The 139675-nt window shown below is 53.4% G+C and overlaps 5 protein-coding genes across 10 annotated transcripts; 1 reads left to right on the top strand and 4 right to left on the bottom strand.

Annotated features, from left to right (window-relative positions):
* Positions 1-23609: 23609 nt before the first annotated feature.
* On the bottom strand, positions 23610-51157 carry Micall2 (MICAL like 2). Of its 2 annotated transcripts, none has more exons than XM_057764614.1 (17): positions 50885-51157; positions 38820-38868; positions 35810-35951; positions 34792-34982; positions 34036-34151; positions 32430-33497; positions 30261-30523; positions 29419-29512; positions 28672-28832; positions 27670-27822; positions 27449-27504; positions 27251-27374; positions 26683-26773; positions 26510-26583; positions 25892-26006; positions 23959-24005; positions 23610-23806 (listed from the first exon to the last, which is right to left on the bottom strand). In XM_057764614.1, the coding sequence occupies exons 1-17, from the start codon at positions 51025-51027 to the stop codon at positions 23733-23735; spliced, it is 2961 nt and encodes a 986-aa protein (XP_057620597.1). In that variant the 5' UTR covers positions 51028-51157; the 3' UTR covers positions 23610-23732. The 2 variants fall into 2 exon arrangements, with proteins under 2 accessions (XP_057620597.1, XP_057620598.1); XM_057764615.1 differs by having other exon boundaries at positions 27670-27819.
* A 12349-nt stretch (positions 51158-63506) lies between these two features.
* Ints1 (integrator complex subunit 1) lies at positions 63507-88336 on the bottom strand. 2 transcript variants are annotated; one of them, XM_057764306.1, is made up of 47 exons: positions 88013-88336; positions 87034-87324; positions 85299-85495; positions 85061-85198; positions 84701-84860; positions 84504-84609; positions 84224-84410; positions 83977-84122; positions 83738-83879; positions 82700-82876; positions 81982-82090; positions 81330-81450; positions 80967-81044; positions 80261-80418; positions 79657-79753; positions 78519-78610; positions 78341-78401; positions 77155-77352; positions 76799-76928; positions 76365-76544; positions 76142-76291; positions 75543-75722; positions 75348-75452; positions 75040-75207; positions 74750-74861; positions 73502-73663; positions 72907-73053; positions 72240-72338; positions 71918-72042; positions 71342-71596; positions 70651-70810; positions 70368-70508; positions 70053-70239; positions 69851-69974; positions 69335-69465; positions 68720-68807; positions 68417-68643; positions 68161-68284; positions 67509-67642; positions 67228-67420; positions 66337-66464; positions 65881-65993; positions 65089-65202; positions 64601-64671; positions 64328-64419; positions 64111-64220; positions 63507-64029 (listed from the first exon to the last, which is right to left on the bottom strand). In XM_057764306.1, the coding sequence occupies exons 1-47, from the start codon at positions 88149-88151 to the stop codon at positions 63914-63916; spliced, it is 6663 nt and encodes a 2220-aa protein (XP_057620289.1). In that variant the 5' UTR covers positions 88152-88336; the 3' UTR covers positions 63507-63913. The 2 variants fall into 2 exon arrangements, with proteins under 2 accessions (XP_057620289.1, XP_057620288.1); XM_057764305.1 differs by having other exon boundaries at positions 84224-84417; positions 84505-84609.
* A 14368-nt stretch (positions 88337-102704) lies between these two features.
* Mafk (MAF bZIP transcription factor K) lies at positions 102705-115000 on the top strand. Of its 4 annotated transcripts, none has more exons than XM_057766077.1 (4): positions 102705-102892; positions 111542-111621; positions 111751-111822; positions 112511-115000. In XM_057766077.1, the coding sequence occupies exons 2-4, from the start codon at positions 111586-111588 to the stop codon at positions 112943-112945; spliced, it is 543 nt and encodes a 180-aa protein (XP_057622060.1). In that variant the 5' UTR covers positions 102705-102892; positions 111542-111585; the 3' UTR covers positions 112946-115000. The 4 variants fall into 4 exon arrangements, with proteins under 4 accessions (XP_057622060.1, XP_057622063.1, XP_057622062.1 ...); XM_057766079.1 differs by lacking the exon at positions 102705-102892 and adding an exon at positions 110430-110597; XM_057766080.1 differs by lacking the exon at positions 111751-111822.
* A 1168-nt stretch (positions 115001-116168) lies between these two features.
* Positions 116169-127165, bottom strand: Tmem184a (transmembrane protein 184A). The gene is made up of 9 exons (XM_057764860.1): positions 126952-127165; positions 125900-126127; positions 121612-121777; positions 121245-121335; positions 121061-121136; positions 120884-120975; positions 120159-120328; positions 119456-119650; positions 116169-118702 (listed from the first exon to the last, which is right to left on the bottom strand). The coding sequence occupies exons 2-9, from the start codon at positions 126125-126127 to the stop codon at positions 118443-118445; spliced, it is 1278 nt and encodes a 425-aa protein (XP_057620843.1). The 5' UTR covers positions 126952-127165; the 3' UTR covers positions 116169-118442.
* A 7586-nt stretch (positions 127166-134751) lies between these two features.
* Psmg3 (proteasome assembly chaperone 3) lies at positions 134752-138771 on the bottom strand. Its single transcript, XM_057765598.1, has 3 exons — positions 138696-138771; positions 138043-138279; positions 134752-135220 (listed from the first exon to the last, which is right to left on the bottom strand). Exons 2-3 carry the CDS (start codon positions 138256-138258, stop codon positions 135068-135070), a joined length of 369 nt encoding a protein of 122 aa, XP_057621581.1. The 5' UTR covers positions 138259-138279; positions 138696-138771; the 3' UTR covers positions 134752-135067.
* Between the last annotated feature and the right edge of the window lie 904 nt (positions 138772-139675).

The raw sequence follows: 139675 nt of genomic DNA, 5'->3' as shown, positions 1-139675 counted from the left end.
AGAAGGGACCCACACGGTAGTACAGACAGGAAAGCACTGTCCACAGCCCAGCCAGGTACCAAATGGGCAAGCCCAATGCCCCCTACCTGGACCCACTCATCTTTTCCCCATCTGGCCTCCATGCTGGGTGCCAGGTGGGATTCTTCTGGGAGAGGGGGTGGGAGTGACCCCAAGGGACCCAGCAACTCAGAGCTGTGACTAGAAGAATCTGTCTTTATCTGAGTCCATGCCAGCCAAGCTGAAAAGTGCGTCCAGAGCCTGGCCACGGCAGCAGCAGATTCCTAGACCCGAAGCTAGCCTCTGACCTCCAAACCTGGAAGCCAGGGCCTCAGCATTCATTTTCAAAGTGCCTGTTAAACAATAAACATGGCCCCAACCCTTCAAGACTTTAAAAGTATAAAGGGTTAGTGGCATGGCTCAATAGTAGAGCATCTGCCTAGGATCCCCCAGTGAGGGGCTGGGGTGTGGCTCAGTGGTAGAGCACCTGCCTAGAATCCCCAGTGAGGGGCTGGGGTGTGACTCAGTGGTAGAGCACCTGCCTAGAATCCCTCAGTGAGGGGCTGGGGTGTGACTCAGTGGTAGAGCACCTGCCTAGAATCCCCAGTGAGGGGCTGGGGTGTGGCTCAGTGGTAGAGCACCTGCCTAGAATCCCTCAGTGAGGGGCTGGGGCGTGGCTTAGTGGTAGAGCCCCTGCCTAGAATCCCCCAGTGAGGGGCAGAGATATGGCTCATCCATTGGTGGGTTCCAGTTCCAGTACTGAATAAAGAAGAGCAGCTGCCGTGATGGTGACCCGAGCTTGTGTCCTCTGGAAGAGCATCATGTGCTCTTGACTGCTGAGCCACTTCTTCACCACTCCTATAAAACAGCACTTGGAAGGCTGACGTAGGGAGATTGTTGTGATTAGAGACTAACCTGGGCTACCTAGTGAGACCTGGTCTCATATAATCCATAAAGCAGAATCACAATCAGCATCTGCTTCTGTACTAGCCTGTGAGGCCCAGGACATGTCATCATACAGCAGGTCTGACCTTCATTCCAATGACCTTGGGAGACCCAGATCCCGTCTTCCCACCTGCCACCTTGAGGGTAGACCACAGCAAGGTGCACCATTCTGGTTCCTGGCCAATCCAACCCATCTTGGCCACTGTGGAAGCAGTTGCTGAGGTCAGGCTGACAGATCCTGCCTCACTCTCCACCCCTCGAGGTTCAGCTCAGGAGTCCACCTCCTCTATGAAGGCTACCCGGCCTTCATTTCCAAAGGAGAATAGCCAGCTTACCACCCTGACTGAACTGGCCTCTTGTGTCTGTCACCTCAGGGCTCTGAAGAAGGGGCAGCCACAGGAGGTCTCCCCTGAAAGCTCCTGAGAACCTGCTAATCTCTGGGCCTGAGTTTCATGATGTAGCCCAGGTTGGCCCAAAACTTAATCCTCCTGCTCAAGCTAGCTCTAGGTTCAGGGACCTGTGCCAATGCCTGCGCTCGGAGTCATGAGTCACCACCTCTTTCTTCCATACCCAGCCTCGGTTTCCCCAAATGTTCAGCAAACCTTCCCAGAGTCCCTCAGGTAGTTTTGGACCTCACCCTCCATCCTCTGCCACCCGCGGAGTTGACCTTGACTTTGGCTCATTGTAAACCCAGAGCACAGGGGAGCAGGCCAGGGTAGGGTGCAGCCTGGCACTGGCTCCTGCAGACCCGTCTGTTTGTTTATATAAGCGATTCAATATTTAAGAGCTGGCCAGCCGCAAGCTCTCTACTTCCCCCTTTCTTTGTCTCTGCTCCCTCCGCCTGCCTTGCACCCCCTCACCACACTGGGAGATCCTGATGGAAAATTCATTAGTGGCCCCGGCCCCCTCCCCTCCCTTCCCCGCTTTCCCAAGCAGCTCAGCGCGTCAGCCTCTCCATCCCCATTATCTAGAGACGCCAATTTCAAAGAGACATCTTAATAGTGATGTCAACGAATTAATTAGATGTGTTAATGAGCTAAAAGCAACCCAAATTAAATTAATGCAGTAATAAGCGCAGACAGCAAAATTAGCTCCAATTTCTCTAAATGGTTCTGAACTGTACACAACACCTCATCTCGCTAGAACATTACCACCCCCAAGCTAATCAAGAACCGGCACAATTAGCTGCTTAATTACAAACAGGCGCGTGCGCAGGCAGGCGCGCACAGGCACACACACACACACACACACACACACACACACGTGTTCATACTCAATAAGATGAGAGGGTGGGGAAGGCTTGGCCTGGGGCGGGGTAGGAAGCTGGCAATGCAGATCCCCTGAAAATACTGCGGTCACTGTCGCCTTCTCCTGCATTCTCACCAGCATGCCTAGCAGAGAGAGCAAGGCCTGCAGAGGATGGCCTCAGTCCAGGCACGGTCCCGTCTGCTCTGGGCCAGGCCAGGCAGGATGAAAGGAGGATGTGGGAGTTGCTGGCTGGCATCTGGGTGGGGTTGGTCCAGGTGGAGGAGCCGGAGAAGGAGGAGGAGGGAAAGTACTGGAGAGAGGTGGGGGCGGGGAGCGCTTGAGTTGTTTACGCATCAGAATCCGACTTGGAACTAAAAAGCTAATTGTCCGGCCCGGTTGATTTCCCACTGGACAGGGAGAGCTGCTAATAGCTTCGTGAGCGGCTCAGGTATCTGATTAGCTGTAATTGCAGAGCCTGAGACAGAGGGGGAGGGGAGGGGGAAGGAAGGAGGTGAAGGGAGAGAAAAGAGATGAGGAATGGGGAGGGGAGGAGGTAGGGGCATAGGAGAGAGTGGGAGGGAGAAGAGGAGGAGGGGATGAGGAAGAGGAGGGGAAAGGGACGGGTAGGAAGGAGGAGGGAGGGGAGGAAGAAGGGCACAAACATCAGTCACAGTACCCCCAAGAAGCTGGGGGTGGGGTGAGAGGTATCCGGCAGCAATGAAGAGAACCAGTGGCCGCAAAGGATATGGGGACAGACCTTAAGTGACCAGGCAGCCCAGTCGCCAGCAATCCTCCCCAGGTGTTTCCACTCCCTAGGTTCATCTGGACTTGGAGCCAGTTCTGTCAGGAGCCAGCCAAAGGTACCCCACCATCAGGACTAAGGGTGCAGGAAGTCTCAGCAGCTACCCCTGGGGACATGAGTCCAGTAGGCAGTGAGGACCAGGAAGTTCCAAGGATGGAGCACCCTCAGAACCCTGCAACTGTCTGGTCTTCTAAGTCAAAGATGAGTCTGTCCCTTTCGGGTGTAAGCTATTGATGCTGGAGAAAAGGGAAGAGGGGGCTGGCTTGACCCTCCCCTCTGGCACAACCCCCAGTGCCCCAGCTTCTGAGATGGAGCCTGGACTAGGGAGGCACAGGCTGTCCAGCATCAATTTATGTCCTTGAAGCCCTCCCCACTCTCCCCTGCACCTTTCGTTGTCTTTCCTTCTGCAATTTCTGTTCACGTGAGGGTTCCCACACCTTCTGTTGAACTTAAGAATCCGTGAACACAGACTGTCTGTTTCTAATTCCAAGCTAGAAGCAACACAACCCCCCACCCCCCACCAAGATCCCACCAGCCAAAGCTGCTTCTGGTGGGCGATCTGCTCCACTCCAGGGCCTCAAAGTGACCAGCTATGCAAGGCAGGGATCCTGCGTGCTGGGAGAGCCCTATGACACTGTACCAATGATGGGGAACCAGGAGAGTCCAATGAGAGACTGTGGGGGAGTAGCCTTGCCATGCCCAGCTTCGGTAGGTGGAGATGAGGGACAGGGCATCACAAGGTGGGAGGCCTAGGGATGACCAAGAGACTGTCACAGGCTGTAATGCTCTGAGTCTCCCCACTGCAGTTCAGGCCAGGCACCCTTTACTCTCGTGAACACTGGAGGGTGCGGTGAGGTACCAGGATCCCGCCTGGAAGGGCTTGAGACTCAGGGCCCACTCTACCCTACCATACATGCCAGGGCTAGCTGGCTGTGAACTCCATCGGACCTCCAGGGTACACCTGCCAAATGGGAAAGCCATCGGTCCTGATGCCACTCAGATCACTTGGACAGAGCCTTGCACAGCATCAACCATGGGTTAGCAGAGCCAGCTTGTCTCTAGGTCTGAATGGCTCCATTTCACAGAGGCAAAGAATGAGGCTGAGACTCCAGGCCAGCATGACTCAGTCTGTCCGGCCTAGTACAGACCTTTCTCATGCTCTTTGAATGCCAGGCTGGGGTGCCTTGGATCTGGCACACAGTTTTAGTCTCTAAGAATGGAAAGAGTGTTTTGCTCATGAAAGGGCTCCAGGGAGCTGGGCCCTGGGGACACGCCGTGGATGCTGAAGCTGGGAGTGGGCTCGCAGCCTCTGGCTGTCACTTCTTGCCTCCAGCCCTGACATCCGGGTCCTTGACTCATGGGAAGAGCCCAGGTCCATCATTTATGGGCAAGCTGCGTGAAGGCCATGGGCAGGGTCACAAGACCTAGAAAACGGAGGGCCAGCCACGTCACTGGGAGCCGTTGCCCTGTCGGGCACACACCTGGATATCCCCAGACTCTCACGGCCCACGTCAATTACAAACTCACTTTGCAGTACTTTAATTTGTCTCTGGGGCTTTGGAAGGAAAATCATACGATTATCATTATTATTATTATTTTGGCTGGAAACTCCAGCGGCTATTATATAAATTACATGTAATTGAATACATCGGAGCCAGTTTCCTTTAAACCGGGGCATATCTTCTCCCCAACATGGGGGCCAACCTCGCCTAACAACTCCGTCAGCGCTTCTGAGAACACCTCGGCACCGAGAGGAAGACAGAGGCGTGGGGCGGCCCGGTTCCCTTCACCCAAGGAAGGGACCAAGAAGCTTTGAGAACAATGTCACTGTGTGACATTCCAGTGGGCGGCTTAACCTCTCTGAGCTCAGTTTTCTCATCTGTTATAGCCCCTCCCTCAGATAACCTCATAGGGTCTCTCAGCCTTAAGGATTACAAACTCCCCAGTGCCTGCTAGGGACCATGGGCAAGATGCTAGCTGTGTGGGATCCTTCACACATCAAAGACACTCCAAGGGAGCCCTTGGCTCCAGGATCTAGCCAGGCCATCTTTTAGTGTCAGACATGAAACAGCTGATGTAAATAGAACTCAGCAAGTACCAGCAACTGACCCTGTGGGCACCCAGGCCTCTCAGGTGGTACCAAGACTGGCACCCACCCTCACCCAACATGAGAAGAAACCTGGAATCCGAAAGAGAGACCACATGTCTGAGATCCCACGGGAAATGGGACGAGAGGAGTAGGCAGCTATGGCAGGACCTGGGTCAGAAGCTGCAAAAATCAGAGGACAAGAGAAGGAGCCGGGAAACTGGTTGTGGGGGTGAAGGTTGAGACATCGGGGTTACACGTGGGGAGCACACTCCTGACATGGGATCAGAAAGTGTTACTTTCTATGGGAACTTGGACAAGCTCCAGAGCCTCTTCTGGCCTCAGTTTCCCTGTCTGGACTTGGAGGAATGTCCTGGCAACTTTGTTTTGGGGGGCACTTTCCCCATACATGCCCTCAAGTTCATGTTGGAAGCCTGCCAACAATAGGGGACCTCAAACGCCTAAAGACTTCAAGTCTGAGGTGGTAGCTTGTAGTGGGCGTATAGGGAGTCCGCTGAGGCTTAACAAGAGTCCTTCAGCTGCAGGACGGCAGGTTCTGAGGCTTGTGCAGCCAGGCGCTCTGCAGTCACTGTGGAGAGACTCTGAGAGGGGATCCCAGGCCTTGTGTCAGCACATGCTCCTCCCTGCTTAGCAGCCACAGCCCCCAGACTGACGAGAAGGAAATATATGTTTCAGTTTAACCCCTGCCCTCATTTTTGAGACAGGGTCTCACTATGGAGTCTTGGCTGGCCTGGAACTTTCTATGTAGACCAGGCCAGTTTTGAACTCACAGAAATCCTCCTGCCTCTACCTCTGTTCGGAGTGCTGGGATTAAAGATGTGTGCCATCACATCCTGAATTAATCTCTTTTATACTGTCTTAAAGTTTTTTGTGTGTACTATGTAGCTATATTGCTTTCTTTCTAAAAATTGAAGCCAGATATGGTGCCACGGGCCTGTCATCCCAGCACTTGGGAGGCAGAGGCAGAAGGATCAGGAGCTCCATGCCAGCCTGGACTACGGACCAAGACCTTGTCTCAGATAATAGAGCTCTTGCCTCACATACCTGGAGCCCTGGGCTCCATGCTCAGCATGGTATAAACAGGGCATGGTGGTGCACACTGCAACCCCAGCATTCAAGAGGGGAAGGCGGGAAGATCAGGAGTTCAAGGTCAGTTTGAGGCCAGCCTGGGGTGCATGAGGTCCTATCTCAAAAATTAAAATAAAATACACTGAAAATAAGATTACATTCACTGGTTATTAGGGTTAGGACTTTACCGCAGTTACTGTGAATTGATTAGATGTATAACCCTTTCCTGAACTGCACAGGCCTCTGTGGCAGCCAGGCCCTGTCATAGTCTTGCATGCCCTCCTCCTCCCCCTCCCCTCCCCCCTCCCCTTCCCCCTCCCCTCCCCCTCCCTCTCCTCCTCCTCCTCCCCCTCCCCTCTCCCCTCCTCCTCCCCCTCCCCCCCTCCCCTCCTCCTCCTCCTCCTCCTCCTCCTCCTCCTCCTCCTCCTCCTCCTCCTCCTCCTCCTCTGTCTCAGCTCCAGCCATGGAAACCTCGGAGTAGCTGCAGTCCTCCACCCCCAACTTGTAAAGTAACAACCCTGTCACGCTACAACCTCTTTGCGCCCAAACCACTCTCTGATCTGTGTAAACTGCGATTGATGCGGCGCCGCTTGATATTAATATCTTTTGTTTGTGTGTCTGGTTCCCAGAATCTAATTAAGGAGCGTCGCTGCGGAGCCGGGCGCTCCAACAGTCCCCTGCACACACCCGGCTGCTGTGCGCACACGCGGCTCTTTTCTCGGCCCGCGTCCCCTCCGTGCACTTGGGGTGCGCTCCGAGGGGCACATTCTGCAAGTCTGGGCTAGTGCTTGTGGGCCTTATACCGCCAGGCTTTCTCAGAGTACTGGGCCGGGCTATCCTGCTCAGTGGGCGGGCTATCCTTGCGGTAGGCGGGGCTGTCCTGTGCTGTGGGAGGGTCCTCCCTTTGGTGGGGTTGTGTGGAACCTGCCTGTGAGTAAGGAGGACGTGGTTAGGCTCAGTCCAGTCAGGAAATAACACAGCGACAGAGCCTGCCCTTTGTCCTCGGGGAAAGCCAAGGTAGTCTGCCACCCAAGTGGACAGGTAGAGACAATGAGGCCGAGGGATGCTCGCCTCCCTAGGTGCAACAGAGCAGTTCTAGGCTCTTCCCTGGCCCTCCAGACCCCACCCTGCACCCTTAGGAAGAAATCACTTATCCTCAGAGGGACGAAGGAGGACCAAGATCCAGAGTTCTTCTGTCTGAGGCCAGCAACTGTCCTGTACATACATAGGCAAGCGCCCACCCCTCTGACTTAGTTACTGGACATAATGACACCGTGTACTTCCTGAAGTCACCACTTGAGCCAGCGATGTTACTGCCCTGTGGACCTCATCTGTGGACAAGCTAGCCAGTGCCCTCCTGCCAGGCCTCTCTCCTAAGGCTTCCTGGAGCCCAGGGCACCAGCTCGGCCCCAGAGGAGACATGTCAAGCCTGGGGTACAACAGCCTGCAGGGCATCCTCAGGGTGACTCAGTCAGGTGCCCCTGGACCGTCGTGCAGGCATTTGTGGCCTGGGGCTTAGGGAAGCTTGCCTCTTACACAGCCTCTGGGACGTCGGCAGGGCCACCACCCCGCAGAGGCCAGCGCTCTTAGAAACGCCACAGCGCCACCTTCTGGCCACGCTCGGCGGTGCTGTGCTGGCTGAACTTAGGGGCCCGTCACGGGACCACCCTAAGGCTAAGCGTGTCACTTAGCCATTCATTCCTTGACTCCATTTTGCTGACGAAAAAACTGAGACGAGAAAAAGGTAGCTTAAGATGACCTCAGCTGAAAGCAACCAAATGGGTTCACCGTTTACCCAGCTGCAGAATCTTACCAGCCGCCCACCCGTTAATTAAAATTATTTGCAGTGCTATACCCATGCCAGCCTCATACCCTGTATCAGTATCCAGGAAGTAGCACGGACAGGTCTCAACACCCAAGATCCTTCCAAGTCCGGGCACTTAGGAGAGGGCAGTAAGAACTTCAGCATTAGGAGGCTAAAGGAGCAAATGCAGCTGATGGTCCGTGACGTTATGGTTTCAGCCTCGCCGAGTTAACATTCCAATAGTTCGAGACACGCGTGCCACAGTTTCCCCGCCTGCACCATGTATGGGACAGAGGCCACAATGTCTATTTTCTCAAATCCTCCCCACACCTTGGATGCGTTAGCAGAAGTCTCTGTAGTACCAAGCTAGGGCAGGGCTGAACTTGAGGTGGCCCTGTCCCTCGTGGGGTCCCCCGGAGTCTATGGCTGTCACTGGCAGGAAGTCTAGTGTTTCCATCTACTGCTGCCCACGGCCCCCCTAAACCCCGCTGGCCTCACGGGAGGGGCGCATCTCAGATGGAGGTAAGGGACAGATGGTGCTGGTCCGGGTGCCAACCCAGCTGGATTCAGGCAGAGCCTGCTGGTGTTGAGAGCAATGCCAAGAACTGTAGCAGGACTGAACTCTGGCTGCACCTGGTGGGGGGGTCGTGTGGGGACCTGGCTTGACGCTGTGTCTGAGCAGCATGACCTTGGAAGGCGCCCCCTGCTGCCCCGCCCCGGTCTCTGCTGTCATGACTCTCCCATTCACCGTGCACCATATCATCTCAGGACCCTGTTACACATGGCTCCCTTCACACCCAGGCAGTGCCACCAACAGACTCAGTGAGCTTCAGCTAGTGGCTTAACCTCTCTGAGCCTTGTGATCAAGGTTTTCATCAGAAAAATCAGGACAGTAGAAGGGGTAACCTTTGGGCCTGTTCCCAGAGAAGCCTCAGAGGCCCATGGTATGCGGGCACTGTGTTCAACCCATTGTACCACTCCATCCTCACAGGCAGCCTTCACATACCCATTTTAAAGACAAGAAAAGAGAGGCTTCAATGAAGACAGTTGAGAAGTGACTTCCAATCCATGAGTCAGCATAGGCAGGGATTTTAGACATGGCTCAGCCACACCTCATCCTCAGGTCCAGGACCTGGTCATACTCTGGGTGGAACACACACCCCCGCAGAAGCTTAACACTTGACTGTGCTTCCCTTAAGGGGAGCACTTTGGCTGGACTCCTCAGTGCACTTGTTAGCCAACAACTGAGGCTGAAATGAATCTAGGAGAGCCCTGTGCACCTCAAAGATCTCAGCAAGCTGCACACATTGTGGCAGACGGGCCACAGCCCATCAACACCAGTCACACCCCAGCACCACATAAGGTCACAGCAGGATCAGGGGGTGGGGCCTGCTCCTCTCCAGCTCCGGATGAGTGTGGTCAGCTCTGTTCCCACTGCGCATGACGTCCCTTCAGCCTGTGAGCATTTGCCTGGCGCTGTTCATACACACACAGGGGATGTGTGGGCTCACACTTGCCACCTTGCCTGCTGGCTGAAAGTGTGTTTCCTGGTTGAGCTCAGTCACACACCTGCACTCGGGTGTTCAGATTCCAGTTGACCCATACACAGCTGCTGATGAGGGTATAGGGAGATGGGGGAGAGAGGAGGCATGGAGGATGGAGAACCTGTGAGTGATATTAGGTGGAGGGATGAGTATCGATGGATCCACTGGTTGGTAGATGTGTAGGTAGTGGGTGGGTGAGTGGATGGATCGTGGGAAGATGAGCAAGTGGGTGGATGGATGGGAAGATGGAAGGATGGGTGATGGATGAATGGATGGTGGTTGGATAGGTGGATGGATGGATAATACATGATAGATGTAGACAAGATAGATGAGTGGGTGGATGGGCGGACGGATGGATGGGTGAATGGGGTGTGTGGATGGAAGGAAGGAAGGAAGGAAGGAAGGAAGGAAGGAAGGAAGGAAGGAAGGAAGGGTGGATAGATGGGTAAGTAAATGGGCGGGTGGATGGATGGGTTCACGGATGGATAGATTCATGGATGGATGGGTTCGTGGATGGATGGGATCATGGAGGAATGAGTTCATGGATGGATGAACGACATGGTGAGAAGATAATGACATAGAATCCTTGAAGGGTGCTGTGTGGCTGCACTCATGATCCTTGTTTGCTAGTGAAAATGGGTTCCTCTCTTACTGAGCCCCATCACGTAGGTGGGAAGATTAAGGCAGAAGGTAGGAAGAGACTGTTCTTGAGCTTCTGGAGGGTCCCAGGACTCTGCCCTCAAAGAGGCACCTCCTGGACCAGGACAACGGTCTGCAGCCATATGGACCTTGGACTTCGGGCCTCCAAGCAAGGACCTCACAGAGAAGGGTATTGGGGCCCTCCTTCTCCCAAAGTCCATCTAGAGGCACGCCCCTCCATCTCTTGCTGCCCCCTGGCAGCTCTCCACCACTGTCCTCCAGCACCTTAGGGAGCCAAGTGTCTCAACCAATTCACTTCAGTCCTTCCCGACTCTGAAGAGCCAGAGACCCTGTGGATGGCGCAACATTACAATCAGGCTGTGAAGAACTTTTTTTTCTTTTAATCAAACAGGGGCCTCCTTAGACGGTCCAGCAGGGGGACCTGATGACTTCATGACCAGGCTCTGGGGGGTGGGAATAGCAAGAGGGTGGAGCTATAGATACTAGGCCCCAGGATTGGCCTGTTTCTGGTGATGTCACAGGGGTGGAGCCACAGGAAGTGGCTTTACAGATTGGCCAGGCTCCTCACGATGTCAGAGCAGGATGGATTGTGAACATGAGGAATGGAGGTTGAAAAGGTACCAGGCTGAAGAGAAACACGGGGCCCTGACCTGCTTGCTTCTGAGCAGGTTGAAAATTTTAAACCCAGAGAACTGCATGTATGCATGAGTGAGTGTGTGCATGCATAGTCCAGAGGCCAGTCCTAGGTGTCATTCCTCGGGAGCTGATCACCTTGTGTTTCGAGGCAGGGGCTCTCACTGGCCTGGATCTTGCCAAGTAGTCTTGGTTCTCTGGGCATCTTCCTGTATCTGCCATGCAAAGCTGTCCTGTCAACTCCAACAGGCCACATGCTAGCCACAGAAGCCCTCATCCCTCCTCATCCTGCTCCGTGTGACCCTAGAGGCCCCACATAGCCCAAGCGTCAGCTTCCTCCTCTCATGGTGCTGACATATTATCCCAAGCCCAGGTTTGTGGTGGGGACAAACCCAGGGACATTGCCACTCCTGCTTGTCCAGGACAGACAGAGACCCTGAGGCAGGGAAATTAAGGCCCAGCAAGAAGAATGGGCCTTGCCCAGAGCCTCAGGAACAACATAGCTAGCTCTCAGTATCTCTTGAAAGAGCATACACACACACACACACACACACACATTCATATGTTTTTGCTCATAAAGCACATACACAGAAACATGTAGCTTGTGACACACAGGTATATGTGGTGTGGCAAATGTGTGGCATGCCCCATGGATGTCCTGTGTCTGCCACAGAAAATGCACTGGAATACACATAAGTAACAGGCCCTTTGCCACAGAGTGCATGATGGCAGGACATACACGTGTGGCTGCTGAGGCATGGCTTGCTGAGCCCAGGGACCAGGTGCTGTGGCACATCTACCAGTCTGGGACCAAGGAAAACATCTACCATGTTAATCCATGAGTTGACTGAGACCTACTGAGTACCAGGCACCAAAACACAGTAGCACAGAGAGGGGGTGGCCCCTCTGTGTTCCTGGGATTCATGTTCTGGGGAAGGCTAGTGACTACAAATAGCCAGATGTCAAGAAGAACTGAGGGGAGGCAAACAAGAGTAGAGGGGACAGGATTCCAGGGTAGAGCAGGACAGGGCCACTGGGAAACTGACAGCCAGGATGGCAGGGGAGCTGAATGACAGCTCCAAGCAACACAACCAGCAAAGGCCCAGGGGTAGGAGGCTGCTGGCCTATAGGAACCGGTGCTGCTAGGTCAAGGGAAGGAGAGGAGAGCCTTTGAGCCTCCAGGTAGCAAGCTCCCCAGTTAGACACTCATGGTCCCAGGTCACAGGAAGCCAGGCTTCTAGAATAGAGGGTGTGGTTGTTTGATATAGGAATGGCTCCCGTAGACTCATATGTTTGAATGTTTGGTCACCAGGGAGTGGCACTCTTGGAGGAAGTATGTCACTGGGGGTGGGTTTGAGGTTTCTGATGCTCAAGCCAGGCCCGGTGTCACTCTCTCTTCCTACTGCCTGTAGATCTGGATGTAAAACTCTCAGCCAGCTCTATGTCTGCCCACGTTGCCTCCTTGGTTCCCACCATGACAATAATGGACTAGACCTCTGAACTGTAAGCCAGCCCCAATGAAATGTTTCCCTTTATAAGAGTTGCCGTGGTCATGGTGTCTCTTCACAGCAACAGAACACTAAGACAGGGACATTAACCAGGACTGGAGAAACTCTGGGAACCCCACTGCAGGAGTCTGGCCTACCAATTTTGGAGGTGCCTATGATTGAGAATGACCCCAGAGGACTGGCTGGCACCTATGGAGAGGTGGGGGAAGGGGCAGCCAACAGTCTTTAAAGTTGAGCAACCCAAGCTCACTGCACTTGAGGGAAACTGAGGCCTGGAAGGGAGAAGTCCTAGCTTAGGTCCTTCAGGGATGAAGTAATAAATTATTTACCGGCAACCCTTCTGCTACGACAAGATATTCTAGGACACAACCGGAACATTCACAGGGAGAAGCTGACCAAAGCCAGACTGCCCCTGAGAGGGATGCTTGGACCATTTGTAGTGGTTAAACAAGAGGTAGAACTTACTGAGTCTGCTAGAAGCCAGAACATACTATAATTTTATAATCTTAAATAGCTAAGAGAGTCAGAGCTAAAGGCATTGGGAAAGCTGGCCAGATTCAAAAAAGGGAAACTAAGGCACAGAGCTGAGATGTTCCCGTGAATCTTGCCCAACTGAGGTCCCGTCTCTTCCCTCCAGCAACTCTGCGACAGCAGGAAATGTGTCCCAGGCTGGGCCAGATCGCCACCTGGCCTCACCTGCCCTGTCCCCACAGGAGCCATTTACCTTCCAAAACCAGTCCAAGATATTAATTAAGATAAATCTCCTTCCATTCTGAGATCCCTTTATCATGTAATTTATCAAAATTACGTTAATTATTTCTTTAAGGCACCAAAATTATTACCTCTTTTGTGTCTGGTTTGTGTTAATATTCATAATTTAATAATTCAATATCCTGACCATCTGGCCAAGGAGCAGGGTACTCTCCCTCCCTCTTGCCCGAGCCAAGACTTTGTCTCAGCCCCATGAGCTCTCAAGGACCTGGCTGCCCTGTTCCCAGTGCTTGAACCCCTCGCCCAGGCCCCCAGGACACTGGCAGGGCCCCTGCTCCGCAGCCCCCAGTCGCAGCACACAGGTACAGGGCACCCGCCACTGCGCTTGGCAGGTGAGGCTAGCTGAGTTGACGTTTTCCACACTTTGTGAGTTTTACGCTGTAATTTGACATAATTAATGCCTACATTACTGCTGATAATTTAGCTAGTTAATTAAACTCGGAGGAGATAATTAAGGAAAGGCTACTGCTTGAGTTGCTAATTGTTTCTGTCATTATTTCTAGGGGGCCGACAGCTGCCGGCTGAGTCATCCTATTCAATCAGCTGATGGGGTCATGTGATGCGGGGGGCCTCCCCTGGGACCCCACACACACACTTCCAGGGGAGGGAGCGCACAGCCAGCTACCTGGCTGTTACCTGGAGCCTTGCCAAGTCCGGGGAGGCCTCAGGGCAAAGCTGGTACTGTCCCCTCCCCTTCACAGTACAGGGTCCCTGCCTGATAGCTCACCCACTGGGGGGGTACATAAAGGTTATTAGAGAAAGTTGAGAGGTAGGAAACACCCCCACCCCACCCCCTCCACCACAGGCCAGCATTCAAGTCTAAAAGAGATGGAGTGGCCCCTAGCAGTAACACCCCAGTCTCTTGTACTGGTAAGATAAGAGGTAGAACTTCCTGAGCCCTCCTAATCCTTCCAGAAGCCAGAATGAATGAGAAGAATGACAGAGAGGAGAGAGAGAGAGAAGAGGTTGAGGCTAGCCACTCTGTCCCAGAAAGCATGAGGATAAGGATGGTCAACGTGCCCCCCAAACTGCAGCCTCCCTGCTTCATGGTAGTGTGGACCTGAACGACTCCTGGACAGTGTAGTGGGGAACCCAGAGAAAGCCCCAAGGGGCCATGGGATTTTGCGGCTAGAGTAAGGGCTCCATTTCTGGGGACAAGGATGGCACACGGTGGTTGGATCCAGCTGGAGCCTAGGCAGGCCATTAGAAATCTCCTGTCAGGTACCTCAAAGAGTTCTGGGTTCATTTCCCCTCCACGCCAGAAGTCCGTTGGGCAGAAAGTTCCAGATTCTCTCATCCACAGCGCAGGGACATGAGCAGGGTATCCACTAAGAGTGGTCCCTGTTTCTGCCCCGCCGATCTCTGCTTAGAGGCTCTCTTAGTCCTCAGCGTACCAACCTGGCTGCTGAGGCTCCTTGAGTCCCACATCCCACCAAAGCATTCCACATCCCGGGTGGTCTCCAGCTAAGGTAACAGGAGGTTTTCAGAACGAACTAGATCCTCCAGGCTTCTTCCTTTTAAGTCTCTGAGTGCCAACCTCCATTGGCATCTGTGTTCGCACCAACTCACCGAGCCTTTGGCCAGCACAGGTGTTGGTTTACACAGTGTCCTTGTCTTCTAGATCATAATTCCTCTAGTGCTCAGAGTGGCAGCCATCGACCAGCTCTCGTTTCCCTCTCCTTCCCTTTCCCCTCCCTCTGCCTTTTCCAAAGCCACAGGAGGCAGCGAATGCAGACCAGCGAGGGAATATTACCTACAGTTTCCCCAGCCTTGGTGAAAACCAACGTAGGTTTAGGCAAGGGGTTGCTGCAATCCCTCCTGAGGCACAGGGAGTACCCCAAAGCTCTTCCTTGGAAATAGTCTTCTGCAAACGTAACTTCATGCTGCTATGTCCCCATGACCAAAACACCATACAGAAGGGGAAGGATGCATTTGGGCTCATGGTTTCCTATCACAGTGGAAGGAGTAAAGAGTGGAGACCAATCACATCGTATTGGAGCAGGAAGAAGAGGTAGGTATAATTTCCAAGACCAGTCCCCAGTGATCTGCTTGCTTTCTTTCTTTCTTTCTTTCTTTCTTTCTTTCTTTCTTTCTTTCTTTCTTTCTTTCTTTTGCGGGGGTTGGGGTTTTTTGTTTTTGTTTTTGTTTTTTTGTTTTTTTGGTTTTCGAGACAGGGTTTCTCTGTAGCTTTGGAGCCTGTCCTGGAACTTGCTCTTGTAGACCAGGCTGGTCTCGAACTCACAGAGATCCGCCTGCCTCTGCCTCCCGAGTGCTGGGATTAAAGGCACCTGCCTAGAATCCCCCGTGAGAACAGCTGCCCAGTGTATTAGAGGCTTTGGGTGCAATCCCCAACATCAAGAAAAGGAGGCAGTTCCTCATATTTAAAGCTCCTGCACACCTTTATTCCTCTGGCCATGATTCAGGTCTCAACAGCCACCTGTGGCCAGTGGCCATTGTAGCATGCTGCTGAGCATTGAGAATTCTGTTTCCCCATCAGCAGTGGTTAACCTGCATGACCCTTGTCATCTGTCACATGTCAAAAGACAGCCAAGTGTCCTCAGCTGCCAGGACTGGGTTTGGGGAAACTAGAAGTTAAAGCAAGTTTTACTTTATGATGCTATAGTTGGAATGCAGGGCATTACCCATGATAGACAGGTTCTCTACCACTAAGCCACACCCCAGTCCTTCGCTGGGGGTTTCTAGGCAGATTCTCTACCACTGAGCCACACCCCACCCTCTCACTGGGGGATTCTAGGCAGGTGCTCTACCACTGAGACACACCCCAGACCCTCACTGGGGGACTCTAGGCGGGGTGCTTTACCATTGAACTACGTATACTGCCAACTTGTTTTTTACATTTTTTTAATGTTAGTCTGAGAGTTTGTGTGTGTCTATGAGCCATGGCACATGTGTGGAAGTCAGAGGAAAGCAACCTGTAGGAGTTGCTGCTTCAGTCATGTGACTCTGGGAATCAAGTTCAGGTCTTCTGGCAGCACCTTTGCTCACTGGACCATCTTACCAACCCTTCGTTTTATTCTGAGACAAGATTTCACTTACTTGCCCAGGTAGGCTTTAAACAAGTGGTTCTCAACCTTCCTATTTCTGCGACCCTTTAATTCAGTTCCTACCATAAAATCTTTGGTGCTGCTTCATAACTGTAATTCACTACTGTTATGAATCGTAATGTAAACATCTGTGTTTCCCAATGGTCTTAGGTGACCCTGTGAAAGGGTTGTTTGCCCCCCAATGGGGTCACAACCCACAGGTTGAGAACCACTGCTTTACACTCTTGGTGGTGTTTCCTCAGCCTCCATAGTAGGTGGAATGAAAAGCCTGTACCACAAGTCCCTACTCACAGAAAAATCTTAAAACATCAACGCACCCTTCCCAAAGTGGCCCCACTGTCCCCCAGCCCCTGACCTGCCATGGCACATGGACACATCTATCTTACCTGGCACAAGCCCAGCACTTGACATCTCCATCTACAAACCCACCACTCCTTTCTGGAAATTTCTTCCCCATCAATAACAAGGCTAGAAATAGTCCATATTGGGTGTCTAATGTTTGAAAACCATTGATTAAGTTTTACACGACCATGTGAAAGTGAACATAAAGATTCTTGCTTTTTAATTTAAGAAGAGAATATGATGTAATTTCAATTTGAGATAAGATAAAGGTGTCCTCCGGGCTGCACCTTCAATTGGATTACATCCAGTGTGTTTTATAAAGTGCCAGCGGCTTCAGACGAAGGTGAGGGGATTTTCTTTATTGGAAGTTTAATGGGCCGCATTCGGGCTATCCATCTCCATCAGGGTTCCAATCACCTGAGAGATTAGTTAACGCAGAACCCCTGGACTCCAGTCTGGGAATGAAGAGAGGGCTGTGCTTGCTCAGTACAGCCCAGCCCGAGGAGAGGCCAGCTCAGCAGACCAGCAACAGACTCCTGGCACATGCCACAGGCCCCTGCTCGGAGATTTCTGGTGAGATATAGTGTGGCTAACTGGAGAGGGACATCCCAAGGCAGGCCAGGTGGGCTGGGCTCCAAATGTGTGGGACAGGTAGGAGCCAAAGCAGGCACTATGGGAGGGGCAACTGTAAGGCGCAGAACCCAGAAGGATGTGGTTGGCAAGTCTCCCATCCCTTGCCTCCCCAGTCCTGGAAGGGTGAAGCCTCCAGGAAGATGAAAGTGACCATGGAATTCATGTCCACCTCCCACTTCACACTGAGCGTCTCAGAGCTTGGAACTCCTAAGCACACCCCAGTGAGCCCTGTGTATTTCCCATGCTGGGGTGTTCACACCCAGCTGTGGCTGAGCAACTATGAAGACAGCACTGAGTCACTAGGGACACAGTTAAGCAAGCCCACAGCATCCTTTAGGCCTGGACTCCAGGAATGGTCCCCAGCTCAGATGCTCTCGGGCAGTCCTCAAGGGACTCTGAGTCACTTTTTCTTACCCTTCATCCTCCGCAGTTTGGCTCTAAGGAGCAATTCCAGGGCCCCACAGCAAGATGGTGCAGGACAGAGCTCAGCCAGTGTCTGTCTCTGTGCCAATGGACACCGGCTGCATTGATGCCTGCTGAGGCTCAAAAATCAATTGATGGTCCAAGACACAGGTCTTCATTCATTCATTCATTTATTCAGAAAATATCAGGGGACCCACCACTGTGTGGGAGGCACTATACTGACACATGGGGTCCTCAGTGGAAGACAAATGAACCCCCCTTGTTGTGAATGTTTTTGCTCTTTTTACTCTTTTGGGAGACCCACCATCCAGCTCCCAAATAAATCACACACGGAGGCTTATTCTTAAGTTATAAATGTCCAGCCTTAGTTTGACTTGCTGCTAGCCAGCTTATCTTAAATTATCCTGTCTATCTTTTGTCTCTAGGCTTTTATCTTTCTTATTTCTGTACATCTTACTCTCCTTCTTACTCCGTGGCTGGCTGGGTAGCTGGTCCCCGACATCCTCCTCTCCTTGTTCTCTCCTGCTCATTTCTCTTGCTGTTCCGTCTGCTTTTTTGTCCTCATTTCTATTTATTCTCTCTGCCTGCCAGCCCCGCCTATCCTTTCTGCTACCTCGCTATTGGCTGTTCAGCAACTTATTAGGACCATCAGGTGTTTTAGACAGGCAAAGAATCACAGCTTCACAGAGTTAAACAAATGCAGCATAAACAAAAGCAACACCCCTTAAAATAATACTCCCCAACACCCCCTGACCTCAAGGTCATCCACCTTAGACATCAGGAAACAAAGCAACACCTGAATCTGGCTCAGGACCCTCCATGAGAACAGAAGGGCTGAGTTACCCAGAGGCTTGGGAGTAGGGAGCCAGTTGTGAGCCAGAGAGCATGTGCAAAGACCCCAGGCACAGGAGCCTGGCAGTAGGAGAGGAAGTGGGAGGTACTTCAGGGAGGTGAAGCCCTGTAAGACAATGTGCCCAGACATAGTATGTGTCTTCGGTAGTGGTGTAGGAGGTTCTTCTGTCTATGTGCTGTTTTCATTGGTTGAATAAAGAAACTGCCTTGGCCTTTTGATAGGGCAGAACTCAGGTGAGTAAACAGAACAGGATGCTGGGAAGAAGGGCAGTGTGGCAGACACCATGGTTCTCCTGCCTGAGACGGACACTGGTTAGACTCATGCCGGTAAGCCACAGTCAAGTGGTGATACACATTAATGGAGACGGGTTAAACTAATATGTGAGAGTTAGCCAGTAAGAGGCTGGAGATAATGGGCCAGGCAGTGTTTTAATTAATACAATTTCTGTGTGATTATTCTGAGTGTATTTCAGGTGTAAGCTAGCGGGGCGGCCGGGACAAACAAGGGGCCCTGCTCCCTACAACACGTTAGGGTTTCTATTGCTGCATCAAAACATCAACACACAAAAAGCAAGCTGGGGAAGAAAGGGTTTACTTGGCTCACACTTCCACGTTGCTGTTCATCACAGGACAGCGAACTCAAACAGGGCAGGATCCGAGAGGCAGGAGCTGATGCAGAGGCCATGGAGGGGTGCTGCTGTTTACTGGCTTACTCCCCCTGGCTCACTCAGCTTGCTTTCTTATAGAACCCAGGACCACCAGTCCAGGGATGGTACCACCCACCATGGGCTGGGCCCTCCCCATTGATCACTAATCAAGAAAATGCCTTACAGCTGGGTCTCAGGGAGGCATTTCCTCAGCTGAGGCTCCTTCCTCTCTGATGACTCCAGCTTGTGTCAAGTTGACACGCAAACCCAGCCAGTACAGTGTCTTACTCCCTACTCTCAGCTTCAGTTCCCCGACTTCTCCCTGCCTCAGTCATGGGAGCCCAGAGCCAGGCCCTAGTCCCACCTGCTCCCCAAAGCCCAGGACATCTTTCAGCGTCCTCCGATCCTCAGGACTAAAGACCAATGTGAACATGAGTATAGGGGACACATGCCCTCCCCTAAGAACTCCCATGCCCAACTCCATACTGACACAGGAATATTACTGTTCTGGGTTAAGCCTGGAAACAGAAATGGCACATACATTAAGCACTAACTGTATACATAAGCAACAAAGAGCATCCGACTACGATACCTTGAAGCCCTCAGGACTCTGACTCCAAAAGAGTGTACGTAGAACCCCTCTCTTCCTTGTGAGCTATCCTGGTGGCCTGTGGCAAGTGGAATCTGCAGTTGATTTGATTCCAAGCCGAGAGTGGCAGGTGAAGACAGCCCCATCTGTCCCCACAGGCCACCACAATGTTCCAGAGGCCCTTCATGCTCTGCCTCTTGACTGAAGGGGCTTAACAGTCAACTCCTGTGCCCCAAGGATGACTTTCTGCCTCCCTCTGACATCGTGCCCTGTGGAGCAGCAGGCACTGGGCCCCTGGGAAATAGCAGGGATGCCACACAGGCCTGGGTCAGATTCTGCCTCATCCTATAGGTTACCAAGCACTGCTGGCAGTCCCAAGACATCTGAGGTCTATGGAGAGCAGCCAGATAACACGTGGGGAACCAGTGTCCTGGACCCTCTTCCACATACATAACCTGCTAGGTAACCATCCCATGGGACACAGCCCAGGAGCTCAGAGAGCTGTCCACCTCTGGGTTCCAGTCTCCAACATGAGACTGACCTGCTGTGTGACTTCCAGGAACTGCAGAGCCTCTCTGAACCTCAGTGATCACCCCATCTGTAAAGTTGAGTTGCTCCTGGCACCCCCAGTCAACCCTATTGTGTGACTGTCTGCCTCCCCTGGAGATCAAGAGGCTGAACTGCAGTGGGTCCCTGGATGGTTTAAGAGGGGGTGGGAGGGGGAAAGGTGGGGAGTGGCTAACTCAAGGGCCAGGTAGGTCTGCCCAGGCCCCTCCAAGCCTTGTGCCCTCAATGCTCAAAAGTTCCTGGAGCTCCAAGCTGACCGTGGAGCCCAAGACTCAATGAACAAGGACACGCTGCTTAGGGTTTTTGTTACTGCGATGAAACATCATCACTGAAGCACTCTGGGGAGGAAGAGTTTATTTGACTTACACTTCCATATTGTAGCTCATCACTGAAGGAACTCAGGCCAGGAATCTGGAGACAGGAGCTGATGCAGAGGCCATGGAGGAGTGCTGCTTACTGGCTTGCTCCCCATGTCTTGCTCAGCCTGCCAGGACCACCTGCCCAGGGATGGTACCACCCACAATGGGTTGCCCTCCCCCAATCAATCACTAAGAAAATACCCTACAGGCTTGCTTACAGTCCAGTCTTATGGAGGCATTTTCTTTCTTTATTGGGGGAGGGGGAATTTCAGGACATGGTTTCTGTGTAGCCCTGGCTGTTCTGGAACTTGCTCAGTAGAACAGACTGGCCTCGAATTCAGAGATCTGCCTGCCTCTGCCTCTTGAGTGCTGGGATTAGAGGTATATATCACCATGCATAGCATGGAGGCATTTCCTTAATTGAGGTTTCCTCCTCTCATAACTTAAGCTTGGGTCAAGCTCAGGCCATAAAACTATCTAGCACAACTGGCCAACTTGAGCCACAAACACACTGCTGTAAAGCCACAGTCTTTTCTCTCTTACCCCCAAGATCACGCATTAAGTAACCATTACAATAAAGACTGTTTTACAACGAAAAAAAGTCCTTCCACCTTACAAATTCAAACGTTTAAAAATTCAGTCTCTTAAAAAAAAGGGGGGGGGTTCTTTTAAAATAGAATGCCTTTCAACTGTGGGCTCCTACAAAATAAAAATTAGCTATTTCTTATTTCAAAAGGGAAGAACCGGGCAACAGCCACAATCAGATCAAAGTAAAACCAAGCTCCAACAGTGTAAAAACTCAATGCCCAATATCTGGGATCCACTCAGGATCTAACGGGCACCTCCAAAAGGCTTGGGTCACTTCTCCAGCTCCACCCTGACCAACACGCACAGTTTGACTGCTAGGCTCAGGCTGGTTCCACTCCACCCTCTGCTGCTGCTCTTGGTGACCATCCCCTGGTACTGGCATCCGAATGCTGGGTCACCTGCTGCAACCGGGCTGCACCTTCACCAACAGCCTCTATTAGGCTCTCGCCATGCCAAGTCTCAACCTTCTCCATCCCCCCTCAATCCTGGGGTCTCCACTGCCACTCCGGCTGCACCTTCACCAACGGCCTCTTCTGGCCCTTCCTGGTGCCAGAACTCAGCTGCTCTCCATGACCCCTTTCATGTCTTCAAAACCAGCATCACCTGGGTGACTCTTACACACGTCCGAGTTTAGCCACCAGCACAAGGTACAACCTTGGCGGCCTCCGGAACTCAGCTTCTGTGTGCTCTCAGGAAACACTTCCCAGATTTCACCTCAATGCTGCTGGCCTCTTCTTAATCACAGCTGATTCTTCAGCCCCAGCCAACCAGCATCCATTATCCCCATAAAGCAAAGGTTTTACTTCAGTGGTTCCGCTCTCTTGTTAATCACTCTGATTCTTCAGCCCCCGCTAACCAGAACCATGGCTTCTTAACTCAAAATGTCAAACGACTCTGGTAGAGACCGTAGGGACTCGCAGACTTCCCTCTGAAACTTCACAAGCCAGGCCTCCATCATCGGCATGGCTGTCAACGTTCTTATCTTCCAAGCTCCCACAGAACAGCTCACTGAGATCTCAACACTCGATCAATTTTCTAGCTCAGTACTCCAAAGTCCTTCCACAGTCCTCCCCAGAATACATGGTCAGGTCTGTCACAGCAATACCCGACTCCTAGGACCAATTTCTGTCCTAGGTAGGGTTATCATGGTGAGGAAACACCATGACCAGAGCCACTTGGGGAGGAAAGGGTTTAGACTTATGGTTCCACATCCAGAGTCCATCACTGAGGGAAGTCAGGACAGGAACACAAACAGGGCAGGAACCTGGAGGCAGGAGCTGATGCAGAGGCCGTGGGGGAGGATGCTTACCAGGCTGCTCTCCACGTGTTTCTCAGACTGCTTTCCTACAGAACCCAGGATCCCCTGCCCATGAATGGCACCACCCACAACAAGCTGGGCCAAACCACATCAATCACTAATTAATAAAATGCTCCACAGGCTTGCCTGCAGCCCCATCTTATGGAAGCATTTTCCCAACCAAGTGAGGGTCCCTCCTCTCAGATGACTTTAGCTTGTGCCAAGCTGGCATAAAACTAAGCAGAACACTGCCATACTTAGCCACATTGCTACTGAACCAGCCATACCCATCCGTGGCCTGACTCCCCCAAGCCTCTCTTACCCCACAGGTCTTTCTCAAGCCTATAGAGTACACCCCAGCTCTAAAGAGACACACCCTCGCAGCTACTCAGGGGCCCTATCATCAACCCTAGGCATCTTCTGCCCCAGGGCCACCTGTGTCCAGGGCACACTCCCAGGCCATGGAGGCATAATTATTATAATGTTCCACTCTGTCCTCCTGTCCATCTGCACAGAGAGTAACTAACATGTCCAGAGAGGGTGACGGTTACCTTCACCTGTCAACTGGGCATAGTCTAGAGTCTCAATGAGGGCCCACCTAGATCAGGTTGGTCTGAAGGCACATCTGTGGGGCATTGTCTTGATTGCCTCAATTGAAGTAGAAAAGCCCAGTCTGAAAGAGGGCAAGCAGCACTCTTTGGGGTTGGGATCTGAATTATCTAAAAGTAAAAAAGCCAACTGAGCTGGGAGGTGGTGGCGCATGCCTTTAATCCCAGCACTCAGGAGGCAGAGGCAGGCGGATCTCTGAGTTCAAGGCCAGCCTGATCTACAGAGTGAGTTCCAGGACAACCAGAGAGATTGCATGGAGAATCCCTGTCTCAGAAAAAGAAAACTGAGCATTAAGTGTGCACATGCTCACTTCTCTCTGTTCGCGACTGTGGGTGTCATGTAATCAGCTACTCCAAGGCCTGCCCTCCGTGACTTCACTGCAGTGACAGACGGTAACCTGGGATTGAGGGCTCAAACAAGCTCTTCTCCCTTCAGTTGCCTTGTCCAGATACAACACCACAGCAACAGAGAAGAAATGGAACAGAGGATGAGTGTCCACACTGACCTGACACAGTGACACACATGGCAGATGTGGGAGGGTCGATGTCTTTATTGAGGATACAGGGACTCAGAGTGGGAGGCATGGTCCCCGGCACCCCCAAGCATCCTTCTGGGGTCCCAGCACCAGTCTCTTCCTGAGAAGGGCCAGGGCCCTGGTGCCAGCTACGGGCAGCTCAGGTCTGCCCGCCTTTGCTCTTTGAGGACCAGATCTTGGACAATCGGAACTTGGACTTCTTCCTCTGAAGGCCTGAGGGGAGGACAGAGCCAATAAGCTCCCACTGAGGTTCCTGTGTTTCCTTCCCTGACCACTCCACGGAGCTTCCACTCCCACAGGAAGCTCTGCCCCACCCAGTCCGGAAAGGCCATCCTCCCTGTCCCCTGCTGGGCACCCATCATTACCCAGGTTCTGGATCATGTTCTCCAGCATTTGGTCCTCTTCTTGTTCCCTGGAATGGGGACAGGGTGACTGTGAGGGACATGGGCCATGGGGAGCTACAAAGAACATATGTGCACACTCTTTCTCTCTCTGTCTCTGTCTCCCGCTCTCTGTCTGTCTCTTTCTTTGTCTGCCTCGGTCTCTCTCTCTCCCTCTGTTTCTCTCTGTCTCTGTCTCTCTCTCTCCCACTCTGTTTGTCTCTTTCTTTGTCTGTCTCAGTCTCTCTATCTCTCTCTCCCTCTGACTCTGTCTCTCTCTCTCTCTCTGTCTCTCTCTCTCCACCCTAACACCAGAGTCAGCCCCAGCCAGTCCTGGCTATCCCCCCCACCCCCCCCACGCCATGAGCCACTCCACTCCTCCCTCCATCCCCAGGCAGGTGTCTGCCCTCCCCAGCCCAGCCACTCAGCAGTGACCTGGGGATAGCAGATGGCCTGTTCTGACACTAGCTAAGCCCATGTTGGGGTCACACGGAGTCCGGCTTAAGTTCAGCTTTGGGATGACTCTGTGTACCCTGGGCATTGGGCCTCACTGGATACTAGAGAGCTGAGAACAAGCTTGCTGACATTCATGTCCCTCTGCTTGTGACTAGATCTGACATCACTAGCTGTCTCCAGTTCCTGTCACATCCAGGATGATGGAGCTTTGCAGCCGCCAGGAAACATACAGCTACACATATCTGGTTAAAATAAAGTGCTAAACCAGGCTTGGTGGTGTAGGCCTATCATCCCAGCTAAGTCTGAAGCAGGAGGATGGAATTCAAAGTCTACCTGGACCAAAGAGTGAGTTCAAGGCCAGCCTGCGCAACTTAGTAAGACCATGTCTCAAAATAAAGTAACATCAGTGCTGGGGCTTTAGCACACTAGAGTCCCCAGAGAGGGGCTGGGGCATGGCTCAGTGGTAGAGCCCCTGCCTAGAATCCCCCAGTGAGGGGCTGGGGTGTGGTCAGTGGTAGAGCCCCTGCCTAGAATCCCCCAGTGAGGGGCTGGGGTATGGCTCAGTGATAGAGCCCCTGCCTAGAATCCCCCAGTGAGGGGCTGGAGTGTGGCTCAGTGGTAGAGCCCCTGCCTAGAATTCCCCAATGAGGGGCTGGGGTGTGGCTCAGTGGTAGAGCCCCTGCCTAGAATTCCCCAGTGAGGGCTGGGGGTGCAGTGACAGAGCACTTGCCTAGTATTCATGAGGCTAAGTTTAAGATAAAAGTAGCTTTAGGGGCTGGAGAGACGGCTCAGCAGTTAAGAGTGCTTACTAAGCCGGGCGGTGGTGGCGCACGCTTTTAATCCCAGCACTCGGGAGGCAGAGGCAGGTGGATCTCTGTGAGTTCGAGGCCAGCCTGGTCTACAAAGGGAGTTCCAGGACAGGCTCCAAAGCTACAGAGAAACCCTGTCCTGTCTCGAAAAACCAAAAAAAAAAAAAAAAAAAAAAAAAAAAGAGTGCTTACTACTCTTTCAGGTTCAGCCCCAGAACCCACATAGCAGCCCACACCACCTGTAACTGTAGTTCCAGGGGATCTGATGCCCTCTTCTGACCTTGTACACATGCGGTGCACATAAATTCTTGTAGGAACATGGGCGCATGTATAAAAATAGCAAATAAATAATTTTCAAAAGTCATTTAGGCTCAACCATTCAGTTTCACAGGCCGACCGTCATGGTCTGTCAGCCACTCATGGCTGCCACACTGCACATCATGAATGACAATCTATTTCCTTCGTTAGCTGTCCTAGCCAGTGCTAGTCCTGGAAGACTAGGAACCTGAGTGAGAAAGAGCCCCATGCGAGGACTAGCCTCCCCCAACCTGAGTCCTTGTGCCATGCAACCTGGGTCCCACTGAGTATGAGTAGCCTGCCAGCCAGGAGCAGCTCTGACCCCAGTCTGCCCTCCCTGGGTCCCTGTCCCTCACCGGAGCCGGTCCTCATCCAGGAAGTCAACGATGTCACTGCGGTCATTCACGGTGTTCACATATTGACTCAGCAGCTCCTGTTCCCGCTGGCGGTCCTGGAGGGACTTCAGACCCTCTGCGGGGACAGCCTGCTGTCAGTAGGGGCCCCACGGTGCTCAGGGACAGGATCAGGGACAGGATAGGCACACTGCCTATGTGTTGTGGCTGGATGGAGGAACCTGATCCAGAGCCTCAGTGTGGGACCTCTGGTCTCTATGACTTTGTTATGCAAGGCTGAGGAAGGGGTCCTCCAGCCAGGATGTGGTGTGAAGGCTGTCCCCATTGCTCAAAGTGCCCCTCCCATGTCATCCCCTTGAACTTCACACTAGCTGTCGGTGCGGGGGGGGGGGGGGGCAGGGCAGGGAGCATACTGTGGGGTCCTGACTTTGTCAAACATGAACAGATCAGCCAAGGTCACACAGTCAGAAGCAGCATAGGAACAAAAGCCAGTAGCCTCGTGGCTTAGCGACAACCGTATCACCTTTAGACTCTCATAGATCAAGGCAGGGCAAATGGGGAAGTTGGCACACAGGCAGGTCTATGGCTCTCAAGCCAGGCTTCCCGGACGCAGACACGTACCTGGCTTGTCCATCAGCTTCCGCAGCTCGTCCTGGAGGTCCAGTTGCCGCTCCTCCAGGTGTTGGTCCTTAGACCTGCAGGACACACAAGTCTGAGGCCCAGCCCGACCAGACTGCTCCCACCACATCCGAGGGCTGGTCCCGGCAGGGCGCTGCAAGGCTCAGGGGTCTCACTTGTACATGAGTTCTGATTCGAGCCTCAGCAGCAGCTGCTTCTCGTGAATAAGTCGGAACCAGTCCACCATGAGGCTGTCCTCCGCAGCATCTGTGAAGAAACACAGTTGGGGCAGGGAGGCCACAGCGTGCCTAACACCCCCCCTCTGGTGCAGAAGCGCAGACCTGGGATGGGGGAAGCTAGCCAGCGGTGCTCAGGAGGGCCAGTCCGCAACTAGCATGGGTGGAGCTAGCCTGTACCAGTAAGGGGCATGGTCAATCTGCAACCAGTAAGGGATGGCCAACCAGTGTGGCCATGGCCATCCAGTGTAGGTATGACCATATGACCAGCCTATAGGAACATGGTCTGCCAGTTGGGGTATGGCCAGCTCATGGGCACAGTCAGCTATAGCATGTGGTCAGCCCTCGGAGATGTGGTCAGCCAGTGGGAGTGTGGAAAGCCAGTAGAGGTATGGACAATCGTTTAGGGGCATGGAAAGTGTATAGAGTGTGGCCACCAGCCACCAGTGGGTACATGGTCAGTTTTGCAGCATTGGTCACTGGTAGAGGCGTATCCCAAGCTGCTCACCTCCCTCGGCTGCCCGCAGCCGCTTCTCCAGCTCTACACCCCTGAGCTCCAGGGCGTCGAGCTGATTCTCAATCTCCTGCAGCTGCCTGTGCAGCTCCTCCTGGGGGATATAGTCGGGGTGCAGCTGGAGGGAAAAGGGAGCATGAGAACAAGCACAAGACCAAAGGTGAGTCACCCCTTAGTGCCCTGCGTACTTACCCTAACTGGGGAGGTCACAGTCTCACCATGTGTACTGTCCAGGACTGCAGAGCGCTCTAGAAAACAGACAGATGACTGAGGCCCTCAGTCTCAGGGCACCAAGCCCAACAGAACCTGAAATGGCATGGGCATGACCAGACCCATCTGTTCTAGGCCATGAGGCCCAGCAGACATTGCCCCTTTTACTATCTTGCAAGCCAAATAGCATCACTGGGACTGACCTCTTGTCCCCCAGGTGGGCGTTTTCTCCTCCTTCCTGTTCCTGGCCTGAGCTTCCTGTTTCTTGAGCTCTGGCTGGAGCCAATCAGCAGAAACATCAAGGCTGGGAGGGACAGCTAGTTTCTTGCGGTGTGACAGAGAAGGAGAGGGGGCTGCTGGAACAAAGGTGGGGGGCAAAGATGTGTGAGACCCGCTGGCCAGAGCCCTGACACTGAGGGGAACCAGGGCTCTAAGTTCCTACTCTGTCCCAGAACAGCCAGGGTTGCAGTCCATGCACCTCCCAAGGTAGGGCCCCTGTCCTGCCCAAACTGGCCACATCTACTCAGGGAAGCAGCATGTGAGAGGCCCACAAGGCTATTGACATCACAGAATGTGAGCTGGGAAGTGGCCCACAAAGGGCTCAACTCTGCTAAGAGCAAACTTGGCCCAACACCATATAGATTCACAGGCACACCTAAACATGCATGTGACTAACAAAACATACATACATATTCAGACTATGCCTGAACATGCCTCACACACATACATCCCATGTATGTACACACATGTACACATGTATAGGCCATGCCGTGTGCAGTACAGTTCCATGCCTGAACACGCATGAGCACACAGACTACACCTAAACATGCCTAGTACACATACAAACCATGCATGAACATGTGTTCACATACTTACCCCATATGTAAACACACATAGTCACACATATCTCTTATATCTAAGCATGCATGTACATGTTGATACCCCATGTCCAAATATGTGTGCATACATCAATTCTGTTTCTGAACATGCATGTATGCTCATCCCCCATATACATGTCTCATATAAGACCACATGTGTATACATATCTTGTGCCTGAATACATGAGTGTACATTAAACCCAGGAACACACATGCACATGCATAAGTAGCCCCTCTGGCCGAGCAGGGCCTCTGCCTGACCACAGACAGGGCAAGAGCACGTACCCCACACACACAAGGACACACCTGAGTTCCCACAGGCATTACCTGCAGGGCTGGGCCCGGAACCAGCCGGGCATGGTGTCCTCTTATTCTGAACGGGAGTCAAGAAGATGTGAGCGCTGGGGCTAGAGCTGCTGGAGACTTTGCTGGGAGTATCCCCTGCCCTCGGCTCTGCCTGGACAGGTACTTCCTTTGGCTCCAAAGTCCTAAGTTGAAGATAAGGTGAGTCCCAGCCCAGACGGGGACACCCAGGAGTGTCTCAAGAGCCATATGCCTATGTCCAAGGTCCACATGGTCTGAAAGAAGCCACCTGGCCAGGCCTGCATCATCCTGGCCTCTAATTCCAGGGCCTGCCCAGGACACAGGGCTGTGGGCCTCCACATGCTCCATGTGGGGCGGGGAGTGGGGGTGCCCCAGACTTGCAGAGACCAAATGGATGGACACCCGCCCCAAGCCAGGCTCATAGGAGCTGCCTGGCATGGCACACCTGCTGCTCTGAGTTCACCACTTCCCTTAAGTCATCCCACTGGGATGAGACGTCTCTGTCACTCTGTCCCCATCACCCAGCAGGTGAAGAGTTCCAGGACACTCAAGCTGGTGTGAACCAGCTTTTTCTGTGGATACTGAAAGGTCCAGGTGTGTGTGTGCCTTCTGGTCACACCAGTTCCTGGATGTACACTGCCATGCTTGCGCACACCCTTCATTAGGCACCTACTGTGTGCTGGCTCAGCTCATACTACAGACCCACAGGCACGGGTGTGGCCCCGCTAATGAGCAGCCACCTCCGCTCACCTCCCAGCAGAGTTTTTCTTATCCACAGGCTTCAGGCGGGCCCTCCATCCTTCTGGTCCCTCCTCCCGGCCTTCCTGAGAGGTGGAACCTGGACCTGAGTGTAGGAAACAGATCAAGCAGGTGAGACAGGCTGAGACCAGTTGGCCATAGCCATCTGTACCTTTTGACACCCCAGAGCCAGCCCAGCATGCAGGACAGAGGCAGGGTTTCCAGCCTGGCTGCTGTGCTGTGTACCCTGAATCACTGCCCCTTTCTAGGCCTCAATTTCCAATCTGTCAAATGGGTGTTGACAAGATGAGCAATGAATGGGCACGACTCCCTCTGCAGAGTCTCCCTTGGCTCACGCCTAGCAGTGGATTCAATGAGGCGCTCAGTCAAAGGGAAAGCTACAGAAAAGACAATTTTGTGGTACATCCTAAACCCTACTTCCCCAAGCACCCACAAAAAGAGCAGGGCTATGTAGACCCAGGGGGTCTGGGAAGCGTTCCTGAGGGACAGCAGGACCCCAGTCCTAGGCAGAGCCATTGTGAAGGTGGACAGGGCCTCCTTCTGCACCCTGGGGGCACAGCTAAGGACAAAAGGCAACACAGCCTGGGCATACGTATGAATCTAGGACGATGATCATGGTAAGACCCTGGGAACACTGGCCACAGCCACAGAGAGGCAGCAGATGAAGGTCCATAGAGGACTATGGGGTTCCAAGAGCTAAGCCACAGAACAGCAGACACCAAGAACAGCCTTCAAAGAGAAAGGCAGCCTGGGTATATAGCAATACTTGGGGAGTGGCCACCCCGAGCCCTGCACCTCTCCACCCCTCCCCATCCCATAGCCGGAACTCTTACCCTTCGGTATTGCCACTTCTGCTTGTGGCCTGGAGCTGGCACTGGTCCTACCAACCCCTGGAGATAAACCCAGGCTCTTGTTGCCAGTCTGGAGTGATACAGATGCCCATGAGGTATTGCCCACATTCAGGGGGACGGTAGGCTCCATCTTCAAAGCGGGGGGTTGGGGAGTGGTTGAATGTGATAGCTTGGGTGAGGGAACTTTTGGGGGTACTTCATTCTTGGGAAGAGAGATTGGGATGGAGGAAGTGGCTGGGGAGGACCTGTGGAGAAGAAAGAGGGTATCAAGTGTGGGCGAATCCACGAGTCCCCCCCACACACACACAAGAAGCTAGTTTCCTGAGTGACCCCAATGAACTGAGGACAATCTACCCCAGGCCAGATGGCCCGTGGCATCTACTTGTGGCACTTACATGCACTGGTAGCTCTTTTATGCTATTAAATCTGGTGTCCACTGGGATTAAAATATCCCCCAGATATACCATGCATGGGTGCAGAGCTGAAGGACCAAGGAGGGCCCTGGCTGGAGCTACAGGCTGGCCTGCACTTGCCCAGATAAGTATTAAGTTACTCATAGGACGGTCGGTCCAGCCAGGCACCAGCCTCCACCTGGGCTGTGTGGCTTTGGGTTACCTACGTTCTCTTAGGCAGCTCACATGCAGGTACAAAGAACCCAGGCAACACGTGGCACCACTCCAAGCTCTGCCAAGCCTATTCTGCAGGGCCAAGACAGAGGTGCTTATCATGGCCCAGAGGCAACAGTGTATAACCCTCCTGACCCCAGCACCAGCCCAGGAGCCTCTGGGTACCAAATGGGGGTAGGTTCTGGCAGTTATGAGCCAGGAATGTCCCACCCTGGAATCAAGGACCAACCCAGGATAGAACCTCTTGACTCGGGGCTGGAGAGATGGCTCAGAGGTTAAGAGCATTGCCTGCTCTTCCAAAGGTCCTGAGTTAAATTCCCAGCAACCACATGGTGGCTCACAACCATTTGTATTGGGGTCTGGTGCCCTCTTCTGGCCTGCAGGCAAACACACAGACAGAATATTGTATACATAATAAATAAATAAAAAAAAAAAGAACCTCTTGACTCACTAAACATCTGTAATGGGTTGAATGGGTACCGTAAAATTCAGAACTACTGGGGAACTTGATGTGTGGTCTTATTTTTAAAGGGGGTGGGGAAGGTGCTGAGTGGTGGTGGCACACACCTTTAATCCCAGCACTCAGGAGGAAGAGGCAGGCAAATCTGTGAGTTCGAATCCAACCTGGTCTACAGAAGGAGTTTCAAAACAGCCAGGGCTACACAGAGAACCCTTGTCTTAAAAAGGGGGGCAGGGAGGCACCGTAGATGTGACCACATTATAAGGTAGTCACACTAGAATACAGCAGCCCCCATTCAAAACCACTAACCTTCTAATAGACAGATGACGTAAGTGTGGTGAGGCACACCTGTAATCTCAGCACTGGGGATGCTAAGGCAAGAGGACTTGGAGTTGAAGGTCAGCTGGGATACAAGAGACCTTGTCTCAGAAACACAAGGACTGGGCTCGTGAGATGGCTCAATTTTCCTTTCCTTTTTTCACAAGAAAAAAAAAAAAGGAAAGACAGAGGATAGTGGAGTCCATATATAATGGAATCAGAGATGGAAGAAGGCTGCTACCAACCAAGGGTTGCCAGGAACCTCCAGATGCTGAGGTAAAAGGACTCTCTCCTCTGCAGCCTTGGTGGAACGTGTGGCCTGCCACAGGATATGCTTGTGCCACTGAAGCTGTCCTGTGAGGGATGACTACTGCCCCCTCTACCTGTATCATACGGTCAGTGTCTAGTGGAAGACACTATAGGTGCCAGGCACAAAGGGATGCTCAGAACCCAGCTCCACTCACACAAGTCATCCAAGGCATGGAGCCAGGCAGTGTGGCTTCCATTTTAACACCCCTCTTCCTGTCCACAAGACAAGGCTAAGGGTCCTGGAGTACCAGTCTAGTGTGGGCCACCTGTAACCAGCAATGCCTGTAAGCCCACCACACCCTGCATTCCTGCTTCTCTCCTGTCCCCCACCTCCACTTCCCAGATAATGTAGCTAGGGCCACACAGTCATGGAGAGACAGAACTTCTCCATGTCCTGGAGGGCAGGTCACAGCCACACCCCACATCTCTCCCACATACCTGCCTGACGTCTGGGTACCAGCTCCCGTCAGCCCCGGCAGGGCCTTCCTAAGTACACTTAGCGCTTGCTCACGGCTGCTCTCCTGGGCAGAGGTATCCACAGCAGCAGAGACCTTGCTGGCAGGGGCATTCACCACAGTGGGGCCCTTGCTGGTGGGGACATTTACCACAGTGGAGACCTTGCTGGTAGAGGTATTCACCATAGGGGGGACCCTACCATTGGGGGGATTCACCGCAGTGGGGACCTTGCTGGTGGGGGCATTTACTACAGTGGTGGTCTTGCTGGTGGATATATTCACCACAAAGGGGACCCTGCCATTGGGGGCATTCACCACAGTGGGGACCTTGCTGGTGGAGGTATTTACCACAGGGGGGACCCTGCTGGCAGGACTGTTATTGGATGGGGCTGGGGCAGGATTCTGGAAAAATTTCTCTCGGGCTTGCTGAGTCCTAGAGGCCGCGGAGGTCCAGGCTGGGGTGGTGGCTGTGTTTGGAGATGCTGTACTCAAGTTGAGCTGAGTCTTAACACCTCTGGAGGTTGCCTGGCCTTGGGACACAGACGGGTGAGAGTTCAGAGTACTTAGGTGCACAAGGGGTCGGGAGTCAATGGCCGCTGTGCTACTGCTCTTGGCAGGTGATGACCAGCCTGTCGGGGAGCTATTAGTCACGTGGGTGATGGCTTTGCTAGTCACAGAAGTAGTGGCCACTGGGCTCGTGGACAGTCTGGGCCCTACAGGGCTCTCCATATGGACACGGGAGGTGGCTGGCTGGTTGAGTTCAGTCTGGACAAAACCTTTGGCAGTTGTGTTGCCTACAGCGGGCTCCCAGGCTGCTGCCTTGGTCCTTAGCGGTGTCCCCTCTCCTAGCCCATTTGCCTCCTGAACTTTCCGTGAGGCATTGCTTGGCCTGGTGTCTGCAGCAACAGCTCCTGGTTGTCTGGAGGCCAATTTTGACAACTTGGGGCTCCCAGAGGTGACTTCTTGGCTGTGATGGGTACAGACAAAGACGCCCGGCTCTCCTGTGGCACGGTAGGCCCCTGAGTGCAGTGTGTTGGAACACTGCTTACACCTGTGGGAGGAAGCCACTGAGATCGGTTCCGAGCCCTTGCTCAATCCCTCATGCATCCCTTGCTCATCCACTTCATCCTCCCAAAAGCACCCGTCGCCACACTCCTGCATCCACGCGTGCCGTTACTGGTTCATGCGACAACTGCTCATGAGTGACTTCCATCACTGTGAGCTGCAATGTCCACTGGCGCACTGGTCAGGGGTGTGGACACCACAGAAGGCACTCAAGTGTGTCAGCAGCTGCATACATAAAGACCACAGAGTGTGCCTCACTTTCAGGAGTCCCCCCCAAGCTTGAAGAAGATGGACAAGAGATTCACTCCTTGGCCCCCAAATCTGGAAGCTTCGGTGAGGCAAGAAGGAGGTTACTAAGGATCACAGTGTAAAAAAATAAATAAAAACCAAGACATCAAGGGAGATTGAATCAGCATGTCTAAAGGACAACCCCGACATTAAAGGAGGATATTAGGGTTCGGTAGTACTGTCCCCAGTGGAAGACAGACGCGAGGACCCAGACATGTAGTGTTTGGAAATCATACCTGAAGCAGCTTCGGTGGTAGAGCCGCCCATCAGCCAGGTGCCGCTGTACGAGGTGAACGTGTTTGCCACAGATCCCACAGATGCTGCTGACGGAGCTGCCTGCAGTTCCCAGAGCCTGCAGGGAAGTGTCAGGGGCTGCTGAGGGGCAGCTGACATCTCCAGACTCCCACCTCAGCCCAGAGGTGGCCAACAGATCCCACTTGATAGACTGGAGAGCTGAGACCCTGGGGAACCGCTAGCCACAGCATGAGCATGGCTGCACACTCGGGACCTCTGCACTGGCCCTGTCGGGGAGCAGGAGACTGATTTTGGAGATCCTGGGGACCCAATGTGGGGCTAAAGACAAATCTAGTACCTTCTGCTACCCCACCAGGCTCTGAGATCAGGCCAACCCCCGGGACATCCAAGCCTGCCTTGCTCTGCATTCATGGAAGCTGCAGTAACCACTAATGGACAGCAGGGGGCACTCAAATTTAGCACTGCAGGGCTGGCCAGGGTTGGCCAGGGCTGGCCAAGGTCCAACCCAGCGTCCCTTTCTCCAGCTCCATCCCACCTGGATGGCCTTCTGTGGCTCAGTTTACCCGTCTGTATTATGTGAATTACAACTCTTGGCCACATTGAGCAGAGCCACCTCAGTGGGTACACTGGATACAAAGCATGGGAAGGGGTACTGTACCCTAAGAGAAAATCCCACACAGGTCTGTGTTTGGGATATACTTAGCCCTATAATGCCCACTCAACCAAGACATACTTACAGCCTTTGGAGATGGCCTCTCTGAGCCACTCTCATTCCTCCGAACCACAGGGTTTGTCCTAGCTGGAGACAGTGGTGACCTCTGGGCTGGAGCTGGTGAGGGCACCTTGGCAGGCGAGGGCAGAACCTTCTTTCCAGGACATTCTTCAGTCGAGTCAGATGAGGGTCTCTTCACACCAGCCATGCCCCCAACTGGCATGAGACACAGAAAACGGGTCAGGAGGGTCCCACCCAGAACTTGCCTCTGAGAGGTCCTTGTACCCACAGTGAAAGGCCTGGGCCTCCTAGGACAGCTGGCTGGGTGCAGAGTTGGAAAAGGACAGCCCCAGGGCACATTCTTTCCAGCAAACCCTGACCTGACCCTCACCCCATCTCCCAGTCGACAACCCCAAGTAGGGTCACGGAAAGGGACTTTTCTGTTTCCAAACCACCATTCCGGGCTGGCCCTCGGCCCAGGGGGATTCCGGAGATTTCTAAGAGGAATGTGGTGCGGGAAGCCAAAGAGCTCCCCACTCACAGATCTGGGCGAAGACCCAGCCTGTGCGCCCTGCCCTGTCTATTCCTGCCCAGGACATACAGCTTCCATGGTCACAGTCAAGCAGGGTCTGCTGAATGATTCCAGTAGCTGTCTAAGACCTTGGGGGTCAAGATGGGCAAAGAGGGTAGAAAGACAAGGACAGGAGTCATACAGGAGCATAGGGAAGGCACAAGCCTTGCTAAATGTCCCCCAGCAGGACTAGGTTGGGGAACAAGGGAGCCAGGGGCCTCACTCTATACTTGCACAAAGGCCTCTGGTCTCCTTGGTAACAGATACAGCTATGAGGACCCACATGAGTAGTCTCAGAAAGGTACCTTTCCTGAATCACTACCCATCCTTGGGCCCAGTGCTGTGGCGTGAGGACTGAGGGTGGGCATGGAGCCCAAAATGGGAGACTGCAGCCTGGGCTGGTGGTCCTGACAGCCTCGGCAGTCTTGGCCATGTCGCTGGCACGGGAGGGCCCTCCTGGACAGGGACTCACTTGGGGACCGGCCGTGGAAGTAGTTGTAATACTGTGACACGTAGGTGAGGATGCTCAGCCGGTCTGGAACCTTCAAGGCCACCATGTCCTCAGCGTCCAGAAGGGCTGGGATGCCCAGCTGTTCTTCAGCCACTTGGAAGGCCTGGAGAGAGGTTTAAATCAGCAGGGCAGACAGTAGAAAGAAGTATGACTGAGCCACCAGCCCAGATGAGAGAGAAGCCTGGGCTACAAGTCCAAGGACCCCTGCCTGAGTGACCTCCCAGGCAGTAGTGTGTCTATTTGCAAAAAGGTTCAAAGTACCAACATCCCAACAGAAGTTCCTCAGGAGACCAGACCCAGAAGGCTAAGTTGTATGGGGGGGGGGGGGGGGGCAGGTGCTATGAATTGAACCCAGGGCCTCCAACTTGCTAGGCCACACCCCAATCCCTCACTGGGGGATTCTAGGCAAGGGCTCTACCACTGAGCCACACCCCGAGTGCCAGCACTGGCCATGGACTTGTAATCCTCCTGTCTCAGCCTCCTGAGTAGCTACGACGACAGGACTGTACCACCCAGCCTGGCTTCTAGAAGGCTCTTGGTGTATGTGCTCACCCCACCTGGGGCTTATCACTCTAGAAACAGCCCTGAGGCTCTTCAGCCCTCCTGGGCCAAACATCATCCACTGAGAGCAGCTTGTCACCCTGTGATGGGGACAGGATGCACTGTGCGAGGAAGACCAGGAACCTACACATACCAGAGTGCCTGCTGCATGCCAGCTGGGCTGATGATTGACAGCTCAGTGTCTCTCCCACCTTCACTGTCTGCTGCCCACCTCCAGCACCAAAGTCCCAGGGAGGCTCCATCAAGTAATCCCCAATGTGGTGGATTCCCTGTATATCCCCTGTCCACATCTGACTCTTGGCCTCACTGAGATACCCACTTGTGGTTGCTGATGACTTCCACCCACTCAAGCCCTTCTCCAATTGCCAACTGTGGATGCTGGCATAGCTCAGCTACCTGGGAGGCTGAGGCAGGATGACTATGAGTTCAACAGTATGCTGGGATACAGAGTGAGTTCAAGGCTACCCAGGCCTACTTAGGAATACTCTCTCAAAATAAAAAGTAAAAAGGGGACTGGGACTATGGCTCAGCCTTAGAGCACCTGCCTAGAATTCCCCCAGTGAGGGGCTGGGGTGTGGCTCAGTGGTAGAGCCCCTGCCTAGAATCCCCCAGTGAGGGGCTGGGGTGTGGCTCAGTGGTAGAGTATGTATGCCCTAGGTTTAAGTCTCAGTACTGCAAAACAAAATACATAAAAAATCTAAAAAATGTAAAACTCCACCAGCTCCATTTAGCCCAGGGCAGAGGTTACTGGTGTCCTCATCCGGCCCCTGATGACTCACAGGGCTCTCTTCACTGTCCCTTCACTGAGGCTTCTCTTCCAGATGCCTGTGTGGCTTCCATGTGGATGCCAAGTCGGGTCCTATACTGCTCACACGTGTGCAGTTCCTTAGGGTCCCATGCCACATTCATACCAAGCCTCCGATCTCATCTGACCCACAGAACAGGCTTAGGATCTGGCCACTTCCACTGAAGGCGTGTGTACCTCCCATGTGACCTGAGCAGACACTCCTTTCTCCTGCAGAGTCTGGAGAAGGACAGCCTCCAGGTCCATGCTTCCCAGGGGTCCACTTTCACTGGCTTGGAGAGAAGCCCAGAATCCTTTCTCCACCATTCCCTGCATCTGCCTCAAGACGCCACCCCACCCTGGCTCCTCAACTACGTGTCTTGCCCAGCACTCTGTAGCCCCAGAACCTTTACTCCACCCAGGACGACTTCCTGAAACCATCCACGGACCTGCCAACAAGGTATCCATGGACACCAGCTTCACCTCCCATCTCACGCCCAGTGCAATGCGGCCAACACTGAACAAACTCTCTTTGGTGTGTGTGCATATGTGTATCCCTGTGTGCATGCGTGCATGCCTATGGCAGCCAGAGCGCATGGTCAGATGTCTCCCCAAATTGCTCTCTACCTTATGGTTTTTTTATATGCCTGGGGGGGGGGTATGTGTACACATGTTCAAATGTGCGTGCATGTACATGTCACGCAGTGTGTGTGTACTATGTGCCCACACATGTAGAGGCCATGTGGGCACATGTAAGGTCCTCCTGGGTCACTCTCCACCGTATGTACTGGTTCAGAGTCTCTCATTTGAATCCAAAGTTAGCCAGCTGGGCTTGTCTGGCTAGACAGCTTACTCTTGGGGTCCCCTGTCTCCACTTCCCATGCATCGGCATCAAAGACTAGTTTTGGGGCCCATGCAGACCCTGCTTGGCTCAGAGCAAGAACAGATATGCATCAGTCCAAGGGATAGTGGAGCATATCTTGTAGCAGGGAGACTTAAGTTGGCACAGGGAAGGAAGGGTCTCACAATGGGTGTACAGAGCAGGTCTGGAATCAAGGGGCCAGAAGGTGATCCTGCCCACCCTCAGGACCATCAGAACCCCCCTTCCACAGCTTCCACGGGCCTTGCTCTGCCCTGGGTGGATCAGCAAGGCCATCCACAGGGAAGGAGGTTGGCTGCTACTCCCTGGGGACTCACTGTTCCAGTGAGGAAGAGAGGGGTCCATGGGGCCAAGCCTAGGATCTAAGATCAAAAGTTGCTCTCAGAACACAGACTGCCCAGTTTGGGACTGGCTGAGAAGTCGTGGGGAGGCCAAATTTCCAGAATGGGACCCCTGGATAGCCTAGTGGGAGGTTCACTCCACCGAGGTGCAGTGGCCCTTCAGAAAAGAGCTGGGTTGGGAGGTGGTGGCACACGCCTTTAACCCCAGAACTCGAGAGGCAGAGGCAGGCATATCTCAGTGAGTTCAAGGCCAGCCTGGTCTACAAAGCAAGTTCTGGGACAGCTAGAACGGTTACACAGAGAAACCCTGTCTTGAAAAACAATAAAACAGAACAAAACAAGAGCTGGGAGTTCGAGACAGAGGGCTTAGAGGACAGGGCAGAGGGCATCAGCTCGCCAACTCACCAGCTTGTTGTTCTCGTAAATGTTTTCCTTCCGGAGGGCACTGAAGTTTCTGGAAGATAAGAACACTTATGTCAAACCAGGTGTGATGGCGCACGCCTTTTATCTCTGCACTCAGAAGGCAGAGGCAGGTGGATCTCCGTGAGTTCAAGGCTTGCCTGGTCTACATGGCAAGTACCAGAACAGGCAGGTCTAGGTAGGGAGACCTTATCTCAACAAAACAAAGCATTTATGTCCAAAGCCACTCAACTCTAAGAAGGAAGTGGGGCTTCGGCGGCTATCTTGCCCAAATGTGGAAACCGAGGCTAAGGGCGAGGGTTGTGAATTCAACAGGTCTGGACCCAGCAGGTCGTGACCTGCTCTGACCACAATGATGTCACCACACCACCTCCTATCCTCTGGGTGGTATGGGAAGTCCTTCTGTATATGTGTTGCTTTTATGGTTAATGAATAAAGAATCTGTTTCGGCCAGTGGCTTAGCAGAGTAGAGCTAGGCGTGGGGGGGAGGGCTAAACTGAATACTGGGAGAAAGAAAGCAGAGTCAAGGAAAAGCCATGGACACACCATAGGAGAAAGATGTGAGTCGCCAGTCAGAACCTTGCCCATAGGCCACGAGCCTCGTGGTAAAATATAAAATAATAGAAATGGGTTAACCAAAGATATAAGAGCTAGCTAGCAATACGCTTAAGTGATTGGCCAAGCAGTGATTTAAATAGTATAGTTTTTGAGTGATTATTTTGGGTCTAGGCAGCTGGGAACAAACAGATTGGATCTCCCCTAACATCTGGGTACTGGTGACCCACAGTGGGCCCCCAGATCAGCCCTCACCTCCAGCCCCATTGAGGAGCTTGAGCCCTTGCTTGCCACTCCTGACCCCATCAGAAGCAGCAGGACCCAAATCCAGAGAGATAGAGCCACCAGCCCAGGGCGGTCCAGCTGAGACAGCTCAGAGGAGGTCCCTTCCAATGGAGAAAAGACAAGATGGTGAACATGAGAGGCCCTAAGGCAGAGGACAAAGCCAACATAGAGGGATGGAATGCCACAGGGTTAGCAAGTGACTGCCCATATATCAATCTGGTCATCACTTACAATTTTACGGCACCTCCTGCAGGGGGTGCTGTTCTGACCCACTCATACTTCCTCAATGCTCACAGGTCTTGTGGGCCGAAACACTGTTAAGGCAGAGAGGCTTGGGGGCACATGCAAGTCACTCAGCAGGAGACAGGGCCAACCCCTCCATCTTTCATTCACAGGAAGGTGTGACTTGCTATTCACCAGAGACTTCACCTGGTCTTGGGGCTTCAGAAATTAGTTCATAAGTGACCACGGGGTCCTAGGAAGTACCCAAGCAGCCTGGACAGTAGAGCTTTCTTGGAGAAGCCAAGGGAGTCACCCACCCGCCCAGGTACCCAGTGGGCCCCAGACTCCATGTGCATGCCACAGCATGCCCTTGGCACACCCTAACATGACACACACCGGCTCACCTGCAAGTTGCCTAGCCCAGCCCCATGTTGCCAAGAGAGGTCAGCCAGAGCCTGCTGGCACCCTGGGCAAACTGGTTAAAGACCGACAACTGCCCATCTATCCACTTGCTGTCTGTGGGTCCCAGGAGGCAGCTGCTGCCACTTGAGTGACCTAAATTGTTCCAGAAGCTTCCTGGCACAGAGGAAGGGTCTCTGACCAAACACTGTGTCCTGTTTCTTAGTGTCTGCCTCGGGCAGGCCACTTCCCTTGGGATCCCAGTTTCCCAGCCTGTGAGGACAGCAAAGTTTCTGAACGAGACAGAATTCTTTTTCTTTTACTTAGTCTTATTTTTCTATTTAAAATATTTATTACATTTTGTTTATTTGGTCAGCGTGCTTGTGCATGGGCATGGGTGTGCCGTGTGTGTGTGTGTGTGTGTGTGTGTGTGTGTGTGTGTGTGTAGGACAGAGTTGGTTCCCTTCTTCCACCATGTGGATCCTAACTGAACTCAAGTCATCAGACTTGGCAGCAAACTCCTTTATCCATTAACTCATTTTGCCAGCCCAAGCCCAAAACTTTTTTTCTTTTTCTTTTTTCTTTTCCAGGTGCTGGGAATTGAAGCTAGGGCCTCACACATGCTAGGAAAGCATGTTACTATATTGTGCTATAATCTCAGTCTTCTATGTATGTATGTGTGCATGTTTAGTTGTGTGCAGGCGTATGTGGAGACCAGAGGTCGATGTCACATGTCTTCCGTAATCACTCTTCACCTTACTTTTTGAAGGTCTCTCAGGGAACCTGGAGCTCACTGATTCAGTTAGGAGGGCTGGGGACTCCAGAGATCCTCCTGTCTCCAACCACCACTGCCCCAGCCCTGAGATTACAGATGTGTGCCACAACACCTGCCTTTTCCCATGGGTTCTGGGCCTCAAACTCAGGGCCTCACGCACGCACAGCAAATGCTTTACCAACTGAACTATCTCCTCAGTCCCTCCCCCCACTTCTCTCTTTCCTCTCTCCTCCCTCTCCCCTCCCTCCCTTCCTTCCCTCCCTGACATCTTGGGGACAGAGTAGGCCTTTACCCATGCTAAAACACCTCTTACGGGGCCGGGCGGTGGTGGCACACGCCTTTAATCCCAGCCCTCGGGAGGCAGAGGCAGGTGGATCTCTGTGAGTTCGAGGCCAGCCTGGTCTATAAGAGCTAGTTCTAGGACAGGTTCCAAAGCTACAGAGAGACCCTGTCTCGAAAAAACAAAAAACAAACAAACAAACAAAAAAAACAAAAACACCTCTTACCACGGGGCTCCATCCCAAATTTGAGTCTTGTTCAGGACACCACTTGATCAGTACACAGGCTGTCTCAACTGAAGCGGGAAGGTTCTGGGTGCCTATAGCCACCTCAGCTGGGATAGCCTAGCTCTGAAGCCAGTCTGCCTGCAGAAGTCAAGCCTTGCCCAGTCTACATCAGGAGAAGCCTGGGCTGCAAGCCCATTTTATAGACCAAGTGAAATGAGACCAGTCAGTCCTGCCATACGGTGGGGGGGGGCCTGCAGTGTGTCCCCTCCCTCCTTAAAAAACTTCCCCCTTCAGTTTTCAGGCCAGCCAGCTGCCAGCTACCCAGCCCCTTCAGGAAACTCTAGGCACTTCCGGCCAGGACCAGCTCCGATAACGCATCCCAGATGCCAAGACCACCCGCACAGTGAGAGGTGAGCCAACAGATGACAGGAGCAGGGAAGGGCGGGTTCCAGGCCCTCAAAGTCTGGGCGGCCTCCATGCACCTATGTGAGCACCATCCACCTGAGCCTGTCCCCAGATGCCAGGTGTTTCTAGACTGCCCAAGGCTGGGCATGTAGAATGTCCAGCACCCGACAAGCCAGAGTCCTCCAGCCACACTGGTCCTCCCATCCCCCACCCCTTTGAAAGCACAAGTTCTCCTCCAGCGCCCAGGGTCACTGACCTAAATGGTTACTGCTAGGAGGCCGGACAACAAGCTGTGTTTTGTTTCCAAACAGAGCCGGAAGAGGCAGCTACCAGCCTCCTACTTTCGCCTCTGAACACCCAGGGGGCCCAGCGCCGCCCTGCAGCTCTATTTTGTCATCTAGCCGACAGTTCCAGGTACTCCAAAGCCTTCCATGCCCCAACAGTGCAGCCACACTCTGAGAAGGGACATGGGACAGAGACTGAGACTAAACATTCATTTCCAGCTGACGCTCAGGACCAAGTACAAACTGCTTCCCGGGCCCAAAGGTTTCCATGACTGAATGGAAGCACCCTGACCAGTCCCTCAATCACCACATCCTGCTGACACCAGGCCCAGCCTCCGCACCTCAACCCAAGCGGTTCCCTGCCTCTGCCGGACACACTGACCAGGGTCGCCTGAGGACAGTCAGGTCCCCAGGTGGACATGTATATGCCCTTGCTTTTCCCTTCCCTGCGCTCATGTCCCCAGCTGGCATGGGCTACAGAAAGCAGCAGTTCTGTCCTTAGTTGCTGTCATCTGAGCTAGCCAACAAGGCGGCCCATCAGAACTACCTTAGAATTCTTTGAAATTATTATGATTGTGTGTACACATGACGCGGAGGGTGATATATCTGCTTCATATGTGTAGACATCAGAAGGCAGCTTTATGGAATTGGTTCTCTCCTTCATTTGTCTATGGGTGCTGGGGATCAAACTCAGGCCACCAGGTCTGTGTAGAAAGCATCTTTACCCATTAAGCCGTCTCTCTGGCCCTGGAGTTTTGTTGTAGCTTCATTTATGTTTACTTTAAAGATGTATTTGCCTATTGGTTTTGGTTTTTGTTTTGCTTTCCCTGACACGGTTTCTCTGGGTAGCAGCCCTGGCTGTCCTGGAACTCACTGTGTAGACCAGGTTGGCCTCCAACTCACAAAGATCCTGGGTGCTGGGATTAAAGGCGTGAGCCATCACTGCCCAGCCATATCTTTATTTAACGTGGATGGGTGTTTTGCCTGCACATATGTCTGTGGACCATGTGTGTGCTGCATCCACAGAAACCAGAAGAAGGCCTTGGATCCTCTGGAACTGGAGTAATAAACGGTTGTTAGCTGCCACGTGGATGCTGGGAACTGAACCTCTGGCTGAGCAGCCAATGTTTTTTTTTTAACTGATGAACCATCTCTCCACCTCCTACTTACTCATGTTTGAGAGGCCCTCACATAGCCCAGGATGGCCTCAGATTCACTCTGTGGCCAAGGATAACCCTGAACTCCCGATCCTGCTGCCTCTTCCTCCCAAGTGCTAGGATTACAGGTGTGAGTCATGCCCTGGAGTCCTGACAGAGACCACCAAGTAAGGGCTGACCATCCTAGAAAGCATCCGGGACCCAGCACAGATCCAGCATCACATTCCAAACTGAGTGCTTACAGTCAGAGCTAGTGTCTGAGGCCGTATCTCGGATAGCCTAGGCTGAGCTCCCTAGGTGGCTGCACTAGTTAGTTACGATGTCAACTTGACACAGGCAAGGGTCATTTGGGAAGAGGGAACTCAACTGAGACAAAGCCTCCATCAGATTACCTGGAGGCAAGTCGGTGGGATGTTTTCTTGATTAATGACTGACGTGGTAGGGCATACATATCCCATCGTGGTCTGTGCACCCCCACACACACCTTGAGCAGGTGATCCTGGGTGCTATTAAAAAAAAGTAGGCCAAGTAAGTCATGGGAGCAAGCCAGTTGGCTGCATTCCTCTGTGGTTTCTGCTCCAGTTCCTGCCTCCAGGTTCCTGCGTTGACCTCCCTCAACCACACAGTGTGAACTGAAAGTGTAAGAAGCCAAATAAACCGTTGCTGGTTTGAACAGGAATGGACCCCATAGGCTCGTATATTTGGACGTTTGGTTTTTAGGGGGTGGTGCTGCTTGGCAGGGATTAGGAATTATGGCCTTGTTGGAGTAGGTGTGGCCGTGTTGGAGGAAATGTGTCACCGAGGGGAGGCTTTGGGGTTTCAAACGCTCAAGCCAGGTCCATTGTCTCTCTTCCTGTTGCCTGTGGATCTGAATGTAGACCTCTCAGTTCATCTAGTGCCATGTCTGCCTGCGTGCCACCATGAGGACCTGAGTTCAATCCCCAGAACCCATGCAGAAAGCCAGGCGTGGTGGTGCAGACTTGTAGCTCCGGTGCTGGGCAGGAAGAGAGACAGGAAGCTTTCTAGGCCTTCTGGTCAGCCAGTCCAGCTTATTTGGTGAGCTCCAGGCCAGTGAGCAACTCAGTCTCAAAAAACAAGGTGGGGGGAGGGTGCTGGAGAAATGGCTCAGTGGTTGAAAGCACTTGCTGCTCTTGCAGAGGACCAACTCAGTTCTCAGCACCCACATGATGGCTTACAACGTTCTATAACTCCAGTTCCAGAGGACCTAAAATCCTCTTCTGACCTCCAAGGGCACCAGGCAGGCACATGGTGCACGGACATATATGCATTCATATACATAAAATCTAAAAATCTTTTTTAAAAAAATAAAAACAAGGTGGTTAACATCCAAGAAATAATACCCTGTACATGCACTCAAGCGTACACATATAGCACACACATGCATGCATGTGTAGGGGCACATGTGGAGGTACACACACACTCACAGTACCCCAGAACTTCCCAGTATAACCGGACTTAGAGACAGGGTCATCAAGATGTGATCAAGTAAACACGATGTCATTGGGGTAGACTGGCCCGAGATGCCTGTGTCCCTATGCTGAGGGGAAACTTGAACAGAGACGCACACAGAGGAGGGAAGGCATGAGGACCGTGACGGACCACAGCAGGCTGTACACAAGCCAGCAGAGATAAGCAAGGCTTCTCTCCACAGCCTCTGAAGAACGGCCCTGCCCTCCAACTTCACTTATCTCTCCAGTACAAGGGAGATCAACCCTAGGGCCTCATACACACTGCTGGTCTCTACCACAAAGCTACAATCCCCAGTAGTCAGCCTCACACTCACTGAGACTGTGTCTCCCTGAGACCCCAGTCCAGACTGGCTTGGAACTTATTCCACCACCCAAATCAACCTGGATCCTCCTTCTTTAGCCTCTTGGAGCTGGGACCAGAGGTGTGCAGCATCACTTGTATTAGATTCCTCTGTCTGAGACATCTTAAGGAAGATCCTGGCATTCTCTTCCCCTTTCTTCTGTTTTCCTTCTTTCCTTTATTTCGTGTGTGTTTGTGTGTGCAGGGGGTGGGTCATGCGGGTGCATGAATGTGTGAACACATATGGAGGCCAGACATCCACCTAGGGAACCGTCCATCCCATTCTGAGACAGGGAGCTTGCCCGTTAGAACAGGCTGGCAAACCAGCAAGTTCTGACAGTCTCCTGTCTCCGCCTCCCCAGCACTGGGATTACAAGGGCACACCGCTATCCCTGGTTATCACACCATGATCACAGGGGCGCTGGGGAGAGAACTGGGCCCTCACCTCCCCACTCCCTACTGTATTTCATTTCATCAGGAACTGAACAAATCAGTAAATGGGGTAAAGAGTCACTTGCCAGTGTGTGGATGGCCAAATAGTCTGGGGCCTGAACAACCAGGCCACCACCCGTCCACGGAACACAATGGCCCTCTCTCCCAGCCCTGTGTGCTTTAGCTGTGGAGAAAGCCAGCCTCCAGCCCCCACCCCCAGCACCTCTGGGGGGCTCTTGGGAAGAGTCCCCCCCCTTCTAAATTCCCACATGGCTGACTTCGCATTCTTGTATTTCCTGAAAAAAAAAACAAAAACAAAAACTCAACTATGCAGGGGTAGGCACCAGGCTAGGAGGGGAATTCCCAGCTAGCTCAGTGTTATCGCTAGGCAAATCCAGCACATCTGGAGTTAATCTCATTGGCAAGAAGGCAGAGAGGAGAGACAGCAAGAGAGGGGCCTGCAGCTCTAAAGTGGAGAGAGGGATTAAGGGTAAGTGTGGAACCAAGGGGACCAAGTGGGAGACCAGCCCCCTAGGAATCTGGGAATCGGGCACAGGGAACAAGGCCTCTGGAAGGTCAGCATGAGGCTGGGTTGTCCCCTGGGAGGGCAGCAGCCCCCTCCCATAGTCCTGGGCAGTTTCAGCCAGAGGCAGTGGCAGGGTCTGGGCAGCCAGCCTCAGGCTGGAGAACAGAAGACCTCTATGCCCAAGCAGCTTCCCGCTGGCCGAGCCTGTGTGGGAGGAAGGAAGCTGGCTTTGCCTCCCGGTCCACTCTCAGCTCTGGCCAGGAGTGCTTTGGGATAGAGCACACCCTGGGAAACCCCTGACCTTCAGCAGGACAGTCTGCAGTCTAGACAAGAGTCAGAGGCACCCCTCCCACAAGGGACCCATACAAAGGCTGCCTCGGCCACCTGCTGCTTCTAGTGGTGGCCTTGACATTAGCTTCCAGAGCTGCAGGGACCTTGAGGACTTCAGGTCACCCCACCAAGAGCAGGAAGTTTCCACAGAACTCTGCCTTTATAGCATCCATGGCGGTGCATACCTATAATCCCAGAGCTCACTGGCTAAAGCAGGAGAACTGACCCAAATCTGAGCCAATCTGGGCTATGCAGTGAGTTCTAGACCAGTCTGTTTCCAAATCCAAGTTCAAGACCTTGTCTCCAAACAAACAACAGAACAGCACCATTGGGGCTAGGGGTGTGGCTTGCTTAGAGTGCGCATGAAGCTCTGGGTTCTGATCATCCCCAGCACTGCAAAAATTGTGCATCATAGCACACATCTGTAATCCCACCAGAAGACGGAGGCAGGAGGATTGGGAGTTCAAGGTCATCCTTGGCAACATAGTGAGTTCAAGGCCAACCTGGATGAAATGAGGAAACCCCCCTCCCCATTTCAACAAAAGAAAAAGACGCCAGATGAGGTAAGAGCTTTTTGTCTCACTTGGGAGACAAAAGCAGAAAGATCTCTGTGAGTTTAAGGCCAGCCTGATCTACATAGTGAGTTCCCAGCCTCCAGGGCTATATAATGAGACTCTGTCTCAAAAAAGAAAAAGACAAAAAGAGAGACAGGTTAGCAAGACAGTTCATTGGGTAAAGGCTCTTCCATCATACATGTCTGACAACCAGAGTTCAATCTCGGGGTCCCACGGGGCTCTCCTGCCAGAGGGGAGCTTCCTTGAAGCAACCTCCACCACCTCTTGGCTCAGACCAACACAATACTACGCCTCTGCCCCCATGGCCCAGCTAGAATCGTATGGCGGCTCCTGGTGAGGTCCAAAGGGAGGCCGGCCCCACCACGGCTCCCTACTTGGGGCAGGGCTGCTGACTAGAGTGGGCTGGGCTGCTATGCTGGGTGGTTTCCCAGCTCTCACCTGGCAGCTACGCGGTGGCTTCATAGCGGAAATGTCCTTGCGAACAGGCACTCTTAAATTTTGTGGAAAACCCAAGCTTTGAGGCGGAGCAGGGAGAGACACGTGGCATGAGGCAGGGAGCTGGCCCAGGTGGCTTCACTGGAAAGCCTGTTTCCTCAGTCCTGTGGGCCTAGCAATGTAGGAGGGTCAGGGACGTCAGGGACACAGCACACGTGAACTCACTGCCTGCAGCCTGGCCCCACCTGGCTGGCTCCGTGCCCAGGCTGGCTCCTTCACAGCTGTGCTCCGCCAAGGGCCACAGGAAGCACACTCAGCAGGCAGGAGGAACAGACAAAGGGAAGGACTTCCTGGTGGCAAAGCTAGGGACAAGGAGACAGGATGTCCACCTTCCTGCTGCCAGAGGGTCTTGGGGGGAAGGAAAAGTGAACTTGAGTACTGGGGTGCTGGGACCTGTGTCCCCCCCACCCCTGCCAAGATCTGACCTCAGGGCTCCTCAGAGAGGACAGCCCCTCTGTATCTGTGCCATCACACTTTTCTTCCCCTCCTGGTAGACACCCAACTTTGCAGTGAGACATCCCCACCCCACCCACCACCTGCACCAGAGCACGGCAGGACACAGGCCGGGGGCTTTTTTAAAAACGACATTTATTTATTTGGAGGAGAACATGCATGAAGCCCTGCACACGTGCAGGTGAATCGACAGTTTCTGGGAGTCACCTCTCTCCTTCCATCACGTGGGTGAGTCCCGCAGATCCAAGGCAGATCATCAGGCTTGGTGGCAAGCCCAACTCTGGGCCAGACCACAACACTGGGGGGGGTTTAAGGCTTAGATGCAGGTGGTAGTCCCTCCTCCTGCACTCAGCCATGCTTTAGAAGAAAGGTTCTCAACCTTCCTGATGCTGCGACCCTTTAATACAGCTCCTCATGTTGTCGTGACCCCCAATCATACAACTATTTTCATTGTTACTTCATAACTGTAATGTTGCTACTGTTATAAATTGTAATCTGATATGAAGAATGTCTGATATGTATGACCTGTGAAAGGGGTGTTCGACCCGCAGAGGGTTCGAGACCCACAGGTTGAGAACCGCCGCTTTAGAATTGCACCAACCACTGCAATTCTGCTAAAAGCCGCACTCCTTTCCCACCGCTATTACAGATGTCCACACCAAGGAACACGTGTCCTCCGATCCCCAAAGGCCAGGTATCCAGGGTCAAGGTGTCGCAGGGTCACACTCATTCCAGGGGAGGGTCCTTCTTATCTCTCCCAGCTTCTGGGAACTCCAGGATGTCCCTTAGCTCATGTCTCCATCTCTGGACTCCCTAGAGCTCTGTCACCTCCAGACTCCTTCCAAATCCACAGAGGTCCCTCCCAAGCTTCTACTGCATCTACCGAGCTCCAGCGGCACGACCTTATTGGAGGACTCCAGCGACGTGGAGACAAGCCACTTCCAACTTCCACACAGCGTTAACTAAGAGACACCCCCCCCCCCATCACCTCAAACTCTCAGTTCAACTGGAACAGGCAGCAAGGAAGTCAGCAGGGTGTGAGATAACCCACCCAGAGTGGAACTCAGCAGGCGCCTCTTCCTCCAGCCTCCTTCCTGTCAGTCTCTTGGTTCCTTGTCATCACCTTGAGCTTCTGTCTCTGAGAAGTTGTTCCCTGCACATTGGGGGCTGGGGCAATCTTACACAGTATACAGCAGGCACTTAGTAACTATCAGTCAAATGAGCAAATATTTGGCACTTGCTGGTGCCGGCATATGTGTACACACAAGTACACAGGCAAGCACAAAGTACACCGCTGTGTGTACGCCCCTCCTCGTCAGTGGGTAGTATGTGTCAGGCCGGAGCACATAAACCCCCTGCCTCAGAGCAGATGGAAACTCTGTATCTGCAAAGGTCCTGTCCCGGTCTAGTTACCAACTGAGGCTGTTAGGCCAGCCGAAACCAATGCCATCGTCTCCTCCATCTGAAAAGCTGTCCCATAGTTCTCATCTAGGCTCCCTGCTCTGGATCATCACCAAGCCTCCCCCTGCACCACCCAGAGAGACCCGGCTACCCACATCCCCAAGCGCTAAGGCCATCTTCCAAGGTCCACATCCCTGGCCCGATATCCATCAAGGCTTTCTCCGCTTGCCATATCACTGATGACCTACTGAACTCATACCATCCACCTCCCTGAGGGTGATTGAGGCCATGGGGCCTCCCCAAGCAGCTCAGGGCAGGGGTGGGGGGAGCATATTTCACAACCAGGGGGCAGAATACTACTTCTTGCTCAAGATTCCCACTTCCCGAGCAGAGCAAGACTTGGTACAAGGAAGCTGGATGGTACCAGGCCTGGCTCTGTTTGCCATGCTGTGTAACCTGAAGAAGAGTTTTTGTTTGTTTGTTCGTTCATTTGTTTTGTTTTCTCAGCCTCAATTTCCCTGTCTTCACAGCAAGAAGCCTGAATAAGGCTGGCTCCACAGAAGCTGCCTAGAGCCTCACTTAGCCTCAAGCCCTCCCTGAGAAACACTCCCAGGCCAGCCGCCCCGACTCCAGCTACCATGTCTCAGCACAAAGTTTTTCTCAGAAGAGCATGGGCTACAGGTGATCATGTCCCTTTCCAGGACTCTGGCCACCAGCCTAAGTTAGATCTCTGTAACAGTCTGCCAAAGCATTTGCTAAGTGAATTACCGACAGAACAGATTCAGCCGTGGGCCGAGGTCCCTCAGCAAAACCGAGCCAGCTTACTTCCCAAAATCCTATGCTAAAGCCTCTTTTTCGGTAAGGGCTTTAGACTCCATCCCCTGCCGCTCCTGAAACTTCCAGGGAGAGTGACACAATCTCCTTTGCCCCCCCCCCCCCATAACCCTAAGATGCTAAAAGGCTTGGACTTCCCTCTTTGAATGTTTGCCCAAAGATGCCTGGACAAGCAGGGGAAGAGGTAGTATTTCCACTAGATGCCTTAAATGACCCTGATCTTGGGGTCAAACTTCGGGACAGTACAGGGTCTCAGAAGGTTCCCAGGAGCTGCTCCTTTGCCCTTTCTCAGGGAGCAGGGGAAGGCGGACGCTGCCCTGAGTCACCACTGACTAAGCCGGCTGGACAGCCCACGTCCTGGCCCCTGGCCCAGCTGCACTTGGTGGCCTGCACAGAGGCCACTGACTGCAGCAGCATTGGGGACCACCGAGTGGACTGTGCCTGCAGTACTCTATCCTGCCCCAGGTGACCCATCGGAGAGGGGTGTGTCTGCAAACTCTGACCCAGATCCCAGGGCAGGCGTGGCCTCAGTTTCCCGTTTGCAACGGCACCTCAGAGCCCGACTGAGGGGTCAAAGAGCACTCACATAAGGTCAGGCCGGTGTCGATGCAGGATAGCACAGAAGGCCAGGCCATCGCGGAACGAGGTGGTCATGTTGGTGATGCTCACGTCCCGGTAGCCCTCGCACTGCTGCCGGCACCACTCTTGTAGGGCCTTGATGGCCGCCATGTGGGCGGCGGGCCGGGACGGCGGCTAGAGGAGCTGGCCACAGGCCCTGTCGGGCCCGAGGCGCGGACGAGGACCGGACCCGCAGACCACCAACCAGCCGGGTTGGAAGAAGAGAACGCGACCGGCGCCCTACACTGAAGCCGCCTGCGAGGCCGCCAGCCCCGCCCCCTTGAAGGCCCCGCCTATTACGGTCCGCCCCCATATGCCCACGCCCCCTGGAGGCCCGTCTCACAAACCCCAAGCTCCACACAGGCGCCTCTGTTCTGGCCTCCCCGCCCCAGTTTGCTCAGGCCACACCCATGCCCCGGGAAAGCCACGCCCATGGAAGACCACGCCCCCTCCTCCCTGGGACTGGGAGAATAAAGGCCGGGTACTCTGGCCTTGGCTTCCAGCCAGGACTCCCCAGCAGAGGCGTCGGGGTTTTCTTTTCTTTCTTTTTTTTTCCTTGAGACGGGACCTCTGTAGCTCAGTCTGGTCTCTAGCTTATTGTATAAGCAAGGCTGACCTTGAGTTGAATTTGAGATTGCCCTGCTTCCACCACCTTTAGTGCTGGGGTCACAAGCCTGTCTGACTTACACCATTCCTGGTTTCCGCAGTGTGGGGGCTTCCTGCATGCCAGGCAAGTATGCCAGCAGCTGAGCTGCATCCACAGCCACGATTTTCTTTCTTTTCCTTTTTAACTTTTAATACTATTTTACATGTATGGACTTTGGCATGCACATGCATCTGTACCACTTGTGTGTCCGGGTCCCCAGGAGGCCTGAAGAGGGTCCCGGCTCCTCTGGAACTGGAGTTAGAGCCAGTTGTGCTGCCACGTAGGTGCTGGAAATTAAGCCCCAGGTTCTCTGGAACAGCAACAAATGCTCTTAACCACTGACTGATCTCTCCAGCCCAAACCCACCACAGTTTTAAAAAAAGATTAAAAAAAAAAAAATTGATAGAGTCCAAGTTTCCCAGGCTGGTCTTGAACTAACTGCTGGACTTGTCATCCTCCTGACTCAGCCTCTGGATCTGGCTGGGATGGCAGGCCTGTACTGCCAGGTGCCTCCTAGCATCCCGGTGCAGAAGTGGAGGAAGCTGCCTGTTGACATACGGGAAAACAGAGGATGGGATTAATGCAAACTTGGTGGAGAAGGGAGTTCCCTGTTTCACGGTCGACAAAGCTGTCCAGTTTGGAGGCTGGGGTTTGCTTGGTGGGCAGAATGTTTGCCTGTTACACACTGTCCTTGTCCCATCCTCAGCCCTGCAGAAACTGTGTGTGTGGCTCACACTTAGAATCCCACACTCAGCGGGTCGAGGCCAGAAGATCAAAAAATGCAAGCTCATCCTCTGATATATATGGAGTTCCAGGGTGAGGTGGTCTACCTGAGACCCTGTCACAAACATTAAAATGCCGCCTCATTTCCCTTCACCCTCAGGGGTGCCAGCCAGCCAGAGTAACTCCTCACATTCACGGAGGAGGAAGTTGAGGCTGTGGGGCACTTTCCAGAGGAGAGTTTTGACCTCCTGCTTTCTTGTGGGTTCTGTTTTCTACTTTGAGCCTCCATAGCTGACAGGGATGATAAGGAAAACAGCTCTCTCACAGCCTCAATTGGCCAAGTGGCTGCCCTCTCTGGTTTTTTGTTTGTTTGTTTGGTTGGTTGGTTGGTTGGTTTTTGTTTTTGAAACAGAGTTTCTTTGTGTAGCCCCGGCTGTCCTAGAATTGCTCTGCAGACCAGGTTGGCTCTGAACTTACAAATATCCCCCTGCCTCTGCATCCAGCGTGCCGGGATTAAAGACCTACACTATAACCTGTTTGGTTTTTTTTCCCTCAGGAATCTGCATGTAGTCAGATGAACCAGACTAACCAACAATGAGGTGACACCTCCCAGCTGGGCCCCAAGGCTTGTCTAGGCAGGACCTTTAGGAAGGTAGGGATTTTCCAAAAAGAGGCATCTGATTTGGAAGCAGGTGGCTTTTTTTTTTACACCCTTGACAAGGGCTGTACGCAGGTTTTCCATGCCCAAATCATGGACTGGCATCGAGGAGGTACCTGGGTACAGGCAGCAGGTATGGGGCCCATGAGAGGGCAGCGAGGTCCTTGTCCCACACAGTGCACAAGCCTGGGATTACAGCCCCAACCCTTGCCCAGTCAAAGCAGCTGATCCGCCTGAGGGTTCTCATCTAGGGGACAAAGTGCAGCATCAGGCCTATTCAGCCGGAGCCTGGTCCCGGAACCAGGCTTTTCCCGACCTTCAGGGCAGCAGTTACAAGAACCGGAAAAGCTGGTATAGAAGGCAACTGTTTAGAAGGGGGAAGAAAGGATGAGAAAAAGCAGAGAGGGCCATGCCAGAGTCTGAGCGCTCAACTCATCTCGAGGGTCACCATGTGGCCAACCTCTGCATGCTCCTCACCCCCAGCTCCTGTTCCCGTAGTAGTTTGAGGACAGCATTTGTGACAGTCCCTTGGGGCCACCAGTGATGTCACCACCAGCACCTCACAGAACCTGCCTTTCCAGAGTCCCCAAAGCCAGACTACCCCAATCTGCCCACTACTGCCACCTTCCCACATCTCGCCTCAAGATGACGTCAGTGCCTTCGTCCACCTTGCGGACCCCCTGATTGCTCCAGACGCCCCTCCTGCCGGCTCTCCTCTGAATAAAGTCCAGGAACCTTATCAGCTCCCAGAACCTGCCAGTCTTGCTTATCTCTCCAGGCCACACCCTGCCATGTTCCCTTTGGGCCTCGGTTCCCCAGCTGACCACACAGAGCATTCTCCAGGAGCCCATTGTCCAGCTCCAGAGGGCCACTCATGTACCTGAGTGCCCCTTTCTGCTCCTTCCTGCCTCCCCTTCAGCCCTCATTCTCCCGCTCTAGCTGGTGCTTGCCTATTGGAAGCCTCCACCACCAGTGCAAATTCTGGCCCCAGTGGCCATCTGAGAAAACTTTCCCCATCTCGTCTCCTCCACCCTGGTGGCACCCAGCCCCAGCTCTCACCAAGACAACTTTCATCGGTGATGGCCATTGTCCAGGAGATTGACCTGCCCTGGGAGGTCAGGAAGATGAGTATCAAACCCACTGCTTTCCCAACCTCCTTCAGCCTCAGTTTCTCCTGCCGCAAAGGAAAGCACAGCTCTTTCCCAATAAGGGAGCATGTGCGCAGTAGGTACTCAATGAATGCAGGGTCATGTGCTCACAGCCGAGTTTTTCTTGCTCAGATTGGTCCCCTGGGTGATGGTGGGTGTCCGGACCACCCTGTTGGGCATTTTGCTAATTTCAATTGGAGAGTAACAGAGACACAGAGGGAAACCCTTGAGACAGAGCAAGACAGAAACACAGAGAAAGACAAAGAGAAGAAGATGCTGAGAGACAGAGAGAGATGCTGACAGAGACTCAGGACAGAGAGAGATACAGACTAGAGAGGCAGAGCGCAGAAGACTGACCAGTTCCAGGGAAAAGGCTAACAGGGCTTCTGTGACTCTGCAGCTGAAGCTGAAAGCATTTGCTGTTCCTGCAGAGGACCCAGGTTGTGTCCACAGCACACGCATGGGGATTCACAACCATCTGTGACTCCAGTTCTAGGAGATTTGGCTTTTTAAAAGTATGAAAAATAATAGCTCATTTGGGCAGTGGTGGAGCACGCCTTTAATCCTAGGACTCAGGGAGCAGAGGCAGGTGATCTCTGTGCTTCCCTGCAGGATGGGGTGTTTCCGTCTTGGCGGAAACTCCACACAACAACACTGAATGCACACGGTGCACATACATACATGTCGGAGAAACACACAGACACATTTAAAAAGGAGACAGAAGTGTCGCCACTGCAGCTGCAGCAATGTCAGAGGTGAGCCCTCCCCTCACATGCTCCGGGATTCCTGGTCCCTGTTCTCCCATACCATTTTTACAGGATTTATGTCTTGGGTGGCCTATTTTTAAGGGTTGGGAGAGCAGGAGGACACACCTGTGAGTGAGGTAGGCTGAGCCTGGAAAGCCTTGGGGAGGCCGTCAGAGATGAGTCACAGGGCCATGTGCAGAGAAGCACATGGGACCAGTCACATGGCTGCCTCTGGAGATGTGCAGTGTACAACCTGCGCCACTGTCCACTGTGTTACAGCTGTCCAGAGAAGAATCGTGTGTATCGTGTATGTATGTGTGTGTGTACGTGTGTGATGTGTGTGGTGTGTGTGTGCATTGTATGTGTATGTGTGTGTTGTGTGTGTATGTGTGTGGATGTGTGTGGATGTGTGTGGTGTGTGTGGATGTGTGATGTGTGTGTGTGGTGTATGTGTATGTGCGGTGTTTGTGTGGGTGTGTGTGTGTAGGGAGGCTGAACACAGGTTCTCATCCCACTGTACTGTAGATGTCATTGCACTCAAATTGGGCTTCTCTGGAGGAATCCTCCAGAGACTCCCACCTTGTCCTCCTTGTCCCAGCATGAGTCCATGGGCTCTGCCTATCTCTGCCTATCACACCCTGGGCTGTGATGACTCTCCTGTAACCAGGCCCTTCTAAGTAGCTCTCTCCCTCCAACCTTCCAGAACCGTGGCTTCTCCCATCCCTCCCCTCCTTCTCCCTCTATAGCAAGACAAAGAGCAGTGGACCACACTGTCCCTGTTCCACCTCCATGTGCCAGGAATCTGCTGCCCGAGGTCCCCATCCCACCACTTCCGCTGTCACTCAGGTAAGGCCATCATCCTGCTTCACACTGCAGCCTACAGCCAGATCCCGAGACCACTGGTCCCACTCTTGAGTCTCCCCTATCCCACCATTGATTGCCTTCGCTCTCTCATCCTTGGTGAATTCATGACAGGTTCTTTAGTTGTTTTTTGCTGTTGGAGTCAAGGTTTTGCTATGTAGCCCATGCTAGCCCATGCTCGCCTTGAACTCCTTCCTGGCTCAGTCTCCTGAGTACTGGGATGACAGGCACATAGCCACCACCAGCTTTAGTTGAACATTCTGACTTTGTCTTTTGTTTGTTTTGCTTTGTTTTCTGGATTTTTTGAGACAGGGTTTCTCTGTGTAACAGCCCTGGCTGTCCTGGATCTAGCGCTGTAGACCAGGCTGACCTTGAACTCACAGAAATCACCTGTAACACCGTTCAGATTTGTTGTTGATTTTTAAGATTTATTTTTAAAGCTAGGCATAGTGGCACACAACTTCATTCCCAGTACTTAGGAGGCAGAGTCAGGCAGATCTCTGTGAGTTCAAGGCCAGCCTGGTCTACAGAGGGAGTTCTAGAACAACCAGAGCTACATAGTTAGATCCTGACTTGAAAAAAACAAACAAAATGTATTTTTTATTTATATTTACTTATTTCCTTGGGTTTTTTGAGACAGGGCTTCTGTGTACCCCTGGTTGTCCTGGAAACCCCTCTGTAGACCAGGCTAGCCTCTGCCTCCTGAGTGCTGCTGGGATTGAAGGTCTGTGCCACCACCACCCGACTGTTTATTTTTAAATTATATGTTGGTCCGAGTGCAAATTCGTGCATGTGATACAGGACCCATAGATGCCAGGGGCATTGGAGAGCCACTGGAGCAGGGTCAAGGGCGGCGACTGTGAGCCACCTGTCTTGGTGTTGGGGACCGAACTTCAGTCCTCTGTGAGAGCAGCAAGTGCACTTAGCTACTAAGTGATCGCTTCAGCTCCTAAACTCTCATTCTTGCTGATGAATCCCAGGCATCTGCTTCTGGCCTGGACCCAAGCATCCTAGATGACTCCAGGAAGCCTCATGTTCATTGCTGCTCAAACTGAAGGCCTGACTCTCTGGCCCCGATCCACGCATCCCAGCCCTACATAGCTGAGGCCACGACTCAGGTCAGCTGCTTGGATGACAGACAGGCTGGCTCTTGGACACTTTTGAGTCTAGCCTTCAGCACTGGCCCCTGATCTACCTGTTGCACAACACCCTGATGGCTCCCCTAGTTCTCACCTGGGATTCTATGGGGGCCTGCTAGGTGGGGCAGGCTGCCTGTCTCTTTGGACAAACCATTTTTGGTCCCATCCCTTTTCCTAAGCCCTGCACACCTCACTTACATCAGAGCATGGGGCTCTGTCCCAGTCCCTTCAGCATCCCCACACCCACTCTGCAGCTGTGCCTGGGATGCGGTCCGACATTCCTGCCTCAGGACCTTTGCCCCCATGTCTGCTAGGTTCACCCTCACCTCCTATTGGCTGTTTGTTCAAATATCTCCACCACCCCTGCTTAACTCCAAACCCCAAGTTCCTCTCATGGTTGTCCATCCAACCTGTTGTGATGCGGCCCCTTGTGACCAGGAAAGCTGTCTGTGGGTTCCCTGCTGTATCCCCCAGCACCAGGCAGGCTGGAGCTTTTCCGTCTGCGCTGTCTGGTGTCTGCATCCGTACTGAGAGCAGTTGGGCATGGGTTTTAGTTTAGCCCTTTTGCTTGGCTCCCTTAGGTCAAGTTAAGCCCTTACTACTAGCCAGTGGCACCTAGCAGGTGTGTGTGGGGGTATGGTGTGGTGTGTGTGTGTAGTGTGGTGGGGGGTGTGCTGTGTGTGGTGTCTGTGTGGTGTGTGTGGTGATTCCACAGGGCCAGACAGCAAAGACCTTTGGGAGCAAAGCGGCTGGGACTGCAACTGGATCTTGCAGACATGTAGATAGGACCAGGGTCCGGAAGGCTGGAAGACTTCTCCAGGGAAAGAATGTCAGAACTGAGCCCCAAGGAGGTGTGCAGCAGCCAGGAGGAGGAAGGGCCAGAGGGCCAGGCATTCAAAGGCCCTGGGGCAAGAATGGGCAGAAGTGCAGCTGGTGGGGACCAGAGGGTGATTTGGGAGAGAGCTGGGGAGGGCAGTGGCCCTGGCCTGGCCTCTTCAGCCGTCCTCACATTCCATTTTTCACTCCGGCCGAAGAAAACAAGGTTCCAAGGCCAGCCCTGCCCCATCCCAGCGCGGGGAGGGGTTCGGAGATCCAGCTAGTGCGGTGATTTCTTTCTCTGTGTGGCCTCCCTGGTCTGAGGCAGAACTTCCAGGTCAGCCTCAGTTTTCCTGCTTCCTGCTTCCTTCCATCTGTGTTGCATTGTCTTAAGGCAGCAGAGGCAGAGCGGGGGACCCGGAAAGGATAGAGAAGAAGTATCTATCATTCACATCAATTCAAAAGCTAGCATGGGGGCTGGAGAGATGGCTCAAGAGGACCCAGGTCTGGATCCCCAAACCATGTGTGGTGGCTTACAATCACCTATAACTCCAATGCCAGGGAATCTGGTGTCTTCTTCTGGTCTCAAAGGGTACTACACACGCGTGTGCGCACGGGCACACACACACACACACAAATTTAAAAACTAGCTCAGTCCTATGGTCCACTTCTGTCCTATAGCCTATAGGGGCTTTGGTGGTTCACTCTGGGTGGGGTACCAGAGTGAAGCCCCTAGACCTTCAACTCGTGGGTGTGCCCCTAAAGTGGTGGTTGGCTCAGGGCTGATGAGGGGAGACAACGGGATGTTAGGAAATGGACACGTGTAAAAGAAACATCGCAGCAAGACCCAGAGCAGACTGTTCCCTGCAGGACCTATCAGAGCCTTTACATACTGATGCTGCCCAGAGATTCCCAACATGACTTTGCTCATGGATCTGTATGGATGGCTGGGGAGGGAGGTATCCCTGCAGCTCCAGGCAAGGGAGCGGAGTGAGAGAAGGCTGTGAATCCCGGTTGTAGGCCCACTAGCTAATTAATTAGGCCTCACCAAAGAGTACTGGCCACTGTGGGTACGTTAATAGCCTTGAATGGTCTTCTGGACATTCCCTCTCACCTCTCTTTGGCCTCCAGGAGATGGGAGACACTGGACACGGCTGGAGCTTCGGCCATGGGCTGCTTCCAACAGCCAAATTTTACATTTCATTATAAATGGCTTTGCCGGGCATGCCCGTAACTTTTACATTTCCATCCACTTTATTATTAATGGCTTTCCTGGACTGTTGCAGGCCAGCGTTGCGCACAATGCATTATAAATATTTGATCCCGCATCTAGAGTTGGCCATTTATCATTTATAACGGGTTACAAAAACATTATAAAACATTTACCGCACATTTATAGATCATTCTTGGCTACCGCAACGATGTGCTGTAAATACATTATTAATCCTCTTCATACCATTGATAGGAACCCCTTGTAATAGGCCCCGACCCGCTACACGAACAGCAAACGGTACTCGGCACTGAGGGCAGCAGGACCCATGGATGCAGGGAGCCGACCTGTGCTGTTGGCTGTGCGGCCTGTCAAATCACATTCCCTCTCTGTTCACGTAGCGCCAGAAGCTGTTCCGCACACAGTGCAATCACACTCTTCCCCACAGCCTCCCTGAGGCTCAGGAATGTGCCTGAGGGCCCAGCCAGGGAAGGGAGAGCAGGATCCAGTCCTGGCTAACAACCTCTAAGTGTTACCCAGCACACCCAGAGGTCTCTATAGGAGCCTTGTGGTCCCCTGCTGTACTGCCACCACGGATGAGGGGACCAGGGACCCAGCGCAGTCCCCAGCATTTCTGCTCCCAGGACCTGTAGCCCCAGCAGGAGCCCAGTGCAGAGCCACTGACGGGCAGCACAAGGCCCCTCAACTTAGGGTTTGGTGGGGTCCTGGGCATTGCAGAGGTTCCTGCTCTGAGCCTGTCCCACTCTCTGGATGGCCCTGACTTTGGGTGAGTGAGGCCAAGCCTTGCTGAGTGACATCTTCCTATCTCCAGGAGGGCCTCTCTCTCCTCTGGGTCTTTATCTCCCTCCTTGGAGTCACAGGAACCAGACTGCTTCCTGTGCAAATGCCCACAGGGTCAGTGAGACTCCTGAGTTCTCAGCAGAAATCAACGTGTTGAAGAACTCCCCAGGATAATTCCTCTTCTCTCCCCCACCCCCTTTTTTGTTGTTTGTTTTTTGAGACAGGGTTTCCCTGTGTAAGAGCTCTGGCTGTCCTGGAACTCTCTTTGTAGACTGGGCTGGCCTCGAACTCAGAGATCCACCTGCCTCTGCCTCCTGAGATTAAAGAGGTGCACCACCATGCCTGGCTCCTCTTCATCCCTTTGATATGCTACTTTCTCATGCTTCTAGTAAGCCACTGGACCGGTGAGCCCAAGGGGACCTAGAGCTGAAAAGTTTTCCTTTCAGATCCACAGCTATGCAGGCTGAGGAGGGGCATCCAGACTAGCCGAGCCTCCCTGTCCTCCTAGCAGGTCACCTCCCAGGAAGGAAGGAGCCACAGTCCCACGAGGCTTCCAGGCATAGCCTCGCTTGTAGATACTTGGCATGACCCTAGCCTACCTGGCCAGGCTAACTGGGTCAGAGTTCCTGGCTGCCCTCAGGAAGAAATGGAGAGGGGCATGAGTCCCCAGAACCTCCCAGGTCTCAGGTTCCCACCCTTAAGCACAACCTTGAGCCACCATGGGCCTCCCTGCTCTGTCTACCTGGCAGAAGAGATGATTGAGTACCTGGAACTCCCAGGTGTGGGGTTCCCGGAACTCTCACCTCATGTGAAGGTCACAGTTGCCCAGAATTGAAAATGAAACTCAAAGGCTTTTTTTTTATGGCAAGGAGGAAGCAGGTATGCTCATCACCATGACAACACCACACCCTAAGTCCGGGCACCCGCTAGCAGCCACAGGGAAGCAGGTGGGTTTGGGACATTGTCCTACATCCATCTCTTCTTCCTCCTCAGAATGAAAGGCTGAGGACTGGCAAGACCCTGGGCTTAGATGGGGTTGCCTGGGGGAACTTCTGCTGCCCCCCTGCAGAAGGCTGACCCCAGACTCTCCACGCCAGAACGTGGCTGTCCTGTACTCGATGAAGTGCCCAATGGCAGACCTCTGGGGTTTTGATGGGGAGGAAGCAAAGCCTGGAGCAGCACATGGGCTACACCGGGGTCCTGTGTGTATCTGTTTTTGGTTGGCCTGATACTGTATGGACCCTAATCCCACCAGACAGCCCCTCACTGGCAGGGGCCCTGCAGACATCCCACCACAGACCTGCCCATGATGTCTGCCTTCCATCTCAGCTAGGCTACACTGTGGCCCCCTCTGAATTGGGGACACGCTGGGCTTCTTGTCCTCCAGGAACTATGGAAGTCATTGGCCTGGTGCATGTGCACTCCCTGGACCCTGCCCTCAACAGCCTGGGTACAATGTAGGGCACCCTTCACCCCATCCCTCCCCCGGAATGGTGGAAAAGTGTGAACACTCCTTTTACAATGAGGGGAAACTGAGGCCAGAGTGGCCTAGAGATGACCTCAGCTCCTGCCAGTTTTCTCCATATACCGGGAGTACTGGACACTGAACTGGGCCATCAGCTGTCCCTCTGGACTCAGGTTCAAGGTCATGGCTGACTCTTGGACCCTAAGCTGAGTCTCATCCCCTCTCCTCGGGCTGGGCCTTGTTTAAAGTACAGTTTCTGCCACACAGTTGGACACTGGCCATCTCCCAGCTCTGTGCAGGGCATGAGAACACAGGCCCAAGGCTGCCGGAGAATGTGGCATTGGAGTGTGGAATGTAGGTGCCTTCCCAGAGGAAGTCTGGATTTGGAGGCTAGCGTGTGGTCTGCTGCAGGTTCCAGGCTAACAGCAGGATCAGCCTTCACATTTATCATGAGACCCAACGGACCTGGGGACACCTGCCCCTCTGCCACCCATATGGCCTTTGTGAATGACGCTGTGCACCTTACACACCCACGTCCAGTACCAGGAGTTGCCTGCAGCCCTGCCTTGTCTTGTGAGCTGTGAGCTTCAGCACTGGGTGTGGACAGACCTCTGGCCCTCTGCACAAGCTACTAAGCTGGAGCCCTGCTATCTAGGATCCATTTCCCTACAGCAGGGGCACCCTGCCCTTGCCACCTAGCCTCTTGGGTATGGCAGATGGTAGTGGCTGAGGATGGGTACCCAGATGCTGTTCGCTGTAGCATAAAACCTTCCCAGACACCTACTTCTGGTCAACTTAAGCCACGTGGGCCCTTGGTGTTCAAGTCTTGGGTCTCTGCTGAATTGAGTGTCCCTGGACAGCCAGGGCTACACAGAGAAACCCTGTCTGGGGATGAGGGGGATCCCCAGGCCTTGGCTGGGTGCTCATGTGGGAAGTGCCCAGGACTCTGGCACCTACACCCAGAGGCAGCCGCTTGCTATTTGGTACCCATTGTTCCATATGCTATGGTTTGAGGAGGCGCAGACGCAGGCACAAGCTCCAGTATCAACTCTCCCATCATGGCGTTCCCATTGCCTTCCAAAGCTTTAGGGGCAGGAAGGTACCACTTGTGCTGCCGGGTATCAGGTCTAAAGGGAGGTGGCAGAGCTTGGATTGGAAATAAGTACACGTGCCAAAGGCAGTGACCCAAGGCCAGGTTTAGCACTAAGCAAGGAGATGGGATTTAACTGGTGTCATGTGCTGATTCCTGGACACCATGCTGGGCCCAGCCTTGGCAGGGTAGGAAGTACACTGTGCAGTGGCCTTCGCTGGGGGCCAGTGGCTTCCATGCTGTGCTGTGGACATCCTTCCATTCATTCTCTGGTCTCTCATACATGGTTGGGACTGGCCCACACTGAGGAGCTGTCACCCAGCTCCAGGGGTCCTATTCAAGGTCCCCCAAGGGAAGAGCATGGGTGCCATGAATGGCCCTGGAGGTGAGATCTGTGTGGGACCAGGTCTCAGTGCAACTGGCCCGCAGCAGAAGTCAGAGGGCTAGAGATCAGTGATATGGGGGGTGGGAGGCGCAAGGCAAACAGGAATCTCCTTGTGTCCAGGTACCCTCAGCCATCCAGGAGGGCCATCACGGCCACCTCTACCTGTATATACTGAGACCAGCTTCTACGCATAGGCCTGGGTGTATGAAGGCCCGGGGAGAACAAGACCACCTGAGGTTGCCTCCGGGACTTCATTCCTTGCCCAACCTGGTCCTCCACATCATCCCAGGATTCTACTGGGGACAAAGCCAGCCTTGGTCCATCGGAGCCCCTGCCATCGAACCCACATTGCTATAGAAGACTCAGGATGGGAAGCAGTCAGCAAGCATCTGGAAAGGTGTGTGGGTAGGCAGCCCTGGCTCAGTGGCTACCATGGGCCCAGGGATCGTGGGGCTGAGCCTGTGCAGCCCAGGTCATCACCAGAAGCAGTATGACTTCTGGGGAACCTAAGGCCACAACTGGTTTCCTAGGAAACAGTGCCCCCTGGTGGCCAGAGATGGAACAGTCGATCACCAGGGCCAATCCTGCTGGGGCAGTATGGGGAGATGGTGGGAAGGGCCCTTGGCCACCTGAGAACCGTTGTGATTCTAAGCTGGAGGGCAGGAGCCATCAGAGACAACTGTCACTGCGGAATGGTCTATCCCACACCAGCTGCAATTTCCCCTCGGGAACCTTTATGTCGCATGGTGGATGAGAACTGGTGGGTCATCCCTGGTGCTACCCATAGGGCCTGCCCAGAATCACAAGCTACTAGGGCTATTCCTGCCTGCACCACAGGATTCTATCATCTGTTTGGGATGAAACCAGTCCACCTGGCTGATCTTGGGGTGGAGGACCCAGGGCCAAGCAGGTCAGACCACTGGAGAAAGGCGGCCAGTGTGGGTGGCCTGCAGGGTGGTCCATCAGGGAGGCCCCAGGCTCTGTCCCCACCAGGCCTCTGTTCAAGCCCTTGGAAGCCTTGCACCAAGTACAGGAACCCAGACCACACTTGGCCAGGGACAACACAGGATACCAGACAGCCCAGAGGGACTTGATGCTTCATTTAAAGTGGCCCTCAGTGTGTTTTGCTGGCACAACAGTCTCTCCTTGTATATCCAGTGACCAGAGAGTTGGCAAGTACTCCGACTACCAGCACCAGCTGATGGCTGGAGAGAGCTGTTCTCAGTCCCACCCAGCCTCAGGGGGCTCAGGGATGAGGCAACAGAGCAGGCTAGCTGGTAGAGCTTGGAATCAGGGTGAGCACAGTGGTTCACATGACAGCCTCCATGTGCAGGATCTTCAGTGCCTCTGAGATCTGAGTGCTGGTGTCAATCTGGCCATACATGCCCACCAGGAAGGCTCGGTGCAGCAGCACAGCCGCGTGCTCTACGGAAGAGTTGAAGTCAGATAGCTGTGGGCCAGCAGCACCTCCCAGGGCAGCAGGTGGGTGCAAGGTGGGTGGCTTACCTTGGCAGAGCAGTGTGTACTCTGGTAGGTTCCTGAGGGCCGTCTGTACCACCTCAAAGTCCCGGCTGCCCAGGCAGTACATGAAGGTAGGCAGGAAGTCAGCAGCGATGCTGCGAGAGACATGCTCCAGTGGGTACTTCCCCATGGCCCAGGAGTCTTCCACGGTCTGGCTCAGCTAGCTGGGGGTGACAGTGCCCTCGGTGGGGGATTTACTCACCTGGGGTTGTTCTGGATGGAGCGCAGTGCGAGGCTGAAGGCCAGGTTGCGGCAAGACTCCTCCGCTGAGCTCATCAGCCGCTGCAAGTTGGTCTGTTCAAGTGGGGGAGGAATGTCACTAGGCAACCATGGAGACTCAGCCTAGTGGCAACTACATGGACTGTTCCCAAGGTGCCACCAGGGCAGTGGGACAGCCTGCTTGGCTTCCTGCTTCAGTCTGGGGCAGTGCCCGGCTCACACGGCAGCAGGATGAGTTCCTCCCAGCCTCACTCACCGAGAAGAAGCCCAGGACCTCGGGTCTCCGCCGCGACATCTCGTCTATGTCGCTCAACGCTTCGAGCACATCTGAGGACAATGGGTCCGGTTGGGGCGTCTAGGAGGACCTAGGGGTGCCTCCTTCCCACCCCAAGCAACCCAGACACAGGAAGGGACAGTCCCCAGGCATCCCAGTCCTCCAGAGGCTCCCCAGGATGCACCAAGCACTGGGTGCCATGTTCACTGGTTGTCCTAACACTACGCCCTCCTTCCCGTTTGGCCTCACACTGGTCTCCAGGGAAGGCTTGACAAGGGGCTCACCCTGTGATCAGGATACTTGGAACAGCTCCCTTACTCAATCCCCGCTTCTCCTCTGAAGACGGACAGGCCTACCGGTCACCCTGTTGGGTCTTCCTTAAGCACCTCAATGCTTCTGGGGTCCACTGTGCTATCTGAGTCAATGGTGCAGTGCACCGGGCGTGGTCTAGGAGCAGCTGGCTCACTCACCCTCAACAGCCTGGCCCCGGGAGAGCCTCTTCATGTGCGGAGCCACGTCAGCTACAGTCAGTGGGGTGCAGAGGGAGACACTGACCAGGGGTAGGGAGCCGGCTGAACGCTCATCTGTGAAAAGTTAGCCAAGGTCAGGCAATGGCTGAACACTGAAGGTTCAGCCAGGCTTGCGATCTCCATGGAAAGACTATGCCCATCCCAGAGGCACACTGACCACTACTCAGGATGCAACACAGTGTTTGGTACATGTGGTGTTCATGGGGTTGGGAGGTGGCATTCAAGATGCTGGGCCACTCTGGGAGACACAGCATATGTTTTCTGTAGACCTACAGCCAGCCTAGGAGACCATTCTCTTGGTTCTGCCCTCAGGGTGCCACCCCACATGGGAGACTGGTGTCTGGACAGTGTGTCCTCTATGAACACCGTCTATGTGCTTTCCGTCAGTCTGGCCCACACAGGCAGCAGAGCCCAGCCACAATCACTGAGCTTCTAGGTATCACTGAGCTTCTAGGTATCACTCACCTGCCAGTGACCATGTCAGCAAAGCATAGAGTCCTGCCTGTGGGCATGTGCCACCATCAAACATGCAAGGGGAAAGACCTTGACCTAAGGACCAGCCTGCCCAGGAAGCATCTAGAAGGTTAATGTCTGCCATGGGAGCAGAACCTGACATTCCCACAGGAAGGTTGTTCAACCTGGTCATGGTACCACCCAAGCACATGCATGAGAAGGTAAGGTCCCATCAGAGCCCTTCCTACATTTCACTCAAGAAGCTACCTGCCCCCTCACCTTCGCCTTCCTCATCCAGGCCTTGTTCAGTTCTCCCATCCCGGCTGGGCAGGCTGAGCCCTGCCAGCAAAGACTTCAGCATTACCAGGTCACTGTTGTCAAAGGACAGGTCACTGTGGAGAGAGCACGGGTTCGCTTCAGAGCAGTGCTTCTTAACCTGTGGGTGGCGACCTCTTTGGCAAACCTTAGCTCCCCAAATATTTACATTACGATTCACAACAGTAGCAAATGACAGCTGGAAGGCTGAGAACCACTGCTCTAGAGGCCAGGCAGGGAAGAGGCAGGTGAGGAAACGCAGCAGGGCAGGAAGGATGGTCTGGGCTGAGGTCAGTGGGAAAGAGAGAGGTAGGGAGGAGGAACGAGTGAGGAGGAGCAAGCGGGGATGAGGATCAGGTTGCAGTTCCGACCAGGACAGTATGTCTGGACTGTCCCTCCTGGCTCAGGTGTGGGACTCACTGGAGGGGCTCTGCGTGCTTCTGCAGGAAGGCCACGGCCGCTGGTGCACTGCAGGCCACATACTTGTGGATGAACTGCACAAACTTGCTGATGAAGGGGGCCAGGTGGCGGGAGGACTTCCGGTAGTTCTATAAAGAGGGCAGAGGCACCAGAGGCTTCCTCAGACCTTCGACATGACACACGATCCCCATGATGGCCTCGGGCCTAAGCCAGGCTGACTGGGGCCCGGTGCTTTGGTTTTTAGATTTTACTGTATGAGTGTTTTGCCTGAATGTATGTCTGTGCACCACACAAGTGTCTGGTACCCGGAGTTCAGAAGAGGGTGACAGAACCCCTGGAATTGGAGTTTGAAATGGTTGTGAGCCACCATGTGAGTGCCGGGAACCAAGTCCTCTGCAAGTGGCCAGTGCTCGCTAATCACTGAGTCCTAGCTTCAGCCCCTGGGCTTTTCTTTCTTCTTCTTTGAGATATCTAATCTATATATAGCCTCACAATATTATAGCCAAGGTTGGTCTAGAACTTGCAATCTTCCTGCCTCAGTCACCCAAATGTGCTGCGGCTACACCTGGCTGGCATGACTCCCGTCTTTGTAATAATATCACAGCAAAGATGTACAGACTAGGGCATGTGATACCAACAAACAGCACATAATGGGGCTTAGCACCAGGGGTCTAGAATATGGGGTTCCCCAAGCAGGAGATGCTGGGGCTTAGGAACCTTAGTAAAGAGTTGGTCTCCAGACAGCGGAGGAAGAAGCTACTAGAGGGGTGGACTGGTTTTGGCCCTCGTTCCAGATTCTCCTGTGGGAGCAGAAGGAAGTCAAGCAAAAACAAGAGGGGGCATGGGTGGATCTGGGCTGAGGAATGTGGGGATAACCTGCCTGGCACCCACCAGAAGCAGGCGGATAAATGAACACAGGCAGTCCCACAGAGCCCCCTGGTGCTCATTCTGGAAGACACGCGGCTGCAGCAGCTCCAAGATGCCCAGCACATGCAGGAAGAAGGCCAGGTGGTTCTGCTGCCGGAACTCCTGGAAGTTCAGGTGTGTGCGGCCGTGCAGGAGGGCTGCGATCATGGGTAGGTGCCTGGGGGCCAAGAGAAGGGCACCCGGGTCACGTCTTCCCACCAGACACCCCAACCCCATGGTGTGTCCACTTCTGTGGGAGTAAGCACCTCAGCAGCAGGATGGGGTGGGCCACAGCCAGCTTCCGACAGGCCATGTTGGCATCGGCCACTCTGCTTTCAGAAGACCGGGAGTCACTGGTGTCTGCCAGGAGCGTGATGAAGCGATGGATGAGCCCGTCGAGCTGGGGGGAGGGGAGACATGAGGGGGAATACTTGCCCATGCATGCTTTGAATTTTCCTATCCCACTCACAGCCCTGGATGCCACTCGGCAGCAGCATGCTCAGCATTAACTTTTGGAGATCATGCCACAGGCAAGACCACATGTGGCCTCTCACACAAAGCTGAGGACACAAGCTGACCACCCTACCGAGGTACAGTGGAGCGCTGGCCAGCTTGTGTAGAAGGCAGGCAGGTTCAGAGACACTCTGGGGGTAATAGGGCATGCCCCTCCTGATGGAGGCTGTGTTGTCCACATTACACAACACATATGTGGCCACCTCCTGTCTGTCCACCATCTGAGTGCAGAGCAGGGAGGGGCAGTGAAAAGCATCCCTATGCACCCAAGTGGCTCTTCCAGGAAAGAGCCTACGACAGCCCCCTCAGGGCTCCAGTGAGGTCAGGTGAGACTGATGGCAGAGCCCCTCCTCCCACTGCTCAGGGGCTGTGGGCTGCAGGACTACATTAGGCTGTGCCCCTCACCTTGCAGATGCTGCTGCTGGTGGCACCTTCACTCTGCAGCAGGACTTCGGGCACCGGCACCCGGACCTCCGGCCGTTGCAAGTACAGCTGTAATAGCAGGTCTCGGCAGCGCTGGCCCAGCACACTGCAAAGAGCCAGAGGGTAGAGGGACCGGTCACTGGGATGATGTGGCCAGGGAAGGGCCATGTGCTGAAGAAGCCACTCTCAAGCAAGAGCAGTCACCTACAGCAAGGGGTCACAGTGGGGACTCAGGTACCTGTCCCCCCATTGTTGGATGCAGCTGGTCAAGTGTTCCGTCACTTTTCCGACGCTCTCGCTGTTGCCACGGCAGCAGCTAAGCAGTAGGGGCAGCCGGGTCTGAATGAGAGTACGTGCGGCACTGTCCCCATCCTGGCTCCTGGTCTCTGCCTCAGACAGGATCAGTTCCACCAGGCTGAGCAGCTCTGGGCCCTGGACATGGAGCACCAGCTCCTCCCGCCGCTTCTGCAATCAAGTGGCCACAGGTCAGCCCCAGGACATGTCGCCACTACCCACAGGGTTGAGACAACTTGAGACCTGCCTGTGGAGTACGCTGGTCCCGGCCCTGCCAGATCCGTGGAACATGGATGCAGGCCCAGAGGAAGTCCAGGGAGGCTGAAGGGTCGAGCCTGGAGGAAGCAAGCAGCCGCTGAACACAGAGTCAGGGCAAACTTCCTGGAAAAGGGCCTCTGTATAGGGCCCCACTGTCTTTCTGAGGAGACCCTGGTGCACAATGGGAGGCAACCGGGGTCTCCCTGAGCCACACACTCCCTGTGTGTTTGTGAGCTGGGCACCCGATGACTCCCGTGAGGAAACACAAGCATAGGTTGTGCCCATAGGATGGGCCTGTCACAGCCAAGGGACCACGAGGCCAGATGGGCAGTTTCTCACAGCCCCTCTGCCTCCCATACCACGGCACGGAGTTAAGCCAAATTCTCCACAGATGAAAATGTGGCAAAAAGATAGGAGAGGCTGGACTGTCTACCCCTTAGTTAAGGGCGGGGCACCCAAATCAGGATCCTGGCCCAACAATTGAGGGTATGCAGGCACCCTAAGGCACTGAGCACACAGGAGACCCCTCAGGAGGTGCTTACTGTCCTGAAGCAAGGTGCAGGAACATAACTCATGGCTCCCAGGGATTTGGGGTTGGCCTCACCTCTGTTCCCGGCTCTTGCCTAGCAGGACACGGATACAGCGGTGCAGTGTGGACCAGCTGGCCTGGTGTGTGAGGAGGGCGAGGAGGTAGGGGCGAAAAGACAGCACCTGCGCACTTACGTGGCCTTTACCCTGGAGAGGAAAGAGGTCAGGATGGTCTCAGCTGGGCCCAGGGACAACCTGTACTGACGGGTCATGTCAGCTGGCTACGCTCTGGGGAGGCTGCCCCAGAAACAGCAGCAAAGGGCTGTGCTGGGCAGGGCCCCGGGGTTCCATCTTCTCATCTTCCCCACACCTCTGGCTAACCTGGCTTCCTTAGATTTTAGGGCCTGGAGGAACTGTCCTACGCTCACCCTTGCTCCAGCCCCTGTCCTAGATGTGGCTACCAATGTCGATCCAAAGAGACATACACCACCAGGGCCAGGTAGGCCAGGCCCGGCTAACCTGTCCCTCCTCTGGGGCTAAAAGACACAAAGTCTCGAGTGGCAGCACTGTTGGAGGGACATGTCCTTGTCACCTTTCTTCGTGAGAAGAGCAGCTTCCTCTGAAGGTCAGGGCAGCTACTGACCACTTCCGGGTCTAGCGTCTCCAGCCAGTCCACAAGTAGCCCAGAGGCTGGTCCCAGGCGCATGGTCTCTGTGCTGCAGGCAGAAGGATCAGAACAGAGAGCAGGCTGCAGAGCCACCACCCTCCCACCCCCTGGCCACATTCCTACCTACCCAGCACCCTCGGCATCCTGCTTGCTAGAGCCTAGGAGCTCATCCTTCTCCTGCAGCAGCAAGGAGCTCACCACCATAATAGGCCCAGAGGCCGAGCTCGGGCAGGAGGTCTCCGCAGTGGATGAGAAAAGCGCCTTCAGCAGCTCTTCCAAGTGGGGGGAGTGCACTTCGATGAGGCCCCGGAGCACTGTGGGGATAGGAAGCTGGCTGAATCAAGTAGGCCAACAACCCGGAGTTCAAGGCAGACACATGCACAACTCAAGAGGGTTCATGTGAGATACAGGGAATGGGGGACAGTACTGGGCTGGGTGGTACCTTTGCTAATGAGCTCTGGCTCCACAGTGCACTTCTCCCCAGACTTCAGGCTGGTAATGACGGCCCGCACAGTGGAGTTGGCCACCTCCAGGTCATGGTGGAAGCTCAGGGCCTCAGCTAGGTGCAGGAGCCCACTGCGCACTGTGAGCGGTGGAGCAAACCATGTGACTAATGCATGCTCTGGTTTGCCCACACACTCTCAGCCTGCCTCTCTGAAGGCTCCCCCCCGACCCCACATTAACACCAACCAGCCCCTACCTGCCTGCCGCCCTCAACTGCTCACCATCACTGATCCTGCGTCTTGCTGAGTAGCGGGTAGCAAACAACTTGAGTTGGGCCTGCAAGGGCCCATCCTCCACGGCGGGGCTGTCCAGCCACTGCAGGATCTGCATAAGCACTTTAAGGAAGAGCGAGGAGAAGCCAGTGTCTTGAGGGACAGCACGCTGTGGGGACAGCCAGCCATGTGTGAGCAAGCACACTGGCGAAGGACTATAACAGCCCTGCCTGGGGACCAGTACCAGAGCCAGGACTCAACATCATCCCACTTGCCACTCAAAAGCATGTCTCTTAAATGCCAGGATGACCCTGAAGGAGTTTAAAGACCCATCCCTTGGGGAGATGCCTCCACTAACAAATCATACAGCAGAGAAGAAACACATGTGTGCACACATTCACAGCACATATAGAGATGCACTCACGTGTGAGGACATGGCAGACCCAGATCAGTCTGCAGACAGGATGACATCATTCACCCTCCCCTACAGGACCCCTGCCCATGCCCACTCCAGGTATTTGGCTTTTTATATTTAAGGACAGGGAATTTAGGCCTGTTGAGGAAAGCCTGCTGGGGACAGCATCAGGCCTGAGGTTGGGTTGGGAGATGCCCAAGGCTGTATGCAGTAGGCAGAGTCCATGCATTCCGGGCACCAGTCTCCTGCTGCCCTTCCCTCCCACCAGCTCATGTGCCAGTGTACCTGGTATTGGTAGAGCTGGCGCATCAGTGGGCAGGAAAGGAAGTGGCTGTGGTGCATAGCCAGAGCCAAAGTGCCACCATGTGGGGAGCTCAGCAGGGTGGCCATAGCCTGCAGGAGGCGCACTGTGATGCCTGGCACCTCAGGGTTCCCCTGGCGGACGCGAGCCAACTCTTGGCCTAGAGCTTGCTGCAGTGCCAGGGCAAGGGGGCGTGGGCTGGAGCTCTGCCACCGTGGGTCGGGGCTCAGTGGGAAGATCTGAAAGCAGAAGGTGTGAAGAGTGCAGGGACTCCCATGTATACCGCTTCTCAAGTCCGTCTAATTTGGGTTCAAGTGCATGAACTAAGGGACCTGGGATCTGGGCTGGAAGAGTGGCAAAGGACCCCAACACCCCAGAAGTTGCTGAGAAGGGCAGAGGTACCTAGAACCCACAGAATCTAGGCTAGAAGCCAGAATCAGACTTCATACTGAGAGTATGGTGAGTGTATAGTAGTAGCTAGACACACATGCCATCAGAGACCAGAAGACACACATGTGCAGGGGTACTGCTGGGAGACCCTCACACGACAGCCCTGGTACCTGTAGGAAGATGCCAGCCAAGTCATCCTCAGGGCCGAGCACCGGGACCTGTGTCCCTGCCCGAGTCCTGCCCTGGCCCGGTGGAGGCTCAGGGCTGCTTTCTGGCTTAGGAGCCTCTGTGCTCTCTGCAGAGAAACAGAAAGCATGTGGCCTCAAAACTTTCCAACCAGCTCCTGGCACCATCCTGCCTGGGCCCGCATGGAGGGTAGATAAAAAATTAGAGCCCCACTGGTTGGAGGCTGGTACCAGCCAGGGAATAGCATGCAGGCCAAAGCAGTTCAGCCTAGACAGTAACGTGGTGGTGGGGGTGGGGGGGTTGTACCTCGTCGAGGTGGCAGGGAGGCCGTGAGGAGTGAGTGGAAGGTCTGGCCTCCGGAAGCTCCTCTCTCGTGCTGCACCTCAACCAGGTGGGCCATGTAATCTGTAAGACAGCAGCCAAGGGACCACTGGAGGTGGGTGAAGGCAGACTGCAGTCCCACAGAACAAAGGACCAGAGGCTGCCACACCACACCCAGAAAGCTCTTCTAAGACTGCAGGAGCTCGGTGGTGCACATCTGTAATTCCAGCACTCGGGAGGCAGAGGCAGGCAGACCTCTGAGTTCAAGGCCAGCACAGCCAGGGCTACACAGAGAAACCTTGTCTCAAAAACAAAACAAACACTGGAGGCAGAGGCAGGTGAATCTTGTGAGTTCGAGACCAGCCTGGTCTACAAGAGCTAGTTCCAGGACAGGCTCCAAAGCCACAGAGAAACCCTGTCTCGAAAAACCAAAAAAAAAAAAAAAAAAAAAAAAACCAAAAAACAAAACAAAGACTGCAGGAGCTGAGCTAGATTCCCAGCAGAGGATCCAGGGTTCCTTCCCTCCAGCCTCACAGTCAGTCAGGATGGGGCAATCTAGTATCAAGAGTTCCAGGACCCATCACAAGTATAGATGCCCCATGAACCTAACAAGCACACAAGTTCAGCCCCGTAGGCCCCAAGGGCTTCTTACTCTTGTCCATGATGTTCTGCTCCAAGGTCTGGGGGTCCTGGGCCACTGCCTGGTCCAGGTACTGCAGCAGCTTGCTCATGCTGGACACAGGGATGCCAAAGGACTGCACAAAGAGCAGCAGCTGCTGGGGCTCCAGGTCCTGCAGGGCTGTGGGCAAGGCATGCTCAGCTGCCCACTGGGCCATGCCAGGTCCGTCACCAGCCCTAGACTTGCAAGGGTAACCCTCAGGTGCCCCACCACAGGGCCTGGCACTGCCAATCTCTACCACATGCGGTCAACTAAGACTTCCATTAGGTAGAAGACAGGATGTCACCAAAGACCCTATGGCTCACTGGCATCCAGACTCTTCAGTACATCTTTCACTGGGCTTTTCAAGTTCCCTGGGTCACGCTGAAGTTTCCCTCCCTGCCTGGGGACAGACTGAAACACCCAAGCTGGGCACATGCCCAGCCCCTGCTGGGATCCTCTGCTCAGGGCAGCTTGCCTATAGCCCACACACCCTCCATGACTAACCCGAGAGCCCGACACCATCTCTTGTGCCTCTAGAGGTCGGGTCTTTTATAACCATTTCTTCCCCAGCCCAGCCTCGCTGTACCAGCATCCACTAGCCGGGGGACCTCGGAGCGGATCATCCGCAGCTTCAGCCAGTCGGGCAGCAGCAGGGCCTCCTCAGAGGTGTCCACCAGGAAGGCTGTGGGCAGGGGCTTCTTCTCAGGAAACCAGATGTCCAGCAGCTCATGGAACTCACCATCACCAGCTTCAGGGAGGACACAGGGAACAGAGGTATCATCTGAGGAGCCATGAACCCAAGAAGGACCACAGGGAAACTGAAGTTTTAGGGGAACAGAAAAGGCTCAAATGCAGACAATGACAGGGCACTGGGTCCATGACTTCATGTTACCCTGTCTGGTGTACGGTGGCCAACAGTATCCTGGGTTTGAGGGAGAAACGTGGCTTCCTGCCCAAGGTCACCATACTTGCACTCATGTGACCACAAGAATCTCAGCACAAACTGCCTGTTCTCACAGTGCCTTTAGCCCTGGGCTCTGTGGAGCCGAGGAGACCCAACAAGATGAGACCGCGTGAAGTCAACCTTCTATGCTGTCCTTCCTCAGGGTAACATGGCAGACACACACCACAGATGACCACCTCTCCCTCAGTATGACAGCAGAACCCCACCTCTCCCTCAGTATGACAGCGGAACCCCACCTCTCCCTCAGTATGACAGCGGAACCCCACCTCTCCCTCAGTATGACAGCGGAACCCCACCTCTCCCTCAGTATGACAGCGGAACCCACCCACATTCCCCGGAAGTCCCAGCCAGGGCATCCTTTACCCTTTCTACTCTCTCAGGCATAACTGGGCACATGTGTGGAAGCTGCCACAGTGACCAGGACCAGAGGGAAGGCTACTGGCTAGAGAGGTTCCAGTCAGCCTGGACTTACCAGGCTCTGGACTTGGCCACACTGAGTTCCCAGGCCAACCCACAGGACTAGGGAGATATTGGAAGATCAACTGTACACAAGACACTCAAAGAATGAGCAAGGAGGGCACACTCATGCGGCACTCAGCAGTGGTGGTGCAGTGGGCGAGGGCACACCCAAGCTATAAGATAGGGTGCTTCCCAGACCATCCTAACTAGAGCTGAGTTTAGAAAACCCAGGACAGTCAGACAACGGTGGTGCACTCAGAACTCAGGAGACAGAGGCAGGTGGATCACTGCGTGTTTGAGGCCAGTTTCGTCTACAAAGAGAGTTCCACGACAACCAAGGCTACACAGAGAAACCCTGTCTTGAAAAACAAAAACAACCAAACAAAAAGCCTACTACTACAGACTACTTACCACGGGGTGGGCCCAATGTTAGCAGGATGACCATGGCATGGACCACAAGGATGTGCATGGTGGCTGTCTCCCCACTGGTCCATCGTAGGAACACTTGGTCCTGAGACTCCGACTGTGAGCAATGGTGGCTCAGAGGGTAGGACTGACCCCGGTGTGACAGTTCACCTACCCTGTGTCCCTCTGGAGTATCAGCCCCTAGCTACTGTCCACCTCAGTTCACCGCACACCCTCCCCACTCCCGATGACCACGCCGTCTCCTCTCACCCACTGACTGCCCACTGGGCCCTCACCCAACTGTAGACCTCCTCGCCCTCCTTGCTCTTGCGCATGCGCCGTACATAGCGGGAAAACACGGACAGCAGGGCACTGAGTACAGCATCAGACGCAGTGCTGCAGGAGGGCTTTGCGAAGAGGTGTGCCATGATGGTGGAGCGCTCCACGACCAACCGGGCCACATCCTGACGGGGGGTAAGGGCTGTCAGAAACTTCAAAGACTCCGGCCATGAGTGGCCCAATCTCCTCGATTCCCCATTCACTAGCCCAGTCGCTAGTCACAATGGCAACACTGAGCCATTTGGCCCTGCCAGAATTCCCTCACCAGGGCCAGGTCACTGTGTGGGCCTTGCTCCTCCACTGGTGTATGCTGGGACAGGTAGATCAGGTAGGCGCTGATGGTCTGGGGGTCAGTCTCCATGTGGATGGCCTGAGGAAAGGGTGCCGGATGTCTGAGATGGATCCTGGCAGAGCGTGCAACCGCCCCTTCCCTCCAGGACTGGCTCTGCCCATTCCGCACCTGCTGTAGAGCCAGGGCAGTGCTGGTCCTCACGCTGTCAAACAGGGGCAGCCTGGGCAGGTCCCGCAGCAACCACTGATAGCCCTGCAGTGCATCTGTCTCCCCTACATCCTCCTCCATGGGGGGCTCTTTCTCTTCCTTGTCACGAAGACCACCCTCAGACAGAACCAGTGACAAGCCCTGCAGGTACATGCACAGAGCTAAGACTGCCTGCCCTGGTATGCAGCAGGCCCACCTTATTCTCAGAAGCACGCCTGTTCCCTCAGGCCCCACATGGAAACAGGGCAGCTCCTGTGTGAGGAGACTCACCAGCTCCCTATTGCTACCATGACTGAGAGGAGAAAAGGAACACGAGCTGCTAGCAGCACCCATACCTTCTGCCCAGGCAGATTAGGAAATAGGTGTGGGGGAGCCAGTGGTTATCTAATACATACTCAGAGACAGGCTGTGGCTCAGCAGTAGAGCACCTGCCAAGAATCCCCCAGTGAGGGGCTGGGGACAGGGCTTAATGGTGGAGCACTTACCTAGCATGCGTAGCTGTTAATCCCCAGGACCCACTGCCACTACAGCAAGTCTCTCATACACCAGGCCACACTCACCTTCATGGCCAGCACCCGGGAGGCCACCTGTGAGGAGCCCAGACGCCGGAGGAAGTAGTCGAGCACCTCACACGTGGTCTGCTCATCTGCTTTAGGGCCCAGCAGTAGATCCTGCAGGCGGCCCAGAAGCTGCCGCTGTTTCTGCTGCCTCTGTGGACCAAGAAGAGCTGTCAGGGCCAGTGCTTGGCTAGACCCGGTGGGGTAGAGAGCTGCACACACAAACCTGTCGCTTCTTGGCCTTCTGTTCCCGGCTTTCGCCCTCCTCATCCTCCTCCCCAGAGGCAGTGGCATCAGCCGCATCGTGTAGCAGGAACTCACACAGGCACTGCACAGGTAGCACATCCAGCGAGCCTTCGCTGGACTGCACCAGATCCGCCAGCCATGGCATGGACTGAGAGGAGGCCTGTGTGGGCAGCAGGGAGACAGCTCATCAACAAGGCCCACAGGCCCTGAATCCTCCAGCCTGCGGGTGCTCAAGTGTGCCCTCTGTAGGGCAAGTGGCAACCTGCAGCAGTCAGTGTGCACCCGAACCACCCATGGTGTCTGTGCACCAGCAGCATGCATGGACACAGTGCATCCTGACACACTGCCTTTGGGAAAACCTCTGGAACCTTCCTGGCCTGTGGCTCCCTCCACCAGTCTCAAGGCAGGACCTACCTGGCGCTGGATGATGTGCAGGAGGAAGTCGGGGTTACGGCTGCGGCACAACAGGTGTCCAAGGCGCAGGGACTGGTTGAGGGCCTTCACCTGGTCCAGGATGTGAGGGGGTGGCCTCCGAGGAGGGCCTCTGTGTGTCATGGGGAACATGAGAGTCAGAAGGCCACACATAGAAAACCAGAGTACAAGTACAGGAGAGCCATACTTGTCCCTGCCCGGCGGCCCAGGGGTGGACACCTCAGCTAACCCTAGCACCCTAAGGCCTAACCCCAGAGATTCACACCATGTGGGCAGCTCCGCCTGCTCGCCATCTGTCTTCCCTTACACCTGGGACTGGGACAAGGAGGGTGGCTTACTGGGGGTCCAGGCTAGTGAGCTGGGACAGGAGGAGGCTGCTGCTCTCGGTGATGGTCTGCTTGGTGGAGGCGGCGGCCAGGTGGCCCTCAAAGGCCAGGATCTCCTGCTTCTCCCTCTGAGAGATCTGCAGCTCGCGGTTGATCATCTCGGTCCGTGTCTCCTCATCGGTCAGCGTGCACGGTGGGTATGAGTAGTTACTGAAGACCAAACATGCAGGCCTAGTACCCACCCCTGCACATGGGCACCCGCAGGCAATGGTCACGGTCAGGCACGCAAGGCTGCTGTTGCAGGAGCACAGTCCGAGCACTAGGCCAGCAATAACGCTGTCCAATAACTCCCCAGCAGCTCCAGGCTCCGGGAACTAAGCATAGAAACTTCACACAGCATGACAGCCACCTTCAGCATGGAATCTAGCTAGTATCAGATTTCCAGTGTCAAGGACACTTGCTCTGCCACAGTATGTGACACCATATCACACCTCATGGGACCCTTGTTCATTATGACAGCCTCATAGAGACACACAGGTTTCTGTGAGGCTAACACTCCCCTTTCTTTTACATGCTCAAAAATTTGTCTCCTTGAGGAATCCCTTCCACAAGTTCCCATGCCCCATGTCTCCCAAGCATAAACTACGCATCTAGTATCCTACACCATAGCCAGACATCTGTTCCTCAATGCCATGGCCATACACACACCCAGTCCCCAAAGTCACAGTCAAACACCTAGGCCTCAACGTCATGGCCACACACAGTCTGACCCCTAGAATGTCCCTTCCTTAGGCTGCGACCTAACGCCACTGCTGTGTGTGGTGCCTGCCCGGCTGGGCTGGACCACCTGCAGCAGTAATCCTCACCCTGACTCACACGGGCTTCGGCGCAAGCAGCTCTATCAACTGTGCTAACCACTGTGCAGGTCACCATGGCTGTGGACCTGCTGCATTCCCCGTGGGCCAGGCCCACATCCATTCTGCTCCCTTCCCAGTGAGTATGCGAGCTGCCCAGCTCGTGTGCACAGGGTTCCCATGGTGATGAACCACATTGCCCAGCCCCAGGGAAGGAACTGAGACCAATGAACAACAGACTTGGCTGCAGAAACTGTACACAAGGAGGCAGACACCAGGAAGGCGGCATAAATAATATTCCTCTGTGCAGCCCACCCTAGGATGAAGAATGCTCACCCACTTACTTGGTCATCACCATCTCCATGAGCATCTTCAGGGTGGGATACTCTTCCCATGCAGCCAGGCCTAGCGAAGGAAAACAGGAGGTTGCCTACAGCATTTTCTCTGGCCTCACATGTATACTAGCCGGCACCTTGCTGGGCTCTGGCCCATGATCTATCTCCCATGGCCAGGACAACTTACCGATGTTCTCTGGGTTGAAGGCGGCAACAACCAGTAGTAGGGGCCAGGCCTTCCAGTAGAGGGTAGAGATGGCAAGGTTTGGGGGCTGATACCTGGAAGGCAGGGGCATCGAAAGTGTGAGCTCAGTGCCAGGGCAGTTCTGTTCCCTAGAACCCAAGTAAAAAAAGCCAGACATGCTGAGCAGTGGTGGTGCATGCCTTTAAACCTAGCACTTGGGAGGCAGGGGCAGACGGATCCCTGCAAGTTCGAGGTCAGCCTGGTCTACAGAAAAGTTCCAGGAAAGCCAGGGCTATGCAGAGAAACCCTGTCTCAGAAAAAAAAAAAAAAAAAAAAAGCTAGACATGGCTGTCCATGCTTGTAAATCCTAGTGCTAGGATGTGGACACAGGAGCCCTGGGGCCCACTGGCCAGCCAAACCAACGAGCTCCAAGTAAAAAGGTTAAGAGACCTCGGCTCAAAAGACAGGGAGGAAGACAGCGTAGGAAGCAAGACTGAAGGCCTGAGGCCAATCCCCAGGATACAAATGGTGGGAGAACTGGTTCCCACAAGTGGTCCTGACTTCCACACACGGCCTTGGCACGTGTATTTTTACATGTACACACACACTCACACACACACACACACAAAATAAGTTAACTGAAATGAAACAGAAACAGAAAAAGACCAGAAGTGCACACACACACATATACCTTAAAACATACAAACAAAAGCTAGAGAGATGACTCAGCAGGCCTGAGGAGAGGCAGCGAATCTACACACACACACACACACACACACTTTCTCTCATAAGTAAAACAAAAATGTTAAGTTTAAAGAAAGTCTGGGAATATAGCTGAGTAGCAGTGTTTGCCTAGTACATGCAAAGCCCTGGGTGCTACTGCTTGTTCTGAAAAAATAATTTAAAGAAGCCAGACATGGATGTGTATGCCTTTAGTCCTAGTACTCAGAAAGCAGAGGCAGGTAGAGAGAAACCATCCAAAAAAAAAAAAAAAAAAAAGAAAGAAAGAAAGAAAAGGCCCCAAAGTCAGAGACCCCAAAAAGAAGCAACAGAAGGAATGGCTCACACAGGAATAGTAGCTAGCAGCTGTGGGCCCTGGAAGCCAGCTCCGCCTCAGCGGGGAACAGGGCTACAGTCTTACCCAGGTGGCAGCTGAATATTCTCAGGGTGGTGGTAGGTGCACAAGTTCAAAACCGCATCTATCAACTGGATCCTCTCCACCTTCAGAACTTCCACATCTGAAACCCAAAGGCACTGGGTTCTAGAGTCTGGCCCAGCTCTCGGTGGGCAGCGGGGAATAAGTAGGAAGAGAGACTGGGACTTTGCTCCAGGTAAGGTATGTGTGCGACTGGTACCACAGCATGGTGGGCCAAACCAGGGGAAGAATGGACAGGCAAGGCACTGGCCGTGCAGGCGGCAGAACCCTGACAGCAGCCCACCCTGGGGTCTGAGGAGCGGTGCTGTGAGAACCCAGAACAGGAAGCTCCATGCTCAGGGTCCTTTCACCTCCATGCCAGGGTCCACCTTGTGGGAACATGGGTGAACTGCAGCACCTGCCAGGGCACGGGGGGGGGGGGGGGGGGGGGGCGGGGACGGGGACGGGGAGGGGGGACCCTCTAGATCCTCAATCTGGGCCCCTGACCTCCTGGAGAAGAGTCACAGCTGCACAGAGGATGTGAGACCCAGCTGAGATGGTGGCACCTCAGACTCGTGTGGAGTGAGGGGCAGAGAGTCAGGGGTGTTACCATCAGCTTGCACAGCTGCGGCTCGCTTCACAAGGTGGTCAGCCAGTTCCATGGCGTCAGCAGGGCCAAGAGGCAGCTCTCGGGACAGTCCGATGACCAGAATTCTCATCAGGGTGTCCTCCAGAATGGGAACCTCTGAGCAGAGGCGCAGGAAAAAACTACAAGTGATGTTGGGAGATGGGTGGTGAGGGCCACAGGGTCTCCGTGGCCAGTGGCCAGATTCCAGGCCACCTTTCCACAAATGCAATCTTCTTCAGTCGAGGGGCCCATGCGAGGAATGCACACTAGGTCCTGGCCTTTAATGGCTAGAGAGCCAGTGGGAGATCACTGCTCCTCTACTCATGGTCACTCATCCATGAGTGGATGGTCAGGCTGTATACAACCCCTGGAAAGCAGCTGGGAAATGTATCAGCTAGGGTAGGAAGAGAGCTCGGGAAACAAGAGGACAGCAGTGTCTACTAGCTGGACTGGATAGTGGGGGGCAGGGCAGATATGCAGGTGACCAGTGGGTCAGAAGGGATAGCCAGTCAGCCAAGGCAGTGCAGAGTGGAAGGGGCTGCCTAAAGCTGTGACCAGGGAATGGGGAAGAGGCAGGAATTGGGGCAGACAGCACTGTAGGTGAAGAACAGTACAGGGCTGGCAGGGTGGGCTAAGCAGGTGCCCACAGGCTGCACCCTCTGGCTGCCCTGCCCACCCCAGCTCTCACTTGCGGTCGCTCTCCGGTGGCCAGTTATCCCACTTGTAGTAGGTCTCGGGCTGCTCGGTGAAGAGCACCTTGTGGAGGCTGCGGGGAAAGAGCGGGTGTCGATCAGGATGAGCTGGGAAGGGAGTCTCCACCCCAACAGTGCCCCACACGGACAACCCCGGCAAAAGCCAGTGGTGGAAAAGTGCTCGGGGCTTCCTAACTGCAAAGCCACCCGCCCACAGTGGCCACTAGTGAACGAGTGACATCGACCTCTGCCGTCGACCAGTGTCGGGGCTCTAAGGTCCAGTCAGCGGCTGCAGCAGGGGTAACAAAGAGGCACCAAGCAGGTAGACCCGTGAGACTGACAGGTGACCTGACTCTTACCAATGCACGTAGTCCTTGGGGGCAAGCTTGCTAATGGAGGGGACAACAGTGTGGAGCCACCACACTGCGTCACGCTGGATGGCTGCGATCTGGTTCTGGAACGTGCGTAGCACCTCGAGGTCTAGGAAGGTGAGAGGCTCATGGGTGCCCTTTGGCCATGGCTTCAAGCAGGCCATGCCACTACGGAAACCACCCCTGTCCCTGTTATGGACATCCCATCCCACTCTGAGCCTCAAAAATCAAGAGGATGCCTGTAGTGAGCAGGTCCCAAGCACAGAGAGTCCTCCCAGCCAGAGGGCAGGAGGGCACCGCTGCTGCTGGAAGCCCCTCCACCTCCGCCAGAAGCCATGCTGAGGCACCCCACCCCCCACCCCACGCAGTCTCCAGGAATCAGCTCAGCTTCAGGAATGTGCAATTACTCAAGGCTTCCTTCTTTTTTGTTTGTTGTTTGCTTGTTTGTTTGAGATAGGGTTTCTCTGTGTAGCTTTGGAGCCTATCCTGGAATTCGCTCTGTAGTTCAGGCTGGCTTTGAACTCACAGAGATCCACCTGCCTCTGCCTTCTGAGAGCTGGGATTAAAGGCGTGCACCGCTACCACCCAAGGCTTGGTTCTCACGTCCTCGCCTGAAGACCCCCAGCCCAGCAGGTCTTACTTCTCTTCTCTCCTTTGTCCCAGGCGATGCCAGCCTCTTTCACCTGAGCTGTAATGCCCAGCATCATGGACACAGCCAGCACATCCGTGATGTGAACCACAAACCGCTCCTACAGGCAGACAGAGTGGCAAGGCTGGCGTGACCAAGGGGCCCTCCCACAGGACCCACATGGCATAGAGACGCATGTGTGCACGTGCATAGCAGACAACATAGAGAGGAGGTCAGCGTGTCTGCACATCTAGAGACCACCATGCTCAGATAACAGCTAGCAGAAGCAGGCCTCGGGGTCGAGGAGCTGGCCAGGCTGACAAAACCCTCTCCCAACAGCAGACTGCCACCAGGGTGGACTGCCATCCTGCCCAGAACCGTGGAAATCTCCCCTGCTTCATCTGCTCAGCAACACCTCCTCCATCTCTTGCTCTGCACCCCTAGTCAAGCAGACCTCTTACTAGTTAGGGTGCCCTCTCCATCCTCTTAGTCATTCCACAGCCCCGCCAACAGCAATGTCCACATCCATGTTGGGGTCACCAGCTTCCCAGCTTGGTCAGCCCCTCCCCATCCTTATGAGGGATGGAGCAACACTTCACACTTGGATGTGTGTACTACAGAGCCCATGTCTGCACACGAGCCTGGCATGTGGCCATCCCTATAACAGGGTAAGCCTGTCAAGGCCAGGAAAGCACAAAGTGGGCAGTGGTGAGCAGGGGCCCCAAAGCACCTTAAATTCCATCTCCAGGTACTGTGGCTCCTTGCGCTCCTGCATGAGTCCCAGGCAGAAAGCCTGGAAGTTGATCTCATGCTTGGTCTGCTTGATGATCTCGCGCAGCAGGGCCCTGGAGGCACGGAGGTAGTCATCCTTGTTGGTCAGCAGATCCTGGAACACCATGGCTAGAAACTGAGAAAGAGAGGAACCACAGAGAGCTGGGGTCAATGGCTATCCAGGTCCTTTTGCCATACCCCACATCAACCTGCCAGGACCTCACTGGGACCTGCAGAAAGCCTCCCCCAGGAGAAAGACTCTCCAAAAAACTAAGCAGTTAATGTGGTAAGATTGGGCAAGTTCCCACAGCACATCTTGGGCTGCCTGTCCTGAGAAGAGGGCCAGCCTTCCCTTCATGGATGTGAACTCTTAGGGGAGGAGGAGCATGCTGTATTTCACTCTCCTGGTAGTTGGCAAGAGAGGGCCAGTCCTCTTCTAATCTGGAAAAGGGTTAACTGGCAGACACAGGAATGGGGACACCACACTGACCAGAAACCTCAGCCCACCCCACCTGACCCACCTGGACTCAAAGAATACCAAACACCAAAGACACCACCTAGATATGCAACTACCCAATCAATTATCTTAAAACACTGAGCTAGGGGCCAGCCTCAGGTACAGCCAGATGCCAGCATGGTATCCCACAGCCTGGCTCCTGCTAGGCATAACAGTGCTTCTTGTGTCCAGAGAGATGCAAGACCAGGCACCCATGAGTCAGGATTCCCGACCAGGGCTGAAGATCTGTGGAGATGTCTGCTTGGTTTAGGAAGATCCCAACCAAGGAGGCCGCACCAGGCTGGAGCAGGGGCAGTTGAGAGGCTCACTCAACACCAAGCGCTTCCTCCTCCACAGTGTTAGCTCACAAGGATGGTTCAGAAACCAGGAGCCAGTGGGTCTTCCCACCCGAAGCCAGAAGTTCCTCCCTGTGCAGCTCCACAAGTCCCCAGCCTCAGCTGGACATAAACCCATGGGCTGGCCCATGCTAAGTGTCCGCACCTTGGGCGCCAGCTCAGAGCTATGTTGTAGCACAGTGTAGAGAATCTGCATGTTGTTAGGGTTGCGAGCATTGGAGAGCTCGTTGAAGATCACAAACTTGATGGTTGTGCCCAGGTTGTCCTTGTGTGCATTCAGTAGCTCCCTGGACACAAGAGCCGAGCAGGTGAGAGGCACAGGCCAGGCTTCCCCCGCTCCCCACTGGCCTGTCTCCCCAGCTGCTGCCCCAGCTGGCCACACACCTGATGCAGAGCATATAGTGATTGAGGAGCACCTTGGGCTTGAGGCGGATCTTGATCAGGTGGGAGATGGCATCCATGTCTTCTGGCCCATGCGAGTTGCAGTTCATGCACACAGACATCAACAGGTCCTGCGCTGGTCTGGTCAGCTGCAGGGAAGCCAGGAAGACCATTCATTGAGCACACCACCACGACAGCCCAGACCCCCAAGGAGGACCCCCACGAACTCTGTTTCACCAACACAGCGCACCTTGGGGTTCTGCAGCCACATCTCCAGCCGCTGCACGGCCAGCAGTCGCACCTCCTTGTAGCCACAGGTGGCTGTGAGCAGCCGCAGGAGGTTCCTGGACACGTTGTCGATGGGCTGGCGACGGTTCAGCTGGTCACGAAGCATATCCAGAACATACTCTTCTACGCTCTCTGTGAGTTCATCGTACCTAGGCCAGAGGGGGGAAAGAGAGGCCAGGAAGGATGCCAGCTCCGGGGCCCCCACTTTGGTCTCCTGAGACTGAGGCTGTCAGCCCACCTACCTTGGCATGAGCTGCCCCTCCTGCTCAGGACTTAGTTTCTCCTCAGCAATCAGCAGTTCTGTCTGACTGTCCTCCTCTTCCGTCAATGAGGGATGGGGGCTGCTGCCTGCAGGCACCATGGGAGCCAATGGGTAGCTCCTCCAAGGGATATGGAGGGCGGTGCCCTTGGCCCCTACCCAACACCTGACATCTCTTACCTGCACCAAGGTCACCTCCACTGCGTGCCCCCTCTCCCTGTAGCAGCACACTCTTTGGGGGCATCTTGGTGTTGAAGGCTGTCTGGATGTTATCCACGAAGGTGCGGCAGTGAGGGCTGTCCACCCAGATGCGCTCACCCAGTGAGTCCTCAATGTACACCTGCAGTTGAGTTATGTTTGGACCACACCTGATGCTGGCCAGGTACCCAGAGCAGGGGCATCCAAGAGGCCCTCGTCAACATCCAGGGAGGAGGGCTAGCACACTAGGGGCCTTCATTCGCTTCCCTCGCTTGTATGGGTCTCCAGCATCCTCCTTTCCACAATGCTCTGCCTCCCTGAGTCCCTAGAGGGACGACTCACCTTCACGAAGATCTCAGGCCAGTTCTCATCCTCCTCGTAGGCGGCCATGAGAAGGTTGCAGGCCAGTACAGACACTAGGCTGTTCCCTTTGGCCTTGAAATTGACAGAGGCATCTCTCCGCAAGAGGCTGCACAGGGCCTGAAAGGACGGTAAAGTCACAGCTGTCATGAGATGCTCACACCACACAGAGACAGCAGCAGGTCCAGGAAGGGTGGGGAGAGCAGGCTGCCAGTCTCACCTCAATGACACCCTCGGTGGCAAAGATGTTGGGCTTGATCTTGGCCAGGTACATAAGGCTCAGGTAGAGCGTGCTGTCAGGCTTGGCCCGTGTCACCTTCAGCTGCTTCACCGCCCCACACAGCACTCCCTCTATCCTGTCGTCATTGCCCTCCAGCTCAGCAGCTTCGATCTCGTCGAGCAGTACGGTGGGAAGAACTGACCACACGGGAGGTTCAAGTTAGAGCAGGGGTGGGGGCAGAGATCACACCCAGAGCCACAGGGATGAGCAGACAATAGAGGTAACACAGACGAGTCTCACCAGTACCTGGAGGCTCTCAGTTCTCAGAAGCCACACAGCCAGGGTCAGAGTTAGCGCCTTTCTTCCCAACCCATGTCCTCACAAATGCTATGCAGGTGCTCTACCACTGAGCCACACCCCGGTCCCTCACTGGGGGATTCTAGGCAAGGGCTCTACCACTGAGCCACACCCCAGCCCCTCACTGGGGATTCTAGGCAGGTGCTCTACCACTGAGCCACACCCCAGCCCCTCACTGGGGGATTCTAGGCAGGAGCTCTACCAATGAGTCACACCCCAGTCCCTCACTGGGGGATTCTAGGCAGGGGCTCTACCACTGAGCCACACCCCAGCCCCTCACTGGGGATTCTAGGCAGGTGCTCTACCACTGAGCCACACCCCAGCCCCTCACTGGGGGATTCTAGGCAGGAGCTCTACCAATGAGTCACACCCCAGCCCCTCACTGGGGGATTCTAGGCAAGGGCTCTACCACTGAGTCACACCCTAGCCCCTCACTGGGGGATTATAGGCAGGGGCTCTACCACTAAGTAGCTGAGGTTGGCCTTGAACTTTCAAGTTACCTGCCTCAGCCTGCCAAGCAGTTGAGGTCCACCACACCTGGCTACTCTCTGAGCCTTTGAAATGACATCTCAGTAACAAGGGGTAGTGTAGCTTTATGAGACACAGCTTCAAACACCTACAGGACAGGATACTTGTCCTTAGGGCTCTCACACGGAAGTCTCCTAGAAAGTGCTCTGAGGAGGCATGCAGACAGTGGTGTCTGTTACCGTAGTGTTAGGTGCTCAGAGGCTGGCAGAGCTAGTGGGTGACAGGTCTATGCTACAGGCATCATGGAGCTGTTATGAGTCCCCGAGCAGGACTGGGCTGTAGTTCAGAGGTAAAACACTTGCCTTGCAAGCACCAGGACCTAGGCTCAATCCTGGCACCATCAAAGTCGTCACTGGATAAGTGACAAGAAGCAGGAACAATTAAACAGCTACACATTTACAAGTGTTAGTAGGAACAGGGCAGTGGGCACAGTTATCTCCCTTCTAAGGTCTCTTTGGTGCTATCAAGAAATGTTTTCCTGTCCCCGAGGGAGAAACTGTGGGGAAAAAATCTCCTCCCACTTGAGGACCAGGCTAGAACTACCTGGGTTCCAGCACACCTGGTGCACCCGTCCCCAGCAGGGCTCAGGACAGTGTTGTTAAAGAGGGACATGCCACACACATGCCAGAAAAACGTTGGAATGATGAGGCCAGAGCAGTGCGGGGTTGGGAGGCAGATCTGTGTGCAATGTCAAGAAGCAAGCCCACAGGAAGCCAAGAGCTCATCACACCCACTCCTGCAGAAGACCCCACTGTGCTAACAGACCCAGGCTTGAAGTGGCCCCAGTGGGCACTGGGGTGATGGACAGGATGAGGGAAGCTCTCTGGGCAAGTTAGCCGTCTCACCTTACCTTCAATGGGTACCACAGATGGCTCTTTAATCGAGGGAGAGATGGCTCGTTTTTCTGCAACCGCAGCCTCAGCCAGACGTCCCAGGGCACTCAATGGGGGAGTGGAGGACAGTTTGGGGCGCTTAGTGAGGCCAGTCAGTGCGGAGGCACTAGTCAGAGAGGCTGAAGCATCTCTCTTACGCTCTGAAGGCAGCCCCGAAGGGGCCGGCTTCAGCAGCGTGGATGCTGTCTTTGATTCGTTGGCCTGGCCCTTGGATCCCAGAGCGATAAAGTCTCCAGGGGGAGGATGCCCTGCAGAAGAAAAGAACACCCACTTTTGTGATACCCACTCTCAGAGAGGATAAACAAGACCCAGAGGAGACAAAAGTAGAGCTCAAGATTACTCAGCAAGACCCCGCCAGGGCCAGCAGTGGCTGACACTTATCCAGTGCGGACCATAAGCTAAGCCATCTCTAACTCACAAGTACCGGTCTACTTAATTCTCAATGAGTTTCTCCAAAAGGAGTATGAACCTCACTCTACAAATAGACACGGCCAGGAGGTGGTGGCACAAATCTTTAATCCCAGCACTCGGGGGGCTGAGACAGGCAGATCGCTATGAGTTCAAGGCCAGCCAGATCTATAGAGCGAGATCCAGGACAGGCTCCAAAGCTACAGAGAAACCTTGTCTTGAAAAACCAAACCTGCCCAAAGCAAAACAAAACAAATAAGACCCGGAGGTTAGGTAATGAATCCACTGTCACACAGTGAGCAAGGAGCAGCTCCAGGACCCCAATCAAGATCACCTGGCTTCAGGGTCTGTGATTCTGGTCAAGGCACCCTGTTTTTTTCCAGATGTTCAACAGAACATAGCCCCCAGAGTAGCTATCCTGCAGGAACCCTGGGTTGGGTGACCATGTCCTGCAGGAATGCTGTGTTAGATAACCATGCCCTTCAGTACTCCTAGGTTAACTGTGCCCCGCCGCGCGTGGGAACGCACCTGAGGGCTTGGCGGCCGCGCTGGGCCTCCGTACGGTGGTGGGCTTGGCTCGGTTCATCCTGCCCGCGGCCCTGGCGCCCCTCGCCGAAGCGCCGTCACCTGGGAGGAGGCGACGGGAGTCACTCGCTCGCTCAGTCATTCATCCCTCGCGCCGTGGCCACTGAGCTGAGTGCCCAGGGCCGCTCGCTGGAGTCACAGAAAGGGACCGGGTGCAGGGCACACGCGGCCGGCCGCGGAGACGGATGTCACCGCAGGGAGCGGAGTTCACTTGGGTCCACGGACCTCTCACCTCCTGTACATCATATTGCAGGACCGCAGTACGGTCGCTCCGGAAGTGGAAGCTGATCGGAGCTCGCTCCCAGCGCCGATTTTTTTCACATAACCGGAAGTAAAACAGACCCGAAGGAGAAGAAGAGATAAGAGAGAACCGCAGAACGTGCACGGTGTGTGCACCGCCCTCTGGTGGTAGGAGGCTGGATAGACCGTCCCCGCGCCGGTTTGAAAGTGCCGCTAGAGGGCCGTAAATTCTCCCGCTTTTTTTGGAAGGTGAGGCTGGTCCTGGATCAAAAAGTCAGGATCCTACTTTCCTACTGATCCATCAATGACATGCTCTGAAGTCAGAGATGCTAAAGGCCTCCTGCAATGGCCTCTGGATTTGACCTGCTTTGGGCACCTCCCTCTACATGGAGACCAGAGTCCAAAATCTCCCTCAAAATAGCTACTTCCAGCTTCCCACCGCCATGGAAGTCCCAAGGTCTAACCATGTTTTATTCCAAGTGCTGAGTACTTGGGCAGGCTGCCTAGATACTGGGACAAGGACAAAATTCCAGATCTTTCTTTGGGACCAACATGGTTCTGAGACTATGTTTATATATGTATGCGTGTACATTTACATGTATACATATATACGTATATGTGTTGCATGCCTGTGTGTATGTATGTATATACACTCATATAGATAGATAGACGGACAGACAGACAGACAGACAGACAGATACGTGGATGAATGGATAGGTATTCCAAGGTAGTAGAATTAGGATTGGGAGTCCAAGATCAGGCACTCTTAGTAAGTTGTTCCCATGTTGGCCAGCCTCCTTGATGCCAACAGGCCCAGAGATGTATAGTCAATATTTGTGGGTGGGGCCGGAGAAATGGCTCAGAGATTAAGAGCATTGACTGCTCTTCCAGAGGTCCTGGGTTCAATTACCAACAATCACATGGCAGCTCACAACCATCTATAGTGAGATCTGGTGCCCTCTTCTGATATGCATGCATATGTGCCGGTAGAATTCTGCATAAATAATAAATAAATAAATAAATAAATAAATAAATAAATAAAATTTTTAACAAAAAAATGTTTGTGAGCAAAGTGAAGAATGTATGTGAACACCCTGGCAGTGCGGCAGAGAGCCCGGCTCAGCCGCAGGAACATGCCTCCTGATGCCAGGCAGTGCCCACAGTGTGGGGGCTTACTGTCATGTCAGAGCTGCTGTAACCACCGAAGGCCAGCACGATGGCTCAGTGGGTGAAGGAGCTTGCACAGCAAGCCTGGTGACTTGAGCTGAATCTCCAAACACACATGAAAATGGAAGGAAAGGACCAACTCTATAAAGTTATCCTCTGACCTACATATGTATACCATGCCATGCTTGCCCACACAGACATACCATGCACACACATACACACAATAACAAATAAAATTTAGATTAAAAAAAGATAAACCAGTGTGGTGGCGCAGGCCTTTAATCCCAGCACTCAGAAAGCAGAAGCAGGTGGATCCCTGTGAGTTCAAGGTCAGCCTGGTCTACACAGTGAGTTCTAGGGTAGCTGAGGCTGAGAAGAGAAACCTTGACTCAAAACAAAAACAAACAAATAAAAAATAAAGAAAGGTCTGTTTACTCTACTAGATCTGAGTGATAAGGTGGCCCAGTTCAACCTCTGAGACCTTCTGAGTACTTCCTTGGGGGAAGGTTGGACAGAGGAGCCCCAGAACCTAGGAAAGGGTGCTGGAAACGACCCAGAGAAGAACAGCAGCTGCTGCGGTCTAACTGCCCCAGTGGCAGGAAGCAGCTGTCCCCATCAGCCAACCTGGGCCTCATACTGCTGAGCCTGGCAGTGGACAGTGTCCCCAGGGCTCTGTGGCTCCCTGCATGGGCCTAGCGTCTCCAGCCCAGCTCTGCCCGCATTACTTACATTTACTCCCCTCTCTGTGATGCCAGCTTCAATGCCTGCAGTCTTCCTTCCCTCTCATCCCTGCTGGAACTCCTTACCATGTGAGGTTCCATATGGCAATGCCAAGATAGGCCCTGTCAGAAGCCCTCCTAGCAGGGCCAGGGTGCCTAGGAAGCTCTGTCATATAAGGAGCAGATGTCGGGCCTGCCCTAACATCCATTCAGGGACATGAGAAGTAGGGACACCTGAAGATGAGGAAAGAATTCAGGAAGTCCAGACTTACGTGCTCAGCATCTCACCCAGGGCCTGGACTTCATCCTTTCCATCAAAAGTTAAGCTAATAGGACCACTGGTGATTCCTAACCACTCCTATAGTCTCCCCTTCCTTGCTGGACAGCCAACTCTCTCTCCAAAAAACTTTGGGCAAGTTGGTACATCTCTGCCAATGCAAACCCAACCCTTCAAGGGACCACTAACCCTCATACACCAATCAGCCTTCCTGTGTGAGCTGTGGCCATAATCCACCAGGAATGAAGAATTTTCCTTTTTTGGTGTTTTGAGGCAGGGTTTCAAAACTGTGTAATTCTGCCTGTCCTGGAAGTCACTCTGTAGACCAGGCTAGCCTTGACCTCACAGAGATCTGTCTGCCTCTGCCTCATGAGTCCTGGGATTAAAGGAGTGTGCCCCCATGCCCAGCTAAAAGAAGACATTTTAAGGAGACTTGTGACCTTCCTGTTGACTATCAGACTGTTGAAACAATGGGCCCTAAGAAGTTGGAGTTCTTAGGGAGTGATGGATCAGGGATGGGCAGGGACCACGCCTTGATTGGGACTCTTTAGCTACACATCCCCCTGCCCTCTGTTTAAATGTAAACCTCGTGGCTGAGGAAATGGCTCAGCCACTACAATACCTACATGGCAAATCCGAGGACGTGAGTTCAGATCCCCGGCACCTGGGTAAAAGCCAGAGCAAGAGCAGGGTATGGTGGAACATGTCTTTAATCCCAGCACTCAGGAGATAGACACAGAGGCAAAGGTAGGCTGATCTCTGTGTTTGAAGCCAGCCTGGTCTACATAGAGAGTTCCAGGCCAAGTAGTGAAATGAGACAAGATGGAGGGGTTAGAGAGATGAAGGATGACCTGAGTTTAATCCCAGGACCCACATAGTAGGAGGAGAGAACTGTCTCTAGAGAACTCTGTTCTGGGGCTGGAGATATGGCTCAGTGGTTAAGAGCACCGGCTGTTCTTACAGAGGACCTGGGTTCAATTTCCAGCATCCACATGGCAGCTTACAATCATATGCAAATCCAGTTCCAAGAAATCTGATGCCCTCTTTTGATTTCTGCAAGCACCAGGCACACATGTGATACACATGCATACATTCAGGCAATCACTCATACACATTACAAAAAAATAAATAAATCTTGGAAAAATAAAATTGTCTTCTGATTACCACATGCATATTGCGACAGCCATTCACAAACACACACATGCACACACAATAAATAAATGTAATGGTAGAGGGGCTGGAGAGATGGCTCTGTGGCTAAGATCACTGGCTTCACTTCTGGAAGCCCCGAGTTTGATTCTTAGCACCCACATGGCTGCTCACAACTGTCTGTAGCTTCAGTTACAAAACAAACACCAAGCAGGAATGTGTTACATAGGCACAAACACAGGCAAAAAAAAAAAACAAAAACAAAAACAAAAACAAAATAACAAGCACACACACACACAAAAAAACACTAAAAATTGTTCTTTAAAAAAGTAGAAAAGTGGGGGCTGGAGAGATGGCTCAGAGGTTAAGAGCACTGATTGCTCTTCCAGAGGTCCTGAGTTCAATTCCCAGCAAGCACAGGGTGGCTCACAACCATCTGTAATGAGATCTGGTGCTCTCTTCTGGCCTGCAGGCATATCTGCAGACTGAACACTGTGTATGTAATAAATAAAGAAATCTTTTTTTTTTAAAGTAGAAAAGTGAAACTGGAGAGATGGCTTGGGGGTTAAATGCCTGTGCTGTTCTTTCAGAGGACCAGAGTTCAATCCCCAGCACCCACATCAGGGCGGCTGATAAACTCCTGTAACTTCAGCTCCTGGGACATCTGACATCCCATGGCGTCTGTCAGCCTCCGCACTCACGTGTATATACCCACACAGATGGAAATATACATATATTTAAAATAATAAAAATAAAAAATTAAAAGGTAGATGAGCCAGGTGTGGTGACACACGCCTTTAATCCCAGTACTCTACAGGAAGAGGCAGGAGGATCTTTGTGAGTTTGGGGCCAGTATGGTCTACATAGCAAGTTCCAGGACAGCCAAGACTACATGTTTTGTTTTTTTTTTTTTTTGGTTTTTCGAGACAGGGTTTCTCTGTGGTTTTGGAGCCTGTCCTGGAACTAGCTCTTGTAGACCAGGCTGGTCTCGAACTCACAGAGATCCGCCTGCCTCTGCCTCCCGAGTGCTGGGATTAAAGGCGTGCGCCACCACCGCCCGGCAAGACTACATGTTTTGAAAGACACTAATTTAAAAAAAGAAAAGGTAGAAAAGCAACGGGAGAAGGCACCTGATGTGGATCTCTACCTGGCCCCCAACACGCACGTGTACCCACACCTATATGTGCCCAAGCTTTTAACCACTGAGTCATTTCTCTAGCCCTTCTAGATTTGCTCTTGAGGTAGAATCTCACACCGTATGCTCAACCTTCGAATTCTTTTGCCTTAGCTTCCTACGCCTGGTGGAACACAAGTATGCCAGCACAGCCGGTTTGAAACAATCGTCATGTTACTGTCCCCAGGCCACTGGGTCAGTGCAATGGCTATTCTTGGTTGTTAAATTGACTGCATCTGGAATGAACTAAAGTCTGAATAGCTTGGGTACACCAGTGAGGGTTTTTTTTTTTCTTAATAAAATCATTCAAAGTTGGAAGAGACACTTTTAATCCAGATCTTTTTTTTTGGGGGGGGGGCAGGGTTTCTGTGTGTAGCTGTCCTGGAACTCTCTCTGTAGACCATGCTGGCCTAGAAGGCAGAGATCTGCCTGCCTCTGCCTCCCAAGTGCTGGGATTAAAGGCATGCACCACCCCTACCACCCCTACCACCCCCACCACCCCCACCAGCCCCACCAGCCCCACCAGCCCTCCACCACCACCCTGGCCAGCCTCGATTCTTATAGAACCCAGAACCAGCAGCCCAGGGATGGCACCACCCACAATGGGCTGGGCTCTCTCCCACTGATCACTAATTGAGAAAATGCCTTACAGCTGGGTCTCATGGAGGCATTTCCTCAACTGAGGCTCCTTCCTCTCTGATGACTCCAGCTTGGGTCAAGTTGACACAAAACCAGCCAAAAACATTCAAGTTTCATCTTTGGTCTCAGTTTACTGACGTGTCAAATGGATACTCAGGAGTGTTGCTGAGAGGCCCAGGGGGAACTTCATAGTGGAGAGGCCTGGAATCGTGCCCTGGATGTGTGGATCCTTCCCCAGCCTCTCTGCCCGTTAAATTTAGAATCAGTTTCTCTGTCTAGGAAGCCTCCTGCTGGCTGGGTCTCAGAGCCTTAAACCAGCAAGATGTCTGTGTCCCCCGAGAGAGCAGCTTGGTGCCCATCTACAGTCCAGGGAAGTGTCCAGGATTTCCTCTGCGGAAGAATGTTCCTAACAGGGGGCTAATTAAATTCCCTGCTGCAATGTTCCAGCAGCAACAGCAGCAGCAGCAGCTTCAGGAAGCCCATGAGTGAGGCATAATGGTGCATGCCTGATATCTCATCACTGAAGGGGCTGTGGAAGGAAGATTTTGAGTTCTGCTCCAGCCTGGGCTACAGAGCAGGATCTTGTCTCAAAAATCCAAGGGGCTGGAATAAAGAGATGGCTCAGTTAGTAAAGTGTTTGTCATGGCCTCAGGGTTCATATTTTTTCAAAGTATTTGTTAAATGATAAATAGTTCCCAATTCTTCATGATTGTAAAAGTAGAGGAGGCTAGGGGGTGTGACTCAGTGGTAGAGCACCTGCCTAGAATCCCCAAGTGAGGGGATGGGGTGTGGCTCAGTGGTAGAGCCCCTGTCTAGAATCCCCCAGTGAGGGGCTGGGGTGTGGCTCAGTGGTAGAGCCTCTGCCTAGAATCCCCTAGTGAGGGGCTGGGATATGGTTCAGTGGTAGAGCACCTTCCTAGAATCCCCTAGTGAGGGGCTGGGATATGGTTCAGTGGTAGAGCACCTTCCTAGAATCCCCCAGTGAGGGATTGGTGTGTGGCTTAGCAGTAAAGCACTTCCTTAGAATCCTAGGTTTCTATCCCTAGGACCAGAGGCGGGGCCAGGCAGCCAGGGTCCAGCAGCCTCTGCACTTGACACCTGAGACCTGTCGTGCAGCTAGCCTCCAGCCGTGGGCAAACTCTGCCTGACAAGCGGAAGCCCAGAGAGCAACTTTGGCCAGGGACTGGGACCTACTTTTCAACAATTGTCTGAAAATAGCCCAGGAAGCTCACGAGGAAATGAATCCTCGTCATGATCATGGGGAGGGGCAGTGGGACAGGAGGAGTCATTGACACTGGCAGCACGCAGAGGAGGTACCTCCAGGCCTCCTGACCTCAAAAGAATCTTGTGCGCCGGGCGGTGGTGGCGCACGCCTTTAATCCCAGCACTCGGGAGGCAGAGGCAGGCGGATCTCTGTGAGTTCGAGACCAGCCTGGTCTACAAGAGCTAGTTCCAGGACAGGCTCCACAACCACAGAGAAACCCTGTCTCGAAAAACCAAAAAAAAAAAAAAAAAAAGAATCTTGTGCACTGGTTTGTCAGCCCTGGATCCCAAATGCCTGGGGGAAAACAACTAAGAAATCAGGGTTGGAAGGGGGCATCAGATCTTCTGGAACTGGAATTATAGACAGTTGTAAGGCTCCATGTGGGTGCTGGGCACCAAAACTGGGTCCTCTGAAAGAGTAGCAAGTGCTCTTAACCGCTGAGCCATTTCTCTACACTGTTCTTTGATTGTCATGTGCATATGTGTATGCATGTTCGTATGTACAGGTGCATGCGTGTGTACATATGAATGTAAAGACCAGAGATGAACTTCAGGGTCATTCCTCAGGCTTCATATGTGTATACATGTTCATATGTACAGGTGCATGTGTGTGTACATATGAATGTAGAGACCAGAGATCAACTTCAGGGTCATTCCTCAGGCTTCATATGTATGTATGTACATATACATATATATGTATATATTAAGATTTTGTTATTCATGTATTTTATGTATCTGAGTGCTCTGTCTTCATTCACACCAGAAGAAGGAATCTGATCCAATTACAGATGGTTGTGAGCCACCCTGTGGTTGCTGGGAATTGAACTCAGGACCTCTGGAAGACAACCAGGTGCTCTTAACCACTGAACTCCAGCCCCATCCTCCCTTTAAGAAAAAAGGATTGTTTTGCCGGGTAGTGACAGTGCACACCTTTAATGCCAGCACTCAGGAGGCAGAGGCAAGTTGGAGGTCAGTCTGGTCTACAGAGCGAATTCCAGGACAGCCAGGCTTACAGAAAGAAACCCTGTCTCAGAAAATGAAAAAAGAGTTGTTTTTACTTTTATTTTTTAGTTATGTGTATGTGGAGAGGGTATGTGGATGTGTGTACAGGTGCTCTCAGTGGTCAGAGGCATCAGAATCTGCTTGGAGCTGCTAGAAACCAAATTCAGGTCCTCTACAAGAGCAGCGCACATCCTTAGCTGCTGAGTCAGCTCTCCAGCTCCTGTCTTGTTTGTGGAAAACAGGGTCTTTCACTGGCCAGGAACTCACTGATTTGGCCAGGCAGGCTGACCAGTGAACCACAGGGGTCTGATTGTCTCTGCTTCCCCAGAGCTGAGATTACAAGCAGAAGCCACCGTCCTGGGTTTTTCTGTATGTGAGATTAAAACACAGGATTCAGGACCAATAGAACTATCTCTCCAGCCTTCTTTTCTTTTCTTCGTAGAAAATTAAAAGCATGTGTGTGTGTGCATATGTGTGTGTGTGTCTGTCTGTCTGTCTGTCTGTGTGTGTGTGGAGCGCGCACACGCGCACACATACACACACACAGACAGACATGCATGTGCCATGGTGCACGTGTGGAAGTCAGAGGACCGCTTTGGAAGTCAGTTCTTGGTTTCCATCCTGCTCAAGCAGTGTCTTGCTATCATTTCTGCAGTATTGCATACTCCAGGCTACCTGGTCTGGAGTTCTGGTTAATCCTCCTGTCTATTGTTTCTCATCTCCCCACAGGAATGCTCGGATTAAAGATGTGTCCCTCTGCATCCAGCTTTTTACACGGGTTCCAGAGTTGCCAGGCTTGTGTGCTAAGTGCTTTAACTGCCAGAGCCACCTCACCAGCCACCTCACTTCTGTTTTGAGACAGGGTCTCATTGTGTAGCCCAGGCTGTCTTCAAATTCAGGTCCCGTGATGGCTATTCTTGCTTGTCAACTTGACTGTGTCTGGAATTAACTAAAACCCAAATGATTGGGCACATCTGTGAGAGATTTTTTTTTAAAAAAAGATTTATTTATTTATTTATTATGTATACAGCATTCTCAGATTTCTGTCTGCATGTATGGCTGCAGACCAGAAGAGGGTACCAGATGCCATTACAGATGCTTATGAGCCACCATGTAGTTGCTGAGAATTGAACTTAGGACCTTTGGAAGAACAGTCAGTGCTCTTAACCGCTGAGCCATCTCTCCAGCCCTGAGGGAATTTTTTTTTTTTAAAGTAAATCATTTGAAGTGGGAAGACCCACATTTTTCTCAGAGAGGGGTTCATGACAGGTTTTCTCTCTGTAGCCCTGGCTATCCTGAAACTCAATCTGTAGACCAGGCTGGTCTTGAACTCAGAGATCCTGCCTCTGCCTCCAGAGTGCTGGGATTAAAGGCGTGTGCCATCATGGCCTGGCCTGGGAAGACCCACTTCTAATGCAGATCCTTGAGGTGGGAGGATCCACCTTTAGTCTGGACCACACTTTCTACTGGCAACCTATATAAAGGACATGTAAGCATCCCCCCATTTTACACACATGCGCGCGCGCGCGCGCGCACACACACACACATTATAGGCTCTGTTCCTCTAATTCAGGTCCCCTCACTGGAATGACAGGCCTGGCCCATCACACTGAGCACAGGCTCTTTCATCTACTAATAGCTCCAAGGCCACGTCACAAGGGCAAACAGAAGTTCAGGTCTCAACATGTGGCTCTGGAAGCTGGAAGGCATCAACATTTAGACCGTAGAAGGCCGTGGGAGGGATTCCTGACAAACTGGACCGTGCAGAGACTAGCACAGCACCCCAGAAGTCAGAGCCAAGTCGAAGAGTTCAGAGGAGCTTGACTAGAGTCAGACTGGGAATAGTGGGCATTGGAGGAGCATGTCTGTCATCCCAGCATACAGGAAGCTGAGGATGGACTGTCTCAAAGAAAAGGACTGGGACTGGGGACATAGCCCAGTCAGTAGAGTGCTTGCTTACCATGCACAGGGTTCTGGGTTCTAGTCCCAGAACTGTATAGACCTAGGGTGGTGGCACACACCTGTAATCCCAGAGCTTGGGAGGTAGAGGCGGGGGGATCAGAAGTTCAAGACCGTCCGAGGCTACATAGTGGGTATGAGGCCAGCTACTCGACCTTGTGTGTATGTAGGAAAGATCTGGCTGGGAAAATTGTCTGCCCACCTACCAATCAATCACCCCATAGATTAAATATACTATGCTAGAACTCTCTACATCTTTGTCCCTTTGCGGAGTGATCAGCACTGGCAGCTTCCTGTGTCACCTAGGTAAGGGGAATGTACCTCCCTGGCAGGTACCCACTCCAGATACACTGCTGAGCTACCCAGGGTGAGGAATGTGGTCTCATAATTGTGACCACCTCTGGTCCACCTCCTCTGTGACTCACAAGAGTTAGGCCACAGATCCTGGTAGAAATGAACTTGGTCACTTTGACCTCGGTCACTAAGAAGGTGGTGGCCCTGAATAAGTGGCTTTGCCACTAAGATACGGAAACAGGGCTGGGGATGTAGCTCCACTGTAGAGTGCGTGCCTGACAACTATGAAGCTCTGAGAGCCATCTCAGCACCACGCAAGTCAAACATGATGGGTGGCTCTCACCCATACTTCCAGCTCTCAGAGGAAGAGGCAGGAGGATCAGGAGTTCAAGCCCCTCCTCAATTGCACAGACCTTCCAGCTAGCCCTACAATAGACCAAAGTAACGATTGCACTGAAGTCCAACTTGGTAAACTAATCAGTTTTTCGTGGCAGTACTAAGGAAAATGTGTGTGTGTGTGTGTGTGTGTGTGTGGCGGGGGAGGAGTTTACTTACGGAGCAGGGATGCAACCGAAAGTGGTTGCATCGTGGGAAAGTTCACCCCAAACAAAGGAGACAATGCAGAAAAGCTGCAACCCTGGTGCTCTCTGCAAGATGCACAGGCAACTTGACAGCCTGAGAATCTGTCCCCTCTGTAGGGCAGCTGGTCACGTCACCTCACCCAGCAGTTATTTATTCCTTTCATAGAACTGGGAAGGGGTCTTCGAGAGCCTTCCAAGTTTCCCATTCCTGGACACAGTGGCCCTTTGTTTACCTCCATGAGTCTCCATGAGTCTCCATGTCTTAATGCCCAGGAAGCTGCCATACAATGGGTGCAGTAGCTCCCACTCAGCAGGCTGAGGCAGGAGGATTACCTGGAATCACAGGAGAATCGAAGGGATTGTCTTCTTAAAGTGGAGGATGAGGGCACAGAGGTGGGGACTATGTGCCCAAGGCCATACAGCTGGACAAAGGCCAAAGTACTTTTGAAAACTAAACTTTCCTTGCCCCCTTCAAGCCCGCCATGCTCCCATTTGTCTCCTATACAGCGCTAAGACCCCGTCTGCTGGCAGTCGTAGCCGGTCTGCCTTCCTTACCGCAGAAGCCATCATAGATACCTGTAGCTCTCCTCCTAGCCTCAGCGAATGCCAGGGATGGGATCTCACAATCCCCACCCTTCTGGGAGGGAACTGGACTCAGAATTCATCCCTGAGGACACGGCTGTGGCTAGACAAGTGGGTTGTATCGCTCACAGTCTCCATCTGTCCATTCATTGATTCCACCCTCATGAAGATGAAAAGAGCAATCCTGGCTAAACACTACATCCATCATTTGAGCAGGAGGCAGCCGCTGTACTGGCATGAACTTCTGTCTGCCATGACATCTATCTCACAGGCCTCGGCAGCAGACACTGCCCTATCAGCACTGGGAGGGCCATGCTCCCATGTCTAAGGGGAAACCACAGAATGTCCTGGGGTCTGGCCTCTCCAAGGATCTAGTCTCTCTTTTCAGGGAGTCTGGGCTCCTGGGAGAGGGATGTTTAGGGTCACCAATGTCAGTAGAGCTGCTACCCTTTTCCATCAGGCTGGTGCTAGCCCACTCCTGTCTGTAGCTTTATTACTTAATGACCTCTGATGTTAGTAGCTTCATTCCTTTTTCTAGCTTTGCCAGGGCCATCTGAGTTCTTCCTATCTCTTGCTCTCTGTAGGTGGGTTGGAGGGCATTTAATACTCCCAGGACCCCCAGCCTCCCTATGGAGGTGGATTTCCCTTCCATTAGTACCAGTCCAGGACAGCTGGGATGAAGGGCGTGCCCTGCTTTAGCCTTGGGCACTGGTGGTGGTTACAGGACCCTTCCCAGGGCAACAAGGGATAGATTACCAGGGTGTAACCCACATCACCTCTACCATAAAAGCCATCATAAAAAGGAGCATTTATCTGGGCAAGCCAAGCCATGGCCACCGGTCTCCACAACCACTCAGCAACTGAACCCATGTGACATGGGTCGGGTGGGGCATCAGATGACCACCATCCCAGCGCTCAGGAGGTAAAGATGGGAATCCCAAGTTTAAGGCACATAGCTCAGGTCGTTAAACACATGACCCTCCTGCCTCAGCCTCCCAGGAGTTGTTATTACAGGTGAGTACCACCACAGCCAGCTGTGACTCTGTGTGTGCATGCGCATGCGTGCGGGGCATGTGCATGCACACTAGCATGTTGAGGCCAGAGGGAAAGCTCAGGTATTGTGTCTGAGGTGCTACCCAACTTGTTTCTTCTGACAGGGTCTCTCACTGGCTTGTCAAGTAAGCCCCAGGGCCTCATCTATCTCCCTCTCTCAGAATAACACAACATGCACACCACCACACTTGCTGTGGTTGTTTTTTTTGCCCAATATTTATTTTTTTAATGTGTATGGTGTTTTGCCTTCATGTATGTCTGTGTACTACATGTGTGCCTAATACCCTCGAAGGCCAGAAAAGGGTTTGTGATCCAGTTTGGAATTATAGGCAGCTAAGGGCTGCCATGTAAGAACTGGAAATTGAAGCCAAGTCCTTTGCAAAAATAGCAAATGCTCTTAACCATTGAGTCATCTCTCCAACACCCCACCTTTTTATTTGGGTTTTGGGGTCAAGCTCAAGTCCTCATGTTTGCCCTGCCCGTTTTTCTGGATTTTTATTTTTGAAACAGGATCTCCATATGTAGCCCTGGCTGTCTTGGAGCTCTCTGTATAGACTAAGTTTAGCTTTGAACTCACCTCTGCCTCTGCCTTCCCAATGCTGGGGTTAAAGGTGTGAGTAACTATGCCTGGCTTTTCTAGATCTCTTGCTTTGAAGGAACTAAGGAGAATAAATTATCCTAACAAAAATCTCCATGAGAACAGAGTCGTGGAGTCAGATAAATGGCACCAAAACCATCCGACCTCTGGGAAAGTCCTTCAGAGAGGACCAACTGGGACAGGTCCAGCTGTGCATGGGGTCGTGGGAGCACTGGCGAGAATGAAGGGAAGCATCCTCCTGATCTTAGGGGATAGCTTTGAAAATATCTTCGCCAGATGGGTGCTTGTGGTCACTGCTGCTGTAGGCAGATTTGGATGGCTTCCTCTAGTGGTCGATGCCGGAAGGACATTTAGGAGCAAGAAGAGATGCGAGGTCAGCTGTCAGAGGTCATGGGGGTCTGCAGCAGCATAATGGGCTACAGTGTGGAACTGACGACACAGAAAGCCAAGGACCTCCAGGTACTTGCTGCTGTTGCCCCCAATATACGTCCTGGGTGCCTCACGATTCACACCAAAAAGTCCTGAGAAGGCTCAGTGTGTGGGTCTGAGAGCCTTGGTCACTGTTGGTAGGGCGGAGGCATGACTCTTGTTCATCTGGTTCTCAGCCTTGGGCATCACTTAGGTCTGAAAGAAGGATGTTAAAATGCATTCTGGAAATTGCCTCCCATCCAAGGGTCGCAGGACCACCACCCTCCGACTCTGTCCTTCCTCTGGGGTAGGTAGAGGGAGGATGGCTCCCATCTAAGGATATCTTGGTACTCCTAGCATTGGGCTGGAGTACAGGAGGCTCCGTGTGGGACAGTGCTTTTGTCCCTCATCGAGGCCTATAAAGGAGAGCCATATATCAGCATATTACCACATTGGAGAGAAATGGCTTTCTACCCATTACTTCAGAGACAGAGAGAGAGAGAGAGAGAGAGAGAGAGAGAGAGAGAGAGAGAGAGAGAGAGAGGAAGGCAGGCATAGTGTTGCATGCTTGGGATCCCAGCACTCACTCAGGAGGTGGAGGCAGGAGGATCAAGAGCTCCAAGCCAATGCCAATGAGATGGCTTAGTGGGTAAAGGTATCTGCTTCCATGCCAGACGACCTGACTTTGATCTCTGGAACTCATATGATGCAAGTAAAGAACTGGCTCCCCAAAGTTGCCCTCTGACTTCCACACGTGCGAGGTAGCATGCACACAACAATCCACATACATACATCTACACATACACATAAGTAAAAAAAATTGAAAGTTTTACAAGCATCCCAGGCCAGTCTGAGCTGCATAGTTACAACCGTATGCTGTCTAAGATAAGTCAAAAGGTGAGGGTGTGGGTCAGAAGAGAACGCTAGGTACCCCTTTCTTCTTTGTAGGGTATATCTGCCCTGCAGGCTATGTGGTATAACGGATCCACTTCCCAGTGCTCAGCTCCCTTCGCCTCCTTGACCTGGATTTGGTGTTATGTCCAGAACATGGTCAACACCAGCTGGCCTCCATTCCCTCTGCCAAGACCCCGGGAGGATCCAGCAGCCACGGCCCCAGGATCATAGTAGGGAGCACAGATAACAACAGTAGGTGGCATAGACACACGGTGACCCGACGGTGACCCGACTGAAAGGCCTGGGAAAACTGGGTCACAGACACCCGGGGTGTGTGCCACGCTCGCCTATCATTCCCCACCTTGGGAAGGGCGCACTGACTCTACCCCGGGTGTGCTGGAGGTGGACGGGGCGAAGGATTCAGCATTGAGACAACAGCGCGTGGAAGGATCTAGGTGGAGTCAGAGACTAGGGAGGCGAGGGGCGTGGCCAACAGGGGCGTGGCACCAACGCTCGGTCGGAGGGGGCGTGGTTTTAGTGTGCGAAGAGGCGTGAGCAACGAGGGGCGTGATCGGATAGGGGGTGTGGCCACACGGGGGCGGGACGGTGACGCGCTTTGACGCGCGATCCCGGAAGCGGTGTCAGTACTGGGGAGCCGGCGGCGGGCGGCGGGCGGCGAGGACTTGTTGTTCTTCGCCGAGTCGGAGCGTGGAGTCCTGAGCGCGCAGGCGGAGGCGGCGACTACGGGGGGGAGAGAGCAGAAGCGCGCGTGGAGAGTGCGTGTCCACGAGGAGCCGCCGCGCCCGGCCCCGCGCGCGACCCGGGTGAGTGAGGGGCTTCGGGACGGGGTAGGGGGACCCCGAGTTCGCGCACCTGAAGGCGGCGTACCGCGAAGGCCGTGAGGCCCAGCTTGGGCCTCGAGCACGTGCCACGCGGGACCTGGCTAAGGGCCCACGCGGGACCCGCCACGTGCGGGAGAGCAGCTCCCGGGAGCCGTGCTCACCTGGCCACTTCCGTCGCGGTAGGATCCCCCCCCCCCCCGCCCCGCCAGCCGCGACCCGGCAGGGCCCTGGATAACTGGTGTCCCTTTATAATCAGCTGACCGGCCAGCGGTGCCGGATGTGGAAGCTGTGGGTGGGGAGCGAGGCAGGTGACCGTCTTGGCCAGCCTATCGCTTCCGCCACTTTCTTCAGGTGTGGTCAGGGGCCAAGGTCTCTTCCAACTCTGAAGTGTGAGGTCCCCTTGTCCGGGTGAGCGGATAGGTGTGTTAAGAGTGTGCCACGAGAAATAGGAAGCAAAATCTAGCAGACCACAGGTGGAGAAAGTCTCGTGGGTCCTAGGTGCCTGGCTTAGCTCCCTTTGCCGGAGAGACTCTTCTTACACCCAGAGATGGCAGCCACTCCAGCCTCCCAGAGCATGCCCTGTTCACGGGCGGTTGATGTTTGGGAGGCCAGGCTGCTTGGTGCTCTTGTTTCTCTTGTGAAGTTTTGCTGTGCCCTGCTTTCCACACAGCTCTGTAGCCAGCACAGATGCACTTTAATAATTCACCCGCCAACGGACCGACAGGCACTCAGCTTTCCCTTGCCTGGTGCCCTCAGTCCCAAAAAGCCAGCGTATGCCACAGCTGGTAGTTAACTCAGAGCGTCGCTTTCTGTGGAGTCACCAGAAAAGCTCTGGGACCCCAGGGTTGGCGCTGCTGAGGTCTTACTGTGACAACCACGTTTCGAAAGGCATCTGGTGGCTTGCACGTGGGTACTGTGATGCCTCATTACGGCAATTTCAAGCCTGGTGTTTCTAGGGCCAGGGAGTGTTTTTTTTTTTTTTTTTTTTTTTTTAAGGCATTGATCTAAAGCTGTTATATTATGGTGGCGACACATCTGTAATGCCCACTCGTGCCCACTCGGGAGTCTGAGGCAGGAAGATACCGAGCTTGAAGTTAGTTTGAGTTTGATACTGAGTTTGAACGTAGCTAGTTCAAGACCAGCCTTGGTTACATGGTGAGACTCTGTCACCAAAAAACAAACCCAAACAAAAAGGATATATTTAGGTATGTGGATGGAGCAAGGAAAACTGTATGTAGATAGGCAGGACATACCTATAGCCTGTGTCACTGTGGACAACCCTTACGACAAAAGCTTCCTCACTCCTCAGATAAATCAACTGGAGAAATGTCATGAGTTTGACCTTGCTAAAGAAAGTAAGTCTGTTATAACTTAAAACTAAACTTCTTGTGATTCTAAAATAAAACATTTATTAGAGTCAAAAACCAAGCCAGGCTTCTCTGGAGTACATTCCCCTCTTGTTCTTGAACTGAGCTGGGCTTGCAGGGCTGGGTTCCAAGTTCAGGGCTGTGTACTTTCCAGGTAGTTGCTAAAAATGGGAATTGGACAGAGGGTCCTGGGAAGCCATGTTTCCTCCAGAGTTGGCTCTTTCTGTGTCCCAGCCCTTCCTCTAGCCCCTTCAAGGCTTCTAGTGAGACCTTCCTGGTCACTCTATCTCAGGGACCCTCAGTTTTCAGTCCCGGCTCTGCCAGCCCCAGGGTTTGTTTACTGTCTCTGGCAATTCTTGATCGCAGTCTAGACCAAGAAGTTGTGTCTGTTTCTGCCCTGGCTGTTCTGAGTCTAAAGGTTTCTTGGAGTGGACTTTCTGGATCTCGGGTCTAGTTAGAACACACGGGAAATGGAAATCAGGCCAGCTGGGAGAATTCTCTGTGTGGCCGATCTTGAGAGCTATAAACAGTGACTCATTCTCCCGCCCCACCCTCCCTGTCCCTGCTCCACTCCGGGAAGATGCCTGGTCACTTGTATTTACTTTTGCTTTTTATAAGTCACACATGCGTTATAGTTCCTCTTAACTGCAGTTTCAGGAAACTGAGAGTGTTATCTGAAAATCTGTAGAATTTCACAGGGGTAGCCCTGGGCCTGGGTGATCATGCACTGCCTGGTATAGGGGAGGATCCTGAAGCCTACATTGTTTGCCTGATGGCATGGCCTGAGGTCAGAGGTCAGGGTTAGAGGCTAGGGGCTGTCACATCTGGTGCTGACACAACTGCTGCTTCTTCCATGAGACCATCTGGTATGGTGGGGCAAGGGCACACACTTTCTCCAAGGCTTCTTTCCCTGTCTGAATCCCCCCTCTGCCTATAAAACAGAACTTTTTTGGTATCTTGATACCCTGAGGGAGCTGGTGTCAGTAACACAAGTTTTCTGCTTGACGGATAGGGGCTCATTGTACAACAAAGCTACTGGAAGAAAATTCTAGAACCAGGTCTAGGACTTTGTGGAAGAAGCAGAAGTTGAGGGTGGCGTAGAGACCCTGTGCCCTCCACATTCAGGAGCACTCACCAGCCAGAGAAGGAAGCCCAGAGCAGGAAGCTAAGAAGGGAACTCCACGACCTGCACCAAGAGCAGCTTGGGGATCTGTTGTACCAAGGAGAGACACTGAACCATACTTGGGGCTGGGCAGGAGACCTTGGGGGTGAGGTTAAGAGCTGGTTCTGTGATTTCAGCACTTAGGAGGTAGATGCAGGAGAAGAAGGTCAGTTCTATGCTAGCCTGGGCTGTGTGGACCCTGTCTTAGACAGGTCTGGAGAGAGAACTCAGCCCACATAAAGATGTTAGGTGTGGCCACACACTCTAATCCCAGTGCTGGGGAAGTAGAGATAGGAGGATCACTGAGCCTCTCTGGCTGGTCCACTGGCCTAGCCTTAGTGGTTAGTTCCAGGCCACTGAGAGACTCTGGTTTGAAAAAGTGAGGTGTGGCCAGTGAGATGACTCAGGGGGTAAAGGTGCTTGATGTCAAGTCCAATGACCTGAGTTCAGTTCCCCAAGACCCACATCATGGAAGGAGAGAACTGACTCGCACAAATTATCCTCTGACCTTCACATATAATTTGGCAAGTATATATACACATATACATACAGATGTGCATACACACACACACATACACACACACACACACACACACACACACACACTCCTTATATAAACCAGGCTAGCTTCACACTCCTGGATCCCAAATGCTAGGATTAAAGGTGTGAATCACCACACCCAGCAAATAAACGTAATTTTTAAGTTTAAAAAGAAAAACAGCAGATAAACAATCTGATGAATGACAGTACACACTTACACACATATGCAAATCTGGGCTTAGCTGTTCCCACCAGACATCCCCAGCTAAACATGGAGCTTAGAAGGTGGCTGAAAGCCGAGGACCACCAGGGACAGGACGGGAACCCTAACAAGGACCTGGTGGCAGAGAGAACCACTCAGCCAGTCAGGGAGGGGAGGTCTGGGTGAGGGGCAGAGGGAGGGCAGCCACAGCTGAGGGGGCTGCGCCATGCAGCCTGCCGTCAGCCTGGAGGCTGCTTGAGTCACCTCTGGATGTAGCTGGGATGACACAGCTTCCTGAGATTGCAAATGCAAGGTGACCAGACGTCCTCTAGGCCAGGCAGACAGTTGTGGCTTATGGCAGGGCGGCCAGCCAGAGCTGGGCGGAGGTGCCCCGCCGTGCACTGTGGGTGGACGGCACAGTAAAAACTTAGTGGTCTGTAGTGGGAGGAGGCTCATTTGACAGGCTGTGGTGTGGTTCATCAGCATGTGCCCACTGTGTGTGGCAGGTGATGCGTCAGCCCTATGTACCCTTGGGGTCCTGGGAAGGGTACTTGACTCTGGGTACTTGTCAAAGGCTCCCAAGCAGAGGTGGCCACATCCTTAGTGGCTTTAGGTTCTGTGGCTTGCAGCTGTTAGAGGTTTGGGTTTGGTGTCTGGGGTTTGAACCTGTTCCCTTGGACAGAATGGGTCTCCCATCCTCCTCCTCATCCACCCCGCTCCCTGCTCACTTTCCCCATTTTGGTAGACTGGGAACCTGAAGAGCACGTATCCTTGTCAGCTGGGCTGGGCAGTAGGAACCAGGGTCAGGGAGCTGCAGTTGGTAACACCTTGTGGAACAGGGGGCATCATCTAGAACCCTCAATTGCAGCAGGGAGTGAGGTGGATGATCCAGGCTCCACATTACCTTGAGCAAGATGGAGACCCTTTGAGACTGGGACTTTCTTTTCTGATCCACTATAGGTCTGGTAGCAAGGCCCCCATGGCTTCCTGTCAATTTTTCCATTGGACCTGGGCATGGTCCTTCTAGCTGTGTGCTATGTCCTTCATGCAGGGAGGGAGGTCTGAGGCTGGGCTGAGGGACAGCTAATGGAGGTGAGAAGTGTGTTGGGAGATGTTGTGCTGGCTCGCTCACTCTCTGAGGACAGTTTACTAGACTGCAGTCTACCTGGACTGCCTGCTATTCCTGGGTGCCCAGGCTGGATTCCCACGCTCTGCAGTATGCCCCTCTGCTCTTTATGCATAGGGTCTTCTCCCTCAGTCCATCTTGAAATGGAAGATCTGGCCACCCTGTACCCTGCTGGCTGGCTGTGTTTATCAGAAGATCTAGGACAGATCTTCTTGGCTAGATGTGCCTAGCTTGGATTGGTGACTTAGAACTGCCACCCAGGACCCCTGTGTTGATGGCCTTTTCAAATTGCAAAAGGCAACAGGAATGTTGGGAGGGGGTCAGCTGCTTCTCTGGGGGTTCCTCTGCCTCAGCCTGTTGTCCTGTGTAGTTTGACTGTGGTTACTGAATCTCTAACCCTTGGCTCAGCAGGGAAGCCTAGAGGCTCCCCTGAGAGTTCATGGCTTACAGAAGCCATTAAGAATAGTTTGTTTTTTGTGGGTGGTGGTGGCAAATCTTTAATCCCTGCACTCTGAGGCAGAGGCAGAGGGATCTCTGTGAGCTCCAGGCCAGCTTGGTCTACAGAGTAAGTTCCAATACACAGTCAGAGCTACACGATGAAACCCTGTCATGAAAAACCAAGAAAAAAAAGATTTGTTTTTGTTTAGAGATGGGACCTCAAGTAGCCCAGTCAGGCCAAGGATGACCTTGAACTCCTGATCATCCTGCCTTTCCCTCCCCTTTGCTCTAATGACAGGTGTGGCTGCTTTATTATTATTATTACAACAGGATCTTCCCCAGATAGTCCAGGCTGGCTTTGAAATTGCACTGAGCCTCTTGCCTTTGAGTTCTAAGTGCTGTGATGGCCACCACGTGACTCGATGTTTTGAAATCACATTTGTCTTACAAACTTCTATCACGAATGCAGGGCTCTCTGCTGCCCAGACAAGGCTCAGGGGTGGTCCAAGTCCTGGGTTCTTTCCTCAGCACCACCAGAAACCTCCAAACAATACATTCCCCTTTGGGTCCCTTTACATTCCTTGATTTTTTTTTTTTAATGATTTTGTGGATGGATGCATATACTAGGCACACAGTCTGTCACTGAGCTACAACTCCAGCCCTCTCTGCTTTTTTTTTGAGACAGGGTCTCACTATGTTGTCCAGAGTGACCTTGAACACACTCTGTAGCCCAGGCATGTCTTCAACTTGTGATCCTCCTACCTCAGCCTCCCAGGTACTAAGATGAGAGGCATGGCTTGATCTATGTATTTGGGGCAGGGGCACCTTCCAGCACCATCCTAGCTACATGCTGAGTTGCTGAAGATCTCTGTTCCCTAGATTGTCCCCCATGATTGGCAGCAGGCAGAAGGGCACACCTCTGACCCAGGGTCAATGTGTGCCTCACCTTTCACCTGGACAGACTTCTACAGTGTTGGACATGCAGGATGAAGTTTGAGTTATCTTGATAGGGGTCTAAGTGTCCCTGCTGAGCAGGGGGTTCCAGAGGCAGAAACCTAGCTAGGGCAGGATAAGCTGGGGTAAACTTCGCAGCTCATTGTAAGTGTGCCCCCAGGACTCCTGAGTGGGGCCTCTCAGCCAGCATCACCGGCCATCGCTGGTGCTGGTTCTCTCATCTTTTTCTGAGGAAGAGACCAGAGCATCGGGAGGGGTTGGCATTTGTCTATGGCCTCTTGGCTTCATGTTTCATCTTGAAACCAGCCGAGGACTGAAGAAGGGTCCCTGAACTCAGACCCCAGCAGAAGCCCATGAGGTGGGTGTAGATGGAGAGAGCCAGGGAGGGGCCCTTCCTGCTGGCCGTGTAGCCCCATCCAGTGGTCAGTTGATTCTCATGGTGTCACCTGGGGGCAGGCCCCTGCCCTGTGCACATCCTGGCCACCTGGTGTCACAGCCCCATCATCATGGGGTAGAAAGACTCCTGCCCCAAGCTGAGCCCTGGCCTGTGGGTCTCAGCACCGGTGGTCTAAGTTGAGTCCCCCTTCTTCCCCAGCACCTTCCTTTTCCGCTGGCAGTGGCCCCTGGGGCCCGTGAGCATGCGGGTGGGAGGGGTGTCCTTGTGTGGGAATGTGAGCCGACTCTGTAAACAGCCCATGACTCACCACATAGCTATGTCACTGACGCTGGGGTTACAAGTTGGAAGAGATGCCCAACCCCTCCTCCCTCTTTACGGAAAACTTTCTCAGGGCTCCTGGGGCTCCTAGGCGCCTGGTTCCTGAGAGTTCCTAATGAAGTGGCGGAAACCCGTGACTTCCCTATTGCCACTGTAACCCAGCTGGAGCTGGAGGTGATCTGTGATTACACAGTTTGCCCATGTCCCCATGTGTGGTCTCTTATCTCCATTAGATCACCCCACCAGCTCTGGTCCCAGCTCAGGTCCCAGATGGGTACTGTGTCAAGATGCATGCTGGTTTTACCTGAGCCTCCTCTAGGATGGCTCTGTCCCTGTCCTGCTCTGCTTACTGCCATTGCCTCTGAGAGTGGCCAGTGATGTCACCAGGGTGCTGGGTGTCTATTGCCAGAGTCAATATCTGCCTCTCACTGATGACTTTTTTTGACAGTGAAGGTAGTGGGCACTGGAGACAGGACCCCATCAGAGGTGGAATCATAGGGTAGAGAGATGGGGCCTGAGGGGCCCCAGGTCTGTGGGGGAGGGGCAGTGGAGGTCACCCACTGTCTTGTTCATGCCTGTCCTCCACACTCTCCTTTGTGTGATTTCCCTGACGTCCTTGTTCTGTGCCTGTCATTGTCACGGTTTAAAATTCAAGAGATGGCTGTGCATCCCACCAAAGGCCATCCTCATCCCTCTTGCCCCTTCCCCAGTTGTCAGGGAATGAATGGGTTTGTTTATTGTCTGAGAACCTCGTGTTGTCTTTCTGCACAGGCTTGACCCACAAGTCTCGAATGCTTTTGGGCTTCTCCGTTGCCATGGAGACCATGGGGGGTTGGCTACATCCCAAGGTCGCCATGGCAACTATCAGAGGGGAATCATGCTTGGGATGCTTTGGCTGGCTTTTTCATGAATGATGAGGGTGTGTGACACAATGCAGACTGGAGAATGAGAAGGGCGGGCCAGGGGGCTGGCGGGCCGGCCACAGGGGCAGTTCCTTGCCAGACGGTCTAGTGGGTCTGTCAGGTGGCCGCGGTTCTCTGCCTGTGCCTCTGGCTGAATCCTCTGAACCTGCTACCCACCAGTAGCCACCCCACCCCACCCATAGGGGCCTTGGGGTCACTTTGAGGGGCTGGGGTGGCCTGGGAGGAGTGATGATGTCACAGTTGCAGTGTCTTTCACGACGGTAGGTGTCCCATGGGTTGCTGGAGGGCAGGGCTAGGGAGGAGTGGCAGGTGTTCTGTACCCCATCTGTCTTTAGGGGTGAGTGAGATTTCGGGAAAGGGCCTTTCTTCTCCCTGGTGAGCCATTGCGGAGCCCTTGCTAAGGGACACTGTCCCAAGGCCCTCTTTCCGAGCTGAGAACCGCGGCTCTGCAGCTGGCAGATCCCTCTGGTCTTGAGGATGCAGTACCTAGTTTTCCACGGCTGTAAATATATTGTCTGAATTCAGGCTGTGGGGACCCAGAGCAGAAAGCAGCAATTGCTCGTGACCGGCAGATACCCCACAGTGCTGATGGCTTCAGCATGAGCTGGGTTGGGAACAGGACGGCAGCCCCCATTGACCAAGGGGGCCTGTCTGCTCTGAGGGCTGATGCTGGAGTATGAGGCGTGGTTGGGTCTCATGTCTGCCTGCTAGGCAGATGCAGAATGGCCAGGATGGCCACTCCAGATTGCTTAAGGCCGTGGTTCTCGGCCTGTGGGACACGACCCCTTAGGGAATCAAACTACTCTTTCACAGGGGTTGTCTAAGGACGTCAGAAAACACAGATATTTACGTTATGATTCACAGCAGTAACAAAACCAGTTACGGAGTAGCATTGAAAATAGTTTTATGGTTGGGGTTACCACAACGCGAGAAACAGAATTAGAGTCACAGCATTAGGAAGGTTGAGAATCACTATTGTACGCCCTTGTGAACTGAATTGGGCTTGTTCTGAAGCATGTAGAGTTGCTGGCCAGACATACTAGGACAGGAACACGCAGATTTACATGTGCATCCCCTTTTAGAGCTGAGGTTCTCTTGTTACTGTCTCGGGTTGTTGAGAGAAGAACTGTTTCCAAGTATTGTTACTCAGAGGCAATGCCTGTAGCTTGCTGGGTCCTGACCCACACTGTTTCTGTCTTTCCAGCAACAGTTTCCTGGTGGTTCCGTCCTGGTGACAGGGCCCAGGTTATGACGACTAATCCCAAGCCGAACAAGGCATTGAAGGTAAGGTGGGCTGGGCCAGCATGGGCTGTGACTGGCACTGTCCTGGCATGGCACAGGGAAGACTCACCCTGTCCTGGCAGCCCCACTTGTACAGCACAGCCCCTAAAACGAGGTCAACTTTGTCCTCAGGAATTGGCGAAGGATCCCAGAAGGAAAGGTGGTACAGTGGCCCAGAAGAGCCTGGCCTTGTTGACCAGGAAGGTAGCTCACAGGTGGAGGGGTGGGTGGTAAGGCAGGTGCTGCGTAGATACTAGCCACCTGGAGCTGCATCCACAGGCCCTTCATCTGCCCAAGCTCATTCCCCCCTCCTGTGCCAGGTGGGCAGAGTGGTATCCTCAGGTAAGCTGGTGTCCCGTCTGCCGACCCAGGCCCTTACTCCCTTCTGGGCCTTTTCAACCTTTGTCACCAAAGGTGCTTCTAAGTCAGTTTTCTTGCCTCGCAGGCTCTTGAGTGCTGTGTATTGGACTCCCTTGAGTGAGCCCTGACCAGCCAGATTCACGCTTTGCACCAGTGGGTAGATGTCAGGGAAGAGCAAGGCCACTGTATCATCCCGTCCCTTACCTAGAAGAGCATCTGAGGGGAAATAGCCCAGTTCCTTGAGTGTCTAGAAGACTTAAGTTGACCTAAGACCTTACTTCCCAAGGGACTGGCTGACAGGTCCTCCTGTTCAAAGAGGGGTCACAGCAACAGCAGTGGGGTTGTTTGTGGTACCCTGCCATGGGCATAATCTTCGAGTCCTATGCTGCCACCTTGATGTAGAATAGGAACATTACACAATGTGGATGCACTTCTGGGCCTTTGTTGTACCAGATCCCAGTCTTTGGTAACTGTGTCCAGTCCGGTAGACCCTGTCTCCCCCGTGCTGACTCTTGCTTATCTGGCTCCTTAGGTTAAGAAGGAGGCGGGCGAGAACGCCCCTGTACTTAGTGATGATGAGCTGGTGTCCATGTCGGTGCGGGAGCTGAACCAGCACCTGCGGGGGCTCACCAAAGAGGAGGTGACTCGGCTGAAGCAGCGGCGGCGCACACTCAAGAACCGTGGCTACGCAGCTAGCTGCCGTATCAAGCGTGTGACCCAGAAGGAGGAGCTGGAGCGGCAGCGTGTAGAGTTGCAGCAGGAAGTAGAGAAGCTGGCCCGGGAGAACAGCAGCATGCGACTGGAGCTGGATGCCTTGCGCTCCAAGTACGAGGCCCTGCAGACCTTTGCACGCACCGTGGCCCGGGGGCCTGTCACAGCAACCAAGGTGGCCACCACCAGTGTCATCACCATCGTCAAATCCGCAGAGCTCTCCTCCACCTCTGTGCCATTTTCAGCTGCCTCCTAGTGCCTGCCGGGGCCGGGCAGGGCATGGGCAGTGGCACAGCCCTCACGCCTCTCCCGGGCTCCCTGGTACAGATTCCTCATGTCCACTTGCCCACTGTGGACCCTGTGGGGCTGAGGGCAAGGAGAGCAGGGACAGGCGGATGCAGGATAAAAGGGAGGCTCTCATGAGCCAGTGCTACAAGCAACCCCCACTCACATCTCTCCTTCCCCTAGGGGTGTGGTTTTAGTTGCTGACAGGAACCACACGGGCCACCAGCATGAACAACTCCAGGCCCCCTGTGGGAGGGAGTGAGAACTCGTCTTCCACTTCTCTGGTGCCTGCCTGTCAGCGTCATCAGTGCCGTCCCCTAAGGGCCTCCAGCTGGGGTGGACACCATACTGTCACTTTCTGGGCTCTGGCCTTGTCCTTATCAAGGGGCGCTACTACCTGCTTTAGCCCTTAGAGCCAAGTCCACGCCCTGGGAAACAGTTCCCAGTATAGCCTTCTGCAGAGGCTACTTCATGTGTTCCTGTGTGTACACAGGCTGTCACGGCAGCCTGTGTGAAGACAGGAAACCACTGGGCCAGGTGGCCACACAGGAGAGCCTGTCCAGTATGTGTAGTGAGGGTTACACGGATGTCCTGGAATGTCCCCGGGGGTGTGTTAGTTAAGGTTGCCCATTGTGGTGCAGGGGCCATCTGTCCATAGAGCCAGCAAACAGTAGGGCCCAGGTTCCCTAGGGCTTAGCAGAGAGGAGAGGCTGGAGGGGAGCTCGTGAAGCCTGAGAGGTGTTGAGGGATACAGAAATGGCTGTTAAGATGGGTCTTGTTGCTGGGGAAATAAAAACAAAACAAAATAGGAATGAGGTGAAGTCAGGGTGAAGTCCTGGCGGCCCAGGGGATGTGGAAGAGGCCTAAGAGGCATAGCTAGTATGGAGGGACAAAGGGTGCATCTGTAGGGCCTCGTGGACACGCCCTGTGGATGTCAGCAGGGGCCCAGGGCAGACTGTATGTGCAGATACTCTGCAACTTTGGTGCCCAATTGTTACCTGCCTATTCCTCCTTCATAGCGTTCTGGGCCATCGGCCATCTTGTGCTTTCTTACTGAAGGGATTATGTCCTCCAGGCTCTGAGGAGTATGGTGGACAAGGAGTCGGGGGCAGGCTGAGCCAAAGTCAGGCACTTAGGAAGCACTGTTGGAACCATTGCCTTGGTAGGTAATCCATATTGGATATCAATAAGGACCATGGGATATTTAAAGAGAGAGAAGATATATATATATATAAAATTATATACACATTTTATCGTACAGATTTTTTCATAACAGTTTTCTTTCCCAGTTTGATACTGTAGATCTTTTATTAATGCAGAGTAGGTTGGACAGTGAGGTGGGGAACTGGCCATGGATGGAGGCCCAGACTGCCAATAGCCTCCCTTAGTCTTTCTGTGGTGGCGTTGGGCATGCTTGGGTCACTGGTGAAGCTTGTTCCAGCAGGTATCACACTGAAATGCGTGGTCTCCAGGGTAGTCTCCAGTGGTAGGCAGGTGACCCCTGGCTGTGGGTTGCTGCCCACTGCAGGCCTATGGTGATCTCCATGGAGGATACTCCATACTGTTGGCCTGCAGGCTGGATGGGGCTTTCAGTGCCATCTGGAGCGCCTGTGCAGGGTAACTGCCTGAAGGGGGCTGGGAAGGGTGTGAGCGTGCCCCGTGGCTCTTTGTCACTGAAATTTCATCATCACAATTTAATATATGGAGTTTTTATTTAAGATAAAAGTGAGTTTTCTGTCTTGTTCCTCTGACTTCTCAAAGCAAGCTTTACTTTTTCAATAGGTGGCAGGGACGCATGCTGACCACGCGGAGGCCTGGTGTCCCCAGCCACCTACTCCTTGGCAGTTTCATTTCAATATTTATTTTTGTGCTTCCTCCCTCAGTTATAAATTATTGAGAAGAGATCACAGACTGTTGACCCCCTGTCTGTGCCCTGCCTCATGGCCACTACCTAATTTATTGCTGTACATGTCGCTGTGACTGCTTTTGTATCTGTGCAATAAAGAATTTCCTGTTTGAGATGCTTTCCGGTGTGTGGATGGTGATGTGGTTGGGAACCCCGTGTCCTGCCCTACAGCCTGGACTGGCCCTTCCCTGAGGCCTAGCCTTCTACTCTGCACACCTGGGTGTTCTCCCCTGGACGTCTTCTGAGATACAGGGACGAAGTAGCACAAGGTGACACCTTCCACCTGCACTCCTGGTCATTGGCACATATATCTGAATGTCCAGGCTACCCTAGCAAGAAGCCTCTGATGGCCAATGTAACTTGTGCTTCATAGTTGGGAACCTCTGAGACCTGAGCCCCCCTTTCTCATGGGGTGGGTCATACTGGCTGCTTGGCCTCAGCCCCTGAGCAATGACAGGTGGGGTCTAGGATGGACATGCAGGGCACTGCAAGAGGGGCAGGGTCTTAAGTAAGGCCCAGAGCAACGTTCCAGTTTGCTGAAGCTAACGAAATGCTCTCAGAAGTCTGACTAGAGCTTGGGATAGCTCAGTTGACTTGGTGGAGTGCTGGCCTTGCAAGCATGAGAACCTGGGTTCAATCCCTTGAAACCACACAGAATAGCCAGGTGCAAATTTGTAATCTCAGTGTTAGGGAGGCAGAGACAAGTAGATCTCTGGGGCTCGCGGGCCGCCTGGCCTAGCCCGCTTGGTGATTTTTCAAGACAGAAACAGTCTCTAACTAGGCCAGATTATCTCTCTACAGCTGACCCCTGGAATCTTCTGGTCTTCCTGTCCCTGAGTAGTAACCAACCTCTGGGCAGAGACTATAAAAGGTCCACTCACGTGGCACACTCATACCAGGTCTGCTCTGGGACCCTCAGCAGAGTGTAGACCGCTTTGGGTTTTACTTGGGCCACCTCATACATGGGGACCAGAGGTCAGAACAGGTTCAAAAATGGCAAGAGCCCTTCATGGGGGTTCATGCCTATAAATCACTGTAGTTAGGAGGATGAGGTAGCGAGATCATTCCAAGTCCAGGGGTAGCCTTGGCTACATAAGAGTTTGAGGTTAGCCTTGGCTAAATAGTGAGTTCCAGGCCAGCTTAACTTACAAAGTAAGACCCTGTCTCAAGGAATGAGGGCTAGTGTGATGGCTGAGTATAGTGCCTGCCGTGTAAATATAAGACCTGAACAGATCCCCAACCCCAACATAAAAAACTCGCAGAGCCAAGCAGTAATGGTGCACGCCTTTAATCCCAGCACTCAGGAGGCAGAGGCAGGTGAGTCTCTGAGTTTGAGACTAGCCTGGTCTACAAGAGCTAGTTCTAGGACAGCCAGAGCTCTTACACAGAGAGACCCTGTCTTGATAAACCAAACCAAACCCAAACAAAACACCTGTTATGTGTGTGTAATCTCAGCAATTGTAGGGACAAAGACAGGCAGATCTTTGGTGCTTACTAGCTAGTAAGCCTAGCCAAAATGATGAAACTCTACATTCAGTGAGAGATCCTGTCCTAAAAACTAATGTGGAAAATAACCAAGGAAGACACCCAGCATTGACCTTTGACCTCCTTACAAATGTACACACACATGAAATAGCAGAAGGTTGTGCCAGGATCTGCAAAGTTTCTGCCTGGCAAGCTGTCCCTCCTTGGGCCCCATGGGTCAGACTTGCAGTTGGTCCTTTCACCAGAGGCGATGAGACCGAAGCCCCCTTCTTCCCCTGGTATTCTGATGACTCCCCATTATTCTTTGAGCACTTTGGCCTGGTCAGATCCTTCTGAGTCAGTCCACAGCCACATTCCACCAGAGCCCTGGGTGCCACGTTAACCCTGGCCCAACTTTGCTTGGTGTCAAGTTGGACTGAGGCATGTCTGAATGGTGGTAGAGGGGGAGAGGGAAGCAAGGCGCAGTGACCCCTACTGGTAGCATCCCCTACTGTCTTAGTAACTGCGGGCAACTTGTTGAATTTCTTTGTTTGGCACACCTTCCCCAGGACCAGGGTACAGAGGTTCCTGGTGCATGTGTGGGTGTTTAGTGATGTCAGTTTGGCCTTCTCTCTAAAGTGCAGACCCCAGATACTGCCCAAGGCCTAGGATCTTACTTTGTGTCTGAGCTCCTGGGAAGCAGATCCTTCCTAGCTTGTCACTGCTTATGGCCTCTCCAGGACAAAGGAAGGCAGCCCCCTGCTGGCCGAGCCCTAAGCCTCTTCTCGTATTTGAAGGCCAGCGCTGAGCCTCTAGAGTGTAGGTCTCTCGGAGTATTGAGCCCCTCCCAGTTCTGCTGACTGTGTGGGCTGAGGGGGCCACCCTGTGGGCCTGCCCGTCCCAGAAGGCAGATAAGTAGGTGTGGGTGGCTTTTTACAGTCAGGTGCAGGGAGAAACAGAGTCTATCTTATCAACCCAGAAGGGCCAGGGAGACGCCACTGGCCTTGACTCCTCCTGTCTCTGGGCCCCGAGAACAAGAAGGCAGGGAAGTGCACCTTGTCTGATACTGTGGGCTCTGGGAGCTGGCAACTGGGCAAAGCGATGCTGTTCCTGGGTGGTTTCCACCGGGCACTTCTGTCTGGTTGCTTGCCTGGACAGCTGGTCACTGACTCGCTACCAGTTACCTTTGTCCTCCATGTTTCCAAAGCCAGTCTAGCCTATCCCAGACTCCCTGAGCACTGAACTGGGTACACAGAAAGAGGAAAGACAGAAGGGGGCTCCCGGGCCTGAGTCCCTGTACTCGGGCATGCTAGGCTGTGTGCCACAAGCTTTATAAAACACTTTAGGGTTGGGTCAACCTGAGGTTCAGAGGGAGGTGACTGTCCCAACTTTTGTTGTGGAACAGAGCTGGTCATCTGGGGACAAGGTCCACACCCTTTGCCCTATACTGCTCTGAGCCACATCGTGGCTTACACCTTGGCTGTTTCTGACACCCAGCCTCGCTCCGTGGGCCCCAGCGAACCCACTACTTAGGGATCCATCACTCAGAAGACAAGCCCCACATGAAAAGAAAGCCCAACAAACTCTAAAAAATGCAAGGAGTTTATCTATAAATAAGCAGTCAGTAGCTGGCAGGCTGGCGCACTGGCAACCCTGTTGTGCTGAATAGGCTAGGCTGTCCCTGGGAGGGCTTGGCCAAGTATCTGTGCTAGAATGCAGGACAAAGGGCCTTCTTCATACATCTAAGATAGCCACAGCCAGGTCGAGGCTATGTGGCTCCCCAGGCCTGAATGACTGGGCCCATTCTCCCTGGCCATCTCTCTCTGCAGTGACACAGCCTGGGATCTACCATGCGCTGCTTCTGCCTGTGGAAGGAAGGGCCAACTCATAGCGCCACCTGCAGGCTGTAACTAAGACATCTCACTGGGTCCTTAGGTTTGTCCAATTTGCCCAGGTGACTTTGCTCTGGGCGATATAGGGAATAGAGAGGGCCAACGTGCTGCCCCCCTCCCCAGTGAGCTCTCAGAAGAGGCTGGGCCTCTGTCAAAAGAAATGCTGATGGGTGGGTCCCCTGCTAGGCTCCACACACCCCATGCCCCTACAGGTCCTCTGACGGAATCAGCATGCGTTTCTCTATGTTGCGACTCTTCTTACCCCCTCCGGAGCTGCTGGCTGGGCCAGGGTGGGTGCTGGACGATGGGTGCCCACCCTGGCCAGGCCCAGGAGCTTCGTGTGTGGACTGCTGTGTATACTGCTGGTATGCTGGTGAGAAGTTATGGATGGCATCCTGGACGATATCCTGTGGACTGATGGTCTCCTTTAAGCCACTGGATATACTCTGCATAGGTGCTGGCAGAGCTGGAAGGTAGAACATGTGGGCCTGAGTCACAGGTCCTCTGGTCCACAGCACCCCGCTTCATTAACCCAGTCCCTCAGCCCTGTATCACCTTGAGCTATCTGGGTCTGAGGATCCAGCATGTCCAGGCCTTGCCATTGGCTAGTAGGTGACCTTAGACTAGAGACCCAGCTCAGCTCCTTCCTTCATCCATCTTCCTTTCTTTTTCTCTCTCTCTCTCTCTCTCTCTCTCTCTCTCTCTCTCTCTCTCTCTCTCTCTCTCTCTCTCTCTCCCTCCCTCCCTCCCTCCCTCCTTCTCTCTCTCTCTCTCTGTCTCTCTTTTTTTTTTTTTTTTTAGTTTTTTAAGACAGGGTTTCTCTGTGTAAGAGCCCTAGTTGTCCTGGAACTCGCTCTTGTAGCCCAGGCTGTTCTCTAACTCACAGAGATCTGCCTGTCTCTGCCTCCCTAGTGCTGGGATTAAAGGTGCTCCTGTGTCTTAGCCTTGGTCATGGGCTATCCTTGAATAGACTCCTGCCTTGAGTGGCCAGGAGCCATGCAGTCACCAGCCATGTGGCCAGTCAGCACACTCACTAGGCCAGCCAACTCAGCCACTCTTGACACCCTCCGCAAGCACCAAGTATTAAGAGAGTAGCTTCCTCTGTTCACATCTTTCAGAGCTCACAATCTCCCCTTGCCTGCCTGGCTAAGACCCCTCCAGGGATGGGCATCATGGCTGAGCCATTGCAGGTGCCCCTCAGTGGTGGGGCCCAGCTCACCTGGCGAGTTCTTCTTCTCTGAGTACACCTGACTGGGAAAGGCATAGCGCAGCGCAAGCGAGGCAAACAGCATCTCAACACAGATAAGGAAATTCTGGTAGCCAGCGGCGAGGGTACCAGCCCCCACCCTGGTGCCGTCCATGGCCTGGACCTCAGGGATGACCCCACACCTCTCCAAGATGGCAAGCAGCATTCCTAGAGACAGACAACCATTCAGGCCCCATTGTTGGATGGAAGCTGAGCCCTGCCAAGGTTCTTACTGAAGCTGAGGGTATGCAGGGGGAAAGGCAAGCCTTATCCCAGGATTTCTTTGATCCTGACCACATTGGTGGAGGGGCTGTGGTTGAGAAGGGCTGGGTACCTCAAAGTCAGGGCTCCTGTTTCTCACCCAGACATATCCAACTTGGGCTTGGGGATCCCTGCTTTTATGCTGCTGGCTGTGGGGACTAAATGAGATCTCATGGCCTGCTGGGGGCTTGGTGGGGACCAGGGTTCTGGAAGCCAAGGCTTCCTACTGTTGACAGATCTCACAGTCAACAGGCTCCCCTCCAGACTCTGCCAGCTCTGAGCTGAGTAGCTGAGTTATTGACTTTTCATAAGGTTACAGATGACGAGGCACACAAGGTTGAGATAGAGGTCAGATCTGAACCCAGGTCCCAGGGATGCCAGTCCTGGCCCCACACCCTTGCCCAGGCTCACACACCCTGCCAGAAGGAGAGGAAGATGATGGCTTTGATGGTGAGGAACTTGAGCAATGGCTCAAAGGGCCTCAGGAGGTCTCTGGTAGCGAAGTAGAAAAGGAGCAGAGCGTAGAGAGCCAGGCTAACTGAGGCATTGTACACGAGGGTCACGTACAGGTAGCCGCTGTGGATGCTGGGTCAGAGGAAGTGCTGGTTAGAGTAGTCCCTGTCCCTCATGACACTCTTTTAGCCTGTCCCCTGGCTGGGCACCACAACCCCCAGGACAGCTCCATCTAGATCCTCCCTCCAGGGCCTCAGACAGTACCAAAGGGAGTAGTGGCTGGGGGCCTGGGGTTGCCCCTCAGGAACAGGGAATGGTTCAGGCGCCTCCCCCAGAGCTGTGGCCTGTCCTCCTGGGCCCTCCCACAACCTTAGCAATGTCTTTGTTCGTTTGTTCTGAGGCAGGATTTCATGTAGCCCAGGCTGGCCTCAAACTCCTCAGATAGCCAAGGATGACCTCTAGTTTTTAATCCTCCTCTATCAACCTCCCAAGTGCTGCATGTCAAGTGTGTACCACCACCACACCTAGTTTATATGAAGTTGGGGATAGAACCCAGACGCTCATGCATGCTAGGCACACACTTTACCAACTGAGCTACAGCCCACAGAGAGGGGGAAGAAGGCCGCTTGAGGAAGGGACCTGCGGGGGAGCCCTGCCCCTTAGACACCTGCTCATAGTCCGCCTTACTTGAAGTCTCCATCGTGGTATTTGTCGAAAGCCTGGAGGATGATGGTGGTCAAAGCCATGACAGGTTTCACAATGCAGAACTGTAGTGTGGCCTGGGATGGGTGGGGGAAGGGAGTAAGGTTGGGATGGGGTGGGGCGGGGTGAGGGCATCGGGGTGGGGTGGGCAGGCCCCCTCACCTGTTTGCAGAAACGTAAGAAAGTGATGGAATAGGACATGCCACGGAGGCAGCAGGTCCCATAGAAGCAGCTGGACCTGCAGATGAGGAAGATGTCATTAAGGTCACTAGGAAGATAATTGGGGGTTCTACAGTGTGGCCTGGCTCGGGGCCCCAGAAGGGGCGGGGCCTGTGGGTGGACTCACCGGATAGGTTTGCCACGGATCTCAGCCATGATGGCGCTCTCTCCCCCCAGATACTGGAAGCACAAGGCCAGGAAACTGTAGATGACAAATGCTGCAGGGGACAGGGGGTGACAGTGAGGGTCAGTCACAGAACCCCTCTGCATGCAGGTTCCACCAGATCCAATCAGCATACCCCAGGAGAGGGAGCGAGCTTACTCAGACTGTGAGTCCCAGGCATCGAGGTTGCTGATTGCGCAACCCCGGAAGCAGTCCCAGCTGAGACAGGGCACCTTGGGGATGATGGCAGGGGAAGTGCGTGCAGGTAGGTGTGCGTGTGTGAAGCTGAGGGTCCCCGCTGAGCTCCCGCAGGCCCAGCCTGGAGTATCACCTTCGTAACAGTCTCGCACAGAGTCTAAGTAGACGTAGTATGGATGGCCCCCGAGGAGGAGGAGGCTGAGCCATGAGTCGAAGGCGTAGATGGGCACAATGAACAGGAGGCGGATGACGAAGCGCTGCTCTTGCGGGACGGTGTAGGAACGCAGGTGCGAGTAGATCTGTGGCAGAAGAGATTCTGTGACGCCTCTGTCCCTGCTCCTGGCCCTGTCGTCCACCACATGGGTGCCAGCCCGAATACAAGAGGAACCGGAGCCGGGCAGAGCTCCAGGCTGCCCTCCCTCTCCTACACTGCCTAATGTTCCACTGAGTACAGGATGAGTAGAGAGTGGAAGCCATCAGAGGGAGCTTGTAGCGTATATATTAGAAGAAGAGTCAAATCTGCTTATGACAGGAGCATCGTGGGTGGGGGCAAGACCAGTTGAGCATCCCTGGCTCCAACTAGAAAGTAGGACTGGGGAGGTGGCTCAATTGCACCTTTGCAAGCATAAGGACCGGAGTTCAAGCCAGACTCGTGGACAAAAAACTAGGTACATTAATGCATGCCTTTAATCCCAGTGCTGGGGAGGCAGAGACAGCTGGCTCTCTAGAACTCACTGGTCAGCCAGTGCAGCCAAATCAGGGAACTCCAGGTCTCCGTGAGAGACTGTCCCTTAAAAGTAGGATGGATGGTACCAGAGGAATAACACAGGAGGTAGCAGGGCAGGGTCCTGGCTAAGGTAGAGTCCTTACCTAGCAAGAGCAAGGCTCTGGATTCAAGCCCTAGGACATACTCCCTCAAAACTGAATACATGCTTAATATATACAAATATATATATATATATACATATATATATGTGTGTATATATATATATTTTTTATTTTCAGTATAGCCTGACTTACTATGTAGCCCCGGCTGACCAGGAATTCACTCTGTAGACCAGGCTAGCCTTGAACAAATTGAGATCTGCCTGCCTCTGCTTCCCAAGTGCTGGGATTAAAGGTGTGAGCCACTGCCAGACTTTATTATTGAATGTAACCCAAAGTCTTGAGCAGACTAAGTGAGTGGTTTCCCACTGAACCATATCTTCAGCTCTTTGAAACAGTATCAGTGGGCAGGGAGTGTGGCTTACTAGGAAAGCACTTGTCTAGCATGTGTGAAGTCCCAGGTTCAATCCCCAGTACCACCAAGAAAAAAAGCATTTGAAATTAACAAATAAAACATTATGCATCTATAGCATCTGCACTGAGAATATGCCATTATGTGTGGGTGTCTATGGAGGCCAAAAGAGGGTGTCAGATCCCCTGCAGCGGGAGTTACAGACAGTTGAGTCTGCGGGTGCTTGGTCCTCTGTGAGAGCCTCAAGTACTCTTAACTGCTGAGCCATCTCCCCAGCCCCTCCTTAGGGGATCTGCAGGCACACGCTCTACCACTGAGCCACACCGCTAGTCCTCGTTCACTCTTGAGAAGAGGGACAGAAGTACCTTCCAGGGTCATTCCTCAGACACCACGCTCATACTGTGGGATGAGATCTTGCACTGAACCTGGAGGTCATGGATTTGACTCAACTTACAGCGGGCTGGTCAGTTTCAGTGACCTGATTGGTCATCCCTCCTTGGGGTTATAGATGTGTCCTGCTCTGCCTGGCATATTTTTTATGGGTCCCAGAGATGGAGCTCTGGTCCCAGGCTTGCACGGCGGCGGAGCCATCTCCTGTTTTGACAGACCATAAAAGGCTGAAACCAGCCAACCCCATGCCTCACTTGATTCTGTGACATGGTATGAAATCTTAAAAAAAAAAAAAAAAAAAAAGACTGCTGTTGCTTTTGAGAGAGAATCACACTATGTAGCCCAGGTTGGCCTTGAATGCATGATCCTTCTGCCTCAGCCTCGCCCAGTGGTGAAGTGATGAGCCTGTCTGTCACACTAAGCCTAAAATTCATTCCTTAGGCATTTTCAAACTTGTAACATATTTTGATGCCCTGTGGGGTCATCTTGAAGAACATTCCCGAAGTCAGGACACTCATTCACTCATCCAAAAAGAGTTTCCTGGGTCCTGCTAAGTGTCAGAACTCAGTAAGGAGACCTAAATGTCCCCTGTGGTACAGGTAGGCTCTCAACTTGGGGACCATGGAAGGCCTTTTGCTCTTTGATCCCTTCTAGGAATCTGTCCCTTTACAGAAATAAAGAGGAAAAAAAAATCTGTGTGTAAAGAGGTTCATCACATGAACCCCAGTAACGACTGCTGGGGCTATGCTCACCATGGGATGCCAGGCTCACCCCCACAGAGCCTATGTGTGGAGAAACGCTATATAGTCAGTAATAACGGGGCTCCAACGCACAGCTCTACGGGAAATCCTCTGACCAGACGAGGTGCCCAAGGTCAGAATAGGAAGCCAAGCAGGTTCAAGTGTCATCTCTGTCTAACGAAAATGGAAGGAAAGGGCTGGGGATGTGTTTCAGTTGGTGGAGTGCCTGCTGAGCACAAAGGAAACCAAGGGCTTCATCCTCAGCTCCATATCAACCGGGAGGTGTGTGATGCACACCTGTAATTTCAGAACTTGGGAAATGGAAGCAGGAAGATCAGGAGTTCAAGGTTAGCCTCTGCTACATAGGGAGTTCGAGGCCGGCCATGCTGGGCTACAAGATGCTCTCACAAACAAAACAAAACAAAAACCAATCCAGGAAGGTGATTATGCTGTTCATCTTAAAGTTTTCTGAATTTTCTGTATTTTTTCTAGCAGAAACAGAATAGGAACATGCCCCCCACACCAACCCCCAGTTCCAGGAACAGAACCCAGGACTTCGTGTGCTCTTTGCTGCACTCTACTTCAGAGCCATTCTCTTTCCTCTGTTTTATCTGGGGGTGGGGGGGGTCTCGCTAGCTGTTCAGGCTGGTCTTGAACACACTGTGGACTCCACGGAGGCCTTCTCTTGGGATCCTCTCAGGTCAGCCTGTGCCCCTAAGCCCCTCTGTACAGAGTCTCTAAGAGGAAGTAGGCTAGGAGCTGGGTACCTCCTCCTGGTTCCAGGCCACTGTGAGGAAGACTCTTCGGGGAGGTGCCCTGTGGGGCACGGAGGTCATGATATTAGAGGGAGCTCTGTGTGTGTACAGGGGCTGCGTGGGGTGCGAAGGCTGCTGGCGTCAGAGACCAGCTCCTTATCAGTCCCTTCCTCCCTCCCCAGACGTTGAGGGAGGACAGAACGTGACCAGCCAGCAGGAGACCTTTCCCAGGCTAGCACCACCTGGCTGGTGACCTTGACAACTTGCTGCCCTCTCTTGCCTCAGTTTCTCCATTTGTAAATGGAGGTGTTGATCCCCTCTCTGTAAATGGAGGTGTTGATCCCCTCTCTGTGCCAGCCCCTACCCCTCCCAGAGGTCATCCTGCTGATCCTAACACGTGGCTGACACCTGCCTGGCCTGCCCTCAGGGCCAGGCCTGTATCCTGGTTACTGAGGCACACCTGGCCAGGTACCAGTCAGCAGGTGGCTGTCACAGGCAGAGGTGTTTGCTTAGTTCCTGCACACAGCTTACCTACTGACCCAGGCACTCCACTGGTGTCAAATGGGTGTTCCAAAGGGCCTGGGGCTTTCAGCTCCCAACACCAAACTCCAAGTCCTCAACTCTCTGGCTCCAGCTCCCCAACTGCTCCCATATTCCAGCTGCCCATCTTCCTCCCCGAGCTCTCCACTCTGCCTGCCCAGCCCCCAGCCCCAGCTTCTTCACAACTCTCCTAGTTCCACCCCCTACCTCTTGGCTCACTGCCCTCAGCACCCTTCCAGTTCTTCACTGCCCCAGTTCCCATTCCTCTCAGCCCCCACTCTCCTAGCTCCGCTCCTTCTCCTATCTTCCTGCCCCTCCTCCCCAAACTCCCAATGTCTGACTTGAGGTTCTCTATATAGAGCAAAGTCCAAGCCCTGGCCATTCCTGGGGGGGAAAGGCCCCTTCTCTTCCAACTGTGTGAGCCTGGGGAAGCCTCCAGTCATCTCTGAGCCTTAGTGTTCTTGTCTGGGACCTGGGACCAATCATTGATCTTGGTGAGCAGAGTGAGAGGCCTCAGACATGACTGGGGGTGCCCACCCAGCAAAGTACCCTCTGTCTGGCCGAGACTTCCCACCTTAGGTTTGGCCCCTGCATGTAAGCCCTGGACAAGGGCCATAGACGGACACTATGCCTGGGGTGTCCAGTACTGGAGGCTATCACTGGAGATTCCATGATTCCAGTATCTGTCCATGGGGGTCCATCTGAGCCGTGCCGGGTCCCATAGAGACTGTGAACCCAGCAGGGTTTTGGGGTGCTTACCTGGTGGCAGGTTAGGAGCAGAGCAGTCCATACAAACACGCCTGACACGCCTCGGGCCAATGCACTGGTGAGGAAGAGCTGGGGGTGCCCCTGTGAACCGTTGTCCACGCGCTCCATCTGCGGCCCAGCTGCCACCATGGGCATTGCCAGAGAGGGGCTGTGTGGAATCCAGGTCGCTGACACCAAGGGAGCTCCGGCTGTTTTCAGAAAGCCTGATGCATTCCTCATCTGCAGAAGCCAAAAGAGAAGTGAGCAGTCAGGGTAGCCCCCTCCCCTCCATGGGAGTGTGAGGGGCAGGAGGTGGGGCAGGAGATGGGCAAGGCCATGTGGGTGTCGCCCAGGGGCCAGCTCTGCCCACAGCCATTTCTGCCTGCCTGGCTACCATCCCTAGCACCCCGCCCATATCCGCAGAAGCTTCCCTGGGGGCCCATCGTGGCCACCTGTCCCCTTTGTGGTAGTCTGCCTTGGCTTTCCCACCCACTCTCCTGACTCTGGGTAGCCGTGGGATCCCACTTGAAGGACAAGGGACCTGGCAGCTTTGCTGCCTGGGGCTCAGATCCTGGGTGGATGTTCTGGGAGGAAGCCCCCTCAGGTTCCTTTGTGCTTTGGGCCATTGACAGCTACTTCCTAGGAGTCAAAGACTGTTCCTAAGCAGGTGGTGATGGCACACACCTGTAATCCTAGCAAATATAAAGCCAGCCTGGGCTACCTAGTTACTCAGTTTCAAAATAGAAAAATATCTCCAAACAAACTCAAATTCAAAGCAAACAATAAACCCCGAAACTTGTTTCTACCAAAGCAAACAACAAACCGGAAACTTGTCTGGGAAGTGGGGATCTACCTGCCTGGGACATTTGGGAGGGATGGCCAGTAATCATACCTTCCGGCAGGAGAAGGTGCTCCACCCCCACCTCCGGTGCCGGTCCGCCCCCACCCGACCCTTGCTTGCCTTTGACTCTGGCCAGATACTCTTTAGGGTCTCCACAAGCTCCAGCAGTAAGCAGTAGCGCATGTGCCAGCTGGGAGCCAACAACCTTGGGCCTCTTTCTTACCTCAGTTGTCTGTCACGGGGGCGGGAGCCTACCTCGGTGAGCAGGAAGCTCTTTGGCCCAGGCCTGAGAGGCCTAGCCTCATGGGAAGCCTAGCTGGTCATTCACGGGGCCACATGGCCCCCACTGGAGGCCAAGCTTCGGTTTGGGGCAAGGCCGGTCTCTGGAGGGTAGCGCTAGGCCAGGAAAGGTACACAGGACCTCACCTGGCCAATGGCCCACCTGGGCTTCGGGCTGAGGGAGGGGCAAAGGGAGGGGAAGCTAAGTCTTGTCCCCGCCCCTGTCGACACTCTATCCCTCTGGGGCTGTTTGCTCAGCAGCAGCTGGCTTCCAGGAACAGCCTGGCTGGCAGGTGCCTTCACCTGCTGGCACCAGGTTGTCAGGCAGTTGAGCAGGCAGGGACAAGAGAGAAGGGCGAGCGTGAGCTGGGCCAGCTGGAGGAAGAAGGCCATGGGGGATTCGCGGACAAAGTGGGGGCTGCCTATTGTGGGCATCCCTACTACTCCAGAATTGTGCGCTTAAAACTGGGCAGTGCTGAGGATGCGGCTTAGTTGGTGGAGTGCTGGCCTAGCATGTGTGAAGCTCAGGGTTCCACCCTGTGTTGCATAAACCAGCTGTGCTGGTGTCCGACTGTTTTCCCAGCACTTCGGTTAAAGGCAGAAGGGTTAGAAGTTCAAGGTCATTCTTGCTACAAACTGCTTTAGGCTAAACTAGGCTATGTGAAAGCCTGTCCCACTATACATATTCATGAATGAATATACAAATGAATGAAAAAATAAAAATGGACAAATTTAATCAAACCTCATAGCACAGGCCTGTCATCCCAGCTACTTTGGGATCTGAGGCAGCAGCACTGGTAATCCAAGACCAGCCTAGGATACAGAGTGAATTCAAGACTAGCTTGGGCAACTTAGTGAGACCCTATCTAAAAATAAAATGTAAAAAGTGTGCTGGGACTGTAGTTCATCTTTAGACTGTCTTCCTAGAGTCCCCCAGTGAGGGGCTAGAGGTGGCTCAGTGGTAGAGCCCCTGCCTAGAATCCCCCAGTGAGGGGCTGGGGTGTGGCTCAGTGATAGAGAACCTGCCTAGAATCCCCAGTGAGGGGCTGGGGCGTGGCTCAGTGGTAGAGAGAGCACCTGCCTAGAATCCCTACCATGTGACATGCCTGTGGAAAGAGGTTCACCTGCCCTGGCTCCTGGAGTAGGTGGGGGCTCTGGCCATATCTCAGGTCTGTTCTGGATTCATATGAGCTTTACCACTGTGGGTGTGTTATGATGTCACCCATCTGGTCCTCTGTGACATGTGACCCTACTGATGACTTAGACATGGCTTCAGGCTACTTTCCTTTTGGAGTTGAGACATGGACACTGGAGGCTTAGCATGTGTCTGGGATACTCCAGAAGTACCCAACTGTACAAGGCTGAGATCTGTCAACCCCACGATCCCTTACAATCCATGTCTTCTCATCAGGTACTTCCCATAACTGCACATGCCCTGGGAGTCATTCCCTGACTGCTTAGGCCACCTCTGTTCCTGACATACAGGCCCTGGACCATGGCTGCCGCACCCTCACCTCCCAGATACTGATGTCCCGGCCTTCTGTCACTTCTAGCAATGTCTCTGCATCCCATTGCTAAAAGCTTTCATCTGAGATCTGTTTGGGTGTTTATCTGTCCTTCTTGTTAGGAGTTTCTGGAACCTGACGCTGTGCCTGGGTCCTTAATAACACAGAAGCCCCCCCCCCCATTCCTGGGTCTCCAGATCATGCATCTCCACCTCAGCAGGCTCTGCCCCCTGCTGGAAAACTTTGGTCATTGCAGCATCTTCCCAGTGGGTTCCAAGCTGTGAGGTGGGAGAGATCAGGTAGCCACCTCAGTAATGGACTTTAATGGAGGTGATGGCACCCTCCTGGGTGGTGGAGCCCCCTTTATGGCTCCCCCTTCTGGGCATGTGAGGTGGGGGCAGAGATGGGTCTCTGCTGGGTGCACAGTGTGGCTTTGGCAAACATATCCTTGATATGGCTAGGGCTGGGAACCATTTTTGCTGCCTGGCTCTGGAACAAGGGAAGGGCTTGCCAAATGACTCGCCTGGAGAGGGAGTCCACAGTCTCGACAGAGTACCACATCCTGGGAGCTGGAGAAGAAGGGGGAGCCGCTGTGCTGCTCAGATACAGCTGGAGAAGTGAGGGATCACAGGGGAAGGTGGCAAGAGAGAAGCTAGCTTCTTGTCCCTGCTTCTTCACACACTGCCGAGTAAGGCCTCACTAGAGGCCGGTATCAGAGGCCACAGTCACAAAGGCCTGGACCCTGGCCACACCCATATGAGGATAGTCCCACTAGCCTACTGTTCACTGTGACCAGGACACTAGACTCCTGCCAATCCAGAAGGCGGTACTGAGAGAACTGGGGGTGGGGGTTTAGGAGAGCCGCTCTGCCTGTTCCTCGCTTCCACCCCTGTCCTCCACCTCTGATGCGGGCTGAGGTTTCCATACTGGGCTTCAGGCTGGTATGTGGCAAGTCTCTAGCTGGCCATCTGGTCTCTCTAGAGTCGGGGTCAGGGTTTGTTTGCCCCGGGGTAAGTAACCTGCTGGTAGAACTCGCTGGCTGAGCTGACACATTCAGGGCCAGTCCTGCAGGGTGGGCAGTATAATTTTGGCATCCAGTCGCCCCAGGCTGACCTCCAAATCCTCTGGATCCCCTGCTAGTGTCCACTGGGTGTTGGGCAGCCCTTGTCAGTGAGGTTTGTTTCTGTCAGCGCTCTGGCCCTGATCCAGCTAGCACCCACACCTGAGGCGTGGCAGGGCGGAGATGAAGCCAAGAGCTCCCTATGGGTCAAGGTGCTCAGGTAGGTTGAGAGGCCCTGGGTGTCTCTCTTTGCGGGTTCCAGGAAGTCTGGGTGATGAGTCCCGATTGCTGGCCTTCCGTGTTGGGGATCCCCACAGCCACCCCTTCTCTGCCTGTGCCTCCTCCAGCTGAGACTTCCAGCATACCTGCCTAGAATACGAGTCTAGAATGCGTATGTAGTGCCTTCTGGTGACCGAGATGTGGCCCCTCACTTGGATAGATGCAGTCTTGAGAAAGGTGGGGCCAGACAAGTCAACATGACCAAGCTTTGCCTCAGTTTCCCCAGGCTGTTCATCTTTCTGTTTATGGTTTCACAGAGGGTCTGGACACTCAACTGGGGACTCAGGTTGCTAATCTCAGGTGGCTATAGGTTCTCTCACCAGGCCAGTGAGGACCTGGGGCTCAGAGCCAGCTCAGCTGCCTTGGTGTCAGCTGAAGCACAGGTGGATCCCTGACTTTCATCCATGAGGATGAGTAGGGTCTGCTTGTGCCCAATGGCCCTAGACCCCCATGGTGGGTCATCCTTGTGATGTCTGCCAACTGTGCCCCCTCCTGCTCCTGTACCCACCTCCCTCTCTAGACCCGACTCTTCAGCCTTCAGAGAACCTGTCAGGGTCTGTCTGGGCTTGACTTTGCCCCACAGCCAGATGCCAGACTTGGGTGTGGACCTGGGGGCCCTTCCACTTGGAGATGGGCAAAGCCTTGCCCTGGTCCTGAGACCCTTCGCAGTAAGGAGGGAGTCTGGGCACAGGTGGAGAAGATTGGCTAGGGGATGGGATTCTCTGATCCTTGGCAGCAAGTGTGTCCCCACCGTGTTGGTGTCGTGGGACCACTGCCTGGACACCATCCTATTCCTGAGCCAGTCCCACACGCATGCACACTCACTCACACCCACACAGCTCACCTCCATGGTGGCTCTGGGCAGCTGGCAGGGCCCACTGGGCTGGTGCGTTGCTTTGTTTTCTCAGGACACACTCTGCAGTTTCCGGACCTAAGGAGGTCCCTCCTCAGTGTGGTCTCTGCTGTCCTTCTTCTCAGCAACCAGGGAAGCCCAGGCCCCTTGGATACTCTTGCTGCTTCCCGAGCATGGCTTCTCGGAGGCCCTGAAACTCCTCCCAGTCCTGCCTGGCCTGCCTTGCCTGCCCAACAGCCTTGTAGGAACACACCCTTCACCCGGCCACACCCTCTGTCATCCTGGATTCTGGGACCAGCCTTTCTTTCCCTGTCCCGGTCAATAGTGTCCACAGGCTGAGTCCTTAGAGCTGCGTGGATAGACAGGCTTGTGACCATGAACCCAGTGGAGCTGGTCTCCACATCCAACATGGGTTCTCAGGTAGGGTCATGATGCCAGTGACATGTATGGACTGAAGGGCAAGGATGGTTTCCAGCTTCTCCAGCTATCCACGCAGCTCCCTTTCCTTTCATCTCTGAAGCACCTGAAGGCAGACATCACCTCTAACCTCTAATCAAGGTCACTGACATCTGTCCCAGGATGCTGGCATCAGGAGACACAGGCTAAGTAAGTGACTGCCATGGTTGTCCAAGGGCATGGAAGAGCTTTGAAAGTGGGTGGGTCAGGGCACTACCAGAATCTTGGGGATGGGGACCAGTAAGGTGACTCAGGAAACAAAAGGGTGCTTGCCACCAAGTCTGATGACCTGAGTTTGATCTGATGCTTAGGGCCTGCATGGTAGAAGGAAAATCTTTACTTCCTCACTATCCCCCACATGTATGTAATGGGACATGCATGCCCACACACAAAAAAATAAAAGTAAAAAAAAAAAAAACTCATTTGTCCTACATCTTTGGTATGGCCTTGGGGAGCTGCAACTGGGCCCTAGTTGTGAGGGATGCCCAATGCTTCTCATGTTCTGGGTGGTAGGTACCACCAAATCTTTTTATTGAAGATCTCTCCCCATCTCCCTGCTTCTTCCAAGCACCCTTTATCCGCATGGCTTCATTTGTGTTCGGCCCTCCATCATGATGTTGGCAGTCTGTCACCCCCGAAGCCAGTGTCTGGTGGTGGGGCTGGGTTCAGGGCTCCACGGGGCCTTAGGTGTCATGTCCACTCTGCAGTGGGCTCTGAGGCCTGGGACATAGCCTTTTCAAGCTGTGTTACTTGGGCTTGTACCTAGAGATTTCTCCCACTTGAGCAGGGCTCTGGGGTCTTCCAGCTTGTGGTCCTTGTAGAATCTGTTTATTCCCACCTTCAGCCGAGCCTAGCACTCTTGACCCTACGGACTAGCCCCGATGTGTGATGGCAAACTGTAAGTCATAGTGGTAATGCCCCTGCAGTCACCCTGTGCATCATGTAGGCTCCTGACCTCACTCACCATTGGCCCCTGCTCCAGTTGCTCACTTAAGGCTTGTCTTTGTCTCTTTTGGTATGTGGCATGCGGCATTTTGGGCAGCTGCTTCATCTGCCTGGCTTTTCCATGGGTTCTGGAGATCGGAACTCCAGCCCTCAAGTTTGGTAAGTCTTTCATCCCAGCTCCGGGCCTCTTGATTTCCCAGTCCTCAATCTCAAGCCAGGACAGTTCACTGGCTTGCCTGTGTGCTGCTTACTTGGTTATAGGGAGCAAGGTAGGGCTTGGTCAAGCTCATGGAAAGGCTCCTGCAGGGTCCCCTGAGGATTTATACCTTCCTAGCCCTCCCTTGACCTCTTTAGTGCCATCACCGACTGAGCAAGAGCACATTGTCCTAGCCACTGGGGAGGCTGCTTTCTCTCAGCAGAAAACTGCTAAACGACCTATGGTGGCGAAGGCATGGCCCTTAGGGGGCAGCCTGGCCTGAGCACGTGACAGGCAGAGCAGTCTATGTTTACGTGGGCTAGGAGTCGATTACAGATCTACCCCAGGTGTGTGCCACGTGCAGCGCCTGTGTCCACAGAAATCCTTTCCACCCGGGAATTGCTGGCGCTGTGGATCTCTTCGGGGTGACGTGGGTCTCTCCTGAGTTACGGCGGCAGCGGAGCACAGGGGACGCTCTGGCCAGGTCCCTTCTCCAGTAGAGCCTTGGCTGATTTACACAGCAGATTTGGGCCAGGGGCACTGGCTTAGATGATTAAGGCATTTGTTACGGGCCTGTGTTTTACGGCTACCAGACAGCTCCAGACAGCTCCAAGCAGCTGTAAATACTGCCCCAGCTTGGAGAGGGAGCCGGTTCAACTACAGGTCAGTTTCAGTACCCCTTCCCAAGCAGGCAGCCTCCAGCCCTGCAGACAAAGTGAATGAAGCTGCCTTTATGCCCCCAGCTGTCATTTATGTGGAATACAATCTGTCACTTTCATTTTGGGTTGGTGGAGGACCCAAGGAGATGACTGGAAGGGAAACCGCTTGACCCAGGACCAGAAGCCTGGAAGCAAAACCAGCATCCCTGAGCCTTATTGGCAGATGGAGGTGACGTTGATGAAGGAGCTGTTAAAGGGCCTGGTGGCTGGGTGCTCCATCTGGACTCGAATCCCAGCTCTTTTACCCGGGAGCAGCTGCTGCATAGCCTCTCTGGGGCACAGGTGTTGGGAAAAGGTTGGTGAAAGGGAAGTAATGGGTCACCCAATGGGTCATGTGAGTTGTCTGCCTAGGGACCAAATCAGAAAACCAAAGCCACAAAACCAGAACTTGGACCTGGCCTTGAGTTCCACCCAGGGTGCTCTCTATCTGCTAAGGCTAGGAAGCTGGGGCTTGCTGATTATTATCCATCTGAATAATCACAGGGCGACACCAAACAGGGACCTTTGGCCAGTGCCACCACCCTACAGGGCTCACCTGAGCATGCCCTGCCCTGGCTGGCTCTACCAGCTGTTTGTGTTCCGCACCGGTCCTTCTCCTTCGCGGCCTGTGAGATTTCTGATGGCCCATACTCTCCAGAGGCTGGTGGCAACTGGGAGGATGGGGAAGAGGTTACAAAGGGGACACCTGGTTGGGAAGTGACAGACCCCACATCAGTCTACCCAGGGGACATAAAGGAGAGGGATAACCAGGGTCTGGGAAAGGATGGACAAAGGGCAAAGTTGTGTGGGAGAACTGCCTGCCAGGGACGGGGGTGCAAGCACGGGGCTCTCAGAGGCTGTGGGACACCCGTTATAGGCAGCCACACCTCCTTCCGGAAGTTGGGCACAACTCCCCACTCCCACCCCAGCTGAGCTGGTGTCCCCAGCTGTCCCAACCCACTCTAAGTGAAAGTGGCCACCCAAGCTCACCGCCCATCCCCGGACCTGGCAGGCACTCCTGAACCTTTGGTTCAGAGGCCAAGTCAGCAATTCCGTCTTTGTTTCCTGAGCACACAGGTGACATCCTGGGTCCCTGAAAAGGCACTGGCTTGCATTCCATCCTGGACTTCTACCCGGCTTTTCTGTGGCCTCTTCTCCACTGGTGACCGTTAGAATGTCAGAGCAGATTCCCTATTGGACCTGAGAAATCCCCACTCAGCTGTGATCAGGGACCCCAACCCCTGCCCATCTCCTCCCAAGGCAGGAGACCCCAGGGGGTCCCAGGATGCCAATCTTCAGAGGAATGGGCACCAACAGGCCAACTCTGGGCATCAATGCCAGCCTAATGTCCAGGCCTGATATTGGGCTCTCAATCCTTGCAATATTTGAAAGTATTTCTAGTAGCGGACCCCAACTTGATTCAAGAAGGCTTCCTCCTCTCTGAGCTGAGGATTGCTCACCTGCGCCCCCTCTTCCCCCATGGGTTTCCCATCCAGCCCATCTTTAAGGACTCCACCTGCATGGCCACCCTTGCTCCGCTTGCCACATGTCCAGTCTCTGCACACGCTTGTCCCTCACTATATTATGTAATTTGAGGCTCTGGCCCATGCCCCCACATGCCTGGGATCTACCTCACACGCCAGCAACCATGCACTGTGCTTTTGCCAAACAGGAGGTTTTCCTTACAGTGTCCTGAAGTGAACCTTGATACATGACCATAATGTCTCAGCATTATTGACAAGGCTAGCCAAGTATTTTAGATTTATTTTTGATAAAAAAAAAAAAAAGTCTCCCCACAGGTGCCGCTGCACACCGAGGGCTGCCAGTCCCCAAACTGGGTGATTTCCACTCAGCAGGTACCTCTGCTGCAGCCCAGAACAGTTCCGGTGCACCAGGCAGAACACAGTAGCCACACAGGGCGAGTCCCAAGATCTGAATGTTGTTCCCAGCTTCGAGGGCTAAAGCCAGAGAATGAGCCTCCACCTGCTGTCCTGGTGCTGGAAACATGGGTCGCACAGACCCTGACGAGTGTCCACCGGATCCGACTGTCATGTACTGTGACTTCAGGTCACCACACCTGGCACATCCGGATCACCTCCTTCAAGGCCTTCAGCCCCTCCATGCTCTTGTCCTTCACAGCCATGGCCAGGAGGACGGCTCTGTTTCCTGCTTCTTGAGACACAAACGCTACCAGGTTCTTTGCAAAGACATGGATGAGCGGCTGGGGAGGGGAGAAGACAGGAAACCTCACTTTTATTCTTCTTCTTCTTAAAGACAGGTTGTCAATTTCTGTAGCCCAGGCTAGCCTGGAAGTCATATAGCCCAAGTTACTGAACTTATAGAGATCTTCCTGCTTCAGTCTCCTGGGATTCCAGGCATGTGCTAACAAACCCAGGTTTTTTGTTTGTTTGTTTTTTTAAAGAGTGTGTGCACATACATAAGTATGAGGAGGCCTGAAGACAACCTCAGGTATGAGCCATAGAACACCATCATCTACTTTGAGACAGGGTCTCTCACTGACCTGGAATTCTCCAGACTGCATGGCCAGCAAGTCCCAGGATCCTTCTGTCTCTGCCATCCCAGCACTGAGAATACCTTTTATTTATTTATTTTTTTGTAAATATTGAGACAGGGCCCTCTCTATGGTTGGAACTCGCTATGTAGATGAGGCTGGCCTCGGCCTCACCAATGCTCATCACCAAGCAGAGTCTCACACTCAAACTTAGGCCATGATTGCAAGGACTTTAGGAACTGAGCTATTTCCTCAGTCTCCACTTTATTTATTTATTTTATGAAGCAAGAGCTCACTATGTAGCCCTGATTGATCTGGAACTTGATATGTAGACCAGGGCCTACATTCATCTCCTAAGTGTCAAGATTAAAGATGTGCATTGATATGCATGGCTATTTAGTTTCTCTCTCTCTCTCTCTCTCTCTCTCTCTATATATATATATATATATATATATATATATATATATATGTATAATATATATACACACATATATATACACACATACACACACAAATATATGTTTTGTTATGCTTAATTTTTCTATGTTAAAGTTAAAATCTTCCTTTTTATTAAGACAGAAATGAGGAGATGATGTGGGATTCCCCTCTATATGCTATGAGTATGTTTTATTACTATTGGTTATTAAAGAAGCTGTTTCAGCCAATGGCTTAGTAGAGAAAAGCCAGGCGGGAAATCCGAACAGAGATATAGAAAGTAGGCGGAGTCAAGGAGATGCCATGTAGCTGCAGGAGTAACATGCCTTCCCAGGCATAGATTAATAGAAATGGGTTAATTTAAGATGTAAGAGGGCTGGAGAGATGGCTCAGAGGTTAAGAGCATTGCCTGCTCTTCCAAAGGTCCTGAGTTCAATTCCCGGCTGGCTCACAACCATCTGTAATGAGGTATGGTGCCCTCTTCTGGCCTGCATACATACACACAGACAGAATATTGTATACATAATAATAAAAAAAAAAAGATGTAAGAGTTAGTTAATAAGAAACCTGAACTAATAGGCCAAACAGTGTTTTAAAATACAGTTTCTGTGTGATTATTTTGGGTTTGGGCAGCCAGGAAATGAACAAGCAGCCTCTGTCTACGTGTGTATGTGTGTGTGTGTTGTGTATGGGAGAGTGAGAGTACAACTTGTGGCAGTAAGCTCTCTCCATCCACTGTGGGTTCAGGGGACTGAACACAAGCTTGCAAGTCAAGTGCTTTACTCCAGAGCTCTCTCACAGCTTCCTGCCTTTTGAATAGAGGGTCTCATATAGCCCACGCTGGCCTTATGTAGCTGGGAACGAAACTGAACTCCTGGCCCAGTGGTGGTGGCACACACATTTAATCCCGGCACTCGGGAGGCAGAGGCAGGCGGATCTCTATGAGTTTGAAGCCAGCCTGGTCTACAGAGGGAGTTCCAGGACAGCCAGGGCTATACAGAGAACCCTGTCTCAGAAAACAAAACAAAAATCAAGCCAAACCCTGTTTTGAGACAGGGTTTCTCTGTGTAGCCCTGGCTGTCCGGGAACTCCCCCTGTAAACCAGGACAACTCACAGAGATCCACCTGCCTCTACCTCCCAAGTGCTGAGTGCTGGAATTAAAGGCATTTGCCACCACTGCCCTGCTGTATGCGTGTGTGTATGGTATTTTGCCTGCCTGTATGAGTGTGGACCATGTGTGTGCAGTGCCTACAGAGGAGGGTGCTGGATCCTCTAGGACTGAAGTTATGGATGGCTAAGAGCCACCATGTGGGTGCTGGGAATTGAACCCAGGTCCTTTGGAAGAACAGTCAGTGTTCTTACCGGCTGAGCCATCTCTCCAGCCCTTGTTTTTGTTTCTTTTTAAGGGGCGGGGGGGGGGAGGGGGGAGAGGGTCTATCTCTAGCTGGCCTCGAACTCACCACATAGCTCAGTCTGATCACAAACTCGTAGCAACCATTCTGCTCCAGTCTCCCAAGGGAGGAGTACAGGCATGCACAACCACACCTGGCCCAAACACTCTATTTTCCTGATGCTCTCCTTAAGCACCCATCAGGGATCCAGACCAGCTTCCCACACCTTCCCTAAATCACCTCCAGGGACACCAAGGCCACAGTGATTCAGAGCGTGGAGTAGACCGCACACGGCAGACATAACCAACCGCCGATGAGGCATCGTTAAGATTTTTTTCTCGGTGTCTCTGGGTACCATCTCTGTGGTTACCCCTAACCCAGACAGACACGCCTGCAGAGGGGATTGCTGTCAAGACTCAAGAAGCAGACATACACATAAAATCTTCATTAGCATAAAGCCACACAATGGGGTCAAATTGAGGAGATGTCTGTGTCACAAAACCAATACCTCCACTGAGCATTGAGTAAAATGCTGACACGCCAGGGAAAGCATCATTAGGGGCAGCCAGGGCACCCTCAGATCTGAAAGGTCCTGGAGAATGCCTACTGTGTCCTTGGGCGCGTACAGAGGGGCACCTATCAGACACCCCATATCCTTATGGACAAATGACTCCCAGGAAAGACTGTTCTCCCAACCCCTTTACCTCGTCCTTCCCGAGGAGGACTTTTGTGGTTAGCATTGGCTTGGTGATGTCATTGGCCACGTTGCTGGGCTCCAAGGAGACTAGCGTACCCATCTTCCCAAACTGGGTCACCACAACCAGGATGTGGCTGCTGAAGGCCGTGCAGATCACCTGGGTGGGCACACCACATACCACTTCTGTCTTCTGTTTAGATACTACCAATGGTTTGTCTTCCATGGGTGTGTTCTCCAGTGGGGGCTTCAGTCATAAAGGAAAGAAAAAGGGGAGGGAGCAGTCAGTCAGGTCCATCCTGGAGCTCCAAAGCAGAAATGCCAAGCAAGCCACTTAAAGTTGCAAGTAGTAGTGCATGCCTGTCATCCCTGCACAAGGAAGGCTGAGGATGGAGGAACCCGAGTTCGAGGCCAGCCTGAGTTACGTGGGAGAGACACTATCTTAATATCCTACTCCGACTCAAAACCGAGTGTGCGCATGCTCAGACAGGCTTCTATTAGCGTCTTTGTCCAGCCACACTGCCTGCGATTACAACCCATCGCTCTCCCCGCTGTCACCTACTTGTAGATATCAGGGAAAAGGGAAACTACCGAGCTCTCTGGGGACGGCTGGGGCACTACCGACTGCAGCCGGGCCCGAAACCAGCAGCAACCAGCACTCACCGCATCGACCACGCCAAAAACAAAATTCCGGGCACAACGGAGCCAGATCACACTTAGCAAACGCGCGGGTAGAGAACTTCCGGTTCCTGTCTTTAGTCCGGTCCGTGGTTCGCCGCAATGCCAGAGCCTTAGGTTCCGCGTTGCTACAGAGACCGCCAGGTTTCGTGATAAAAGAACTCTGTGCCGCCTCTGGGTCTAGGCGCTTCTAGACCCTGTGGGCGGTGCTTGAACCCAGTGTAGAGGGCTTCGTGTCCCAGCTGTGGACCCAGCTGTGGAGTGGATGGCAATAATAGTTACTATTTCTTTTCTTTTTTGGTTTTTGGAGACAGGTTTTCTCTGTGTAGCCTCGAACTAAAGAGATTCACTTACTTCTGCCTCCCAAGTGCTGGGATTAAAGGTGTGCGCCACCACCGCCCGGTTTATGTTTATTTTCATTTGGTGTGTACCTGACTTTGACTGACGGATTCATATTCTCTCTCTCTCTCCTCTCTCTCTCTCTCTCTCTCTCTCTCTCTCTGTATGTTTGTTTTTTCGAGACAGGGTATCTCTATGTAGTCCTGTTGTTGTGGAAATTACTATGTAGACTAGGCTGGCTTCGAACTCATGGGGATCTGCCTTCCTCTGCCTTCGGAGTTCTGGGATTATTTTCTTCTTTTTTTGAGACAGGGTCTTAAGTAGCCTAGGTTAGCCAATGGTGGGTGACCTTGAACTCCTGATCCTCCCGCTTCCACCTTCCAAGTGTTGGGATGACAAGCATGCCCTACCATGCATGGTTTAAGTGTTGTGGGGATAAAATCCAGGAGTTTGGCTGGGTGTTGGTGGCACATGCACTTCAATCCCAGCACTTGGGAGGCAGAGGCAGGTGGATCTCTGTGAGTTTGAGACCAGCCTGGTCTACAGAGCGAGCTCCAGGACAACCAGGGCTACAAAGAGGAAACCCTGCCTTGAAAAACCAGAAACCAAACCAAAACAAAAAACTC

The sequence above is a fragment of the Chionomys nivalis genome, chromosome 3 (genome assembly GCF_950005125.1).
Source record: "Chionomys nivalis chromosome 3, mChiNiv1.1, whole genome shotgun sequence".
NCBI classification, from domain to species: Eukaryota; Metazoa; Chordata; class Mammalia; order Rodentia; family Cricetidae; genus Chionomys; species Chionomys nivalis.
The sequence above is the reverse complement of the archived record's forward strand: the minus strand, read 5'-3'. Positions and strand labels throughout refer to the sequence as shown.

Bases quoted from the DNA above. Each gene is read 5' to 3' on its own strand.
- Micall2 (XM_057764614.1), bottom strand. From the start codon at position 51,027: ATGGCGGCCATCAAGGCCCTACAAGAGTGGTGCCGGCAGCAGTGCGAG. The intron at 33,498-34,035 runs GTATGATTTCCA...TTCCTCCCACAG, and splicing joins TACCACCGAAGCTGCTTCAG to GTGTAAGCAGTGTTCCAACA. The intron at 27,505-27,669 runs GTCAGTCCCAGT...TCTGTTTTCTAG, and splicing joins GCCCACCTGGGGGACAAGAG to AGCGCTCTGCAGTCCTGGAC.
- Ints1 (XM_057764305.1), bottom strand. From the start codon at position 88,151: ATGACTGAGCGAGCGAGTGACTCCCGTCGCCTCCTCCCAGGTGACGGC. The intron at 81,045-81,329 runs GTAAGAGTCAGG...CTTTCCCCGCAG, and splicing joins CCCAAGGACTACGTGCATTG to CCTCCACAAGGTGCTCTTCA. The intron at 68,808-69,334 runs GTGAGGCCAACC...TGCTTCCTCCAG, and splicing joins GGCAAGAGCCGGGAACAGAG to GCTCGACCCTTCAGCCTCCC.
- Mafk (XM_057766077.1), top strand. From the start codon at position 111,586: ATGACGACTAATCCCAAGCCGAACAAGGCATTGAAG. The intron at 111,622-111,750 runs GTAAGGTGGGCT...CTTTGTCCTCAG, and splicing joins AGCCGAACAAGGCATTGAAG to GAATTGGCGAAGGATCCCAG. The intron at 111,823-112,510 runs GTAGCTCACAGG...CTGGCTCCTTAG, and splicing joins TGGCCTTGTTGACCAGGAAG to GTTAAGAAGGAGGCGGGCGA.
- Tmem184a (XM_057764860.1), bottom strand. From the start codon at position 126,127: ATGAGGAATGCATCAGGCTTTCTGAAAACAGCCGGAGCTCCCTTGGTG. The intron at 119,651-120,158 runs GTGTGTGAGCCT...GTCTGTCTCTAG, and splicing joins CTTCCTCTCCTTCTGGCAGG to GAATGCTGCTTGCCATCTTG. The intron at 118,703-119,455 runs GTGAGCTGGGCC...TCTACCTTCCAG, and splicing joins AGAGAAGAAGAACTCGCCAG to CTCTGCCAGCACCTATGCAG.
- Psmg3 (XM_057765598.1), bottom strand. From the start codon at position 138,258: ATGGAAGACAAACCATTGGTAGTATCTAAACAGAAGACAGAAGTGGTA. The intron at 135,221-138,042 runs GTAAAGGGGTTG...TCCCCTCCCCAG, and splicing joins TCCTCCTCGGGAAGGACGAG to CCGCTCATCCATGTCTTTGC.